The following is a 120641-nucleotide window of genomic DNA, read 5'->3' as shown; positions in this document are numbered from 1 at the left end:
AGAGTAGACATCTAATCGAAAGATCTGAATTAATCAATTAAGAGGACAGATTCGTCAATTTGAGGCAGAATGACAAGATGGATCTTGGGAGTTTGGGACACATCGATCAGATGGTGTAAATAAAACTAATTATGCACTTTTTTCTTCCATTGTTTGTTTTAGCATCACAGTGGTGCAAAATAAGCTACATTATGCACCTAGCAGGAGGTATAGCGGAGGCCATGTGCACCCCTCGGCAAAACGGTACAGGGGGAAAAAAATGAATAGATGGCTAAAATTCAAATTCATTCTTTAAACATGCAGAACCTAGCCAGGAGGCCGTCGCAGTGCAGTTTATGTAGTGTAAATGAAAAACATGGGGATAATTTGGGCAGTTATTCTACGCTTGCGTGGCATAAGATGATAAACTCTTGTGTGCTCAGCATTTTGAAACCCCTGTTAGACGTGTCGGCTGTCAGATCTGTATTCGCTGTAGATAAACTCCCAGACGCGATCCTAAATCCGAACCATGATTTTTCTCTTTAGATTTAGATTTGAATTAGAATGTTAGTACATGTGTTTGTTAAAGGTGTATGATCACACGGTATGGTGCAGACCACCTACCAACTGACAGCTGGCTGTAGAGCAATTTTGAAGTAATTTAAGACTCAAGATTATTATAATAAAGCTAAATCTAATACTCGGTACAGGCACAGAGATCCCATAGACATACCATTGACGGAGAAACATGATCCATATCTAGAGACCTGAATATCATAGAGACTTGAGGGTGAGCTCTTATTATAACCACCCAGAAATTCCTATCAACCAGGATTGGAAAGAAAGAATTGGCCACTTTTTAGTTTGTTAGTTGTAATTGGCCACGCCCGCAGTAAGCTGAATCAGAATTTCAAAACAAGGCTTTGTCTATCAAATATTCAAAGTTGGCCACACCCCACAGAAAGTTGATTCAGAATGTTTTTGTTTGTTTGGTTTTTAAAAAATTACAAAAGATTTTGTCAAGCCAATATTAAAAGTTAGTCTTGGAAAACCTTGCTTTTCAGGTGAAACTTAAACTTACTTCACTTACATTCATAAATCCTCTCCCATGGCCTCATAGGATAGTACCTGACTCCACATCCATCGAATGCACACTTCAGAATCTCCTCGGAAGTAGTAGGTCATCCGGGGACTTTTCGCCTACTGTTATCATATACTAGGTATTTGTACATGCTACTTTTTTAGTATATTAGGGACGCACCGATATGAATATTGTCCGATACTGATAATTCTTTGTATGAAAGCCGATAACTGATAAATAACAATAAATCTAAATGTTTATATAGTTTTGAGAGCCTGATTACATAGACGAAAGTCTCACCATTAAAAGCAATGTCCCAAGTACACAATTATAATTTAGTCGAGAGCCCTCGACTAAATATTAAAGGCTTTTTTACTTTTGTAACCTACTGAGTGCCTGGACTTGGATTTTTTTCCATTTTTTTATGAACATTTAACCCTTCCAAGAGCACCAGATGATACAAGGGACACCAGCAGCGCTCCAGCTTCCTTTTGTTTACACAATTATAATGTTCTCATTATAATTGTATGTAGCCTATATGATGGGCAGATAACGATATCATTAAAATGAACATATATTGGCCTATATCGATATATTGTGCATCCCTAGTTACCTTTCAGTCGCTCACGTTCAACGTAGTCGACGTGTCGACTGATTGGGATCACTCTTAGGGAGCCTGTCATCTTCTAGTACTGTTAAAACGAGCCAATGCACATTGCCGTGCGTGAAATGCATCACACACTCCACCCCTGCAGCATGGATATAAATACGGAAGTGGATGCACGCACTAGTTGTCTTTCGCTTTGGAGCCGATCGGTCTTCATGTCGATGTCTCTGAAGAGTGTTGTTATATTACGAGCGAGTGTGTCGGTGTTCTTCTGGAAGACTCTCCCAGTGCTGGTGGTTCTACAGCGGGAGTGCAGCGGTGATCGCGAGCTTCTGAACTCTCAACTGCTGTTTTAACAGCATAATTTTTGTGTGTTTGTTTGGGGGCAAAGAAGTGAGTGCTTCACTGTTTCAGTTCACTTTTCAGTGTTGAAGGTCATTGTTCAGGTCATTCCCCTGTGTGCTCCGGCACTGGTGACGGGTCCCATTTCCTGAAAGAGCAACAGGGGTGTATTTGCGTCTTTTTCAAGATGTCATTCCATCCATGCGTTTCTGGATGCGGTCGTTCCCTGTCCCCCTCTAACTGTCACAATGGTTGCATCACGTGTTTAAATTTTTATATTTTTATATTTTATATTTTTATATTTTTATGTATTTTTAGAAATGTATTTAAAAATAAATATATTGTATGTGTATATAATGTATATAAATGTATAATGTATATAAAATATAAATAATATTTATATATTATATTTTATTTTATATATTTAGCATCCTGAAGCAGCTTTTGTGGATAGTTATATACTTGCAATGAGAACATGAACTATCGCAGTGTTGAGATCGCGACTCGCATTCATGCGTGAAGGTGGAATCCCCATTACCACGCCCTGCTACGGCGCCGTGCCGGATGGGTGATCATCGTGAGGATCATCGTGAGGCTTCCCCGCCCGGTAACCAATCCTTGTGGGCCCCTCACTCCTCTGTCACACCGCAGCCGGTGGAGCCCCCGTTGAGCACGCTGGGCCCTCTGTAATGGACTGACAAGCCGTTTCATTCGGGGTCCCTTCACAGGACAGGATGCCGATTGCAGCATCGGAGAGTGAACTGACCTCTGGAAATTATGACTCGGCTGCATTATCTCCCCCTGGGAGTGTAACGTTGCCCGAGCCAGATCCAGAAATGTCAGCTATGCTGAAACGGGCCGCCGAGGCTGTTGGGCTCGAGTGGAATCCTCCACCGTGTCCCGAACAGTCTCGGTTGGATGATTGGTATCTCGTAGCGGGCTGCGCTGGTTCTCAGCTCGCTGCCCCAGTACCATTCTTTCCTAAAGTGCATGGAGAACTTACCAGAGCGTGGACGGCACCTTTCTCTGCCAGAAACGGCCCGAGTAGCTCCTCCCCCATCACTATCCTTGACGGAGGAGCGGTGGTGGTTTACAAAGCTATCCCTCCTGTGGAACGGTCTGTCGAGACACAGGTGCACCTGTGTCCGGCGGATGCTGCCTTTTGGATGGAGGATCCTCATCTCCCCCCTAAGGCCTATGAGTTTTCTTTCGTTCCGACGGGCAGAGCTTACAAAGCCTGTGGGTAAGCCACCTCCTCTTTGCATGCCATGGTGTTGCGCCAGGGCACTCATGGACATGCACGGGGGTAGCCCAGACCGTGCGCTCGTAGGTGAGCTGCACACTGAAGCTGACCTCGCCCTCCGGGACACGAGCATTGTGGCATGCACGATCGGTCTGGCGATGTCCACTTTAGTGGTCCAGGAGCGCCATCATTGCCTCAGCCTGGTTAATATGGCGGATACAGACAAGGTTCAGTTCCTGGACTCCCCAGTTTCCCAGGTTGGGCTGTTCGGCGACGTGGTGGAGAACTGTGCCCAAGAGTTCTCTGCCGCCCAAGTGCAGACGGAGGCCATCCGGCACATCCTGCCCCTGCATCCCGCTGCTGCCTCCACCCCGCTGCAGGTGGCAGTTCCTCTGCCTTCTCGTCGCCGAAGGCGTCCCCCTGCCACCGCTCCTGCTGAGCCTCCACAACAGCCTCCATCCAGGTCTCAGCGTGAAACCAGCCGCAGGCAGCCCGCCCAGCCTTTGTCAGATGCTTCCAATCCAGATGGCAAGCATAAGCAGACTGGCAGTGTGCGACCCTGTAAAAGCCCTGCACCCCTCAGCCCCCTCTTGTGTCGCCAGCCAGCACCTGAATGCGTTAGAGGACCCGGTCATCTGCCTTCTCACGCATTCCCTGCCATCCAGTGGAGTCAGGTAAGTGTTGCACTGCACACTCGAACCCCGCTTTGGGCCGCCCTCGGGCCTCTCGAGCTGGGTTCCTGTCATCCACCTCGCTGCCCCACCTCGGGAACATCTGTGGTTCCCTGGCCATGTTCATGGAAGCCTAAAATGTTTCCCAACCTATCCAGCGGGCCCCAAATTGTACCATCAGCCTCGGCTTGCAATTCATTTTCGCTCGGCTTCCGCCCAAGCTCAGTGATATACATCATACATAAGTTTGAGCAGATATGCTCCTAAAATTAGTGATAATTATCACACCTAGGTTTTGAGCAGTGCTCCTGTCTTGGGTGTGCACGTCACAGTCCTATTGGCGAAGGACACGACCAAGCAAGCAGAAGGAATTGTTTCTCTAAAAACAGGATTTTAACTCACTGCCTGCAGGGCTCAAGGGAGGTCTCTGCAGTGCAGTAACACCAGAGATAATCCCAAGAGGGTAAAGAGGGGGCGCAAGGCGGATTCAGTCTCCTTGCTGAACCTGACGATCAAGACGTGCTTCCCACGGAAATATATTCACTGCATCATGATGTGCGTCAATACAGAGGCAACATACATTTTGAGAGTGGAAGAGACAGCCTCACTCCAACCCATCTTGCCGGAAGACAGGATATCCTTACGAAGAGAAGACTCAGTTCAATGAATAAGTTCCACTTCGGGGGAGCATACCTCAATTTGAGAGGACTGCTCCCTTCAGCCGATATGAAGACTGGCTTCTATTAGCCCGTAGTTCATTGTACCCTAGAGAGTCGGGTCACGACCATCTTGGTCCTGTGTTAATTGATACATGTGCCTTTTTTCGAAAGCCTCCGTTCAATTTGTTATACAGAGATGCATTTCCAAATGCTCCGTCCCCAAGATTGGTCTGCAGCGCTCGACCTGAGAGACATGTACTTCAGATCTCTATCCTTCCGCACCACAGGCCATCCTATGTCCATGCGTTCGAAATGTTTGAATTATCAGTACAAATTCCTACCCTTCAAGTGCTCTCAGCCAGTTGGGTCCTCAGGTCAACTGGGAAAGGGTAAACTCGTCCACAGGCTGAGGATCTCATTTCTAGTTTGGAGATGGATTCGGTTCACTGCATCTCTGAAAAAGAGTGTGTGGATGGTTAGTGCTATATAGAAGTGACAAAAGAGTCCCAATGAAACTCTTCAGAGGCTCCTGGGGCATATGGTAGACGCAGCCGCTCGGCTTCCTCCATATGAAGACCACTTCAGCACTGACTTCACGGCCGAGTCCCGAGGTGGCTGTGGCGGAGCGGCACGCTCCGTGGGAAAGCACCCTGCCCTGCTGCCAAACCCTCAGTCCGTAACAGACCTTTTGTTTCTCCGGGCCAACAGTTCCTAGAACGAGTGTCCATCAATACTGGCTGAGGGGCCACGTACAAAGGGCATGCAGTAAAGGAGGTCTGGGTGGCCCTCCGACTGCATTGGCATCATTTGCCTCTAGTTGCTTGCAGTTCACCTTGCTTTGCAGACACTACTGCTCAGCGAGACAACATTGAGATAGTTGAGCTCGCATGTTGCAACTCAGCCGCCACCTCCTCCTCGGAGTCAGAAGCTTCTGAGGTCGCTTCATTCTGCTTATTACATCTGGCCTGCTCAATCGTGCCACTGACGAGCCTCAGAACAGCCTGTGGCCCAGGAAGAGTGGAGACTCCATCCCCAGCAGTGCAGCTGTTTGGGACCATTTCGGGGCCGCACAGTTACATCTGTTGCCCCTCCGGACTCGTCCCTCCGCCAGTTGTTTTTTCTCCTGTCTGAGTGGACATCCCTCGACACAGAAAGGCTCTGGCCACAGCTGGCCCCAGGTCCCCCGCAAAAATGCATTCCCCAGTGAGCCTTCTTGCACAAAACTGTCATAAAGTCAAGGAGGAGATGGAGCAGGTCTTGCTAGTTGCCCCTCATTGGCCCAACCAGACTCTCTCCTCTCGACAGCCCTTATTGACTCCTTCCTCTGAGTACATTCTCAGGGATGGGGCATGATGGCACCCGCGTTCAGACCCTGGAGAGTTTCACATCTGGTTCTAAAAAGAATGGGACGCGGAGGTTCTGGTTACTACTGCAAGCATGTTTATGCCGTAGAGACCATCACTTCTGTGAGAGCACCCTCTCAAATTGAGGCATGCTCCCCCTTTGAAGTGGAACCTATTTGTTGAACTGAGTCGTCTCTCCGTGAGGAGATCACAGAGGTGTTCGATCACTTTAGTGCTTTCTTCCTGCAAGATGGGTTGGAGTAAGGCTGTCTCTTCCACCCTCAAAATGTATGTTGCCTCTGTATTGATACACATCATGATGCAGTGAATACAAATCCGTGGGAAGTACGTCTTGATCATCAGGTTCTTGAGGGGAGCAAGGAGACTGAATCGCCTTGCACCCCCTTTTTACCCTCTTGGAATTATCTCTGGTGTTACTGCACTGCAGAGACCTCCCTTGAGCCATGCAGGCAGTGAGTTAAAAATTCCTGTTTTTAGAGAAACAGTTATTTTTGTCTAGAGGGTAGGGACTGTTGTCTCTATCTAGAGGGTAGGGACTTGCACTTATTTTCGGTCAATGAATCGTGCCTGGTATTCGCGCTGGCTAAATCTCATGAAAATCTGAGACCCCGGCCTGGATATGTGCCCAAGGTTCCTACCTCTCCAACGGGACCAGGTGGTGAGCATGCAAGCGCTTCCCCGGAGGAGGCAAACCCAGCCCTGGCTTTTCTCTTTCCGTCCTCTCCATTGTGGTTATACGTGCTCAGAATGCAAAGCCTGGACCTCAGACCAGCTCTTGTCTGTTACGGAGACCAGCAGAAGGGAAGGCTGTCTCCAAGCAGAGGTTGGCCCACTGCATGTGGTTTCCTTCATCTTGGTGTTTTCCCAAGATGCACGTGCCCACCTGGGTGGTGAGCTCCTTCTAAGTGAGAGTATTGCTCCCTCCTAGGTGTTGAGTGCCTCGTTGAACAGATGTTTATAGAGTTGGGGGCTGTGCGACACCTATCACGTTCACTAGAGACCTAGCCTATGTGTCGAACTGCTGCTTCCCGTGGGCTCCCTTCACATGTAGACAGTTTCACTGTAAGCCCGGTTCGAAGTGTTGCTTGCTGTGCCATTCCCCTCCTATGGACTGGATACGTGCGCAATTCTTGCTTCATTAGAGTTCCCCTTATCAGCCGAACCCTGTCGAGTTCCTCCATATCCTTCGGCAACGGACGTGGCAGAACGTCCGAAGCCAGGCCTATCACTCGTATGTTAGGCTGGGTCCATATGTTGTGATCCATACGGCGATCCCATATGTGTATTCTTCCACGGTATGGCTCCCTGCTGCGAGCCCGTGTCTTGTCACTGTCCACTTGAGTCTCCCCCTGTCATAGGCTGGAGCCACCCCAGTGACATTCCATATGTTGTACTGCCCGGTCATCCGCCCAGTCCATATGTGTATTCTCCACATGTTACCTCCCTCCGGGCATGATGTGCCTTCTGCAGCGTATTCCTTTCCAATAAAAGAGTTTCCCATTGGTCTTGTGGAACAGAAGTGACTTCCCTGGCCCGTCTCAAATAATGCGGGGGGATCAGAATGCTTTTGTCTAGGCACTGGAAGGTAGCAGCACTAGTGCCATTTTAATTGTTTCCACTATTGCTGGACCACCGCTGACTCTGAGTTACGCTCGGTTCCTCAGCGAAAAACAACTAGTGCGTGCATCCACTTCCGTATTTATACACGCGCCATGGGGGCAGTGTGATGCATTTCACGCACACCAATGTGCATTGGCTCGTTTTAACAGTACTCAAAGATGACAGGCTCCCTAAGTGTGATCCCAATCAGTCGACACGTCGACTACGTCTCCGTTCCCTCCTTCAGGGTATAAGGGTTACATACGTAACCGAGACATTTTTCTGCATACAATATAGTAGGGAAGTATTCGACACAGCTAATTCCACTCATGTTCTTCAGGAAATGTGATTTATCACACAATATTATCAGTATGCATATTAAGTGTATAATTATCCTGATTAAGTGTGTGTGGCCCGATTTATTGTGCTCGGGAACTTCACAGTGAAAAAAAGTATTAGAATAGAGTCTGTGTGTGCGTGAGAGAGAAAGTGTGAGGATATTGCATCATAGCATTATCTACTTGAAAAAGACCTCTGAAAGAGATTTATACCCTCTTCAAAAAGCACCGTCCCCAAACAAACTGTATAGTTTGTTCTTCTGTTGTAATATCTGGATAGTTTCTGGGAAAGAATATTTGCTATTCTATTGCAATATAAGATCAGTTCTGTCTTCACATGCTATACACGCACACATTTTTTACTCATTCTGTTTTAAGTTCTCTATAGACTTAATATTACACTTTGTATAACACTTTGAATTGCTAACCACTACGTCACAGATTCAATTAAAGTTTTAAATGTGTTTGTGGATTTGATGCATTTGTGCATTTTAATTAATTTTTAGTCAAGGCAAGATATTGCACTTGCTCCAATGTGCAAATCGATTTCTATTCGCAACATTTCTCAATTCCATTCTTGTATTCCCTGTGATTTTGTCTTCTTCTGTAATGCCTGTTTAAATAGAAGAAAGGTTAAAAAAAAGTCAGAGTAATGCTACTCAACACAAATTTTAAAGCCAGATTTGAATTCAAATTTCCCTTATGAGCACCACAGGTCAATGTGCCATGGGTGTGCCAACTATTTGGCTACATTTCCAATTTAATTTTGGTCTAAAGCCTTAACCTGCCAGCCATATGCGATTAACTTTTTCCCTGCCAGTCAGTAGCAGCATTTTTTATATTTTTGACAGCTTTTATGGCCCCCAGAATATTTTGTCGTATGAATATCTGAACATACAAAATATCAACATAAATAATATAGACATTTTATTCTAGCTTCATCCATTCTTTTTTTCTTATTTTTTGTACACTTGAATGTTGGTATGTTTCATTAAAAAAAGCTAAATTGTGAACAAAAAACTGAGAAAATCATATCGGATTCAGAAAGATAAGAACATAGATGGAGTAGATCATGTACATCAACAGCCCCAAAGCTGCACAGTCCTATGCTTCTTCATGGGTTGAGAATTCATTCAGTAACATTAGGCAGTTTTGATTTATATGCTATTTAATGTTTAATGATCGTGTTAGCTTACACGTGTGCTTATACAATGCTTCCATTGCTGGTTTCTGCTGCTTCTTAGCTTGTTGAATCCGGAGATTCTTTACTATTTCAGAAAATGTGTAATAGCGCCCCCTACTGTATAAGAGTGAAAACATGAAAATTCCGTCAATGACAGGGAAGCCTTGTGTCATGAATTACGGAAAATTATGTCAATGGTAGGGAAGTGTTATGTCATAAATTATGGAAAATTACGTCAGTGACGGAGAAGCGCTGTCATAAATTATGTAAAATTACATCAATGGCGGGGAAGCATTGTCATAAATGACAAAAAATTATGTCAATTACGGGGAAGTGTTGTTATAAATGGCAGAAAATTAAATCAATGACGGGGAAGCTTTGTGTCATAAATTATGTAAAATTACATAAATTACAGGGAAGGGTTGTGTCATAAATTATGGGAAATTACATAAATGTAAGCATTGTGTCATAAATTATGGGAAATTACATAAATGTAAGCATTGTGTCATAAATTATGGAAAATTACATCAATGGTAGGGAAGCTGTCACGGATCACAGAGGAATCAGACAAGATGGTAAGTTATCAGTGTTTATTTTGCAGAAGGATTGCGGTCGGAGATAACAGGTGAGAAGAAGTAACATAGAAAGTTCAATGAAGCTTAGCTGTGGTTTAAAGTTTCTCTCTTTCTTTCCCTCTCTTGCAGGTGGCGTGGCGATGGCTGGTACGGATGGGTTGATCCAAGATGAGTGAAGCGACGGTAAGTAGAAGGTAAGTGATCGGGAAGTCTGTGAGCCATGGAATGACGAGACCAGACAAGTGACTGCAGTGAAGGTGAGTGTTTTATAGTCCATATGGTTGATGGGACACAGGTGACGGTGATTAGTACTCAGGGGATAATGAACGGGGAAAAGTCTGGTTGGGTGAAAGGGAACGAGTGGGCGGAGATGGTGATCTGGATGATGTAACCCTGACAGTACCCCCCCCCCCCCCCTCCCGAGGCAGCTCTTGACGCCTGAGACGGGCGCTGCCGGCGGCGAGGTCGACCACGACCCCTGGGAGCCGGACGATCCGGATGATCACTGTGGAACTGGGTGAGTAGCGTTGGATCCAAGATGTCATCTCGCAGGACCCAGGAACGTTCCTCTGGTCCGTAGTCCTCCCAGTCCACCAGGTACTCCAGCCGAGGACCTCGCCGCCGAGAATCCATGATAGAGCGGACTCGATAAATGGGCTCCTCTTCAACGGGAACGGGAGGAGGTACGTCAGTGGGAAGGTTATCTGAGGGAACAGGGGTGACAGGGTCAGTGAAGGGTTTAAGTAAGGAAACATGGAATGAAGGAGCAATCCTGAAATGAGGGGGAAGATTGAGCCTGTAGGTCACTTCGTTCAACTGCCTCTGGATGGTGAATGGTCCGATGAATCGAGGACTCAGCTTACGGCAAGGTAGACGGAGACGGATGTCTCGAGTCGACAACCACACCTTTTGACCTGGCTGATACTGAGGGGTGTCGAGTCGGTGACGGTCCGCTTGTTCCTCGTGTCTCCGTACTGCCTGCTGTAGATGCACATGAGCTGAGTCCCATACCCCCTCGCTCTGATGGAACCAGAAGTCGACAGCTGGAACCTCCGAGGGCTCACCCGACCAAGGAAAGAGTGGAGGCTGGTAACCAAGGATACACTGGAAGGGGGTGAGCCCGGTGGTGTTCTGCCGCAGAGAGTTTTGGGCATACTCAGCCCATGGGAGGTAACGGTTCCAGCTGTCCTGGTACTGATGGCAGTACGTCCGCAGGTAACGTCCAATCTCCTGAATCTTCCGCTCAGTCTGGCCGTTAGTCTGCGGATGGTAGCCTGAGGAAAGGCTGATGGTGACCCCGAGGAGTTTGAAGAAGGCTTGCCATACTCTTGAGATGAACTGAGGTCCCCGATCCGAGACGATATCCTCTGGGAGGCCGAAGTTCCTAAAGACGTTGTGGAATAGAGCTTCAGCTGCTTGTAACGCAGTGGGAAGACCAGGTAAGGGAATCAGCTTACAACCTTTAGAGAACCTGTCCACAACAACGAATACGCAGGTAAAGCCTTCTGAATTGGGTAGATCAGTCATGAAATCGACACCAATGTGTGACCATGGTCGCCTGGGAAGAGGTAACGGCACGAGCTTGCCTTCTGGGACTCTCCTCGGGGTGTTGGTGATGGCACAGACTGAACAACCGCGGATGAACCTGGAGACATCTCTGGAGATGGACGGCCACCAGTACCGTTGATTGAGGAGCGAGAGGGTACGCTTGCTACCCGGATGTCCAGAGCCCGGAAGGGAGTGAGCGGAGTCCAGAAGGGGAGTACGTAAATGTGGAGGTACGAAAATACGCCCTTCTGGACCTCCCGGCGGAGCGGGTTGACGTGTCAGTTCCTGGGCGATCTGTTGGTCAACCTCCCAGACGATTGGACTGAGGATTACGGCTGGAGGGAGGATAGGTTCGGGATGAAGATCTTCAACAGAGGTGTGATGGAGTCGTGAAAGTGCATCAGCCTTGCAATTCTTACTCCCGGGACGATATGACACCACAAAGTCAAAGCGTGTGAAGAATAGAGCCCAGCGGGCTTGTCTAGGGTTCAGTCTTTTAGCCTCCCTTAAGTACTCCAAGTTGCGATGATCGGTGATTACTGTGAATTGATGGTTAGCTCCCTCCAGCCAGTGCCTCCACTCCTCAAGGGCCAGTTTGATGGCCAGCAGCTCTCGGTTACCGACGTCATAGTTCCGCTCCGCCGGGGCTAATTTCTTGGAGAAGAAGGCGCATGGAAGGAGTTTGGGTGGCTCACCCTGCCGCTGAGAGAGAACTGCTCCTACTCCAGTAGATGAGGCATCTACCTCTACCACAAACGGAAGGTCCGGGTTTGGATGAATGAGGATGGGAGCAGTGATGAAAGTTTCCTTTAAACGCTGGAAGGCCTGTACTGCGGAGGGAGATAGGGACAGAGACTTGGGCCGTCCCTTGATGGAAGAAGTTAGGGGAGCACTGATATGACAGTAGTTCCAGATGAATCGTCTATAGAAGTTCGCGAACCCCAGGAATCGTTGCAGTTCCTTTACGGAGGAGGGTTGTGGCCAGTTCTGGATAGTTTCCACCTTCCTCTGGTCCATTTGGATGCCCTGTTGGTTGATGACATAACCCAGGAAGTGAACGGTAGAGGTGTGAAATTCGCACTTCTCCAGCTTCAGATATAACCTGTGTGCTCTCAGCTTCTCGAGGACCTGGATGACATGTTGATGGTGCTCAGACATAGAAGAAGAGTATATGAGTATATCATCAATGTAGACGATTGCAAAACGGTTGAGGAACTCTCGAAGGACTTCATTCATATGACCTTGGAAGACGGCAGGAGCGTTGGACAGTCCGAAAGGCATGACCTGATACTCGTAGTGGCCCGAGGGGGTCACAAAGGCAGTTTTCCACTCATCTCCATGCCGGATTCGGATCAGATTATACGCACTTCTAAGGTCCAGTTTGGAGAAAATGCGTGCACCACGCAGCTGTTCCAGGGCGGCAGGTACCAGAGGAAGGGGATAGCTGAATTTGACAGTCTGAGAGTTAAGATGACGGTAATCGATACAGGGCCGCAAGCCTCCGTCCTTTTTGGCCACAAAGAAGAAGCTCGAAGCGGCAGGGGAGGTAGATGGTCGAATAAACTGCTGATGTAAAGCTTCCTTCAGATACTCCTCCATGGCCTTCTGTTCCGGGATGGACAGAGGATATATACGACCTTTGCGAAGGGTGGCTCCGGGTAGCAAGTCGATGGCGCAGTCCCATGGCCGGTGTGGAGGTAGTTTGGTTGCCAGTTCCTTACTGAATACGTCCTGGAACGCCTGGTACTCCACTGGGATTTCGCCTTGAACTTGGACTTCAGGGCTTTCCACCGAAGTAGAACAGACAGGAACTCTAGTTTCCCCCGCGGGTGACTTGGAACGGGACGAAGAATGAACCTTCTGGATGGAACTGAGGCAGGATCTATGGCAATCTTCACCCCAACGGAGTACCTCTCCAGTTCCCCAGTGGAGTACCGGCTGATGTTGTACTAACCAGGGACGTCCCAGGATGATATCCGCGGTGGACTCCTCCAGCACCATAAGAGAAATTTCCTCAGAGTGTAAACAGCCTATACGAAGAGTTAGAGTGGGTGTATAATGGCGAATTCGACCACGACCTAATGGCTTGCCTTGTATGGTTTGGACGGGAAGATCTCGGCACAGACGGCGTCGCCGAATATTCAACTTTTGGAGAAACTGGGTGGATATGAAGTTCCCCGCAGACCCGGAGTCAATGAGGGCTTGCGCTGGGAGACAAACACAGGAGGTTAATACATGTACTCTGGTACGTGTGAGAGGCTCAATCTTCGGGGAGAGTTGAATGGCACTTACCGCCTGTCGCGGAGGTCGTGCAGGGCAAGAACTGAGGAGATGCTTGTCGGAAGCACAGTATAGACAGAGGGAATGTTGAAATCTGCGCTGGCGTTCAGCTGTAGAAAGGTGGGTGGAGTCTACTTCCATTGGAACTGGTGCTGGAGGAGTGACTGAAGGCGCCGGAGGCGGAGAACTTACAGTGGGTACAAACCTATCACAAGCGGTGAGACGCTGGGCTGTACGGATTGTCTGCTGGATCAGATTCTCTAACCCCCTGCTGTCCTCATACACCACCAACAGTTGGCGGACGTTGGAATTCAAACCATGACGAAAGGCGGTGATCAGGGCGGTTTCATTCCAGCCGCTAGCTGCGGCTAGTGTGCGGAACTGAAGCGTATACGAACTCACTGAAGACTTTCCTTGACGGAGGTTATAGAGTTGGTCGTGAATGGACAGTTCTGATATTGTTTGCCCAAAAACCTCTTTAAAGTGCTGTTTAAAACTTGAGAAGGATTTGACCACCGGGGCATCTGAATCCCACAATGACTGTGCCCATCGAAGTGCTTGACCAGATAACAGTGAGATAATAAAAGCCACCCGGGCGGTATCACTACGGAACTGATGCTCATTCATGGAGATATACAAGGATACCTGGAGAAGAAACCCACTGCAGTTCTCCGCCTCACCAGAGTAGGGCGCTGGCCGGGCCATGGGACTCGCAGAGGCAGTGAACGAAGCAGCGGGAGGTTGCGGAAGTGGAGGTGGTGGAAAGAGTGCCGCGGCGACCGGAGGATTAGCCGCTGAGGAATCCTCTTCTAAATCCGACTGATTCTGCATAATTACTCCTTTCTGTGGTCTGGTCTTCTGTCACGGATCACAGAGGAATCAGACAAGATGGTAAGTTATCAGTGTTTATTTTGCAGAAGGATTGCGGTCGGAGATAACAGGTGAGAAGAAGTAACATAGAAAGTTCAATGAAGCTTAGCTGTGGTTTAAAGTTTCTCTCTTTCTTTCCCTCTCTTGCAGGTGGCGTGGCGATGGCTGGTACGGATGGGTTGATCCAAGATGAGTGAAGCGACGGTAAGTAGAAGGTAAGTGATCGGGAAGTCTGTGAGCCATGGAATGACGAGACCAGACAAGTGACTGCAGTGAAGGTGAGTGTTTTATAGTCCATATGGTTGATGGGACACAGGTGACGGTGATTAGTACTCAGGGGATAATGAACGGGGAAAAGTCTGGTTGGGTGAAAGGGAACGAGTGGGCGGAGATGGTGATCTGGATGATGTAACCCTGACAGAAGCGTTGTGTCATAAATGACGAAAAATTATGTCAATTACGAAAAGTAATGTGTCATAAATTATGGAAAATTACGTCAGGGACCGGGAAGGGTTGTCATAAATGGTGAAAAATTCTGTCAATGGTGGGGGAGCGTTGTCAAATTATGGAAAATTCTGTCAATGGCAAGGAAGCGTTGTGTCATAAATGATGGAAAACTCCATCAATGGCGGGGAAGCGTTGTCATAAATGACAGAAAATTCCGTCAATGGCAGGGAAGCGTTGTGTCATAAAAGATGGAAAACTCCATCAATGGTGGGAAAGCGTTATCATAAATGAGGGAAAATTCTGTCAATGTTGGGGAAGCATGTCATAAATTACGGAAAATTCTGTCAATGGTGGGGAAAGAGTTAATTACGCTCCCCTATTGGACATTAATCGTCAGGTTCCTTTACAGCAAGGTTTTGTAATAAAAGTCATGGGAAAGGAAAACATTCCCCAGCCATTATTGGATATCTTCATACAAAGCCCAGTGACATGCAGAAACATCTCAGAACAAATATTGGCTCTACCGCAGAGGAAGATGCTGCGGCTGACGAGATTTCGTTTATAAAGCACACTTCTGAACTGCACTGAGATTTCCACTGATATGTTGCAGAATAATGTAGACAAAGAACAGATATATAGAAGAAAAACTAATATTTCACAAGTGCTGCTGACACTATTCGTTTTAACAATAATGGGACTCTCTTTCTTTGTTTTTGTAATGCGTTTCTTTCCAATGATCCAATCCTGCATGAGTCTGAAAACAGCCATATAACTGCATTACTCTGTTCTCTCATACAGAAAACAAAGCCTGTGGAGTTCAGACAAGGATTGAGGTAATACTGTCCCATCTTTTTCTTTAAATTTTGTGAACATCACGACAGAGAAAACCATTACTTATTTCTTACTTCCAACATTGGTAGCTTGTTTGTTTATTTCCATTTCATAGGAAATGTTCATTTTGTCTTGCTCTTCTAAAATCAGTGATAGACAAAAAAAATGTGAACCATGCCATTGACGTTAGTCAATCTTAAGAGGTTGTTTACATATAGAAGTCTTAAAGGTGCAGCAGCAAACCCTTTTTTTAATTAAATTAAGGTCACAAACGACTTGTAAATTTTAGCTGTTTATACAGTTTTTAACATTCAATTGAACTACAAAAAAAATCATTTACACTATTTGAATGTGTCATTGTTACAGAGCAATTATATATGTAAGTACTGAGTAATATTAATTATCTACATGTACCATATTAGGATAGGATTTGGATGCGGGTTAGTTGCATGTAATTATGCATAATTACATGCATATTTACTGTTATTGCAATGTCACAGCAGCAGTATACACACCCGAAGGTGGCAGCTGTGACGAGTCGTCACTTCCAAACGACTCAGACCCACCTTGTGAAGCTGCAATCGACATAGCGCCTTCCTCTGGAGCGCCAAAGGAAACCCGCGGGGCACCCGAAGATGGTCCCGCGGCAATCCCCTAAACACTCGCGGGTTGCAACACTGAGGAAGGTGCTGTGGGGCACGGACAGATAGTCGGCGCTTTGTTCCACACAGTCACCCTCAGATCACCCTGGCCACCAGCCGAAGTAGGGCCTCTCGTGGTGGCGCTAGATCGGGGTGTGAATGAGGGGGCTCTCACTCTTACGAGGTCATTGAGTCTCGATCGTAGTGTTGCGATGGTCATGTTCCCACAGAGAGAACATGACTCATCCACGAGTGCTGCTCTAGCGTTATCAATGCCCATACACACTAGACAGCGCTCGTGCCCATCAGAGACAGATACAAGTCGACCGCAACCAGAAGTGCACGGACGAAGCATCTTTAAAAAGACGTGCCACGTGCAAGAGCTTTTGAGAGAGAAAAACTCGAGTGCTGAAGCGCCCGCGGAGAGAAACACTCACTGGCAAACCACGCACAGATAAGACGGAAGTGTGCACTCGCCGGGAGATCGCCGTCACACCAACACTGGAGAGTTTGCTCGTCTCGTAAGAAGCTGACAAAATCTGAGAAGGCTTAGGGAGTTAGGGTTAGAATTACAATTCGAAGCGAAAACATATCTGCATGTTGCCAGCATCTTCCTTTTTTACCCACGAGGTATGGCGGTGTTACGCTGTGCAAATTCCGCAGACCATTGGCATTTCTTTGCCATTGGCTTGTTTTGTAATACTCGAAATTGATAGGCTTTCTAAGCAAAACCCCATTCGTCGTCATTCGACGTAACTCGGAGTGACAACAAAAGGGAACTAATTTTTACACCTGTAACAAACAAACACTTTTAGCTATTTAGTTAAACTGTTAACATGTTTACATCTAATAATGTATGTTAATTGCACACTTTCAGTGCATTAGCCATATTTGCACATGCATTTGTGAACTTAAAGTACAGTATGAAGTGTAGCATGTCTCCATGAACTTTTGTGTTCACAACCACAGCCATGTGGTTCTGTGCCATTCGGTCGTCTTGCAGTTTCTCAATTTCAGGGGGCGGCACTCTGCAGCTTGATCAGCCACAGTCACCGGCTGGGTATGTGTGGATCTTTCCATAGCTGTTTCAGATCGATGCAATTGCAACCTAAGCATTATGGGACGGTTTCGTGTCAGCCGTGACTCTGGCCTGACCAGGACCTTCGATAATGAATCAGTGCTGGTGAAATTCAATCCAAGACGAAGATTAATTTAAGTGCCCGATGCCGGAACGCTTCATTCAGAGCGATGCTGGTACGATTGTACGTCAGGAAACGGAATTCAAGAAAAGAGCAGATGAAAATTTCATACGACGCCAGAAAAATGGTGGTCTGCCTCACTCTTTGTGCCATTTTCTTTCTTTCTCTCTGTCTCAGAATAATAAATCAGAGCTTGGCACCTGCAGAGTCCTCTGCGGGGTACTGAGGGTCTTCATTTTCATTAAACACAATAGCCCAGGGACAGCATATCCAGCCGGCCTTATCTATTAAGAGAAACATTTTGGCTGGCAAGGTCAGTTCCATTTCTTCTCATTTCCTCTAACAGACAAACAAATGAATAATCTAATGAAATTTCCTTCACAGGTGGGGCATGTATGGATGATCTGTTCTGAGTCGCAAATAAAAATGGAGCAGGGAAACAAGGTGCCTTTTACTGCAGACTGAATGGTAAATTATATTTAATTGTAATAAATTATATTCTATGATATTGGCCTGAAGTAAATCACAACTTTGAAACCATGTAGTCTCACTACTACAGTAAATCTAAAAATGTTAAATTATGACTGAAAGCATCTTGCAACCTGAACCTTTTAGAAAAGCACTGGTTCTTCGATAATAGATCAATTGATTTGTAAATTAAATTGATAATGTAAAATATTATTAGAAAAAAAGTTTAGCTGTAAAATAATATAATGATGGTTTTTGTTATCTGTATACAGTACGTTAAATTACATTTCAATATCGTCACTCAATTAGATTATCTTGCATAATTTAACTAGGCATCGACTATAAAATATACTTTAAACATACACACAAATTATATATACACTCACCTAAAGGATTATTAGGAACACCATACTAATACTGTGTTTGACCCCCTTTCGCCTTCAGAACTGCCTTAATTCTACGTGGCATTGATTCAACAAGGTGCTGAAAGCATTCTTTAGAAATGTTGGCCCATATTGATAGGATAGCATCTTGCAGTTGATGGAGATTTGTGGGATGCACATTCAGGGCACGAAGCTCCCGTTCCACCACATCCCAAAGATGCTCTGTTGGGTTGAGATCTGGTGACTGTGGGGGCCATTTTAGTACAGGGAACTCATTGACATGTTCAAGAAACCAATTTGAAATGATTCGAGCTTTGTGACATGATGCATTATCCTGCTGGAAGTAGCCATCAGAGGATGGGTACATGGTGGCCATAAAGGGATGGACATGGTCAGAAACAATGCTCAGGTAGGCCAAGAAAACATCCCCCACACCATTACACCCCCACCACCAGCCTGCACAGTGGTAACAATGCATGATGGATCTATGTTCTCATTCTGTTTACGCCAAATTCTGACTCTACCATCCAGTGGCGTGCACAGACCTCCTCAGGGGCAGGGGTCGAAGGACCAAAAAGGGCAACAAAAAAAGAAGAAAAAAAAGAGAAGAAGAGTTCCTTTTTTATCCTTTATTTCCTTGGCATTCTATGAAAAGATGTTGATACAATTAGAACGCATAACACATCAAACGAAAATAGGGAAATTATTATAATAGTACTAAATATTATTTAGAACTTTTATGAAATTTGAAGTGTATGAACAACCCCACGTTTGCATGACTTCAACGTCACCATCACTAAGCTTCTGACAACTCTTTCAGGGTACGTTTACATGACAACGATGTACTAAAAACAACAACAACATTTTTTTCTTTTACAAAAATCTAAATTTTAGATTTGCGAAAATGACTAAAAACGCTGTATATGCATAGCAGGCCAGTAGTTGGCGATGTTACTTTATGAATAAACACTACACGCGTATAGAATGAACACGTAATGACTGACTGAACGTCACCGTTTTCAAAATCTTGCACTTTGAAACCAGTTTTCAAAAGTTTGCATTTTCAGGGCCCCAAAATGCCATTGTCATGTAAATGAACGGCCAAAACGTTTTAGTTGAAAACGGTGTCATGTAAACGGCCCCTCAGTCTTTGTTTAAAAACATTTTCCCTGAAAGTTAAAGTTAGAAATGTTTTCAAGAGCGTGATTATAAACACAACGAGGCTGTGAAAGCCAATTAGTGAGTAGATGAGTTTACCTGTTCGGCTAATAACATTTAATGTCCACGACAACCTCTGTAGCCTTTTTTAGCAACTTGTTAGCAACCGCCTTTTACAAGACAAGTGAAAGCTTTAAAAAAATATCACAAGTGAGTTTTACTGATGTATTTTATAAGAAAAGTGAAAGCTTTTCAGCTTGTGCTCGCCACAGACTATGGAAGTAAAATAATGTCAAATGTTTTTGAAATAAAAAGCCTGTTGAATTGCACTACTTGAAAAAAAAAATAGGCATTGCATTAACCATGCTTCTATTTTAATGCATTGTATTTTTAGGGCTTGCATTTTTATGGGCTGAAATTCAACATGGTTGAATATTTAAGCTGTGAATATTCACCATTCATATTTAATTTCCAAAATATTCAAACTGTTTAAAAATACAACCAATAATATTCAACAGGCAATTTTCGGTCCATTTTATTTCGCTTTGCAAATTCGCTTCCACAAATTCAGTGGTTCAAATTCGACAGTAAATTCAACATTGACGTCCAGGAACTGCAGGAAAAGCAGTAGATTGCCGAGCATAATCTCCATCTGCTGTTATTCGACCTTACCATCAGATGGTGCAAAAGCGCTTGTTGTTGACGAAGACATTCATTCATAAAATGGAAACGATTATCTGTGACAGTATATGCGGAAAAGATGATAAACACACAAAAGCTGTGTTTATGTTTCATTCAATAACTTCATTGTTACTTTCCCTGTGTATTCTATGTCATCAGCTTTCTCTACCATGAACAGGATTATAATCGGTTTCCCTCAATACCTCATACTCAATGATTCCCTTTCCGTTGGGACAAAACGCTTAACACATACAGTGATATGAAAGACCAATCTTGCACCTTTTTGGGGATATAGGCTGTAGGCTACTATAGGCTACAGGCAAGAAGATGGACTCAGATAATAAACTTTACGCGCAAAGTTTCATGCTGAGCGTTTCGTGATATACTGGCATAAAATCAACACTTGATCAATTAATACTAACACTTTCTATTCTATTCTATTCTATTCTATTCTATTCTATTCTATTCTATTCTATTCTATTCTATTCTCTCTCTCGTAAAGTCCTAAAATGCCTACGTGTATTGCATTAGCTTAAACTGGGATCATAGCACTTGCATATTGTTGTCCTCCTATTGTTAGTTTAACTGTAAATCGCTTTGGATAAAAGCGTCTGCTAAATGACTAAATGTAAAATTGGGGACCATCTCTAAAGTTGCATACAACATTGGCATGTACGTTTCTAACTTCAATAGCAAACTTAAATTTATTTGAATAAATGTCAAAAATCCAAAGGGTGCGCATTATGCCTGACACTACATGAACACTTTACAGTTGGTTTTATGACTGTAAGTCGTTCTATTCAAATGCTATTGAAGTTAGAAACGTGTATATCAAAGTCGTATACACTTTAGAGTCGGTCCCTAAATGTGCAAATGTCCAACATCAAGCCAACTTTATGCCAGTCTATCACTGGGAAACGCTCAGCTGTGCGCGTTATTCTGAGTCCTTCTGCTTGCCTGTGAGTTTGGACTTTTACATCACTAGTCCATTAAGCTACGTTAAGCGTTCTATGTCCAGCAGGGGAATCCTGAAGTATTGAGGGAAACCCTAATAGCCTGTATGCAGCACATCGCCACAATATAACGTTAAGGCAACTAAACAACCAAGAGAAATATATTTCAACCTCAAAAATGTAACATTGGATCTGTATATCCGCATCGGGGAATAAAATTATGATCTCGTTCACGGTAGAGAAATATGCATGTAGGCTACACAGGCAAAGTAACCGTGAAGGCACCGAATTTAACAAAAACAGCCGTCATAATAATCACAAATAAACTTACATTGCTGTAAATGAGTTCTCTTACGAGAGGTTCTCTCGTATTGCGTAAGTTCAGCTTACGCTACGGGAAAGATTCATCTTCTCGAGATACTGAAGCCAAAAAATTATCCTTAATTTTGTATAACTTGTCAACGCAGTGCAGCAGCTAGCAGACCTAGAGCAGGCCATCTTGCGTGCTCATTGGCTGCCCTGCGGGCAACTGCTGCAGCCTACCAGTGCGCCCGGCGTGACGTCACGCCCAATGAAGGGCGCCTGCGCCTTTATAGCGTCACAGCCCACCAGATAGGCGTGGCTTAGCGTATAAAATAGGGGCTGTAGGCTGAATTCTCTGATTTTTCGACTCTTCAGCGAGCTCTTCGCATCGCTGGATTTGAGAGAAGCCACCGCCGCCGTAGAACAGCGAACAGCCAGCTTAGGACAGCGCTGAGGAAGCCGGCCGTCTTCGCCACCTTCAGCCATCCGTGCGAGCTACGCTATCCGGCGACGTATCCTTTTTGCAAATCATTCTAAAAGAGCAGCGAGCGTCTTTTTAAAGATGCCTCGCACTTCCTGCGGCTCGTGTAAAGCCCCGCTAAGCGCCGGAGACCGCCACCTGATCTGCGCTCTCTGTCTGGGCCTGGAACACGCAGAGCTCGCCCTCGCGTCCGGGGGCTGCGAGCTCTGTGAGGAGCTTCTGCTGTCGACCCTGCGGGCTTGACTCGAAGCGTTCAACACCACAGCAGTCACTCCGCCCCCTGTGGGACCGCGCAGAAAGAAGCGCCATTCCCTGAGACAGCCGGAACCTGTGGCCACAGCGACGCGCTCGCCGGAGAACCTCCCTCTAAGCCTCGCTCTCGCCTTCCCCACCTCTCCTCACTGACGCGCAGCTGCCGCTTGCGAGCCTCACTGCCGTCACTTCGGAGGATGAGTCCGTGGGACACGCCACAAAAGACTGCTGCTCTATCCTGGCATCGGACAGCGAGGAATGGTCGCTTCACTCCGCCTCCTCGTCAATCCAGGAATCCGCCCGTACCCGCGCTGGAGCTGACGCGGAACTTATGCGCCTGCTGACGCAAGCTGTTGACAGTCTCGGGCTCGAGTGGTCGCTGCCGAAGGAACCCGCGCCGAACAGGCTTGACGGCTGCTTCCTTCAAAGTCGCCGCCGCGCAGTTTCAGAAACCAGGCTCGCTCCATTCCTGCCGGAACTTCATGCGGAGCTGACGAAGTCGTGGAATTCACCTTTTTCTGCTAGACTTCAGTCACAGGCCTCCGCGTCGCTCTCCCGAGTGGACGGCGCCGCCGAGAAAGGGTACACAGCGATTCCCCCTGTGGAAGAGGCGGTCACGGTCAGCCCTCCCGTCTAAAGCCTGCAGAGCCACTTCCGCCTTGGTCGGCCGCGCTTATGCCGCCTCCGGCCAGGCTGCGTCTGCTCTACACTCGATGGCTGTGCTTCAGATCCTGCAAGCCGACCTCCTCCGTGAATGGGATGAGAAGGGCCGGGACCCAGCTGCGGTTACGGATTTGAGAAGCGCGACGGATCTTTCTCTCCGCGCCACCAAAGCTGCAGCCCAGGCCATCGGACGAGCCATGGCCGCGTTAACCGTGACGGAGAGGCACCTCTGGTTAACGCTCGCGGATATGAGGGAAACTGAGCGAGCCACCTTTCTGAACGCGCCGCTTTCCCCCACTGGTCTCTTCGGCCCAGCGGTGAACGGGATTGTTGACCGCTTCTCTATGGTGCAAAAGACCACGCAGGCCATGAACCTCTTCCTGCCGCGACGCTCGAGTTCCGCCACAGGCCGCTCTCGCGAGAGACAAAGCCAGCCTCCTGTGCGAACCAGCACCCAGCGTCCAGCACAGCCTCAGCATCAGCCTTCGCAGCGACGTCAGGGCGGCCGCCCTAGATCGCGCTCAGACAGCCGTCGCAGACCGCCGCCCCCCAGAGGGCCTCGGCAAAGGCTCACGCTGAAGTCTGAGCACGCGAAGCCCTCCTAACAGCGGGAGAGAAAAGACGCGCGTGTCCCGCTGCGGCCGGACCGCCGTCAAAGTTCATTTCCCTGTCAGTCCCCTTCGAGCAGGCTACTGCAGTGGTTCAACTAGCAGCCAACGAGCCGGTTTATTCACCCTCTCGCCTGCACACAAACGCCGTTTTCACGGCGACCCAGAGAAATCTCAAAAAGAGTATAATGTCTGGTCCGGCTCACGCCGTCAGTGTTTTAAGTGTAGTGAATGTGCCCACGCCCCAGTGTTCACCCCTACACATAAGCACTCAAAATCCCGTGTCACTCACAGAGCACACTCTCATAAAGCGCAGAAAAGCCGCTCGAGTGTTGAATGTAAGAAATGTGTCCACAGGTCTGTGCCCACTATCTGCCCGCTCTGTTACACGATCAAAGAAGCTTATGAACGTAAGTCTCGTGCCCGCCAGAGAGCGCTCACGCTTGCTAACACAAACCTTCCCCCGGGTCCCGCCTGTGCGTTTAAGTGTGATCACGAAACACAGGGCGTTAATAAAACGCTCCCCATCTACTATGATCGGGGCGTCAGATACAGTTGTAAGTCTCGTGCCCGCGTGCGCGCGCTCACGCTTACAGAGAGCTCTCCCGCCCAGAGCGCTGCTCGCGCGTCAAAGTGTGGCAAAAGTATGTTCCCCATCCCTTATGATCGGGACATCTCACATAAGTCAGCCGGTCTCGGCTGTCAGCGAGCGGCCATTGCCCAGAACCGAGAGCGCGCGCGCCGCGCTCTCGGCTCCGGTTCAGTTTCACAAGCCCGCAAATGGCGGCGGTCTGAACCCGGAGGCCATTCGCCCCCTGGCGGCTCACATAGCTGCGTGGGAAACTATCCCAGGGATTTCAGAATGGGTGTTGAGCACAATAAAGCAGGGCTATGCACTTCAATTCGTTCGCCGTCCTCCGTGCTTTCAAGCCCGGACCGCGACGATAGTGAATGCGGAAGTAGCACACCTACTTCACGCAGAAATAGCAAAGCTGCTGTGCAAAGGGGCTATAGAAAAGGTGCCGCCTTCTCTGAGCGAGTCAGGCTTTTACAGCCGATATTTTCTCGTACCCAAGAAGGATGGAGCCTTCAGACCTATCCTAGATCTGAGATATTTGAACAAAGTGCTTGTAAAAAGACCGTTCAAAATGCTTACGACCAGAAAAATCCTCGCGCACGTTCGCCCGAGGGACTGGTTTATTTCTCTAGATCTGAAGGATGCCTATTTTCAGATTCAGATAGTACCCCGTCACAGGCAATTTTTGAGATTCGCCTTCGACGGTCAGGCATATCAATACACCGTCCTGCCGTTCGGCCTGTCCCTAGCACCCCGTACATTTACAAAGTGCATGGACGCGGCGCTCGCCCCCCTGAGAAGTCAGGGGCTGCGCATAATGAACTATCTGGACGATTGGCTGATATTGGCACAGTCAGAGACAGAACTACTATCTCACAGAACAGTGCTTCTCAGTCATCTGGAAAGCTTGGGTCTCACGGTCAACTGGACCAAGAGCTCATTACTGCCCAGCCAGTCAATTTCCTTTTTAGGAATAGAACTGGACTCGGTGACCATGACGGCTCGTTTATCGACACAGCGCGCGCGCCGTGTTCGCCACCTAGCCGCATCTTTCCAGAAGGGCAGCTTTCTCCCTTTGAAAACATTTCAAAGGATGTTGGGCTGTATGGCATCAGCTGCAGCGTTGCTCCAGCTGGGCCTACTGCGCATGCGCCCGCTCCAACGCTGGTTGAACGCTCGCGCGCCTCGCCGAGCCTGGGTGTCTGGCGGCCAGAAAATCAGAGTGACTCAGACCTGCATAACAGCTCTGCAGCCCTGGTTAGTGGCCGATTGGTACCAGCATGGAGTAATGATGGGAACCATCTCTTATCGGAAGGTCATCTCGACAGACGCGTCCAACTCGGGTTGGGGCGCGCTGTTTGAGGGCAGACCGGCCTTTGGCCAGTGGTCAGACCAGGAGAAGGGTTTTCACATAAACTGTCTGGAAATGATAGCGGTCGAGAACGCGCTGAAGTGCTTCCTCCCGTTTATACAGGACCAGCATGTTCTTGTCCGCTCGGACAACACATCTGTGGTATCCTATGTAAACCGTCAGGGCGGTGTCAGATCCAGAAATCTCTGCAATCTGACGGAACGCCTCCTTATTTGGTCACAGACGAACCTGCGCTCGCTGAGGGCGGCGCATGTGCCTGGCCATTTGAACGACGGCCCAGACAGACTGTCCAGGGACAATGTTCCCCCAGGGGAATGGTCCCTGCACCCCCAAACGGTCCAGAAACTGTGGCGCCTATTCGGCAGAGCGGAAGTCGACCTGTTTGCGTCAAAAGACAATGCTCAATGCCCGATGTTCTTCTCGAAGGATGAGGACGCGCTGGCCCAGGTTTGGCCCAGCCTCCCGCTATATGCTTTCCCTCCGGTCTCTCTGTTGCCACAGGTGATCAAGAGGATCAGGGAAACGCGCCACTCGGTGCTCCTCATAGCCCCGCGTTGGGAGAATCAGACTTGGTTCCCGGAACTGGCACGGCTGTCACATACAGCTCCGTGGCCGATTCCGGTGAGGGCAGATCTCCTCTCTCAAGCTCGAGGCACGATCTGGCATCCCCATCCAGAGCGCTGGTCTCTGCATGCATGGTTGATCAACGGGTACTCGTTGCCCTGCCAGAAGGAGTGATGAACACGATCACGCAGTCTAGAGCCCCTTCCACGAGAAGGCTCTACGCGTCTAAATGGTCGGTGTTCTCTGGATGGTGCACCAACAGAGGTCTGGACCCGCGGACATGCGGGGTGGCGCATCTGCTCACTTTCCTACAAGAGCTGTTGGATAAGGGAAGATCCCCATCCACGCTCAAAGTTTACGTGGCGGCCGTAGCAGCATTCGCGGAATCGACGCACGGCCAGTCACTGGGAAGACATGAGTTGGTCATCCGCTTCCTTAGAGGAGCTAGAAGGATGAATCCGCCGCGCCCCCCGTCGGTTCCCATGTGGGATCTTTCACTGGTCCTCGAGGCCCTGAAAGCTTTTCCATTTGAACCACTAGACTCCGTGGAGTTGAAATATCTATCACTAAAAGCCGTTTTTCTGACTGCACTGTCGTCAGTAAAACGTGTAGGGGATCTGCACGCGCTGTCTGTCAGCGCGTCGTGTCTTGAGTTCGGACCAAATGACTCTAAAGTCATCCTCAGACCTAGACATGGTTATGTCCCTAAAGTGATGGGCACTCCATTCAGAGCGCAAGTTATTTCGCTGTCAGCTCTCCCAGCATCTGACAGCGAAAGTGATGTGAATCTCCTCTGCCCTGTCAGAGCGCTGAGGTTTTACATTACGCGCTCCGCCTCCTTCAGGCGTTCGGAACAGCTTTTCGTTTCGTTTGGTGGGCGCGCCAAGGGGCTTGCCTCCTCGAAACAGAGCCTGTCCAGATGGATAGTGGACGCTATAGCGGCAGCTTACGCGTCAAAAGGCCTGCAATGCCCTCTGGGCATCAGGGCTCATTCCACTAGAGGCGTGGCCTCGTCGTGGGCATGGTCCAGTGGAATTTCTATCCATGACATATGTGTAGCGGCGGGCTGGAGCTCCCCGTCTACCTTTGTCAGGTTTTATAACCTAGAAGTTCCTGCCTTGCAGGCTAAACTGTTGTCAGTCTGAAAAGAGGTGTATTCTGCCCAGATCTCCTGCTCAGATCACGTTCATGACTCAGCTCTCCTGGTTGAGCTGCACTAAGTAGGGTATGTGCCATATGACTATACAGACCGGCGCGCTGCTCTGTATTCCCTATGTGTGCTTATGTACAAGTGATGGCCCGCGTGGCTGGCCACCTTATTTTTTTTTTCCACTTATGGGGTTCCCCTTAAGCTCGGGGTCTCATGTGGATGCTTGGCGCGCACGGCGTTGACAAAGTGTTCCCGTAGCGTAAGCTAAACTTACGCAATACGAGAGAACCTCTCGTAAGAGAACGATACTCGGTTACTAACGTAACCTCGGTTCTCTCTAGAGAGGGAACGAGTATTGCGTAACCGGCCGTGCTCACGCCACGAGCGACTTCGCTTCAGTCGTCAAAAAACCAGAGAATTCAGCCTACAACCCCTATTTTATGCGCTAAGCCACGCCTATCTGGTGGGCTGTGACGCTATAAAGGCGCGGGCGCCCTTCATTGGGCGTGACGTCACGCCGGGCGCACTGGTAGGCTGCAGCAGTTGCCCGCAGGGCAGCCAATGAGCACGCGAGATGGCCTGCTCTAGGTCTGCTAGCTGCTGCACTGCGTTGACAAGTTATACAAAATTAAGGATAATTTTTTGGCTTCAGTATCTCGAGAAGATGAATCTTTCCCGTAGCGTAAGCTAAACTTACGCAATACTCGTTCCCTCTCTAGAGAGAACCGAGGTTACGTTAGTAACCGAGTATCGTTTTATGAATGAATGACTTGCTCTAATTTTGCTGGTCTTCGTCAACAACAGACGCTTTTGCACCCCCTGCTGGTGAGATCGACTAACAGCAGATGGAGAGTATGCTCGCCAATCTTCTGCTTTTCCTGCAGTTCCTGGACGTCAATGTTGAATTTACTGTCGAATATGAACCACTGAATTTGTGGAAGCGAATTTGCAAAGCGAAATAAAATGTACCGAAATTGCCTGTTGAATATTATAGGTTGTATTTTTAAACAGTTAGAATATTTTGGATGTGAAATATGAATGGTGAATATGGATTATTTAATTTTTAATAATGAAAATGTGTTTGAAACGTTTTTAATTGAAATATTCACAGCTTAAATATTCAACCATGTTGAATTTCAGCCCATAAAAATGCAAGCCCTAAAAATACAATGCATTAAAATGCAAGCATGGTTAATGCAATGCCTATTTTTTTTTTCAAGTAGTGCAATTCAACAGGCTTTTTATTTCAAAAACATTTGACATTATTTTACTTCCATAACAGACCTAATTTCAAGCATTTAACCAAAAGCCCATTCAAAAAACCCATTGACTTCAAGACAGTATAACCAAAAGTGTTAAAATGCTAACTCTTCTGTTTCTGGGTTTTGGCCAACAAAATTTTGCATTCTCTTCAAATTGTTGCATCATCATGTATTTTGCCAAACAAAACAGTGAGAAGAAGGTAATCAAGAAGGTAATTATGAGGAAATTATTTTTAGTTTAGTTGATGCTGTAAATTATATGTATGTATTATGCATAGTGTTAGCCATCATGAAATCAGTAGCCTACCACTTTACAATAAGGTTTTATTAGTTAAATTTGTTAACATTAACTACTAATGAACTGCCCTTCTACAGCATTTTAATTTCAGCATTTACTAAAACATTATTAAAATTAAAAGTTGTATGTGTTAACATTTGTTAATGCACTGACTGTGACATAACATGAACAAACATTTAGCCTAACAGGTATGTTATTATTAACTAAGATTAACCATGCGCAACACATTTGTTACTGTATTTGTTAGTTCATGTTAGCTAAAACATGAATAATAAACAATTGCAAAGTGTTTCTATGAAGTAGAAGATATAACTTCCTTACAATTTAGAGTTGGACATGGACTTAAGATTTGATTTAACTAGAAGTATTTCCCCAAGCTAATACCACTTGCCTTGGATAAAAACGAATGACATTTTCAGACTCAGAATGTGGCTGAAATCGAGTTATACTTTTATTTTAGTTAAGCATAACTCACATCCTACCGCAACTTTTACAGTAGCAAGTTAGGATCAATGTAACTTTTCCATATTTGCTTAACGTTACCTGCTGCTCGTGTAGTTTGAAGGCTCACGGCGAACTGCTACTGCTGCGTACGAGGCGCTGCACAGGAAACTCCGCCTACCACTTAATCTCTGCCAAATGCTTCCGCCAAAAAAAAATTATATTACATTTATTTTTATTATTATTGTAAGTGGCAATAGAGTATAAGTGTATTGTTATTTGTTATACTATTTATAATTATTATTATTATTATTATTTACAATTATCAGAGAGGGGTACAATATATTTTGAGACGAAAGGGGCAGGGGCTTGAGCCCCCCCGGCCCCCCTCCTGTACACGCCACTGCTACCATCTGAATGTCTCAACAGAAATCGAGACTAATCAGACCAGGCAACATTTTTCCAGTCTTCAACTGTCCAATTTTGGTGAGCTCTTGCCAATTGTAGCCTCTTTTTCCTATTTGTAGTGGAGATGAGTGGTACCCGGTGGGGTCTTCTGCTGTTGTAGCCCATCCGCCTCAAGGTTGTGCGTGTTGTGGCTTCACAAATGCTGTGCTGCATACCTCGGTTGTAACGAGTGGTTATTTCAGTCAAAGTTTATCTTCTATCAGCTTGAATCAGTCGGCCCATTATCCTCTGACCTATAGCATTAACAAGGCATTTTCGCCCACAGGACTGCCGCATACTGGATGTTTTTCCCTTTTCACACCATTCTTTGTAAACCCTAGAAATGGTTGTGCGTGAAAATCCCAGTAACTGAGCAGATTGTGAAATACAAGGAGATTGTCTTGACCAGGACCACACCCCTAAATGCATTGGAGCAACTGTCATGTGATTGGTTGATTAGATAATTGCATTAATGAGAAACTGAGCAGGTGTTCCTAATAATCCTTCAGGCGAGTGTATATATATATATATATATATATATATTTATTTATTTATTTATTTATACCACGGGCTGTTTAAATGCCTAAAGTATTACTGAGTCTGACTTGGAGAAAATTAGAAATGCACCTGCACTCTCCCCTTTCACACCCACAGGACTTGTAAGAAAAGTTTGGTTTGACATACAGCTGTGTTTTGCACGGAGGGGAAGAGAAGGAAACCGTAACCTATCAAAAGAGTCTTTCGTTCTCCGGCAAGACGAGAATGGGAAAGAGTACCTGACCCTGGCGCATAACCCAGAGACAAAAAACCACAAGGATCCCACCGCATCGGATAGGGAAAATTTACGAGGATTTATGTTTGCGAACCCCGGCGACCCACTTTGTCCCGTGGACAGCTTTAAAAAATATCTGTCAAAGTGTCCAGAAAATGCCGGAGCGTTCTATTTGCATCCGAGACGCATCCCTCTGTGCAAACTCGAGAGCACCGGAATGTGGTTCACCAGGCAATTGGGACTCTTTCAGTTCTTTGTCTCTCTCTTTCTTTTAATAATGAATTTAAATAAATGTGACATTTCATTCAAATAAAAGCAATCCGATGGCTCTACTTTATTTAAAGCGGACGGAGTGCTAGAACTAACGAGCCGCAACTTAAGAAAATAACCGTCATTTTTACACGTCTGTTAAAAAATTACACTGTAAACATCAGTTACAGCTTTAACTTATTTTTAACTTGGCAAATGACCGTGGTATAAGCGGGATCCGCTTCACGTCGGGTGGTTCTTCGCCTCTGCGTCGTGCATTAAAATCCTTTAATGCATGGCTAGCCGTGGATTATCCCTTACATATATAACATTCATGTTATAAAACCTCATGAATTTCTTTATTCTGCTGAACACACACACAAAAATATCTTTCTAGATATGAAGAATATGGGTAATCAAACAGTTGATGGACCCATTGACTTCCATAGTTTTTTCTTTTTTTTCTTCGTCAAGCCAATGATTACCCATATTCTTCCAAATATCTTCTTTTGTGTTCAGCAGAATAAAGAAAAATCATACAGGCTTGGAACAACTTGAGGGTGAGGAAATGATGACAGAATTTAAATTTTTGGGTGAACTATGTCTTTAATTCTTAAAACATGCACTATTTATTTATAGTTTTTATTTCCTTAATGGATTTTACCTATATAGTACAACCAGTACAATAATCTGCAAAAACAAAATAATGTAACATGAATAACCTATAACCAATAATAGGAGGCTTTTTTTGGACTTATCTTAGGTGCTCCAAATAGCTTTTATTTTAAAGGGGAACTTTGCAACTATTTCAAACCAATAAAACCGTTTAGAAATCATTTGGATGGTTAAATGACCTGCTCCCCTTAGCATTCCCAGCCGGAAAACCAACCTTGCAACATGGGGACTAACGTTCTGGTAAGTTGGAAATAGGAAGTCTCGTGAGAAGTGAGAACGAGCGAGAAACACAAACTGCTATATGGCAATTCGACATAAACACAAATAAGTACGCCCCGAAATAAGCCACAAAATGGCTAGAGTTGCCAAGTTCCCCTTTAAAGAATGTACCCAAACCCAGTGAGTTTTAATTTTCAAACTTTTACCCTCTTATTGTGCAGTCTTTCTTGTGCTCTTTTATTTAAAGGCCGCTGGCAGCAGCAACAGCGGCACTGAGAAGAATTTAAAATATCACACTTGCTACATGCAACAGTTCCCACCTGTGGATTCAGTGAAAATACATCAAAAATACCAGGGTGGAAGTAGAACAGTTATTTTTATTTCGTTCCAGGTGTCTTTACAACTCCTCTAATATGTTCAGGTGTTTGCCTCACTCTCACACGTACGCCAGATTGCCCCAGCTGGAAGACTAATTCAAGTGCAGCTGGATGGATGGTTTTGAAATCTCTCATATCCATGCTTTATTTGTTCAATATTGAGTAGAGAGCCCGTCTAATGCAACTCTAACCCTCAGTATTTGGCATACGCCGTCCACAAAATGTAGATTCCACCCGGATGGAGGTCATCAGATGAGATGAAGCCCTCCAAAAACCACAGAAGAGTAGACCGGAATGGAGGGACAAAAGCTTTTTACGTTATGAAGTTGACACTTGGGAGATTTGGGAGATTTTTGAGTAACCATTCAGAGAAAATTCATGTAACAAGTGTGTTTTAAATATCCAATTCCCTTTGAGTGCATATCCCATAATTCCATGCACTATTCTGACTAATAACTGTTCATGTTCAAGCTATTTTTAACTGATTAAACTTAAACCTTAAAGATAAAAGCCATCTTTCCCATTTAAATCTAATGTTTTGTCCTATTTATATATGAAAATGCGTTTAATTTGATGTTTCTTCCATCAAATTATGAATGAAAACTGAACGGGGGTTGAAACCGCCATCTTGGACCGCATACTCACCGACTAGTGCTGTTCTGCTGTTTAAATGTATGCATAGCAAAGTGTTTATCCTAAAATTACAGTCATGCCTGGGAAGGAACCGCCATCATCAGCACAAACAATCTAAAGCGCCAAACACAGCAATTACCCATAAACACCTGCTGTGTGAGCCGCTGCTCGGGGAACCGGCAGTGTAGCTGAATTGGTGGATTCTGCATGTGGGAGGGATAGAAACCACATTGACCCTGTTTAACTAATGAACGACATCGTCCTCCTCACACAACTGTACTAACTCTGGGGAGCCTAGGAGGCTGAAGAAAGGAGAGATTTGTTTTTAGTACTGGACTGTGGAAATGGAACTGTTTGTAAGGTCATGTTTAGGGCTTGGCGATATATCACAATCATGTTTTCAATATCATACAATAATATTATCACAATATTCATTCATTAATGGGGAAGGAAATGCTTCCCAGATATTTGTTAGACCTTGAGAATGAATGTAAATGTCACAGTGTTGGGTTTGTGTTCCCCTGATGTCCACTAGATGTCCTCCTTTCCCACGGTGTCCTTCACTTATGAACTACATTTCCCACGATCCTTTGTCTCATCATTGCACTCAGCTGTTTCTTATCACTGATCATTGCACTCAGCCAATTCCCCATTATCATTGTCGATTCCCTGTGTATATAACCCTGTCTGTTTCAGTATGTGTCACGGAGTCCTTGTATTATGTCCCCACACTTCCGTTATTTGTATCATTCTGGTTCTCGTTTGTATTTTATGTTTTGGATTGCCTTATTGGACTTTTGACCCCTGCCTGGATGACTAAGAGTTTGGATTGCCCTTTTATATTAAACTACTGCTTTTGGATTTTCTGCCTCCAGTGTGTGTTCCGTGACAGAAGGACTCCGTCACACAAGATCCAGCGGTATGTTTCTCAATATCTCTTCCCCAGCCACCGAGCGGGAGAGAAGGGAGTTTTTTAAGGGGACCCGATTAGTTAAGTTTCGTGGAACCCGTGGAGGTCGCAGTGGAGGAGGTGGTCGAGAGCCTGTTCACGTCCCGTCTGCCCAGTCAGAGACTGTTCACGTCCCGTCTACCCAGTCAGAGACTGTTCACGTCCCGTCTGCCCAGTCAGAGAATCTTCACGTTCCGTCTGCCCAGCGAGAGACTGTTCACGTTCCGTCTGCCCAGCGAGAGACTGTTCACGTCACGTCTGCCCAGCGAGAGACTGTTCACGTCACGTCTGCCCAGCGAGAGACTGTTCACGTCACGTCTGCCCAGCGAGAGACTGTTCACGTCACGTCTGCCCAGCGAGAGACTGTTCACGTCACGTCTGCCCAGCGAGAGACTGTTCACGTCACGTCTGCCCAGCGAGAGACTGTTCACGTCACGTCTGCCCAGCGAGAGACTGTTCACGTCACGTCTGCCCAGCGAGAGACTGTTCACGTCACGTCTGCCCAGCGAGAGACTGTTCACGTTCCGTCCGCCTTCCTGGGCCGGGACTATCTGGAGCGTCTGGCTCGGATCCTGGACATGCCCGTGTCTGCTGTTCCAGAGCCGGAACCAGTGTCTGCTGTTCCAGAGCCGGAGCCGGAGGCAGAGCCAATGGCCGTTCCAGAGCCGGAGGCAGAGCCAGTGCCCATTCCAGAGCCGGAGGCAGAGCCATTGCCGGTTCCAGAGCCGGAGGCAGAGCCATTGCCGGTTCCAGAGCCGGAGGCAGAGCCAATGCCTGTTCCAGAGCCGGAGGCAGAGCCAGTATCCGTTCCAGAGCCGGAGGCAGAGCCAGTGCCGTCTGCCTTCTTGGATCTGGACTATCTGGAGCGTCTGGTTCGGATCCTGGACATGCCCATGTCTGCTGTTCCAGAGCCGGAGCTAGTGTCTGCTGTTCCAGAGCTGGAGGCAGAGCCATTGCCCGTTCCAGATCCGGAGGCAGAGCCAATGCTTGTTCCAGAGCCTATGCCTGTTCCAGAGCCGGAGGCAGAGCCAATGCCTGTTCCAGAGCCTATGCCTGTTCCAGAGCCGGAGGCTGAGCCAATGCCTGTTCCAGAGCCGGAGGCTGAGCCAATGCCTGTTCCAGAGCCGGAGGCTGAGCCAATGCCTGTTCCAGAGCCGGAGGCTGAGCCAATGCCTGTTCCAGAGCCGGAGGCTGAGCCAATGCCTGTTCCAGAGCCGGAGGCTGAGCCAATGCCTGTTCCAGAGCCGGAGGCTGAGCCAATGCCTGTTCCAGAGCCGGAGGCTGAGCCAATGCCTGTTCCAGAGCCAATGCCTGTTCCAGAGCCAGTGTCTGTTCCAGAGCCAGTGTCTGTTCCAGAGCCAGTGTCTGTTCCAGAGCCAGTGTCTGTTCCAGAGCCAGTGTCTGTTCCAGAGCCAGTGTCTGTTCCAGAGCCAGTGTCTGTTCCAGAGCCAGTGTCTGTTCCAGAGCCAGTGTCTGTTCCAGAGCCAGTGTCTGTTCCAGAGCCAGTGTCTGTTCCAGAGCCAGTGTCTGTTCCAGAGCCAGTGTCTGTTCCAGAGCCAGTGTCTGTTCCAGAGCCAGTGTCTGTTTCTGTGTTTGTGTCTGTTTTTGTGACTATTACAGTTCTTGTGGCTGTTCCTGAGCCGGTGTCTGCTGTTCCTGAGCCGGTGTCTGCTGTTCCTGAGCCGGTGTCTGCTGTTCCTGAGCCGGTGTCTGCTGTTCCTGAGCCGGTGTCTGCTGTTCCTGAGCCGGTGTCTGCTGTTCCTGAGCCGGTGTCTGCTGTTCCTGAGCCGGTGTCTGCTGTTCCTGAGCCGGTGTCTGCTGTTCCTGAGCCGGTGTCTGCTGTTCCTGAGCCGGTGTCTGCTGTTCCTGAGCCGGTGTCTGCTGTTCCTGAGCCGGTGTCTGCTGTTCCTGAGCCGGTGTCTGCTGTTCCTGAGCCGGTGTCTGCTCCGCCCTGGCCGCCCGAGGGGTCTTCGCCGCCCTGGCCGCCCGAGGGGTCTTCGCCGCCCTGGCCGCCCGAGGGGTCTTCGCCGCCCTGGCCGCCCGAGGGGTCTTCGCCGCCCTGGCCGCCCGAGGGGTCTTCGCCGCCCTGGCCGCCCGAGGGGTCTTCGCCGCCCTGGCCGCCCGAGGGGTCTTCGCCGCCCTGGCCGCCCGAGGGGTCTTCGCCGCCCTGGCCGCCCGAGGGGTCTTCGCCGCCCTGGCCGCCCGAGGGGTCTTCGCCGCCCTGGCCGCCCGAGGGGTCTTCGCCGCCCTGGCCGCCCGAGGGGTCTTCGCCGCCCTGGCCGCCCGAGGGGTCTTCGCCGCCCTGGCCGCCCGAGGGGTCTTCGCCGCCCTGGCCGCCCGAGGGGTCTTCGCCGCCCTGGCCGCCCGAGGGGTCTTCGCCGCCCTGGCCGCCCGAGGGGTCTTCGCCGCCCTGGCCGCCCGAGGGGTCTTCGCCGACCTGGCCGCCCGAGGGGCCGCCCTGGCCGCCCGAGGGGTCTTCGCCGCCCTGGCCGCCCGAGGGGTCTTCGCCGCCCTGGCCGCCCGATGGACTTTGCGTCTCGCCCTGGCCGCCCGATGGACTTTGCGTCTCGCCCTGGCCTCCCGATGAACTGTGCGTTTCGCCCTGGCATCCCGATAGACTTTGTGTTTACCCCTGGATGCCCGATAGATTTTTTGTTTTGCCCCGGTCCCCGGTTAAACCCTCACTCCTTGTTCCTGTCTCCCTTCATGGACCTGGCCCACCTTCCCTCCCCCTGATCCTCCACCGTTCCACCTCCCTCCTGAACCTCTTGTATTATATTGTGTTGTGTTTTCTGTGTTTCTTGTTGTTGTCATGGAGCGTCTGGTAGCCGCTCCGTAGAGGGGGGGTTATGTCACAGTGTTGGGTTTGTGTTCCCCTGATGTCCACTAGATGTCCTCCTTTCCCACGGTGTCCTTCACTTATGAACTACATTTCCCACGATCCTTTGTCTCATCATTGCACTCAGCTGTTTCTTATCACTGATCATTGCACTCAGCCAATTCCCCATTATCATTGTCGATTCCCTGTGTATATAACCCTGTCTGTTTCAGTATGTGTCACGGAGTCCTTGTATTATGTCCCCACACTTCCGTTATTTGTATCATTCTGGTTCTCGTTTGTATTTTATGTTTTGGATTGCCTTATTGGACTTTTGACCCCTGCCTGGATGACTAAGAGTTTGGATTGCCCTTTTATATTAAACTACTGCTTTTGGATTTTCTGCCTCCAGTGTGTGTTCCGTGACAGTAAACATGTAAACTTTGTTTGTGGGGGCGGGGATTCTGTGTTTTCATGATTTAATACAAATGTAAATAAACTTTAAAAATGTTATCAAGCTTTTTAAAATGTAATCAAATGAAAATGTAACAACTAGTTTACAACAAAAATTGCATTTTATGTTTTTGTCAAATAAGATGCTGCACTACTATGGAAGTACAGAATAAAACAAAACATGGCCACAGAATAAAACAAATAAAAGGGTAATTTGTGACTTTTCATCTCAAAATTCTGTCCTTTTTCTCACAATTGCGAGCATGATATAAAGTCGCAATTGTGTGTTACAGTATAAAGTCAGAATTGTGAGATATATACTTCTTAGGAAAAGGTCAGTCTTTTTTTCCTTAATCTCTATATCTCACAATTCTTGGAAAAGATGTACGAATGGCGAGATATAAACTCGCATTTGTGCACTCTAAAAAGAGATGTGTTAAAAAACAACACACATCATGTGTTGATGGTAGTTTGACACATGTTGTGTAGATTTTTAACACACAATGTGTGTTAAAATGTAACTGGATAGAATAGCACTGGGTGGAGGGCAGTTTGTGTTTATGAAAATAATTATAGGTATATTTTATATGGTATCCCATAAAAAGCTCTAAAATAAATAAAATAATACATTACAATAAATACATAAAATCTTAATTCATAAAAACAAAGATTAACTGGTGTTTTTTTGGCAGCCAATCACATCATGTCTCTTTTGCAATGTCTTTTTCAAATGCTGCTTTCACTTGTTATTAATAACCAATTTATTATAACAAACTATTTATTTCTGTCAGACGTCTACAGAAGCTCTTATTGAGAATTACCAGGTTTTGTGTTGACGATTCATTGAATGTTTCATTTGAAGTCACCAGAATCGTGATTAGTGTCCGCTTTATTTGGGCTCTTGACCCTTCAGTCTTAAACATTAGTTTTCTCTGATGCTATATCTGTGTATTAATTTTGCACATTTGAAACAGCAGAAATTACAATGAGAAAAAGATAATGAAATGATAATATTATCATCATGAAGATTAATTAAGGATCGCAAGAGTTTAAAATATAAAAGATGACTTTTAAAAAGTTTTAGCAAGTTAGCATATTGCTATTAGCTTATAATTCGATTTTAAATCCCTGTAGTGCGTACCGGATCTTACAGTCTATGCTACCTTATCCTATACTTCTTAAAAAAAAGATGTTTTCAGAAAGTTCTTAGCTGCAGCAGAAGTTAGTCAAATACAGACATTAATATTCAGCGTATGAATCTCAACAGTGGTGACAAAGCTTCATGTCGCAATGCATGCTGGGTGCCACCATAGTACAAAGCTCATCCATGACTCCCAGCATGCATTGCGGCATGAAGCTTTTCGTTTCTCACCATTGTTGAGATTCATATGCTGATTCTTGATATCTGTGTTTGACTAGTTTCTGCTGCAGCTCAAATCTTTCTAAACTTTTTTTTTTAAGAAGTCATTCTGCACTTTTAGATACCTTGATGTAGTTTCACAAGACCGCTATAACTAACATCATATAAATAAAATAAATGCACACCATCCATATTCTCAAAAACTTGATCAGATCAGTACTTGCTGATTACGACATCACTGAGAACCATCTGATCATATTTTCTCTCGCCATAACAGATGTATTTGATTAAAATACATTTGCAATAGTTAGAGAAAAACTAAAAGAAGTGTAAAGGGTCAAGAACCCAAATAAAGGAGTCTATTAATCACGATTCTGGTGACTTAAAATAAAACATTCAATGAAACATCAAACCTCAGTTAGTTCTCAATAAGAGCTTGTCTATGTAGATTCATGATGTCTAAAACATCCAAATGTTCAAACAAAGTCTTTATTAAACATCACTGGACTACATAAACACAAGTTAACAATATGTGTCAGTGTTCATCCAAACACTCAGTTGTAAAAACACAGGAAGTAACTCTGGCAAATATACACCGACTACAGTCACATGTGACACATATCTGACACAAGTTGTGTTACTATAACACATTAGTGTGTAAAAAGTTTCAACACACTTCTGTTTAAGAGGAATAACACATTAGTTGTGTTAAAGGTAACACAAAACGTGTAGTCCTTATAAACACAGAGATGTGTTAAGAAACAACACAGGTTGTGTGTTAAATTTGACACATGTGTTGTCCCTGAGCACACACACTACATGTGTTAAAATCTACACAATATGTGTTAAACTCTACACAACATGTGTTGTCCCTGAGCACACACACTACATGTGTTAAAATCTGCACAACATGTGTTAAAATCTACACAACATGTGTTGTCCCTGAGCACACTACATGTGTTAAAATTTACACAACATGTGTTTTCCCTGAGCACACACACTACATGTGTTAAAATCTACACAACATGTGTTGTCCCTGAGCACACTACATGCGTTAAAATCTATACAACATGTGTAGTCCCTGAACACACACACTAAATGTGTTAAACTGACACAACATGTGTCTTTTTTAACACATCTCTTTTTAGAGTGTAAGAGAAAAAAAGTCACAATTGTGAATTTCTTTCTCGTAATTCTGAATTTATAACATGCAATTAAACCTTTATATCACGCAATTCTGACGTTATATCTCGCAAATTCTGTGATTGTGAATTGTGAGATAAAAAGTTGCAATTATCTTTTAAAATGCTTCCATAGCACAACAGAACTGTATACATTTAAAACATGGATAAAAAATATCTTGGTTGTATGCTATTCCTCAGATATAATATTATTATTATTACTTTGAGAAGTACATTTAGTAGTGTTATATTTCTGTGATAATCTCTTAAACCAAACTATTTTATTTTGACGGCTTGTCGTGAAAATCTTCCAGTTTTAGTTTCAGTGTGTATAATTTCAGTGTGTGGTATAAGATATTATTTATGTTTTTAAAGCTGTCGCTGTTGTAAGGAATTCTTGTGTCTCTATTGGCGGCAAACTTTCTTCCATTGTTTAGTCAAACAGGATCAGTCTCCAAGTTTTTTTGATTGGCTAGAAAGAATTGTCTGTATAGCAGCAGACAGTTTTAGATAAAACCTCATTATCTTTTTGGTTTTATCACGTTTAAATGGTGCATAAATAATGAAGTAGCTACAAAACAATCAAGTAGTTTAGCATTTTGACATTATGACTAGATTATTTTTTTACATTGCTGTTTCATTGGCACAATCAAATTTAGACTACATTTTGCAATATGATGAGTCATAAAAAGGTAAATTGACAGTAATTTTACCACTTACACTGAAAGCAATTACAGGGTGTCACATTTTTAAACTAAGAAAATGGAAGTAGCTTGAACAATATTTTTTTACTAGCCTTGTGAAAAATACTTTAAAAGGTGCTTACTTATTATGGAAATAATGTACTTCAAAATAATATACTGGGAACACTTTACAATAAGGTTTCAATAGTTAAGATTAGTTAATGAATTAACTTACATGAACCAAATATGAGCAATAGATTTGTTACTGTATTTGTTGTTGCTGTTCATTGTTAGTTAATGTTAGTTCAGAGTGCATTAACTAATGTTAAATCGGCCAATGGCCGATAGTGATAATAATTGCTTTTATCAGCACTTCTTTTTCACAAGGGTATGCATGTACATTCGTTAGTTGAATTGCGGTTTAATTGTCACATTTGAGTTTTTACATGCTAATATTACAGGGATGCCGAAATACTATGATCGGAAATAACCAAGGTTTTAAGAAATGATCTGAAACATTTTTAAAAAGGGCCACAGTTTTAGAGACATTATGGTAAAGCACAGGAAAACCTTGTTGAAGTAGCACTACAAGGCAGTGTACCTCCAATGAGGTTGTTCTGGAGAGATATCTCTCTTTTTGCTATCAAAATAAGAGAAATAGTGCACTGCTACAAGGTTTAATTCTTGTTGGAACGTGTGGCATTTTCTTGTGAGGTTCTCAATACCCAGACAGTAACTGAGAGAGCCATGGGCCCTTGTCATATTCCTTGACAGGTCGCATAATGGGCCTATTGACGAACTGCCTGAGCTTCCCTTGGGCGGACGGCACATGAGTGGTGTTGAGTCTGAAACTCTTTTAGGAAAAGAAGCGTCTGATAAACAGTGCTTCGACCTATTGAAGTCCAACATAGACATAAATGCCATGATGACAGCTGTAGAGGCAGGAAAAAACCTTTTAATTTAACAAGAGGGGAAATTAAAAAGAAGCAGAGTGTCAATGTATTAGCGGAAATTGGTATAAAGAACCGTACCTTCCCTGCCCCCATTTTGACAGACCGCTACATTACCAGAGGAAAGTAGGTCTTGACACCTGTAGTCTTGTGTGGAATGGTAATGTAGACCTGAAGGCATTGCTAAGAAGAGCATGACATACTGAAAAATGACGTTCATATTGAAATTTCTGACATTTGTTTTAACTTTGCTAACTTGGCACTATTTGAGACGTATCTGAAACATGAGAACTCTTTAAAATCTCGCTATGTGAGATTAATGGGGGTTTATTCTTTGTAGAAAAGGTGAATCACGTCAGTGTCTCAATTTGCTTGCTGTTTTACTCCATTGCTGTGAAGGAGAAACAATTGAGATATTAATGAGAATTCCTTCGTGTTTTGGTGTGGACAACTTGACTGTTCATCCCATTGGGAAAATTACTCAAAGGTTGGTCTTTCACAGCTCACAACACATAAAACTCATTTAAGTATTAATTTAGTCTCAGATGTTCCTTTGAAGCTCCCTAGGATAAATAACAAGTTAGACAAATGTTGACCTACAATGAAAGTATAAAATGAATGTGGATAGCATAAAACAGATCATTCGGTCTTGAATGAATTTGATGAGTTCATATTGAGATCACTTCAAAAACTGAGATTATTACTGGGGGGTTTTATTTATCAATTTTCTCCCCATTTTATTTCATTGCTGTGAAGGAGAGACCATTGAGAGATTAAATATTTCTCTTTTGTGTGTTTGCGTGGACAACTGAAGGTGCATCAAATAGGGAAAATTACTCCGATTGGTCTTTCAAAGCCCATAACGCATAATGTTGTCAATGTTGTTTTTATTTAGAGTAGGTAATCAATTTTGTCTCCTTAAAATTCCTAGGAGAAATTAAAACAAATTAGATAATTGTTGAAATAAAATAAGAGTATAATGGTGGTGGATAGCATATCCACCATCCAATGATGGTGGATAGCATAGCTCAGATCATTTGCTCATGAAAGATTTTGATGAGAAATGTTTGAGTTCATACTGAGATCTGATTTTTGATTTTGCAGACTTTGGCAAACCTGTAGAATTAATGGTGTAACATTTAATCTCAGTTTAATCTAATTTCTTTCAAAGAGAAACTACTGAGTTAGTGAAGAGATCTCCATTTATGATTTGTCTTTCCTATTTTTGTGGGTAGTTACAAATCTGGCTTCTGATTGCAGAAATATCCTGAGCAAAGTTTGAGACAATATTGAGATCTCTTCTGAAACTCCTGAGGAGGTACCTTTTGAGATTACTGGAGTCTGTTCAGGTGAGCTATCTGAGTAGACGGAAAAATAACCCGAGATATTTTTGCTCCATTTGCCCTTTTAATGAATTTTCTTTACAGTCTACGATAATCAAATGAAATATTAAAGAGATCTTGTGATCTTTCTTTTCCAGGGGGTAAAGGACAATCCAAATGGTATGAGGTGAACATAATGCACTTTTATGTTTTAATAGCTAATATACATGAACACGCTGGAGTTAAATGTACAGCAAAGAGGCGCATTGCTGATCTGCTCACCTTCTTCTGCACTTTGTTTCGAAATGATGTTAACCATACAAAGGCCCGCAGCTATTCAATATGACTGAACTGTTGTGTAATTCCTCCATTATGAAACAAATCACAGGCATTTACTGAAGAGCCTCATAATGGCTTTATAATGGAAATTATCGTCGCTATCATCGGTCGTAAAAGTTAATAAATTTCAGCATATGCTCAGAATTAGCTAATGTAAGAGGTTAATGGCGTTTCTACGGGAACGGGCGGAGCGTTCCGTAAATGTACACCACAAAACCACAATACTGGAATGTCAGCCTGTCGCACCACAACCAGATCCAGATAATGAGTGTCGATTTCTCGGAAACACAAGCCAGAGGTCTTCCAGCTGAGGAGAATCTCCATTAAGGCTGAAGTGCTTTGTCAGCCGAACTGAATTGCATCTTGCTTAACGAGATTAAGTGAATTTAGATCTATGGGAAGCATGTCCTGCTTTTCTTTCTGGGGAAATAAAACCTGTGAAATATTTGTAATACCTTGAGCAATCAAAGGAGCCAAACACCGTTTCTCTAGAGTCATGGCCTGTTAGTTGTGTAATTCACTTTCACAGTCTGAATCCAGACATCAGAAGCGTAATTAGTCACCTTTCTCTCTATAGATGCCTTTTTCGACACATCCTCTCCTTCCCTTTGTTATCTCCCTTTCTTTCCATCTGGCTTCCCAGCGAGGTGGGACAGAATCCATTGAAAACAGATGTTCCCTCACCTAGCCAGCTATTTTCCAGCCCAGGCGCAGGAGGGATTCTTCCACGCGACCTGAAGTGCCCTTTCAAAACACACACGCAAGGGACGGCAGCGCCATCGTGAATGAATTGATCGATACAGTAAATCATAATGTTCTTCTGTCTAAATTGTCAAATTTAAATTTTTCTGATGCTGCTATGAAATGGATGGAGTCCTATCTTACCATGAGAAGACAAAGTACCAGGGTTGGGAATAAAATGTCATCTTTTAGTAACTGTACTGTTGGCGTCCCACAAGGCTCAGTTTTAGGTCCTTTGTTATTTAGTCTATATGCTAACGACTTGCCATTAGTATGTCCTGAAGTTGATACTCAAATGTATGCAGATGACACGGTCATTCTGGCACATGGAAGAGACAGATATGAAGTGGCAGCCAAATTAACAGTAGCAATGGCTAAAATTGCCACATGGCTTTCTGAGTCTTGCATGACTTTAAACGTCAGTAAAACCGTGTGTATGTAATTTTATATAAGGAAAAATGAAAATCAGCCAGATGTCGTTGTAAATGGGGAAAAAATCCGGGTTGTCACACTTTAAATATCTGGGAGCTACTCTTGATTCACAGTTGTCTTTTAAGAAACATATAAAGCAGGTTTGTAATACTGTTAAATTTAATGTAAGAAATTTTAGACACATTCATAATCAGTTACCTCTAGATGCGGCCAAATTGTATATGTATTCAATGATTGTCTCACATTTTACATATTGCATTACAAGTTGGTCACAAACCGGAAAAACAATACTTGCTCCATTACAAACGCTATATAAACAAACTCTTAAAGTATTGGATAAAAAGCCATCAGGTTATCACTACTGCAATATCATTCAAAAACATAAACTCTTGACTTTTTATGTGTTTTGCTAATGTTTGTTTAGTGTACAGAGTAATTAATAATTTGGCTGCGCCCCCATTAGAGGAGTTTATAATATTGCTCTCAGATAGCCGGAGAACAACTAGGGCGTCCAGTAGAGGTCACTGTGCCGTACAGCGCAGACGTACTGAGTTTGGCAGATCAGCCTTCTCTATCGGAGCCTCTAAGCACTGGAATTTAGTCCCAAAAGAGATTAGAGACATTAGTACATTCACTTGTTTTAAATATAAAGTAAAATTATGGTTAAAATCTATACAATCATGTATCCATTAATCATGTGAAACTTGTTGTCTGAGAGGTGATTTGTGTGAGGTTGTGTTATGGTATATTTATATGTGTTTGTTGGATAGTCAATTGCATGTCCTTTTCCTGCCTAAGGTTCCAAGAAGCTTGTGTGATGATGTTTTATGGTATATTTATATGTGTTTGTTGGATTGTTAATTGTATGTTTTCCTTTCCTGCCCAGGGACTACAGATGAAATTTAGCTTGTAGCTAATTCTGGTATGGCTGAATGCCATACACTGTCCCTGTTAAATAGATAAATAAATAAATAAATAAATTTGAGCATTCACACGTTTTCACACATCTTCTGCTGGGCTGCCATAAGCCCCATTGGGTAAGTTCACTCTATTAGTGTACTGATGATTTCAAACCCCCATATGGAGCTCTCCATAGAAGCCAATGATCCATGACGGATAGGACGGTTCCTCCGCCTTGGTTCCTTGCCATTTTCAGCACAACCCTGATTTCCCTACAGTAAACTCAGGACTTTGGGTTTCCCGGGACTGGAACTCTAGGGCTTGAAATGTCAAAAGAGTGTATGTTGCTTTAAGTGTAAATTTAAATTAAGGTTAGATATAAAAAAAAAATATAACACTGTGCTATAATATGCTTAGTATAGTTCTGGCTCCAAAATCTAATTAGGCATATTCAAATCTGTTATTGAATCTAGTACAATATGCACACATTTTGTGACTCTATATTTGTGCCAAACATAAAGCAGCATCACCACCATCTTTCGGTAATGCAAATCACTAGTTTAAAGAGTTGTTGTTTTTGTCGTTGAGCAGTAGCTCTCAATCCAGGGCAAACAGAAGCCATAATTAAAGTCCAATACACTTCCGCACGGATGTAAAGAACCCATGGTTACAGACAGAAAGAAATCTCCAGGAGAGTGAACACACACTGCTCTCTCTGACTGGATGTCAGCCAGCTGTCAATACCCATCTGCTGCTGGACTATACCGATGAATGAGGAAAGTCTATCAGGTTTCAGAGTTGAAGAACAGTTCCGGCTCCGGCTTTGAAGTTGGATGAATTCAGTTGACAAGGTTTACGTTGCTTTCTTGTTGTTGCCAATTAGAGGCTAAAATGGAAATGACTACATAAAGTTTAGCAGATGCTCTTATCACACCAATCTACAAATGATGAACAGCAAAAGCTATTTATTGTTGGAGTCAACAGTGTTCCAAGTACAAAAGTTTCAGGTGGCAGCTAGAGTGGTACTCAATCTAAAGCTGTAGTGAAATGCTGAAAGAGAAAATATTTTGTGGTAAAGGGTACAAATTACCTTCACTGTTGTGGTTCAGTTCCCAGGTGTGTCTTCAGCTGTTTCTTGAAGGTTGTTCCACCAAAGAGAAATGGAGAAGGTTATGGAAAAAGCACAGTAAATTTGAACCTTGTTGCGAAGGTAACACTACACACTTAAAATAATGCGTGCGCGTGCGACAGTAGGCTGCGGTAGGCTAAATTATTTACGACAGCGGTAATGGACAATTCCGCTTCCAAGCTGTAGGGCGACCGCCCTTAAAAGAACCATTTTTTCCTTAGTGTGAAGAACATTTTTAAAATCTAAAACCTTTTTTTTCCACTATGAAGAACTTTCTGTGGAATGGAAAGATTTCATGTATTTTAAAGGTTCTTCATGGAACCATATAGATGCCAATAAAAAAACATTCCTTTCAACCCTCTGGTGCTTTTTACTTGGCAGTCAAAAATAAAATAAAAAAATGTTTTTTATTTAGTATTTAGTATTTCTAGGGGATTTTATGGTACTAAGTTATATTTATGTGGTAGTTATAATCCATTTATTCAATTTCTGAGCATAGACCTGAACATTTTCCAACTTAAATCTTGAATGCTTAGGAGCACGTATTTAAGTTTGATTTATTTTTAAAGACGACACAGATTATTGCAGAAGTAAAAAAATGCACAAAAATAACATTTTCATTTTTTTTATGAAATATGGTTTCCAAAACACGTTTTACTAGTTGTGTTTCAAATTTGAGCTTGGTATCTCAAAATATTAAAGGTTTCAGAGAGATGTGAGGTTTGGGTGCAGTACCAAACGTTTCCACTAGATGAAATTTATTTCCTATTCGTTTCTATGAGGAGTACAAGTGGCTATTTTTTTTCAGGACCATTGCATCTTTTCAAATCATGTTCATGATTTTGTGTGTATGTATTCCGTAGGAAGTCCCAAAACCTTAAAAAAAAAAGTTGTAATTTTCCCAAGGAGAACCAGAGGGTTACGAGTGTACTGTACCAATATTTTGATCTGGAGAACTGACTGAGGAACCTTGATAAAAGGGTTCTCAATGTGCAAAGAACATTTTAAACACATTTGTTCAAAGTTAACATAAAATTGTTCTTTAATATATCAAAAATGAATATTGAACCAGAGAAACTGTAGGATGGTATTTTATTCCTCAGGTCATTGGTGAAAATAGGGAGTTTCGTACTAGAATGGGACCAGACCTGAATGTGAGTTTGCAGTGGATTGCGGAGGTATTTCGACCAGGATGATAAGCCAGAAAAACAAGCCAATCTTTGAGAGCCTCTTGACATATTCCAAAGGTAATGCTTCTTTTTCAAACCTTTATTATTAACCTTACCCAGCATTGAACTTTTCGGAAGCTCATAGAAAGGTTGCATTACCTATTAGCTAAAACAATGACTTTGACGTCAACCAAACAGGGAAGTCAGAAGTGGAGCAAGTAATTTAAATGAAGACACACACATTAAAAGGTAGTAACTCTTGAAGATATTGCAGAGCAGCCGTGGGGCTTTTGGTTTGTTTGAGATAAGAATGAGTCAGGAAGACAAGACCTTTATCAGTTGTAAAATAAGTGTTTCTGAGTCTCCTATGACTTCCAGGGACTATTTGTTTTCATTGTTGTAACCAGTCACTTTTTAGATATAAGATATACAGGAGCCAAACAGGCCAGTGTATTAAAATCGATGCATGAACCTTCATCAAGTTCAACGATAATGAAATCCTGGATATGTATATTGAACCTCTTAATTTTTAATGACAGAGGAAAACCAAGAACAGAGAGAGTTTATAACCACACACACACACACACACACACACACACACACACACACACACACACACACACACACACACACACACACACACACACACACACACACACACACACACAAAGGAAGAAAGACTGAAATAGAGGGAAAAAATGAAGAACATAAAAATGGGAAACATCATCCACAATATGTAATTAATAAATAATGTCATTATTTATTAACGGTGGTTCTTGCTCTACTTTTGTCTGTGTGTGGCTTCACCTTTGCTGGAACTGAAGTGGCTTTTTTTACCCCGTCTCTTTGGTCTGTTTCTCTCGTTTCTTTCTCTTCCCGACTTTTATCTTTTTTTTCTCGCTCACCCTTTTTTCCCAAAGATTTGCTCCTGGAGATGAATGCGGTGTCCTTTTCACAGAAAGACTCACATTCTTTCCTTCGTAACATGTTTCTCATCCAGCGTTGAGGAGTTTCTAACTAAAGTAGCAGTGCATTTTTCAGTAGTATGACAATAGATCAGCTGTGTTCAAAATAGTTATAACTTTTCAAGAGATACGCCAAAATTTCCCACAAGTAGCAGTCGCACAACCTTTTTATTGCTTTTTCAGTGTCTGAATATATAATATGTGACATTAAATTTGTGAATGAAAATGGGTTTGTTGCTTGACTGTAGCATTACATGGTCTGATTTAACTTGGTTTGTACTATACGGTAGTGTTAAAGTCTTGATAATTTATAGTGAGCTGGTTCACCAAGTGTGAAAAAATATTTAAATATAAGTTTTTGACAAGATTATTAACTTCTTTAAATCATGTATTTTAGCAAGTTCTGAAATTGCTTTCCCAACACCATTCTCATCTCACCCTCATGCAACTGATGGCACCCGTCCAGTCTATCATTACCCAGCTTATTAAAGCGAGGTTAACCAAATGAAATCCAAACGCTCTCAACCGCAGGTGGAAGGCGAGAACCTTGACCGCGGACAGAAGACATGAGAAGTGAGGAGCCGAAGGGAAGGGAGAGCGGGGAGAGTAAATTAAAAGCAGCTAATCTGTAAGTCTAACAGCATGATCAGAGCACAGCATGCTGGGAAGTTAAAAAACGATGAGATGGGAAATGGATCTCCAGCGAGAAAGACCAAAATGAATTCCTAATGAGGAGAAAGCGAATTCCTGAAGGTTGGTAGTAACATTCTTGGAATTATGTGTCAGAGAAAACCATTTTAAACCTAAATAAGTTAACTACAATTTTCTATCACTTTATGCATTATATACTGTACATTGATCAAATATTTTCTACACTGTAAAAAAAAATGTATGAGCAATAAGTGATGACAACATGTTTTTACATTGACATTTAACTCATGAAAAAAGTTGAAAATTGCTTCTTAACTCATTTTGATAAGTTATACAAGATTTAACGCTTTATCTAAGCGTTCTATCAGAGCTCCTCTGAAACCCTCCACCTCCCTCAGCTCCACCTGCCAAGATCTGTAACTGAATTTGTCATATTTAAAATAAAACAAAAAAGTATATTCCTCATTTGATATATTGTTACATTTAAAACTTAGTTTAACATAAACATTTCTCCTTTCTATACTGTTCATAAAAGCTTAGTATGAGTCATAGAGAATTTAGATAATACTGTCACTGTTTCAAAACGCACGAAATATGAATTAAACATCAGCTGTGTTTATGCATGAATGCAATTATATTTCTATAAACACTTTTAAATAGCTGCACTGCATTTATCTCTAAATATTCCCAATGAGAAAATGACTGCAATTCTATTGTGGCAGCATTCAACATCACTGGCAAATTGCTAATCTATGAACAAAAACATGTAACAAGATATAAATACAAACTGAGCCATGGCCGGCCTATCTCTGTGTACGGACTGTATCAAAGAGGCTCTTTGCTTTTTGAACAGAGGACGATATCATCCTCTGTCCAAATGACCTCTGGGATTAATGTTCTGATCCCTGTAGTCTGGATTCCTATAATCCAGTCTCAAACACATGCCATTGCGCTCTTTAACCTGCTGAGAGATTACCATCTCATCTGTAAAATGCATTAACACTAATGTGTATATAGATGTATACATTCTGCATATAACTTGAGCTTTCTTTGTGCTCAGCAGTGCCGGGTTCATAAAACAGTCAAATTATGATGTCTTCAACTTGGTTTTCTCCACAGTGTACCATGATGGATCACCAAGCACTCGTCTTTGTATTTTAGATAATACAGGGAATAATTACCTCCGTTATCCAATCTCAAAGGGAATGCATCACATTAGCATTCTGGAGAAAATTGACTTAATGATATTAATCTGTGAGAGTTTTCAGGCAACATTTTTCTTCTAAATTACACTTTTAAAAATAAAAGTAGTGATGCTGTTTTTGGTTCCACAAAGAACATTTCAGTGAACAATTCTTAAAAAAAAATTTTAAGATTATTAACATTTTAATGATTAAAGAACTTTTTGTCCAATGGAAAGGTTCCATGGATGTTAAAGGTTATTCATGAAACAAAAAATGACAATATGGAACCTTCATGATTAAGAGTGTGGTAAATATATTCTAGGCTATTTCCACTATTTTTAGAGTTCACACCAACGACGATAAAGTCCTATAATGATAACGATACAAATATAGTCCTAAAAATCGTTCTAAAGTTAAAAGAATAGCAGAGTCCACGCCTGTAACGATAACGGCATAGAGAAACGATATCCTTAAAATCACTTTCAGAACGATTTTTTTTTTCAGATGATGAACGACCATTTTGACAGCCAATCAGAATCCATCCTTCTTTAAAGAGCTCGACCATTTAAAGCTTAACACGACAAACCCACTGCGTGTGGACGTTAATGTGGTCATCTTTATAGTTATTCTTAGTGTAAACGGGACACTTGATTTTTAGGTTTTCAGTGAGCAGTCCATTTGGTCACTAGAAAGCTTGTCCTAGTTGTAACATCTTGACTGTTTCTCCTAGACAGAGTAGAGATTAAAAGCAGAGCAAATTCAGACCTTTACTGAAAGTTCTCAGATTTTTCTCAGAGGAAAAAAGCCCACTAATCTCACAAAGAATCTCAGAAGACGACCTGTGTCTTCTTCACCAAAAGACGAATATGAACAAATATAAAACTGTAAGTCGCAATGTTATTCTCATTAAGACAAAATATTCTGTCCACATTCTTTATAACGCTATATATTATATTCAGCTATTCACATATTTGTGCAAATGTATGTTAGGAAAAACAACCAACGTTTGGCATAATTTGATACCTACTTGATATTAGTTTACAAAGTTTAAGGATTATGTGTAGATTTTTAAACAATTTTAATGTATTTGTATTGAAATGTTATAATATTATATAAAGATTTGAGACGCATACCGAGAACTGGATCGCATCAACTAGCGCTGTCCACATGTGTGGTGCTGAAATCTGCTACAACCTCTCTCTCTCTCTCTCTCTCTCTCTCTCTCTCTCTCTCTCTCTCTCAAAACCCAACTGCTTTCCACAGATCGTATCATTCGGCTTACAGCGCACAACCTCTCCACGGTGTGTCTGCGCTTCAAACGCACAAAGTATCATTCTGACCTCACTATCTTCTTGACTTCAGCTGGACATGTACCGTTCGGAATATGACTAAGATCTGAAGACAACAAGGCAAACCCGTTAAAAAAACTTCGTGTACGTAGAGTCTCGTGGGAAGAGCCTAACGTATGTCTTTAAGAGGAACTATGGGGGGAGTGTCTCGTTCGATTCATCACAGGACAGACTAGCCGAAGAGCCCCTGGACCCGATCCAGAACAGGATCCAAACTGGCTTTTTTTTTTGGAGATATTTTACACTACCTGGGAATATAGTGCAACTTGGATAAGCGTTATTGTGCTTTTGGAGAGATTATGGTGGCGGTGATGCACGCGCTGAGTCTCCATGCGTTCGCGCTCCTGTGCGCGCTACGATCCACACTGGCAGCGAATAACTGTGAGTATATGTACATACATTATCTTTATCAAAAAAGAAAAAAGAATATATATATATAGTTTTACTTGTTTAATGTTTAAAAAAATATTGTTCAATAATATATTAATAGTATTGCTATTACAACTATTATATTTTTGTGTGCATATATATATATATATATATATATATATATATATATATATATATATATATATATATATATATCTGTTGTTTTCAGGATCCAATGTGTGTATAAAAATAACTTTATAGCTTATTAGTAAAAGCACACTTAGTAGTTTTTATTTTGTGTTATATTAATAGTTTCACATTGGAGGGACAAAACTCTATATTTTGGAAGCTTTTTATGGCTATCATAATAGTAATAGTATATATTAATTATTTGTTAATGCTTTTGTACAATATGAATGTTATTTATGTATTTCTGTTGGCAGCGAGTTTAATTAAATGCATGTTTAAGGTGCTGCCACTGAACTAATGAGGGCAGTCAGGGAGAAACAGCAACAGTCAAGACTTGTTCCACTCTTTAGTTTTGACTTGTGAAATCCAAATAGCAATTGCATGCATTAAGGTGATCTGCCTGTATGCAATGAAATGACTTATGAGCTATAAATAAGTTATTCAAAAAATAAATTGTGTATTGATGAGTAAAATCTAAATACAGATAGACTTCTGTGGTCCACTTTAGAGTGAGATGCGACCTCTAGGTGGCGCTGTTTTCCCGAATAGATCTAACCTGTAATGCCATTGACATCCAAATGAATCATTGCGCCGTATTCAAGGGCCTTACACACACCATCAGTGGCACTTATGATGATTTATGTAATTCGTAGGAGGACATTACTTGAAAGAAAAGTTTAGCTCTAGGACTAAATGGCTCGGGGATAATTGTAGTTGTAATTTGAATAGCCGAGTGCACATTCTCTTTTGGTTGATTCATATTTGATGGATCAATTTGAATGGTTGGATTTAACCAACATAAGAAATAAAAATACAGCAGGCAGAGCGACACTTGGCAAAACTTCTTTCCACGCTTGCAAATATGAGTCATATATCTGTCGAATTGAGATTTACATTACTCTCTGAGGAAGATTTGTTACCTCAGACTCTGGTGTAGCACTTGTGGTTGTCCAACATGAATATGCAAATCCCTTACGGTTCATTTGCATATGAGTCTAAACATAACATCCATAAAGAACTTGGCAGGTTGGAATCCAGGCCATGTTTGTGGATAGCGACTAGTGCCTTGACAGATAATTTTATATATATATATATATATATATATATATATATATATATGTGTGTGTGTGTGTGTGTGTGTAATTTATAATATATATATATAAAGTATAATTTAATATTGAATTTATTATAATTATATATAATTATGAATATATATATTGACTATTTATGTAATGATTATTTGACAAAAAAATCAGCATTCAACTCTACAAGTTTGTGCAAAACCCTTTGATCTGTGCTATTCAGGATGATTCATGAAGACTTATGAAGCTTTAACTGGCGAATCAAACTGCTCTTTAATTTTTAATATCAACTTTGATTTGCTTGTTGTTTGACCGTCTGATCTGTAGCATCTACAAACTAAAAAGCATGTCACCCTTCACTGGAAATGGCTTCATGTTTGCGGCATAATTAGTAGCGCCTTTCTGGCCAAATAAATATTAGTGTTAGATAATAATGATAGATTAAGGATATAACAGAAGGCTGCAGGACATCGCAGGCACGAAACCATCTGTGGTTTAAACGCGAGCAGTTTGCTGATATTAATAACTGCACTAACCGTGCCGTTCTCATAACACATTAGGTTGCACAGATTATAATTAACAAACTCTTCATACAACAGATTGCAAATAGATAAAAGTGAGTCTCATAATAAAATGCAGAACTGGAAAAGGGCCTAGAAACCGGCACCAAAAATATCAACGCCTCTGTATACTTTATTTACAGTGTATTGTAAGATTTGGAAATATGTATTCTTGTGAGGTGGCAACATTACAGTCTATTAAATGTAATGAGGGAAAAGTGTCTTTGAGAGAGTCTGTAGTTGGTGGCCTAGATTTCCTCTCCGCTTTGATCGAACATGCCTGACAGCGTTCAGACGAAAAAGTCAATTACTCCTTTTAATTACCTGATCTGGAAGGTCCAGACTCTGAAAAATCAACTGGGACCTTATTGTGCTCTTAAAGTGTCAATGTAAAGAGGTCGTGGAGTTGTGGTTGGCACTTCAGGACCCAAAATGTTGTTGTTCGACATGCGTGGTGACTGAAATCTAATATTGACGTTTTGGATGAAAACCATTGTGCATAAACTATTTTGACTTGTTTAACTCTGTCTGTCCATGATGAATTTGTGCCAAAATTATGTTGAGATTTTGATTCCCTATATTTGATGTCAACAATGTTGGGTATTAATGCATTACTGTAATTTAATTACTTTCCCCTTGAAAAAGTAAAGGGATTAGCTACTCTTAATTTTATTGTAAGTTAATTAGTTACTTCTGATGTAACTGAATTAAAGTGATAGTTCACCCAAAAATGAAATTTCAGTCATTAATTATTCACCCTCATGTCGTTCCAAACTAGTAAGACCTTTGTTCATCTTCGGAACACAAATGAAGATCTTTTTGTTGAAATCCGAGAGCCATAGACAGTAACGTCATTGCAACTTTCAAGGCCCAGAAAGGTAGTAAAGAAAAAGTTAAAATAGTCCATGTGACTATTAATTCTCTCAAAGTGGTTCAACCTTAATGTTATGATGCGACGAGAATACTATTTGTGGACAAAAAAACCCAACAAAATAACAACTTTATTCAACAATCTCTTCTCTTCCACGTAATTCCCCTACGCTGTTGACATAGTGTAAACAGTGCAGCGCTTCTGGGTTCTACGTCAGAACGCCGCCTCACAATTGGTCGACGCTAGTCATGTGAGCACCACGACACATGCTGAAACAGGCGCTAGCTAATAATGAGCCGGCGTTCCGATGTAGAACCTGGAACAAGCACTGTTTACACTACGTGAACAGTATCAGAGACTGACAGGGAAAAGAAGAGGTTGTTGTAAAAAGTCATTATTTTTGTGTGTTTTTGCGCACAAAAAGTATTCTCGTCGCTTCATAACATTAAGGTTGTACTGTAGTCACATGAACTATTTTAATTGTCTTTACTACCTTTCTGGGCCTTGAAAGTTGCAATGACGTTGCTGTATATGGCTGGTTTAGAAACCTCTTGGATTTCATCAAAAATATCTTCATTTGTCTTCCGAAGATGAACGAAGGTCTTAAAGGTTTGGAACGACATGAGGGTGAGTTTAAACTGACTAAAAAAAAAACAAGAGTTGAATCTTGTATAACTTTTTTTTTTAATTGCTTAACTTGCTAGCTTAGCATGGAAACACATATGTTGTCATAATTTATTGATCATACAATTTTGCATGTGCATGATTGTTCTCTTTTATTCTTTACAGTGCAAACATGTTTTGGGTTTGCGAGCCACTAGTTGAGAACCACTTTGAAGGACAAATTCACTTAGAGATGCGTTCATTGTGTTCATTGTGTAGATGTTTTAAATTAGGATAAAGAATGAATACTAGCTAGTTCACAGACAGATAGGGCATTTCTTCTGGCCTCTCAAACGTCTCTCTCCCCTTGTCTAGGAAAGAAAACCGCAGCGCTTGCACTGTACAGTAGATCATTGTCTAACTCAATAATTGCCTCAATCTTGTCAGCACATGTGTCAGCTGTAATTTCGGCCCCAAACAAGAGGCGGATCCATAGTCGTTGTGAAAGCCTGACCTTAGAAGTTAAAGACAAACACCCAACCCACCTACAAAATCAAAAACGACCTTTAGCCTGTGTACCTATGTCTGATTTTCACTGCCGATGAGTGTTTATCACGACAGCGCCTTTGGGTATTTTAAGACGTATTATAAATGCCAGAAAATCTATTCTGAAAGATGCGTGGGTTGAAAAAAATAAGGCAGAAAATGAGGAGAAGATGAAGGAAAAAAGGAAAAGGTTGTTAGCCGGTCTGAGAGATCCGAGGGAACGTCTTGGTTTTTAATAAGCGGCAAATTCCATAGGAAATTCTGAACCATTAATCAAAAGATAAGTAATCAAGTTTGAATTCCTCTTCAGGGGCCCCTAAAGGTTTGGAGCAGTACATGAAGGCTGCTGGTACTACTGAAATAACAAGATATACAGTATATAAACAAGTTCTGCTTCATATTTCAATAGTACAAAATCCATCTGGACAAAGAGCTGCTTTAAAATTTTGCGAAAATTCTGTTTCCATTGAACCAGAGTATCAGCGTCAAGTTTCCAATGTGTGTGGGACATATTCCTGGAGTAACATCCTTTCCATGAACCGCCAACCATCCATTCACTAATGTATTTTGCATAAAAAAACGAAATTCTGGCTGAAATCGCAATCTCGGTTGAGTAATCTAAAACTTAAATCTAATTTGTTGGCGCAGTGTAACTTCCTGAAGGACGCAAAATTCTGTTTGCATTAATATTTATTTGCTAATCGTCTATTTGCACGAATTTACATGTAAAATTGTTTGTGAATATAGGTTTTTAAGTCTGTATTTAAAATTCACAATTTACAGAAAGGCTGAGGGCACATAAAAACAAAATGAATTGTGATTGGTCGCTTTACATGTCAATCGGATGGTATTTCCTGTCTAAGTGGGCGCTTCTAAGACTAAAGTTTATGCCAATAGAAAAAAACAAGTTGCCATTGTCGTCTTTTGGAAAATAAAAAGACATATACAAACTCAAAGTCATGCAAAGAAAAATCTTCCCAGGTTTATCAAGTTCATTTAACATGTTCTCAAATAACGCATAGCACAACCAGGACACCCCAGCTGTCAGCCCTTAGTGAACCGTGTGAAGATGACTGACAGGTCTAATCCATCAACGTAAAAAACGGTAATAACAAACCTGAACTCAACTGATGTTCACTTTCGACAATACCTTGAAAAACACGCTCCTTTAATGTATCTTCCCTTAATGAGATGCTTTTCAGTCAGTGTTAGTGGGCGTTTAGTCTTCCAAACATATGCTCCACCACTTCATAAATATCATCCAAAGCACAACAAACTCTTAACAAGCAGCTAATGGCGTTTCACAAATATCCCAGAAAGTTCTGCCGGCATCCCACACTATTTGTGGTACAGCGCCGGAGACGTTCCTCGCTCTGATCAGTAAAGAGAACAGGTTTTGTAAACTCATCTCAATAGCTTTGATGCCGTCCTGGGTCACGGTTGTGTATTGTTGTTTACTTGAGTCAATAACCAATCAGAGGCCTTGATAAGTTTGTTTTTCCAAGTCTGCTGTATTAACCAAAGGGTAAAAACCGCAACAATGAAAAGCACTGAGCTATATCTGGCCACATACGTACTAAGCAGTGTCAGCTGTTAAAATATTAACGCTTTAACCTTGTCGTAATTCCAGATCCTTGTGTAAACTAGTCTTGGACATTATTCTAATGTCCAGGGCATTGAAGTTGCTTTCAAATGTTCCAGTTTTCAAATAAAAATAAGCTTAGGGTTTTATCTAGGGTTAGTTGCATGTAATTATGCATCATTTATTGTTATTATTATAGTTACTACATATGTACCAAAAAATAGAAAATAATTTTTAAATCATATAATACTCTTTATAACATTTCAAAATGAGTATTGTATAACATTCATTAAATTGTAATTTATTAGTACTTTATAATTGTATTTTTTGTTAATGTGTATAAAATCATTTATTATTATTATTATTATTATTATTATTATTATTATTATTATTATTATTATTATTATTATTATTATTATTATTATTATTATTATTATTATTATTATTATTATTATCATCATCATCATTATTACTATTATTATTATTATTATATTAAAAATAATCTTTTTTCAAAATTTTGAAATTAAAACGAGAAATGTATAGTTTTTACATACAGACTGTAATTTATTTGTATTATTTAATACATTTCCTGTTTATGTATATAACAATGTATTATTATTTATGACTATTTATTATGATTATTATTATCTATAACTATTTATTATTATAACAAAAATATATAATCTTAAAATATACAAATAATTAAAGAAATAGAAAATACAATAAATATTTTTAAATTAAAACGAGTGTTGTATAATAATGCATATTTATTATTATCATTAATATTATTATAAATAGATCTAATAAAAAAGACAATTAATATAAAAAAATCCAAAATACATTTTTTTTTAAATTAAAACAAGTGTTGTATATTAATGTATATAGCCATATTTGTTATTATTGTCATTATTATTATTAGATCTAGATAAAATATAAACACACACACACACACACACACACACACACACACACACACACACACACACACACACACACACACACACACACACACACACACACACACACACACAAACAAACACATGCATGTATGTATGTACATATACAGCTCTGGTCAGAATTATTTGCCCCCTTGGTAAATATGATCAAAGATGGTTGTAAAAAATAAATCTGCATTGTTTATCCTTTAGATAGTTTTAAGCTTTAGAAGGTTACATTTTTTGCTATTTTTTTTAAATAAAATATCAAAAGGATTAACAATGCAGATTCATTTTTAGATGAATAGATTGTATATATATTTTTTATGTTTTGTTTAAAACATGCATTTGTGTGAATGTACTGTATAAATAGTGTATATATATAGATTGCAATTTATTTGATTTATATTTTAATTTGTTATGTATTTATAATAACAATAATTTATTATTATTATTTTCATTCATATACCACTCATATTTGATAAAATTATCAGCCCCTGAGCCAAAGATTTTTTTAATTTATGTTTTTACCTACATTAAAATCTCATCTCAGTGACAATTATTCAAATTCGGTGATTGATATTCCAAAAATCGTGTCTGCATCTAAGATGTCTAAGATGTTACTGCTATTATAACCTTGTTCTGTAAAAATGAGTGTGGAAGTTATCGATCATTCCCACAGCAGATCATCTAACTGTCTGACTCAGGATGGTGTAATAATGGATAGAGATAGTATTATCATTATATCTGTGTTTTACTCACTATTGTGATGGAACGTTGTGTCAGTGATGTTGTGACTTCAACTTATATTGTTATTGAGCTCTATGTGAAGAAGAATAGTTTAAATCAGTTTGAAACATGTTGCGTTTTTGTCCTTGAAACTCAAAAAGAGCTATTTAGCCAAATGTTCAGGCTGCTCTGCAACAAAATGGACAGCGGTGCAAAGTATAAAGCATCATTAAAGTGGTCCATCCGCATGACTCAGACACACAACTGAGGTCATCGAAAAGCTCTAAATTGATGTTCAGACCAAGCCTAAGTTGTTATTCAAAGAAAGTGTTGCTTTTTCTTGCATTGAATGCCAGAAGTGGCATTCAATACATGTACAAGCTCTCAGCATGAACTTCATTCAAACGTCTCTGAGTTGACTCCAAATCAATCAAGTTCTGATTCAATTCTCAGCATAAACTCTTAAAAACATTGTACGAGTTACGTTTGACTTGTTTTCAACAACAAAAAATGCCGTACACAGTGTAATTCTGTCATTATTTACTCAGAAAGGACATATAGATTGGCATACAACCTGAGGATGTCGAAATAATGATTTTATTGAGATTTTATGTTTAAAACTCCCAATATTCCATTCATATTCCATGATGTAATGTCCTCATCTTGCTATCGAATGTGCAGTAAATTAGAATCGAATGCAGCTGACGGTAAATTAGCCGGGCTTTGACGCTCTCTTCACGTTGTGTTCCACCTGCCGAGGTGAGCGTGGAGTATCACAATGGAGGTGAAGAGTCTCTCTGTGTCGCTGTCAGGTTTAAATAATAGCCTCTCTTTCATTTTCCTCTATTACATCAGCCCTGCTGTCATGGGCAACCGCTAGTAAAATCAGGTCAGCGTTAAATGCCAAGCTTGAAGAGGGGGGCAGAAATGTGTCCCGAGCCATTTTAATTACCCAAAATGCTGCGCGTTAAGGTGCGGAGGTCTGAGGTGGTGCTGTAAGTGGGACATGTCTGAATGAAAAAATGCTGTTGTAAAAGGAGAATGATAAATGGTTTTGTAAATCATTTTATTTGATTATTTATTGAAGTATTTTTGTAAATATTATTACCATTAGTGTTTTCTCCATTTGATGACCCATGAGCAGGAAGGAAGGAAGGAAGGAAGGAAGGAAGGAAGGAAGGAAGGAAGGAAGGAAGGAAGGAAGGAAGGAAGGAAGGAAGGAAGGAAGGAAGGAAGGAAGGAAGGAAGGAAGGAAGGAAGGATCAATAAGCGAAATGTAAGGAAAACAGACAGGAAGAAAAGAAAGAAGGAAAACGAGTAAATTAATGAAGGAAAAGACATTAAAAAGGCATAAAATTTGCATGCATATATATATATATATATATATATATATATATATGCATGCAAATAATAGATAATATATTGGAGTATTATTTTTTATTTGATAATAATTATTAATTTACGTTTTATGTAATTAGGACACATTTTATCTGACAAATAATAATAGATTGTTATTATTAATGAATTAAAACAAATAATGATTATTATTATTATTATTATTATTAATAATACGCAGACATTTATAATGTAACTAAAGATTTGTATTTCAAATAAATCATTAAACAGCTAAAACTGTTTATTAACATTGATAAGACCCATTATTAATAATTGAACACCAATAATAATTGAGCATCAAATCAGCGTATCAGAATGATTTCTGAAGGATCATGTGACACTGAAGATTGGAGTAATGATCCTGAAAATTCAGCTTTGATCACAGGAATAAATTACAATTTTCAAAAAAGTTCAAATAGAAAACCGTCTTTATAGTATTACTGTTTTACTGCATTTTTGATCATATAAATGCAGCCTTGATGAGCAGAAGAGACATTGTGTGTGTGTGTGTGTGTGCGTGCGTGCGTGCGTGCGTGCGTGCGTGCGTGCGTGCGTGCGCGCGTGTGTGTGTGCGTGTCTGTGTGTTTGAATAGACGTGGCACCTTTAAGACAATCAAAGCATGTTTGAATAGACGTGGCACCTTTAGGACAATCAAAAATGGCACAAACAAGAATGGCACAAACAAGGCTGACTCTCTTTGCTTAATCTACACAGATGTTGGTCTTGGTTTTTTCTTTACATGCAAGATTAAACACCTCTCACGAGACTCAGGAATGATCTGGCAATTCTTAAACTACTTAAACGTGTTGGGAATGGGTAATTCAGCATCAGATAGCAAGAAGAGGGGTATTCGAACGATAATATTAGAACCTATTTTTTACTGGATAGCCGTTTTGAGTTGTCTATATGGTGTTTTGGAGATTTTTTATAGGTTCTTCAGATAAGTATCTTGGGTTTTGAATCGGTTAAATCTAGAGCGTGCAATTTATGCACTACTAGAGTCATTTTTATTGTTTAGTAACCTCTTATTTCTTTATTTTATTGTCATTTAACAAATTTGTTGCCTAACATCGCTGGCTTTTTTCCCTATTTAGAGCCTTTATTTTTAAGAGTACTGCTAAAAAGTCAAGTGGCACTCTTTTTAAACATAAAAATTCTCATAACGTTGTGTATTGGTCTTCTTTTGAATGTTGAAGACTTAAGCTTACTAACTAGTGTTTGAATACAAGTTTAGGCAAAAAAAAAAAAAAAAAAAAAAAAAGAAGAAGAAGAAAGCTTTAATCCACAGAGGACGGATTGTGTTCTGTGTACAAAGAAATCTGGGACACTCCGAGGGCGTGCAAACTCTCCAACAGGATTTAAATGAATGTTTCACACTTTCTACAGGATGTAGGTGTCCATTCACAGATGTCCAGGCGTTTTCTGTGGCACTTCTAACCACTCCACACCCCCCCCCCCCCCCTCCCCCTCTTTATGCTTACATTGGAAAAGTTTGTTGGAGGCACCAGACTCAATTCAATGTGGGAAAAAGCTTCTTTAAAACTGCATTAGAAATCACATGTTCTGTCACAGCGCCCGATGCACTGGGACATCCTGGGATTCCATTAAAGGTGCGGACTCTTAAAAGCAGCTGGGGTCAGGAAAAATGGACTGTCGTGCTGGGTTTGCACCGAGCTGCTTTTACATCTAATAAAGCGTATGAATACTGCACAGGAGGGGGAAGTGGGTTTGCTATTTCTTGGATTCTTGCCTCTGTTAATAGCCTCCTGCGTGTTTCTCCATACTGCATTTGCTTAAAAGCTTTCAGTTTTAAATGGCAAACCATGGAGAACTGAGTTAGTAATGTCTATAGGATGTTTTTATGATTCTGAGAGCTCGTCTCTGTTTGTGAACATTTCTAAACAACAGCCACGTATTTCTTATAATGCTAACATTTTACACCGTCCGACTGTCTAGCAAGCAAAACGGCGAATTAGGCGACCTATCCTCAAGCTAATACCAGTGCTGCTGAGTTGTTTTCCTCCCATAAACATTAATTTCTCAGCATGCATATGTCAGTAGAGCTGGCAATGCTGACTAGGAGAATTTCCAAGGTAAACATAAAAATTTAATCTCCCCCACCCTTCCAACCCTGTCTTCGCATTCATGCCGAGCATCCGTCTGATCCCGGTAGAAACAATTATGCGTAGTGTGTTTGTCAAATAAAGGAAAAACAATGTTTTTTACAGTTCAACAAGCAGCCCTGAGTGTGCGCTAACGTCCCTTGGCCTTCGTTCTTGTCATGAATTGCTATTTAGAAAAAGTGAGCACTGTTCTTGATTCGTTAAAGAGTTTTATTAATTGCATGCATACGTGAGTACACTTCATTTACACTAATTGCTAAGTTAAACTGAGATTAATATTAGCATGATTAACCAATTATGTATGCAGCAATCAGGTCATTGTATTTGATTAGAATAAATTATTTTTGGCATTCTGATGATTGGCATAAATTCAAACATTAAAGAATCAAAATAGGCGTGATTTTATAATAATAAAAAAAATGTGGATTTTGTTTTCTTGATTAGCAGTTTGTAGATGTGGGGGGAGGGGGATAAATCCTCATTAATTTCTCAAACGTTTTTCAGAAGCAAAAATTAGATTAAATGGAGAGCAAAGGAAGCTTTTGTTTAAAGGGATAGTTTACCCAAAAATGAAAATTCGGTCATGAATTACTCCCACTCATGTCGTTCCAAACCCTTAAGACTTTCGTTCATCTTCAGAACACAAATGAAGATCTTTCTGATAAAATGTGAGAGATTTTTGTCCCTCTGTTGACAGCTCAGCTAGTACTTGCTTCAAGTGATGCTTCAGAAAGTCCATAAAGAGATCGTAAAACTATTCAAATCAGGTTCATTCTCTCATTACGCAGCACATTTGAGCTTACGCTAGAATGAACCTCATTGGTTCTTGGAGGTTACGCAATACATTTGAGCTTCAAGAACCAATGGTGTATAACAGCAGGTTTGAGCTTCCACAAGAACCAATAAGGTTTATTCTCGTGTTACACAGCACATTTCAGTTTCTGCAAGAACCAATGAGATTAATTCTCGTGTTACGCAGCGTGTTTGAACTTCCGGAGGAGGTTTGTTCTCGCACATCAAGAAAGAATGGTTGAGCTTCTGTTTATGTTCGCTGATCAGTGTTTATGTGAATAAAAGCCTAAATTAAATCTGTTCATCAAATGAAGTGATCGAGTCACTTCAGAGAATTTGGACTAAACCACTCAATTCATATGGATTAGTTTTACGATCTCTTTATAAACTTTCTGAAGCTCAAAGTGTCAGTTGCGTAGCTGTCAATGGAGGGATAGAAAGCTCCCAGATTTCATCAAAAATATCTTTATTTGTGTTCTGAAGATGAACGAAAGTCTTACAGGTTTGGAACGACATGAGGGTGTGTAATTAATGAAAGATAGTGATTTTTTTTGGTGAACTATCCCTTTAAATATCTTGCCCCAACTTCCAAGATAAAGATATTTTAGGGAAAACGTTAATCCATGACTGAGAACTCCTCTCTTATTAAGTCTTATTAGCTATGCAAGAACAACATTTTAGCAGTACTTTTTTTTTTTTTTTTCCTGGGAAGCATTTGAAGGATAAATAAATCTGTGTTACGAAGTAGCTCATGTAATGGACTTCAAGGGGATTCCTCTTTTGGAGCCATGATCGAGCAATTGGCATACTCTCAGCGTTGTTGCAGGATGCCGAAGACGAGGACACGGGAACTGAAGTATAGTTGATTTATTTACAAACTAAACTTACAGGAACAGACAGAAACAAAGGAAACTCCAGGACTTCAAAAACACACAACCTTACATCGACGACGACCAACAAACACTGAGGGAAAACACAGGTCTTAAATGGACAGGGACTAATATGATAATTAACAGAACACAGGTGACGGGAATAACTAATCAGACAGAGCGGGAAAACTAACAGGACTGAACCAAAATCACAAACACAGGGGAAACCAAGATCACAAAACAAAACTCAAACATACTGAAACGTGACAGTACCTCCCCCCTCCCCGAAGGCGCGTCCTCGCGCCGTATAACATCCAAAGGGGTGGGAGGGTGGGCGCCCTTGAGGCTGACGAGGGCATGGTGGTGCAGGGACGGGAAGCCTCCAGGGCGGAGCTGGTAGCTCGGGGAACCGGGGTGGAACAGGCTGTGGGCGTGGCCAGGGCGGAACAGGCTGTGGGCGTGGCCAGGGCGGAGCAGGCTGTGGGCGTGGCCAGGGCGGAGCAGGCTGTGGGCGTGGCCAGGGCGGAGCAGGCTGTGGGCGTGGCCAGGGCGGAGCAGGCTGTGGGCGTGGCCAGGGCGGAGCTGTCGGACCCGGCTGTGGGCGTGGCCAGGGCGGAGCTGTCGGACCCTCGGGCGTCCAGGGCGGAGCTGTCGGACCCTCGGGCGTCCAGGGCGGAGCTGTCGGACCCTCGGGCGTCCAGGGCGGAGCTGTCGGACCCTCGGGCGTCCAGGGCGGAGCTGTCGGACCCTCGGGCGTCCAGGGCGGAGCTGTCGGACCCTCGGGCGTCCAGGGCGGAGCTGTCGGACCCTCGGGCGTCCAGGGCGGAGCTGTCGGACCCTCGGGCGTCCAGGGCGGAGCTGTCGGACCCTCGGGCGTCCAGGGCGGAGCTGTCGGACCCTCGGGCGTCCAGGGCGGAGCTGTCGGACCCTCGGGCGTCCAGGGCGGAGCTGTCGGACCCTCGGGCGTCCATGGTGGAGCTGACCCTTCGGGCGGCCATGGCGGTGAGGACCCCTCGGCTGGCCATGGCGGTGAGGACCCTTCGGGTGGGCGCCCCCCCAAAATTTTAATGGAGAAATTGACAGGAAAGGGGGGGATCCGGCAGCAACGAGGGTCTTGGGCTGGGCAGGACCAGCGGCAAAGGAAACTCTGGGCCGGACAGGACTGGCGCAGGATCAGTGGGCTCTGGTGCAGGATCAGTGGGCTCTGGTGCATCTGGTGCAGGATCAGTAGGCTCTGGTGCAGGATCAGTGGGCTCTGGTGCATCTGGTGCAGGATCAGTAGGCTCTGGCGCAGGATCAGTGGGCTCTGGCGCAGGATCAACGGGCTCTGGCGCAGGATCAACGGGCTCTGGCGCAGGATCAACGGGCTCTGGCGCAGGATCAACGGGCTCTGGCGCGGAACTGGATGGGGCCAGCACATCATGGGACTCGGAACTGGACGGGGCCAGCACATCATGGGACTCGGAACTGGACGGGGCCAGCACATCATGGGACTCGGAACTGGACGGGGCCAGCACATCATGGGACTCGGAACTGGACGGGGCCAGCACATCATGGGACTCGGAACTGGACGGGGCCAGCACATCATGGGACTCGGAACTGGACGGGGCCAGCACATCATGGGACTCGGAACTGGACGGGGCCAGCACATCATGGGACTCGGAACTGGACGGGGCCAGCACATCATGGGACTCGGAACTGGACGGGGCCAGTACATCATTGGACTCGGAACTGGACGGGGCCAGCACATCACGGGACTCGGAACTGGACGGGGCCAGCACATCACGGGACTCGGAACTGGACTCATGGGCCAGAGCTGATGTGCGTGTAGCCCACACACACAGAATCGCCGCACACATCACAATCAGCGCTGTGTCTTCTCGTGTGGACTCACTTGTGGTGTGTTCAGGCAGGCAGGCGATGGGTTCAGGCTCTGGCTCGAAGACTGGCTCTGGCTCTTGCTCGAAGACTGGCTCTGGAACAGCAGACACTGGCTCCGGTTCTGGCGGGCTTGGAACTGATTGGAGTGGGAGATCTTCTACGAGGTAGTTGGATCCACACGCCCACAGCGTGTGATCCACAAACTCATAAAAGGACATATTGAGGTCCTTCACCAGAATTATCTGGGCTAGCGGGTCCTTCAGACCACCCCAGAAACTCTGCTTCAGTTCCTCTTCATCCAACGTCACATAATCATAGAGCTCTAGGTAACGCCCCGCATACTCTTCTAATGAGCGCTCACCTTGAAAGAGGATAGGTGTGTGAAATGGTTTCACCTTTTTGTTCTTCCTCCTTTGGCTCATTTTCGGTTTTTGTAGGGTTGGTCGTTCTGTCAGGGTTGTTGCAGGATGCCGAAGACGAGGACATGGGAACTGAAGTATAGTTGATTTATTTACAAACTAAACTTACAGGAACAGACAGAAACAAAGGAAACTCCAGGACTTCAAAAACACACAACCTTACATCGACGACGACCAACAAACACTGAGGGAAAACACAGGTCTTAAATGGACAGGGACTAATATGATAATTAACAGAACACAGGTGACGGGAATAACTAATCAGACAGAGCGGGAAAACTAACAGGACTGAACCAAAATCACAAACACAGGGGAAACCAAGATCACAAAACAAAACTCAAACATACTGAAACGTGACACATACATGCTCAAGACACATTGAATTATGCTCAAATAAGAGTATTGGTTCCAATCTTGGCCATCTGGTGTCTTGATTGTTTTCATTGATAAATAGTAGGAAAAAAAATGCATACACAAGCCACGTTGAGTGCAGGACACTCGGTTCTCAGTACAGGACAATCAGTATGTTGCAGCAACTTCTGTTCACTTTCGCAGAACCTTCCTCTACATTTACATAGCACAATTACATTTGGAACTAATAGATACACAGCATTCGCTGACAATCTCCTGGTATCCACAAATTTCATTCAGAAAAATGCAATTTTAACTCTTCAACCTAAACAAAGAACTTAAATGGTTGAAACATTGCAGTTTTTGAATAAAATTGACTGATATCCATAGAGTTAGTACACTTACTGGAGTTTGCAAAAGCAAATGCTGTGGATCCATTGATCCTTCAAATAGGATTGTGCATTGAATATAGAAAAAGTAGTAGTTCAAGGGACAACGAATGCTCTGTCAGGCAAACAAAAGTTACTGCAGCTCTAACATAGACACCGTTAAAAAATAGATTTGTAGTTTCGTAAGAGCGGTGAATCAGTTTGTTTCAAAGGGAACAGCGTACCACAAGGTTGTAGAAGGAGAAACTCTGAAAATGACTTCCTGGCATCCGACCGAAAGTTAAGAACACTTAAAAGTTTGCTGCAACATTGACCAGAGTAGGATCCAGTTGTGTTTTCAGAAATCCCGCTTGATTTCAAATAAGACATGGCTTTTTACACCCCCTCAAAAAGGTCATACACATTCCTGTCTATCAAAGATCTCAAGGAATGAAGCTTCAGGTTTATGGTTGTTTTGTATCGATTCCCATCTCTTGTACCATCAGAGGATCAGGTGCTAGGCAGCCACTAGGTCAATCTCACTTACCTTCTGCACAAGAAAAAATCTAATCTGGTCTCTTTCCGCTGGTGGAATGCTACCGATATCCTCCACACACACGTCAACGCAAGGATATGAGAATGCCCCTGTCAGTCATTCCTATCATTCATATTTATGAGTTTCAGAAACATCACTTGCTCAATTTGCTCACGTTACACGCTTACAGTGGGAAAGATAGAGAGATAGCCAGCAAAAAAGACTCCCTGTTGAAATATGCATCATGGGGCGGGTTTTTAAATGGCTTCATCTGGAGGAAACCTGCTTCGGAGGTTGCCTGTTTATTAGCGATTTTTTTTCCAGAGCTAAATGTACCGTTGAGCCAGAAGAGGACGATTCTTTTTGACTCGTTTGCTCGAGTATCTCTGCCTCTCAAAGCTGTTGTAAGAGAGGAGACAGGGTCACATCTAGCTACCATCCTCTCTCCTTCCTACGACCTTACCCTGATACTCACTATTTCATGTCTCTTTATCTCTCTCTTTCTCCCTCTAATCTCCCCGTCTCACCTTTTGCCCGGTCTGGAATACATTTGCAATTCTGTGAGTGATGCTATTTGATGTCAGGCTCATTCAGGAAGTGTTTGAAAGGTTAATTACCTGAGAAATCAGTGAAGCTTTCTCAAACATTGAAATGAGAGCCGTTGTCAGATTTCTCACTCTCTCTCCTTTCTGCTCATTCTTTCTTGTCATTATCTTGCTCTGCACATTAACCTGGGGAATGGATGCTGAAAGTCCCTTTTTTGACTGGATAAATGAAGTTTACCCCTGCGAGTACTGCAGACTGCTTTCTTCTGGTCCATTAACTGGTATCTTCAGCCAAGGTTGAGGGTGTAAACAATTTTGCAACATTCACTAGCCATTTTATGTCTGTAGGTTGACGTTTTTTTGAGAGAAACTGAATATTCAATGGGGAAAACAATAAATGATAGGACTTGATCAGTTATCCATTGGGAGCAAATTGGTTTATGAAAACTGGGCATTTCATAACAAAATGGAGTCATTCACAAACCATGACCGTCAAATCTGATTTGTGTTTCCTGCTGTTCTAGATCACTGCAATGGGCCACTGGTCTCTGCTCTTCCTCCCACATCATTCCAGAGCTCATCGTCTTCCTCCGACAGTCAGTCCCCATATTTCGCCAAACTCAACAGAAGAGATGGTGAGTAATCCCACAATAAAAATGTGAAAACGTGTGGTTGTTACCCTACTGAGGTATTTCTATTAGATGTCTATTAATTTTCTTTCTGTAGCATAACCCAATGTTTTCAGTTTTTACTGGTAATATCAAATTATATTATATACAGTAAAATAGGTTTTGATTGTCGTATACCATTTTATATAAGATTATATTATATTTATCTTATAATTTGGTGAAAACATTACAATTATTATTTAAATGCAAACCGTTCATTTAGACAGTACTACATCAAGTACATGTTTAGATTAACTGGCAAAAACTGTACAGCAATGGTATCTTGTGGTAATACCATGGTGATTATTTTAAATAAATCATGCACTGATTGATTATTGTGTTTTTGCCCACTTGATGTGCATGCTTTTTGCCTAATTCTTAGTGTTTTTATACCGTGGTATTTACATGGTACTCTTGCATGGTACAAAGTATTTCAAAGAACACTATTTGCTTGTCAAAAACCATGGCTAGACCATGTAAAGACATTTTACAAGCGTAGGTCTAGCTAATGCTGGAGTCCGTTGCATTCAGAACATGAAACTGTCATTTGATATGCCACAGCAGATATACATATCCAGTACGACTTGTGACGGTGTATTAGCAAGCAATACCCAGCCTTTTAGAGTCGATTCAATTGTAATTCAGTTTACTTACAGGTCAAAAGCAGACCAAACAGTGAATCACTGCCTGACAGTGACAGGGACCCCCATGTGACACGCACCTCTATGGCTTGGTGTGGTTGTGTTAGTAGAGTTGTTCATTGTGCTAAGACTAGCGCTGGGTTTGCTGTACAGTATATTTGCTCAGCCTTTTAATAGATGCAGTGCCAATGTAAGTTAGATTCACTGAGCTAATTAGTGTGAACAGACAGGTTTAAAAGAATCTCACTTGGCAGGCTTGTCTGAAGTTGAAGCTTGGCTGGTTGCGAAATGCTTCAAATATCCTTTTGCCTTTAATTAAAAGTTTATATTTTGTTAATGAAGGAATGTTTCCTAATTAACTACAGTGCTGAGAAACTAGCCAAAAGAAGCAATGCAATTTTTTATTTATTTAGCATTTTCTTCAAGCCTGGCAGTAGATGTACAGTCGTTGTATCAGTAGCATGCTAGCTTTTCTTATAAATAGCATTGTAGATCGACAAAATGTTGCATTGATTTGTAATGATGTCTTGTGGATGAGCAAGCTGATATGAAAATAAAACATGCTATTCTAGGTTTCTTTCTCTCAAGACGTGTGCGTTGGAAATAGTTCTTTGAGTTCACTTCAAGTGAACCGATCCAAATGCAGTTTATTCACAAGTAGTCACTTAGTAGTATCAAGAAATGTCATTGAGCACAATTTAGCTTTTTTTGTGTAGCGAAATAAATATTTAGTTAAAGGTGTGGTGACATTTACCATTGTTCAGCGAAGTTTCATTGGCGAAATCCATTAATTTAGTATTAGTAATCCAAAAGATTTCCCCGTAGAGATTTTGCAACATGTTCAAGTTGGATTTGCCGCATTGAGCAACCAAAAGCTGTTTGGTTTGAAAGTACTTTTTTTGATGTTGTTTTTTGCCTGTGAAATTTTGCCAACATTTCACTGATATGAAATCACCATGAAACACAGAAATTAGCATCTTTTTGTGGGTTTTACCTGGGCTTAGTTACATTACAACCCTTCTGTTCTTGTATTAGGTGGTGGCGGCTGGGCTCCAGAACGAACAGACAGGCTACGGTGGCTACAGGTGGACCTGCGGGAAAGGGTTGAGGTCACAGCTGTGGCGACCCAGGGTCGTTTCGGGAACCCTGATTGGGTTACGAGTTACATGTTGCTGTACAGTGACACAGGAAGAGCTTGGAAGCAGTTCAGACAAGAGGACAGCATAGGGGTGAGTTATCTAAGTACTCTAATAAATAATCCAGCCTTTTATCATATTTATAATGCATTAGTACTTTAGTCAGGGCAATAAGTACTGTAAATGCTTTCAGGATAATGTGGATCAGGGGGGCTTTTATGACTGGAATAAAATGCATGCACACCCATAATCATTAAGCATCTGTATCCTTAACTAAATCATAATAATTTACTAGGATAAATTAACGCTTCCTCCCCTGCACTGTTGGTGCACACTTCCCATCGAAAACCAGCCACCCATGAAACGTTACATTTTTAATTATCGACTTGAATTTCACTTAATCACCCAAACTAAGATTAAATACACCACCTACCATGAGTGACGTGACTTTATATCCTTGCCAAAACTTATTTCATGGTCTCTTATTTCAGTGCAGATAAAACCCTTGTCTTCCCAACTTGAATTACATTTTCTTTTCTTTTTTTGATAGTTTTATTTTGACAACTTTGGAATCGATCGGCACGGCCCTTGCGCCACAAGAGACAGCGGTTGCATTGCCTCCACACTTACAGGCAAACAAATGGGCTTCACCCTCCTCTTCTGAATCAATAGTAGTCATTTCAAAGCTCCATCATTCCCTGGCATTCTTATTTAGCACCGACTAAAAGAGAGCTGGGGCGAAACATTACTGAGATCTTTCCTGCCATCTACGTCGTCTCTCATTAGCTTGGTTTTCATGCTAAGGTAATCATTGGAGCTAAACAAACAGAGAGCAGGAGGAGCAGGTGGATGCGGAGGTGGTGTATATATTTTCTGCGGCTAACTCATCTCGTTACAACTTTTTATGTAATTTTATTTTATTTTTTTTGTTCGAAGATGGTTTAATGTTTGGTTCTTTTATCTTCCTCCCCAGTGGGAGGAAAAAAAGGTGCTGATTAGTTTGAGAACTGAGTTTAATGGAAGTCTTTGAAGGTGTGAAGCATTTTAATGAGTGGAAGATTAAAAGACGTGGGACATTTTTAAAGTGCGGTAGGTGCCTCCTGGTCATGCCGTTTTTCTGGAAGGCACTACAGCTCGAGGTAGGACCCCCAGCTATTCTAAAACTGGAGGTTTAGATTAGCATTGACGCTTTGAGTGCAGCTTAAAGAAACTAACGCTGCCAGAGGCTCCCCGCTAACTTTTTGTGTTAGTTTTTAAAAATCTTAGGTAAATGCAGCTTGGCAAAAGTTCAACTCTATGTATAGATGATCAACTCTCTGACTTTTGAAGAGTTTCTCTGAGGTAAACCTATATGCTAATTGAGACTGAGATGGCTAAAAAACTGTTTGCATTCCCAAGCATTTCAATGTGAGTCTTTCGACTTTCTCATGCCACTTGGGAGGCTACCTGCACTAGCAACTATCAGCGCAGTCAATGAAGAAACAGAATGAAGAAGTAACGGCATCTACCAGCACGTTATCTAGCCAAACCTTCAGACTTGAATGTTAACATTGTACAACGTTAAGAATTGGGCAATATCTTAATGTTTACGAAGACTTCACTACAGCACACACTGTATATAGATGTAGGAGAGCTAGTAACAAATTAGTGTTAAGTTGTGATCACATTAGGAAAAGTTTCTAGGAAAAATTTGCATAACCAACTCAAAATTCTCTATGTAGATTCCTATTGAAATTACTCATGAAAGTTAGTTAAACAATGGTACAGCACCTCTACAAAGGCCTTCCATCTGGTAGGTTTAAATTTAGAAGAGTTTATGTAAGTCAAACATACATGCTAATTGAGATGAATGCATGCTAGCAATTTACAGCTTTGTTATTTTTGTACCACAGAATGCATTTCTTTGCAAACAAAAATGTGTCTGGAAAATTAGATATATTAACTCAACAATACATAGCAAGGCCAAATCTTGGATAATTTTCTGTTTTGCAAACTTATTTTTTTTTTCCTGCAGACTTTCCCTGGAAACACAAATTCCGATGGGATTGTCCACCACAAGCTCTCACACTCCATAAGAACACGGTTTCTGCGGTTCTTGCCGGTGGACTGGAGTCCCGGGGGATGGATGGGCCTAAGAGTGGAGGTCTATGGCTGTTTATACAGTGAGTACTGAATGTACATTTGGTGGATAATTGGTATTTCGTTTTTTAAACCAGACATGAAATGGAAATTCATCATTGTAAATGCATCTTACTGGTCTTGTTGTGAACGGTCCATCCATGCGTACGTTCCTTTTTTATTTAATTTTTTGTGTGACCTTAATAATGTCATAATTTCGATCTTCCTGTGAAATCTCCGGAACTCCAATCATGTAGTCCTGCCCTTTTTTTACAGTCGATTGCGAGCTTCCATTCAGTCCCCTCCTTTTTTTTTCTTTTTTTACGTCACAATACAGAATAGTTTGTGACTTTAATATTCTTAAGGCCTATTCACACCAAGCACAAATTCAGTGCCATTATTATTTTAATTTCAATACAAGGCTGTTATTGGCTTGTATTGAACAATTGTATTGTGAAAAGCCCACAGAATTATGGGAAATTTAGTTTTGTCATACAAGTCAACATCTTATAATCCAGCTATAATCGACCAAGCTACTGTATTCATCGACGGCACATAAAATGCAATCTCACAATTAAAACTTAGCTCAGCTTCATAGCAATTCGCTTTTCTATGTCCGCAATGATTGTTTAATTGTCGCACTCCCAACTCCGAAAGATTGAAAATCCTGAGATTCCTGACTGTATATTCTGATATTGTGGTGATGTTGGTGCGCGTCTTGCACACACAATCATACTGATATGGTCTGAAAGAAGAAAGGACGAAAAAACAAGCAAGGTGTGGTTTCAAAAGTTCAGCTAGTCTGTTTTTAGATTTAGCTAGTTCAATATAACGTTGTTTTACTGCAGTCGGGTTGAGTTGGTTTAGACTTACCCTTCACTGGGTATAAAAGTGCAGGGTAACAATCAATCGGTTACCTCAAGGGTAGCCTGCACCACACGTCTAGTGCTTGAAATATTTATAATGCAGCCTTGCTAGTGCTCGTTTTCTCTCTTTTTGTTCCTTCCCCTGATTGTTCCTTTCTCTCTGTCTCTCCTCAGGTGCTTTGTATTTGCAGTCTGCGCACTAGCTGCACCGATTGTCAATTCAAAGCTTGACTCAGCGACCTATCACTGCCATGTTTATTTTCTAAACGTTAATTTCGTGAGATAGGGCAGAATGTGACACCGCTGGGGGCGACTCGGTTTACCACGTTGATCAAACATGATAAGTGGGTGCTGACCACACAGTATTTCAGTAATAGGGTTTGATAACAGAGATGCTAGTGCTTTCTCAAAGTCCGACCGCTGGCAGGTTAGCACTAGCATTAGCGGCGGGCGCAGGCTTGCATTCCAAAGGAGCCGCGAATGAATCAGGCAGTGAATTAGTGCTCGGTAATTACGTTTATAATTATCCACGCGCTAGTACGCGCTGAACATACAATGGCTTGACACTGCGGTGCTCAATGTTAGTACAAAGGGCATATGAACAGGGCTAGAAAGATCACTAAAAAATATACTCTAGTAAAAGTACTATTACTTTCTCAAAACAGCATCCATGATTAACAGCAGTTCATCTACTGTGCTGTGGTTAAAGTTTTCTATGCACGATTTTATTTGACGGGAGTCACAAGGTCGAATACTCTCACCCTGTCCAATCACGTTATGGATTGGGAGAGAAACAAAAAACTTGGCGTCAAACGCGGGGCAAAGTGAATTTGAACATGTCTGAGACTTTAGAGAGGTAGAGACACAGAAAGAAAGCGCATGTTTAGGATAGCGCAAGGTCTCCCTCCATTCATATTTCTCTTCTGGAGAATAAACCAGACATCCTCAGCGGTGCGTTGGCCTTATTCATACACTCCCCTAATGCTCCTGAAGTCAATTAGTTTTAAATCTGTCAAGCGCCTCTGCTGCTAACTGCAATTTAAGGCCGTGGCTTCGTGGTATAAACTGTTTGTGTGTGTATGTCTGAAATGGGGAGTGTGTAGCAGGGGAGCAGACGTTCTCTAAGTGTGTGTGTATCCCTGTACAGTCATTAATTCACAATGGAGCACTGCTGTGTTGATGCCACCAAGAGACCCATAAATAAAGAGAGGTCTAATTCTCAGTTTGTGGATGACTTTGCGTGTGTGTATTAAGCAATACGTTGGCCCACACAGAATATGCACAATTTTCCCACATACTATATGCTCTAAGAAATGAATTATGAAATTTTGTTAAATAGATTCTTAACAGAGTAAATTTGTTATGGAGTTTTTTTCTTTTCAAATCTGATTCCAAGGACTGTCAAGACCAGTATAGCTGATTTCAACACTGTTACTGTTATTATTATTATTATTATTATTATTATTATTATTAATGTTAATAATTTGTATTAATATTTTGAATTACCTTTTTGATTTTTATATTTTTACTTGTCATTATAATTTAGTAACTTTATTTAATTGTGTTATCTGCTGTAGTAATTTTTGTTAATTAATGAATTAACTTTTTTGTTATACATGTTAAATGATGCTGGTTTAATTTATTTGTATTTGTTTTTTCAGTTTTAGTTTATTTATTTCTTCAACTTCTTTCTTCAAAAAAAGAGTTTTGAATTTCTTAAACTTGCTTTGGCAACCATTCTAATTTTCGTTTAGGTTTTTTCTTCATCTATATTCATTTATATTTCATTTCAGCATTTTATTTTGCCGTCTACAATCCTAAATAATACATTATTCAAGCGTGACGTGATTGACCGTGTGTTGTGTTTAGCGAGACGCCTGGCTGAGTTCAGATGCAGTCGAGAGTTTGAACTTCATTGTTTTTGTTCTTTCCCCTCAGGAAGGATTATACAATATGCATTTTATTTAGCTAAACCTGGCAGTGTTTTCAACTTCTTTCAATCCTCTCAGTTCTATCCGTCTCTTCTTTCTATCCTCTCAGTTCTCAAGGTCATTGTTTATGTAACTTCAATGATTTTTTGATTATTGTTGTGTATGTAAGATGCACTTTGAGATAAAGATACATTTCCTTATCATTCCATCTTGACACTCATTGTGCCTCCATCAGGACGCTAACTCATGCAAAAAAATGAAAACCAAACACATTCTCGTCTGATCTCCTCACTTTATCTAACTCAGCCTCATTGCGCTTGCTGATGTTCCTGGACCCTCTGTGTTAGTTCTATATTCAGCAGACGGCTCCGAGCTCTTTGCGTGGCTTTGCTTGTCATGGCTAGTTAGCTTCAGTCTCTCGCACTCCAGCATCCGGCAGAGGAGAGATGGAGAAAGAGAGCAAAAATATAATGTCTGACCTCTGAGCCCCGGTCAAAATCCATGCACATTTCTTCCTTTTACCGCCCAGGGTAGAATTTGTTCTGAAGGGTTGCTTTGAGACAGGCTTGATTTTTTTCTTTAAATTCTGGCCAACGTTTTTTTTTAAGAAGGAAATAAGAATTATTTTGTAATATTTAGAGTCTAATAATTGTTATTCAGAGTCTTGTTCAGAGACTTCATCAGTGTTTTGTTTATTGTTTTTTTTTTCACATGAACCTCATAAATGAGTGACACATTGCAAACTTTTCAGTGCTTTTGATGGAAGTTAAATTAAATATTAAATATTATGAAATAATTAACCGTATAATAATAAAAATAATAATAATAATAATTATTATTATTATTATTTTATATAAATTAAAATAACACTTTATCATGGGTGTTTTTCTTATTCTTTGTTTTGTTTTGGTTTTTTTTGCTTTGCATTTTGTTTTTGTTTTGCTTTTTGTTTTTGCTTTGCTTTTGCTTTTGTTTGCATTTGTCTTTTGTTCTTTCTTTGCTTGCTTTTTTGTTTGCTTTGCTTTTTGTTTTTGCTTTGCTTTTTACTTTTGCGTTTGATTTTGTGTTTACTTTAGCTTTTGCTTTGCTTGTTGCATTGCCTTCTGCTTTTCCTTTTGCTTTTCCTTTTTCTTTTCCTTCTGCTTTTCCTTTGCTTTGCTTTTGATTTTTGCTTTGCTTTTGCTTTTGCTTTTGCTTTTGCTTTTGCTTTTGCTTTTGCTTTTGCTTTTGCGTTTGCTTTAGCTTTAGCTTTTGGTTTGCTTTTTGTTTTTGCTTTGCCTGAGTTGCTTTGTTTTGTTTTCGCTTTTCCTATTTGCTTTGTTTATAAAATATTATGAAAACACTTTTATTTTGGAAAATCATTTACTAATGAATTATGCACAATATGAAGGTTTTTAAAGTAAATAAGGTCAATTTTGCACTTTCAAATTTATTGTTATTTATGACCATGATGCAGATTCATTTTTTTCCCCTTGCATAGAGTCGGATGTTGCAGACTTTAATGGCAGGAGCTCTTTGCTGTACCGGTTTAATCAAAAGTCCACCAGCACGGTGAAAGACGTCATCTCCCTGCGGTTTAAGAGCCAACGTGCGGACGGGGTCCTTGTGCATGGAGAGGGACAAAGGGGCGATTACATAACGCTAGAGCTGCATAAGGGCCAACTGGCCCTACATATCAATCTGGGTGAGTCAGAGGTCTCTAGCCTTTTAATCTCAAAACTCAAGTGGGACGCCTGAAACATATTCTACGCCAGCATATGGACGCAAACGCTTCGGAAAAACTTGATTTCATGCATTTTTGTGTTCTGAATTGTGGCAGGCAATAGATGTGGACTAAAAGCCACAAATCTTTGCAAGAGATTCACACTGTCTGTGTTTAGGTTATTCCACATCTGTGGGTTTTGTAGAGCTCTATTATCATTGCAGAAAGAGGAAGTGTTCAGAGACACAATCGTGGCATCTTATCGTAATCATGTGAGAGGCAGTTGTGAAACAAAGATTTGATTAAGAGGCCAAATCTGCGGCGTAATCACATATAAGTGTATGGAGCTGTCACGAAGAGTGGTCTAGTTTAGAGTCCCAGAGATTTCTGAGCCTCATGTTCAATTAGCACCATCAGTCAGATGGAATAAGCTGTATGTTACGCTAAGAGCGGCTGCGAGCTCTGATTGCTAAGTATACCAAGATGAGATTGTTGATGCTGTTTATCAGGACAATGTTTTTGTGTTTACATTCGCCCTCCATCTGAAAGCTTTCAAAGCTCATTTCAAATGCTGTATTTTGTCACCTTCACGGGTGATTCTCACTAAAATGTGTCTGCTTTATGCTTTGCTCCAAAATCAGAAAAGATCATTTTTTGCACACAGAAAATTAAGAATATATTTAGGACTATTAAAAACTTTTGCCATTAAAAAAGACCATTACAAATATTTATGTTTATAATAATAATAATAATTATTATTATTATTGTTATTGTTGTTGTTGTTGTTATTTATGTTTATATTATGTTCATCGCAGTGCTATTAATTTTTTTTCTTTTTCTGCAGCATCTGTTTTTTTTTTCTTTCATCCCTTGGCCAATATGATCATGCTAATATACATTCAAGTGCTATTAAGCCATTCCTCTGTTTCTACATTATTTTGGTGATTAAATGTAAAAGTATTACAAAATAAAAAATATGCATTAAAAACTTTAACGTAAGGTGCAATTAATTACAAAAATTTTTGATTATATAGTTACATTTGAAATCGATTGCCAACACTAATTTATATATAATTTAAAAATTAATACATTAAAAAAAAAAAAAATATATATATATATATATATATATATATATATATATATATATATATTTTGCTCTTAGATTTAAGGATTACAACAAATATTATGATAAATACTTGCCCATCACCGTCACTTCGGATTGAAGATTTGCTTAATTGTCATGCAATAAATATCACAATGCAAAAAATATTATTGATGGTAAAAATAGTCTCCATTTTCTTTATGCAAAATATAATTTCTTCTATCTTTCTTTTGATTTTGTGGTGAAATATGAGCTGAACATGTTCCTGACAGGCTTCTCTCACTTTGTCAAGATACTCTGTTCTTTCTGCACTTTTATCATCAGTACAGCAGGTTTCTTTCCAGGAAGTTCAGACGGATCAAACAAAGGAGACTGCACACGGCAAACCTTTCCCAAGCTATTTATGGCTCGGTTTGAGAATATGTGCTTAAAAAGAGACTGTTTGATCATTTTGTTTGTAAGGTTGCCTATTATAAAGACGCTGTAAAATTAGCAACTGAAATGTTTGCTTCCAACAATATTTTTTAATTCATTTGTCAGCATGAAATATTGGAATTTATTTATGTGTTAACCTGTATAAGAGTTGTTATTGTTAACTTAGATTAAAGGGGTGTTTACACGAAACCATCTTCAACTAAAAAACAAAAACTTTTAATGCATTTTGGCCATTTCATTTACATGACGACAGCATTTATGGGGCCTGAACACACAAACTTTTGAAAACGGTGACATCATGTGCATGTGTATTACGTGTTCAGTCTATAGGTGCTTAGTGTTTCTTTACAAAGTTACATCACCATCAGCGTTTTTAGTCGTTTTCGAGGATCTGTGTGAACGGGATCACTTTGACAACGGTGTCGTCTGTAGGCTACACGAAACTTTACAAAAAGCGCAAATAAAAAAAAAACGTTTTAAGTACATCGTTGTCCTGTAATATACGTTTGTCCTGTAATATGTGTTTATAACTGTTTTTCGTTAATCAAAATAAAATAGAATTTAAATATTAGATGAAAAACAAAAAAGAACTTGCCTGACTGAAATTAAATGTGTTGAAATACTAAATAGACTAAATAGAAATATTTTGAAAACTAATAAATGACAAGAAACGCCAAATCGTTTGTAACGTAATAACGTGACGCCATAGTTGGTTAACGATGCTTTCGGGAAACGCACCCCTGTCTCTGTAGACAACTTCTGTCATGACAGAGTGACAGTTGAAGGGTTTACATTTGCATGCCCATGTAGAGTATGTTGCTAGTAAACCTCCTTAAATTAAAGAAAGGGATGTACATAAGGGAAAGGAAGAACATAAGGAGCGATGATGCTAAAGTTTCTAAAATACATGATTTGTTTTTTCCTCTCTCTGTCTTCTCTATCAAGACGACGCTAAGACGCACCCTAGTAGTGGCCATGTTTCTGTGTTTCTGGGAAGTATTCTGGACGACCAGCACTGGCACTCCGTGGTGATCGAGCGATTTAACAAACAGATCAATTTCACCGTGGACAGACTAACCAAACACGTGAGGACGGGTGGGCTGGATGATTCGCTGGAAGTCGATTATGAGGTGAGAATGTTTTTGATATACTTGCATTATTATTATTATTATTTATTTTTTTGTAAAGCACACTTACTGTAACTATGGAAGCTTGTTTCCGAAACCCAGAATAAAAAATAAAAAGGTAATTGCGACTTTTTTTCTCGCAACTGACTTATTTCTCAGAATCGCAGGACATTCGCTCTCAATTACAAGGAAAAAAAAGTCAGAATTGCGATATGTAAATTCGCAATTTGAGAAAAAAAAGTCTGAATTATGAAAAACTTCTTAGCAGATCCATATGGAAAAAGTAACTTTTATCAAAGATCCCAATCAAAATGAGAAATAGCTTGAGGTCACCGTACTTTTAGCAGATATTTGCATTTTTAAATTTACACTCTCTTCTGGAAAAATTGACTAAAATATTGATGAGTTGTGCGAACAACAGATTTTTGTCAAAAGTAATGTAATCAATTCATAACAAATTGAATGTTTAATTTATTGGTTTCAATAGATTTAAAAATCATTATTTTAAGAGATCTAGAATACATGTATTCATTTATTATTAATAATTAATCATTTAAAAAAATAACCATTGCAGTCAATTTCATCCCCCTTTTGATCTCCTTCTAAATGATTTGTATATTTTCTTTTTGTCTGTTTTTTGTTTGTTTATTTGCTGCACTATACATTTTATGAATATGTTATGCAAGTAAATTATAATAAAAACAATAATTTTAGCATTTGTTTGTTTGCTGTTTACATTGTTTGTTGCCGTTTGAAGAGCATGACATATGTAAATTACATTTTATTTATTTTTTGTCTGATTTTTGATATGTCTAAAAACAGTGAACACGTAATCGGACCATAATCAAGTAATTTCGATTGGTTAAGAGCTTAACACATCAAGCGCCAAATCACTTGACTAATGATTGGACGCATTTCTCGCTGTGTTGTAAAACCTCTCCATCGCTTTTGTTTTTCATTCATTTCACAAAGCTCAGTTTTGGAGGCATCCCTCTTCCTGGAAAACCTGGCACGTTCCTGCGGAAAAACTTCCATGGATGTATGGAGAACCTCTACTACAATGGTGTCAACATCATCGACCTCGCTAAACGACGCAAACCTCAGATCTACACTGTGGTGAGGATGTTTGTCTTGTACATTTATTATTGATAATCTCATACATTTCTTATTGTTGTTGTCAGGGCCATGAAAAGCTATAAACTAGGAAAAATCACCACAGGTCTTGATGAATTAGCAATCCCATCCCATCCTATCCATAATGAATGGCTCTTGACCCTAGCATTTAGTGATTTCTCCCTAATAGCACCAGCTTGGAGAGGTGCCAGAACTTTCTGCAGCCAAGTTTGTGGATTGTGATGAATTTTCATAGTTGGGGCACAAACAGTGTTCGTAGCGACATTGATTTATATTTTCATTCTCATTAGTTTTCACTTGCATTTTTGCAGAAATGCGTCCTAACGCTGGCGTAGTTCTCTGTGGAACTGGGAAGCAGGGAGCGGAATGGAGCCCTTTGGATTTTTTTGAGCCGTCGCCAGTATACTGTGGCACCACAAGGGAGCTTTTTAAAAGAATGAATTGTGGTTTTGTCCGCATTATTCCCACAGCGCTGAGAGCCGTGTCATTAAAATATCTTTTACAAGGTGGGCAATAAGTCTCCAAGAGCTGCTCGGGCCTTGGATTACGCCTCATAAATGATCCGCTGACGAAATACCTCATAAAATCGTACGTCGCGAAAGGTCTGGGGACTAAATTACAGTCATTTTGAAATGGAGGAGGGGGTTTTAATGAGACGGATGGCTTTGTGTAATGACACATTTCTACTTCTTCATCCGGCTACACTACAACTGTGATGTTCATCCGGCTACACTACAACTGTGATGTTCAAATGTCCCTGTCATTTAATAGTGGTTTGGTTGTATTGAGATATTTGCTATTTTATATAATTGTTAGTAGACAGACAGATAGATAGAACTGGTATCTTCTGTTCTGGTATTGTAAGCGCACGTTTCCCCATTATGATTGTGTAATGGCTTGTCGTCCGCTGTCATATCATGTCCCATCAGTGCAGTGTACTACACCGGAGTACAACTAATCGCTCCAGCCATTAATCTGGCCCACATGCTGGATATTGCTTCCTTTAATGGACCGGGAGGGAGTTCAGCGGGACTCTGGTACTAATGACGGAGAGGACCGAGTCCCACTTAGTCTGTGCCACCCTCTGAGAATTTCACAGCGGACACCTCCTCTCTCTGGCTCTCTCTCAATTATACAGTAGGTTTTCAGTGAGGCAAATATACAGGCTCCTAAGGGGCCTTTGAAGCCCAATTAGGGCCAGGAAATGAGGCATGGTGTCTCTTGAGCGACTAGCGCCATCATACCGGGATTTTAGAGCATATGTGGAATGTACTGTCTGGGATTACTAGGGTCAAAAAGTCTAAAACATTTTTAATTTTTTTATGTCTGTTATATTACATTTGCATGTATCCTAATCAGTTTGATTTGACCAGGGACAGTTTTGACACTGCAAAAAAAAAATGTTTCTTCAGTATTTTTGAATACTGAAGAATACCCCCCAAAATAAATATCCACTTTTTTTCTGAGAATATACTGAATAAGTTATTCACAAAAAATACGTTTGTATGGTTCGTTTTTATCTTGTTTTATAAAATAGGCAGAAATCTGAATTTATTCTGGTTTGTGCCTGAAACAACAAAACAAACGGTGGATTAAGACAAATAAACTTAAATAAAAATATCTTTAATAATAATATCAATATTAAAGTGGCAATTCATAAATAATTATAACAACAACAAAAATATTTATTTATTTTATTAGCATTGTTCAATTAGCAAGTACAATGGGAATGCAAAAGCTGTTTCTTGTTGCTTTCATTTAAAATGTATTATCTGCAAACTATTAATAATATTATTGCTGTTGCTAATATTCTAGTAATTATTAAATAATCATAATAAATCAATTACAATATTTATTTATTTTGCCAGTATTGATTTTACTCCGAGAAACTTTATTAAGGAAGTAAAATTAAAATGTGAATGCTGTTTCCTGTTGGCTTATTATGGTAATTATTAAATAATAATATTTATTTACTGTTTTAATTTTGATTTTGGGGTATTGCTCTTAGAAATGAATCATTACGGAACTAAAATGTGAAAGTAAATTATATTTATTTTATCTACAAAGTAAATAAATATTTAAAAAAATAACAGTGTTGCCAAATCGACCAATTGCGATTAATCGCATCAAACATAAAAGTTTGTAAATATATGTATATACACACACATATTAAATATTTACAAACTTTTATGTTAGATGTGATTAATTGCAATTAGTCGATTTGACAGCACTAAAAATAAATACATTTATTTATTTATATATTTACAAAGTATTGCTTTTACTCAGACATACTTCATTACAGAAGAAAAATGTGAATACAAAATCTGTTTCCTGTTGGTTTTTATCAAAGTGTTTTTCCTTCTAGATAGAGCCAACGGTGTCACCACAGGTTGGGGGTTTTTCTGTGTTGTTTGGGGTTTTATTGGATTGTGTTTAGCGAGTGCTCTGTCACCTCCTTACTTAAAAAATCCAAACACGTTCTTTTTCCTCGAACGTTTCCCCGTGCGATAGTCCGACAGTCTGGAGCCGGCCCTGTTGTGGTTTGCTGTCTGAGACCACACAGTAAGCCGGATCAATGGATTGTCCACTATATAGTCCAGTGCCATAGGACTGTTGGTCTAAAGACAGACCCCTATTCTGTTTCCTTGGAGACCTGCAGTCTTTCGAAGTCCTGACATTTGACTTACTGTTTATTTCCCTGTCGCTCCGTCTGCCTGCCTGCGGGCAAAACCTGCCAGAGAAGGAATGAAACATATTTCTGCATGGGTTTGTTTAGATTTGGGGATGAATGGTTTCTTTTTGTGTAAACACTGAAATATTTACTACACGTGTCCTTGAAGGAATAGTTCACCCGAAAAAATACGGTTGCACAACCATACGCTGATCTATTTTTCTCAGTTTTATCCATGTCCTGTCGTTTCAGGGGAATGTGACCTTTACCTGCTCAGATCCTCAACTGGTCTCCGCCACCTTCCTAAGTTCCAGCAGCAGTTTTTTGTCACTTCCGTTGGACGCTACCACGGAAAAACTGTCGGTGACCTTCCAGTTCCGAACATGGAACAGGGAAGGCATGTTACTGTCCGCCTGGCTGAGGAGAGAGTCGGAGAGACTGCTTTTGCTCCTCGTTCATGGGCAGCTTAGGCTCACACACCACAGATCAGCACTTCAGAGCTCTGACATAGTCATCGGTGAGACGTCTACTTGTGTAAATGTGTGTCTTTCTGGAGCTCAACTTGTGGGATTTGAACCTTGAAATGCAAAATATGCATTTATATTCAAATATTTAAGTATTTTTAGAGGACTATATTTCATTTGTGGTGCTTCATGGGAGTGGGCGAAGCTATTGAGATATTTTGCTGCGTTTTGCTTGCTTCAACTCTCTGATTGATGTAATTTTAGTTTTTCGCCTCAAGTTCCGCTGTTAAACATGATTATTTTGAATCTAAGTTGAAATAATGTGGGCTGATATCTTCAAAAGTAAGGTTGTCGTGAAAGGTTTATAAGTAATCATTAAAAAAAAAATTATAACACTAATATAACACTATTAGTTACGTGAAGTGGGGTTTTGGACCAATGAGAATTCACTAGCCGGGGCTAACTATTTAAACCAGATGTGTCAAAAGTATTCACATTCGTTACTCAAGTAGAAGTATAGATACTAGGGTTTAAAAAGACTTCTGTAGAAGTTGAAGTATCAACTCAAGCTTTTTACTCAAGTAAAAGTGTAAAAGTAACTGGGTTCAAAACTACTTAAAGTATAAAAGTAAACGTAATGCAAGGAAAAAAATACCATAAAGGACAAAAGCTTAGGCCGGTCCACAGGGGCCTATAGTGCATTACCACCCCCTCAAAAAACATTTTTCTAAAGGCCATGACTATAACGTTATATAAAAATGTTAATGTTGAAAAATTTGGGATGCACTACCTGTTTCAGCCACATATATGCCCATAGAAAATGAATTTCAGTCCAATTTCCATTTTAGTAAAATGCAAATACATTAAAGAACCATATGTGTGTACTACTGAGCATTAACATGTGTTTCATGGAGAGGAAGATATGATGACTAGTTGCCTATAAGTATTGTAATGGTGCAAAAAGTCAAACTTCAGAGGCATGTTATCATCGAAATGGTATATGTTTATTCTTCTCTTTAAGCGCGTAGGTTTGATTTTGAGATTGGTGGGGACTAGGGACATCCACAGAAGCGGAGGAATCAGGAAATTAATAGGATAATGTATTAAGGTTTTTAGACTATACTGACCTTAACAATACGTTAATTCATTAATTCTGTAATGTTACAGGCAACTAATAAAGACAAGGAGGCAGTTTAACAGAGACTTAACTTTACTCCGTTCATAGTGCAATAGTCCCTTGCTTTTTGAAGAAGCCAAACACGTCTGCATCTTTCATTAAAAAGATTTAGATACCCAAAAACGAAAATCATATAGGCTACTCACTCTCAAGTTGTTTCACAGTTTCTTTCTTCTGCTGAACACAAAAGAAGATAATTTTGAAAAATGTTGATAACCAAACAGTTGATTGTAGCCATTGACTTCCATTGTAGGAAAAACAAATACAATGGAAGTCAATGGCTACCATCAACTGTTTGGTTATCGACATTCTTCAAAATATCTTCTTTTGTGTTCAGCAGAAGAATGAATCTGGCTAGAAACAACTTGAGAGTGAGTAAATTATGACAGAATTTTCATTTTTAAATAAGGGAACTATCCCTTTAACAGAAATTAACTGTTGGCATATGTTTTGCATCAATACTGTCAAGTTTGTCCTGTTGGACACCACAACACACAGCAACACTGTCAAGTGTCACTTGTGACCATTTCTCCGAGACATGTTTTCAGCGTCTTAAGTGCACTGAAACTTCTTTCAGTCCGGCTGATGAGACTGAGATGACAAGGTTTCAACTTGATCAAACAGGCCTCTCATTTCAACAGACCAAGCAATGTTATTTTCCATGTTTTAAGGGGACTTTCCATAGACATAATGATTTGTATACTGTACAAACTGTGTATTCTACCCCCCTACACTAACCCTATCACAGATAACTCTCTGCATTTTCAAAAAACATCACGTCTGATTTATAAGCCGTTTTCAAAAAAACAAACAAAAAAAAAACGACAAGGATTCCGGATATTGCCATCTTTATGGGGATATATTGATCCTATAATGTAGGGTTACACACACACACACACACACACACACACACACACACACACACTCTCTCTCTCTCTATCTCTCTCTCTCTCTCACACACATACAGTACTCACACACACACATATTCTCGATCATGTTTGCCACTTATCCCGCGATTGTCTTACAGTAATATATTGTAAAAATGGTGGTCCCCAAATCAATATTTGACGCGATGTGCCCCGTATTCTTGAGCAGAAAACTGTTGATTTCTCCCTCACTTACCGCATCTAGGTTTCCTAATTCCTTTGGATGAGTTTTGCCGCTTCACACGCATGCAAAATGTAACAGCCTCTCACAAGTTAGAAAGAAAACACAAAGCCAATCAGTTTAGCGATGTTCAGGAGGCGGGACTCAGATCTATTAAACGTTTGTGTAATTGGCCTTTTTTTTGAACGATGACAAGCCGAAATGAAATAGGAGTAACGAGGCTATTTTTAAAATGTAAGGAGTAGAAAGTACAGATAATTGCGTGAAAATGTAAGGAGTAGAAGAAAAAAGTCGGCTGAAAAATAATTACTCAAGTAAAGTATAGATACCCAAAATTTCAACTTAAGTAATGTAACGAAGTATTTGGACTTCGTTACTTGACACCTCTGATTTAAACACAACACTACATTAAGTTAAACTGCTTAATTTTCAGCGCAACGGTTTTTTGGCAGGCATATCTGCATGAGAAAAATAAGCTTAATTTAAAATGTTATTATTATAATTGTTATGCTATTAATAATTTTCTATTATTATTAACAATATAATATAATAATATAATAGTAAATGTTATTTAAACAACAAAAATAATACCGATATTGTTAATAAAAGTAATTATTTATTATTATTATTATTGTTGTCTCAAATATGCCACCTCTCAGTGGTTGTTTTGTCGCTTCAAATCGCTGCCGAAACAAACGCGCATTTAGTGTGATTACAATTAGCTCATATTAAGAGCAACAGATGCGAAAGGGAAGGTCCTACAAGGGATTTTAATACAAGGTTGTGCGCTTGTCTTCGCATGTGCGTCTCCAAAATACAACAACATGAACAAAATCCAATCCCGCGTGCACACGTTCGCCCTAAAAGCATTTACTGTGAATTCAAACAGGATTTTTAGTTGTAAAACACTCTTTGGCAGGCACACCTGTGTGTCGACTGAATTTTGGATAAAGCTGCCTGGCAAGCTGCCATCGCAGACGGCAAACTGAATCTCTGCACGTCCCTCTCAAGGGGAATAGTGGATTCTCTGCTGGGCTGACATATGCAGATTAACTCGTTGAGCTCCAGCGCACAAACCCCAGATCTGTCAATCATTCGCCCTGATTAATGCACGGCGTTCGAGGCGTAACATCGCTCTGTGTCTTCCTCTGCCAGGTCAGGCTCTGAGTGACGGGCAGTGGCACACGGTGTCCATTAGCGTGGGAGGTTTCCAAGTTTCCCTCTCGGTGGACGACGAGCCACCGTCCACCATGCAGCTGAAGGAGATCGCAAAGCCTGGGAAGAGCGTGCTAATTGGCGGTAGAGTGCTAGTGTATTTTTTCAATTAAAAGCATTTACTAATCATAATGTAATGCCACTAATCAGTATGCAGATGGAATGTGTGGGCTGTATCCACTTCTTTGGTACTTTATCAACCATGTAATATCTTTGATTATCAAGTGATTTACAAGATATTTACCTCTTTTTTAGCAGATGGTATGCGTTCTGAGCTAATAACTCTACAGAACTATTAAAAACCTTCACTTATTGTGACTGATACAACACTTATTATGACTGAAAGACCTTTATATAGCCAAAATATAGTCACTCAGGAGACAAAAAGAGTTGCATTTAACTTTAACTACAAAGAGAATGTTTTCATTTATATAACTCTATTTAAATTTGTTTAAATTTCTACATTATTGATATATATTGTGTCTTTTTAACAGGTTGCCAATCAGTGTTAACCAATCAGGGTTGTCGGAATCCGACCCTGGCCTATCAAGGCTGCATGCGCTCCGTAATCATCAACAACCAGCCAATCAACTTCTACCTGGTGCAGCAAGGCCTGCTAGGAAACTACAGCAAGCTCCAGTTTGACATCTGTGGCATTCGTGACAGGTAAAGATCCATTAGTCATTCCGTTTGATATGCTAATGACGAGTGGCTTTTTAAATAAATTATTGCGATTAACTCCTGAGATACTGTAATGAGTGACACAAACAAGCACAGTTTCAAAACAACGTAGTGTAGTGTTAAAATCCATGCCAGTGATTTGCAAGCTAATTAGCATTCACCTTTTTGCCTGAAACTTCATGTGTGATAATGCTTCACACCTCGCCTAAGAGGACTGATGGTTAATGTGATGTTTATGTGAATAACAAACCAACCTTAAACAGCTTAAGTTTAACACTATCTCTGTGCGCGCAAAAGCTGTGGGTAAAGTTTAAATCTGAAGCATCAAACAAGGATTCAAACCTTTTTTGTTAGGTGTTTTAAGAGTGCAATAAATTAGATGTAATTAGCAAGCTGGGAGACCTGAGATCACAGTTGAAAAGGAAAACTGCTTTAAAATGTATTATTTGAAATGTGTTTGGGCAATGAACCGCTGTTCTGTATGTATGTGTTCTTCTTGTGAAAATGACACCATAGTACTCAACACTGTTGTTTACACTATGAATTATATAATGACAGAATTAATTGAAAAGAGGGAATGAGCAGATGTGACAATTCCTCCATTATCATTTATCCCTCAGCATCCTTGCCTGTTTTCCATGGTCTAATTTATGGCACACATGCACACACAAGCGAGAGATAAACAAGGAGGAATAAAAATGAGGCAGCATGACAGAGAAAGAGAGAGAATGCTAGACAGGTGAGGATAAGAGCGTTTGGGTGGGGGTGAGAGAAAGCTAAGATAAGAGCATTTGACAAAAAAAAAGAGAAAGAAAGAGAATGAATAAAAGACTGGTGTACTGAAGGATGAAGGAATTAAAGAAAGGAAGGATAAAAGAAATAAGAAAAAAATGGATAAATTGATGAAGGAAGGATGAAGGAAAGACTGAAAGATAGAACGAAGAAAAGACTATAGTGTACTGAAGGATGGAGGGATGAAAGAAAGAAAGGATGAAAGAAATACGACAATAATGGATAAATTGAAGGAAAGAAAGAATGAAAGAAAGACTACTTTACTGAAGGATGGAGGGATGAAAGAAAAAAGGATGAAAGAAATATGACAATAATGGATAAATTGATAAAGGAAAGAAAGAATGAAAGAAAGACTACTTTACTGAAGGATGGAGGGATGAAAGAAACAATGGTTAAATTGATGAAGAAAGAAAAAGCAATAAGAAAATAACGGATTAATTTCTTAAGGCAGGAAAGAAATAATAAAAGAACAAAAGAAAGACTAGTGTACTGAAGGATGGACGGATAAAAGAAAGGAAGGATTAAAATAAGAAACGGATCAAATTGAAGGAAGGATGAAAGAAAGAATTAAAGAGAATGAAAGAAAAAAGAATGAAAGCTGAAGGATAGAGGAATGAAAGAAAGGAGAGATGACAGAAATTAGAAAATAATGGATAACTTGATGAAGGAAGGATGTAGGTATTCAAAAGAAAGAAAAAGCAAGAGACTAATGTACTGAAGGATGGAGAGATGAAATAGAGGCGAAAGGGTTAAAAAAGAGGACGGAAGGATGAATGAGATTGATGGATGGAAGAGAGAAGGAAAGACTAAGAAAATGAGTTTAGTTAGATTAGGGCAAGAGCATTAGATCAAATGAAAGTCAAAAAAGAAAGCTATCTAGCTAGTCAGGTTAGGGAAAGAGCATTAGAAAAAGAGAAAGATAGTCAGGGAAAAAAAAAAGAGTGCCAGGTTTAGGGAAGAGCATTACCGAAAGGGAACGCTAGCCAGGGAAAAGGAGGGAGGATGAGATCGTAAATTCTCTCCTGTCAATCTCGTCTCTGCAGGTCTTTCTGGCAACGTATGCCACATTCTTCACCGAGCAAATGCTCAGACCTGGCTCCTGGGCAAATGACTGTTGGCAGGGCAGGAATGGGGATGAATTGTGATTCCAGCTCTGCCAACATGCTGTGAACGTTCCAGGGGAAAAAGGCCTTTCTAGGCATGCATCCACGACCCACTCAGTCTGATGTGCCCTTGTCAAACACAATTTGAAATACTCTTTTGACCAACCATCACCTCAGAACAAAAGCAGGCCAAAATTATGTTGTGACAAGTTTAATTGTTCACAAGAAACCGCCTTGCCTTCATGGTAGCAGGTTTTGAACTAAAATTATTACGTGAAACGTTTAGTTTTAAGGTTTCTTCCCTTTGAGAAGTTGTCCTCAATCTTAGCTGCTTCAGGACCTCAATTGAAGACTAAATTCTGTCTTTTAAATTGTGATGACATACACTTTCTTATACTATTTGACAGAGACGTTAATGTGGACTGTTCAGAATTTAGACAGGTCTAGCTAGATAATCCTAGTTGTTCTATCTACTGACAACTTTTTGACACTTCAGTTCAGAGTGCAATGCCCAAGAATGATTCTGATGAGTTGGTGAGCTGCATCCAAAGTAGGTCGGCGTCAGAATGATGGTTAGTTCTGATGCATTGGTGAGAAGCATCCAAAGTAGGGGCACATCAGAATGATGGTTCATTTTGTTGAGTTGGTTAGGAGCAACCATAGTAGGGGCATGAATGATGGTTAGATCTGATGGGCTGATGAGCAGCAATGAGAATAGGAGCAAGTCAGAACTATGGTTTATTCTGATAAGTAGGTAAGCGGCATCAAGAGTAGGGACACGTCGTAGTGATGGGTATTGCCAAAGGGTTGGAGAGCATCAAAAGTAGGGGTACATTAAGGTGTTAGTTAAATCTGATGGGTAGTTAAGCAGCACCTAGAATAGGTGAAAAATTGCCATTTCTGGTTGGTTGGTCAAGAAACAGAATTCAGATTAGAGGCATTAAGAGCAGGGTTAAGCTTTTAAGGTTAACTCAAAAAGGTGCGGGATCCTGACAGGCAGAAAATATGTAGTTCTGATTGAACATAAGTCATTCGAGCGGTTGCCTCACTAGGCTCAATAAATTGCGTTAGAAAACTCTTATGGGTAGGCGTAGGCGAGCAGCATCCCGAAGAGGGGCATGTTGTAGTGATGGTTATTTCTTATGGGTTGGAGAACGTCCAGATTAGGGGCATGTCAGGCTGGTAGTTAATTTTGATTGGTATGTGCGAGCAGCATCCAGAATAGGTACATGTCAGAGTGATTGTGATTTCTGATCGATCAGTCAACAGCATCCAGTGTAGGGGGACATGCAATCTGAGCCATTCTAGCAGGACAAGCTTTCAAGTTTAACTCAAAAAGGTATAATATGGCAGAAGATAGTTCTGTTTGAAATGAAAGTCATTGGAAAAAATGTCTTAATACACTGAATAAACTGCTTTATTTTGGTGAAAGTTATATTTACTACGGAAAAATGGTTCTATAAGAGAATGGGAATATTGTAACAGGTAGGATTTATGGCAATATTGCGATAGGTAGGGTTCCTGTAGCCCAAGACTGGTTGCCCACTTAAGCTAATCAGGGTTGAGCCTGCTCAGGACCTGGATGGGAGACTTCCTGTGAAAACTAGGTTGCTGCTGGAAGAGGTGTTAAGATGATGATACATAGGGCAACTTTTTTGAGCAATGTTTCCGGGTGATGTTGCTTGGACACTTTCCCGTTGAGAACGGGCAACAAATTTATATCTAAACACTTTAGATCTGTCGTGGGCCCTGTGTCTCACCTGGTTGCCCGTTGACGGCAACATTGCCCAGAAACATTGCTCAAAAAGTTGCCCCATGTAAAATCACCTTTAGTGAGGGCAGTAGGGGGTGCTCACCCAGTGGTATGTGTGGCCCCTAACCCCGTTAAACTGAAGTCATTTAAAAAATCCCAGAAAAAAAGAGTAGGGGTGTAACGCCGGCATCCGGGCCAAATTTGCCCACTGGCCTCTGTCCGTCATGGCCTCCTAATCATCCCCATATACACTGATTGGCTTCATCACTCTGTCTCCTCTCCACCAATAAGCTGGGGTGTGGTGTGCGTTCTGGCACATTATGGCTGCCTTCGCATCATACCAGTTTATTCAGTGTATTCGCATCATACCCTAACCCCGTTAAACTGAAGTCATTTAAAAAATCCCAGAAAAAAAGAGTAGGGGTGTCCAGATTAGAGTAGGGGTAGAGTAGGGGTGTCCAGACTGGCACATTATGGCTGCCTTCGCATCATACCAGTTTATTCAGTGTATTCGCATCATACCCTAACCCCGTTAAACTGAAGTCATTTAAAAAATCCCAGAAAAAAAGAGTAGGGGTGTAAATTCCAGATTGCTTGGATTCCTACTTAAATGACTGGATTTCTTCCACGAAAATTCGCTGAACAACAGTGTGACCGCACCTTAAAACTGATGGTCATGTGTACAAATTATCCACATTGACCCTGTTATGCTTTTTCCAGTGATACAGGTTGCCATCTCCTCTTACGTCCAAGTGATGGATGTCACTAATTCTGAGGTATTGGGTATCAGCACCCAAAGTAAAATTGTCATAATTTGGTTACCCTAGATTGGTCGGTAAGCAGCAGCCAAAGTAGGGGAACGTCCTCTTGCAACGATCCTGAACGCTGTTGAATTATGACTGTCTAACCAAGCCAAGGACAAACACATAAATAATCATTTGAGGGACAAATGAGACATTGACATGCAACATCATTTAGAGCCACATGTAGCTTGCTGAGTACCAAGGCTGTAGAAGATGTGCCTGTTTTCGCTTCAGTAAAGCTTATCAGCCAGAATAAATGAAGATAACTGAGGGCAGTTGTGGGATCTGGCTGTCCTCTAGAATAAGTTAGAAAGTCTCGAAAAGGTATGCTTCTCTCTGATGGCATTTGATCACCATCCTAAATCATTTGTGTAGACCTATCCTAGCTGTACTTTAGACACTTCTCCTCATCTCTAGCTGTATTCCTTTCTCGTTCTGTATCAAGCCATCTTCTGTTTGTTTGTTTTTTTGTCCTAATTTTCGTTGTCTATTTATCACTCTGTGTAACCTATGGCTAGGCCTGAAGTCCTTGCCAGCTGACTTCAGTTTGATACGTTAAGGTAAATCAATAGAGATTTGGACAGTGGCCACTAGGCCAAGACATCTCAGCTTCTGCCAACAACCACCTTCCATGAATAGCACCAGTGAGAGGGAACTGGTTTGTGGGCGAAAATATATAGCTACCCTTTGTAGTGATGCTACCCACATTGCCCTGTTCATCTTGAACTGCAGAGCAGAAATAAGTGAATAAAATGAGAATGGGAGAGTGAGGGTAATCTTTAATCACACTCGCTATGGTTGAATGAAGATTCACACCACAGCACTTTAGATATTCTTTGGTTGCTGTCCATGGCCCCTTAGATTTTGCTCCTTTTAACCTTTCTGTACCAAGCACTTTTTTTTTCAAAAAGACTGGCCTTAGTACTCTTGTGCTTAACGTTGCAGAAAGACACAATATATATATATATATATATATATATATATATATATATATATATATGTAATTCAAATATATTTCAGGGTTTAACCCTCTGGGGTCTGAGGGATTTTCTGGGTCCTGAGGTGTTCTGACATGCTCTGACATTAGTGCTTTATTCAGTTATTTATAAACATGTTAATGGCAAAGGTGTAAATTCACTCTATATAGCACAAACGGGGCTACCGTAATATGTGAGCAACATGTATGTAAATGTTTGTATTTTTTAGAGAATAATGTTTATGCATGGTTATTGAAAATACTAAAACTTAAAGTGTCTGAAATAAGGCCACAAAACACATACTAAATATGTGTCCACAAGACTTTTGACTAATGGGTGTTGTTGCCTAGAATTTTTGCTTCAAAATGATATGAAAATCATCCTGCCTAATCATTTACACAAAACAATACATTGATTTAAATTTTATAAGACACCTTTTGTTTGGAAAGGCAATATGCGTGGAGGCGTGTTCACACGTGAGAAGACAAAGGCCGGATAATGTGCCACATACATAATGAGCTGCATATTAATCAGCCCTTTCACACAGGTGTGTCACTGGGTCCCAAAGAATGCAAGGACAAAATAAGTTATCTATATATACATATTTTACAATTAGAAATTGTAACCAATTACAAAAAGGTTTAACAATTACAATTTTAACAATATTTCAAGTGTATTTCTTTGTAAAAAGTATACATTTTATCATACGTATTAAAAAAGGTAAGGATTCATTAGTTTGAATATTGAAACAAACACTATAATAACATCTTAGTTGATAAATCAATATACCTACTTTATTTTTGACAAAACATGATACTATAGTATATTTAACTATGAGCAGAAATTGGTGAACAAAAGCGTACCTATTTAATGTGACAGTAGTCTTTTTTTACAGTCAAAACTTTATAATCTATCCAAAACTAATCACAAAATATTGTCTAAACATTCATATTTAGTCTTTGTTACAATATTTGTAACATATTGTGTATGATATATTAGCATATACATGTGAATTTGCAGTTTATTGCTTATACAGACATTGTATTTCAACACATTTCAGTCTATTTTTACTCATCTTAGTAGGCTATAGCAATTTAATTTGGATGTGTTCATGTAAACATAACGTTTACTAATGTAGGTGCGAGAGTGAATGAACGGCACAGACACGCGCTGTTTAACTGTAGTAAACAAAGCGCGCACGCGCCTGTGCCGTTCATTCATCATTTAGCCTACACACAGACACGCAATTCATATTTAAACAGTCTTTTTGCGGTTTACAGTCAGACACTATTCAATATCGTGATTAGAACAAAGCACTTAAGAATAAATGACTTAATACATCAGCTGGATCCGTTGCTGCGCAAAATGAAATTACCAGCACTTATGGTACATTTTCCAGGGTTATTAGATAGTATTATTCCTCACAGCGTAGGGATACACTGTGTACACAGCTCTAGTAAGATACTTACTAAACACGATGTGTTTTATAATCCAGCTGGTGGGCGTTGACATGTTTGAATGGCTTGCCTTAGATCATTTGCGTTTGAATACCGCGCGCTCTCCGTGGGCGTGGCACATTAACGCGTAATCAGGTATAATGAGCTGGAAAGAAAAAGACTGACATCTCTCTCTTTTCATACAGATTACATAAACTGAGAATATTTGTTTTTTATATAAATTAATTAATTTAAAAGAAGAGAGTTCAAGCTTCATTATGGAAAAACACTCGTGCCTGTATGACAAGTATTCGCGGAATTACAGTTAATTTTCGAACGCGTTTCAGAATGGACTTAACTGACAGAGAGAAGGCAGAACGCGCATCATGTTTGTTTTTCTTTATTTGGCGACAAGCACAACACTTTATTTTTATTGTGAGTATCCACAAAAAAATAGACACTTATCAGGATCTAATGATGTACATCACTTAATATGTAAGATCAAAATCAACAGAGTATTTTGAGTTTCTTTTGCACTGATAAGAAAAAAAGCGAGACTATCGCCCGCGCGATAGCTGACCTGAGAGGGGTTAACAGTCAGCTTTCATCCTCCATTGTTCATCAGTTAGCGCTGAGATCAGCAGGCACCTATGTAGATCAACCTCTGCTGAGTTTCATAGACGTTCACTATCTTGCAGCCAGGCGGCGAGACGGTTGTTATTCCTTTACTCCCTCCCTCATCACACTTAATGTGCACGATTCATTGGATAATTTTAAATGTTTTAACGTCTTTGTAGTGTTATGCCTCTGTCGTCTCTGAAACAAGACGTTTCATTGTTTTTGGGCTTCAGTTGTAGGTAACACAGCGTTCCTGTCAATTAGTCAATTTAATTGAATGGAGGTTAGGTTAATTTAGTTAAGTTACAGCAAAAACATAAAATAATGATAAACTTGGAAAGACATCAATATTCTCTTGAGGGTCACATTTAGATTTCACTTCCCGTCTGGTATGGAACGCCCTCTTTTTAAAAAGGCAGTAGACAAAATTAAATATAAACTACTCCAAGATATTTTGGAGTTCAACTTCAGTCGGGTTTCATCCTTCATTGTTCATCCGTTAGTGCTGAGATAAACTCACGCTGGTTTAGAATCGACCTCTGCTGAGTTTCAGACACGGCCGCAATCCTGCAGCCTATGAGGCGAGACGGTTGTCATTTCTCTCCTCCCTTTCCTCATCACACGCTACATGGATATGAGTTATTTCAGCCACAATGGAGGCTGACAGCTGTTTTCTTCTTCTTCTCCTCATTATCCTGATCTTTTGTTCTCTCCGTACTCTAAATTAATCAAAGTAGCAATCAAGCATTTTAGATTTCAAGATTCTTTAAAGTTCTTTTTCCTCACCTCTGCAGGTATTAATATTTTGTACAGCATTTGATTAGAGTATTCAATTATTCAATTTTCTTTTAGTGACAGAAACTGTTAGAACATTAACACACCTTTCAGATTCAATAGTCTTTATTGTTTCTCTGGCAAAGCGGTGCTTCAGAAGAGATCGTAATTTTAGAGCTAAATACATACCCTGATGGTTTTGTTGAATTATATTTTAACAAGGGAGTTCAGTCGTGTTACAGTTTTAATTAGCATTTTTACATCCAGGTATTTAGCATATGATTTGCATTAAATCGCTTGTGTGTTATTGTCTTTTGGAAATTAAATTTCAGCAAAGTTTCCTTTCTGAAGTTATTAGTTTGTCATTAGTGCTCCATTAAGTGAGTTTTATGAATAATGCATCATATGCAGGTAGATTTTGATCTTTTACCTGCTGACGAGAACGGGATCAAACAATAAATACCCTTTATCTCATATGCAATTAAAACGCAGGATGACGAATGCACGATAAAAACTAGTTGATCATTTCAAGAGTCGCTTAAAGTCGATATATTGCTTGTACCTATTTGACAATAAGACTCATCCCAACGGAGACAGAAAGAGCAAGTTTGGTTCTTGGCTTCAGTTTGAACTTCATCACATTCACAATCTTTCATCACTTGTCCACCAGCCTCATCCTTGAGTGCGCGTTCAGTCTGTCGCAAAATTGATGCATCCTTCGTGAGCTTTCAGCCTCGCTCATCTATTTCCTAATAGTCACTTGTGGTTATTGATTGATGTCACGTCCTTAAATCCCTCCGAGCACAAAATGCATTACCGCTTGGTATTGTACCGTATGTCGCAGTGTGTCATTTGGGTGATTTGTGTAATTCGATTATGTATTTTTGCCTTACAGTAAGTACTGTTAAATTTTGATCAGGAATCATATTTGTCTTGCAGATGTCTTCCTAACTATTGCGAGCATAATGGAGAATGTTCTCAGTCTTGGAATACGTTCTTCTGTGACTGCTCGGGAACTGGGTACACGGGAGCCACCTGTCATAACTGTGAGTCGACAAGAACGATAACGATTACAACAAACAAAAACAGCAAGTTCATTGAACTCTTTGTTTTTTGAGAAAGTAGCTAGAAACTCTTTCAACTCTCTCAGGTTTTGGAATTGATTGAAGTTTGATTGAAGTTTTTCTATTGAAGTTTTTTTTTTCTATGTTCTTTTGAATTTAGTAATACTGCTTACAAAGGCAAAGCAACATCTCTACAATTCTGAATGAACAACTTTCCTTCATTGATGAAGCTCAATATGAACTGACTTGATGTTTTTGTTGCTGTTTTCTGGTCAGCCATCTTTGAGCCCTCCTGCGAGGCCCACCGGCTCACAGGAAGTGCCTCGGGCTTTTTCTCAATCGATCCTGATGGAAGCGGACCGCTTAAATCCACAGTCGTCTACTGCAACATAACCGGTGAGACCTTAGTGGGATAAAAACATGTGTTAACATGAATACTGCAAGTGTGGGATAAAAATAGAGATACATAGTGTATATGCAATATTTTATTTTCACAAGTTTTTTTCACAAAAACAACAACATTTAAAGCCAAGTTTTGGCTTGACATATTATTTCTAAGACCATTTCGTATTTTCTAGAACTTGTTTTGTTTGTTTCAAACTCACTGAATATTTAGTAACACTTTACAATAAGGTTAAATACGCTAGCATTAATGTATTTATTAGTTAATGTACTGCACTTTAGGTGTTATGAACAAACAATGACCATGAATAATTGTACAGCATTTTTTAATCTACAGTAAGTGCTATTATTTACTGTTAAATTAATGTTTGTTTACAATTCATTAATGTTAATTCATACAATTTGAAATTGTTAATGTACACTGCTGATTGGGGTTGATTACATTTCAAAATGTTTTTGAAAGAGGTCTCTTATGCTCACCAAGACTGATATTATTTGATCCAAAATACAGTAAAAACTGTAATATTGTGAAATATTATTACATTTTAAAATGACTCTTTTCTTTTTGAATGTATTTAAATATATATATATATATATATATATATATATATATATATATATATATATATATATATATATATATATATATATATATTTATTCCTGTGATGTAAAGCTGTATTTTCAACATTATTACTCCAGTCTTCAGTGTCACATCATCCTTCAGAAATCATTCAAATATGCTGATTTTGGATAAACATTTATTATTATTATTATCAATGTTGAAAACAGTTGTGCTGCTTGATATTTTTGTGTAAAATGTGATATTTGTAATATCTGTGTAACATTTGTAATATTTACATAATGTAACATTTTGAAACATAATACATGTCTAAATAAATATACTAATTTCTTATTTTTTAATCTGACTAAACCCACACTTGAATATATATATATATATATATATATATATATATATATATATATATATATATATATATATATATATATATATATATAACACTATAATATAACTTGAAATGTTAAAAATATATTAGCTTATGTAGAAATTAACATTTAAAGAATTAGTTAATAGATTGTTGATTGCATTAACTAATGATTGCACTAACTAATGAAACTGCAATTGACAAATACTGAACAAAGTTAACATTAATGTAGGCTACAGAAATAATAAAAAATAACTCTCAAGGGTGAATTTAATCTTCAGCCTCCATGTCCCAGTCAAAAAGCTTCCTTAAAAGTGTTTGTCGGCAGAATTATTGTGGGGTTGTGTTAGGAATTTTTGAAGGTACAGAGCTGTCGAATTGTTGAAGGCAGTTTTCGGCTAGGGGGAAATCTGTTTGAATCCACACGAAGGCGGAGTCATTAATCAGAGCTTGAACTTGTCCAATCGCTGATGGATGCTGCATTGTTTGCCAGGGCTGTCTGTGTCCCAGGGTGCCGAACCACGGGTCTGTCCGGGGGAAACCGTGTATCGGTCCGTTTTGCTGGACCGTTATACAAGCTGCTTGTTCTGTGAAATATTATCCGTCTCCTGCAGAATTGTGATAAAGCATTGCTCTCTTCCACACATGCGCTGGCTCGGGATCCTCTAGAATAAAGTGCCATTGACTTTGGCCAACCTCAATTAGAAATGCCGCATGAAATGTAAATTACTGTATGCTTGGCACATGCAGACTTAAGTGCCTGCTGGCTGGGTAAACACATCCCCCCTGCTGAGGTGTTTGCTAGATAAATGGAAGCTGATGTCAGGGATGTAGCGAAGATTGGCCTTAAGTCTGGGCTGGTAGAGACTAGCTACGCGGCTTTATTTTAAAGCTAATTGAAGCCGTGCTCTTTCTAGTTACGGTTTGTGTATGTTATTATCTAGATTAAAGCTCGCTCTTGTGACTAAATGAATCGAGGAGGTATAACGTGCTGCAGGTTCAGTTTAGTAAAGGATTGAATTTGACAGTGCGGATAAAATGACCTATGTTGGGAATTGAATGGTGCTATTTACTACATACTGCAGTGCATGCTGACTAAAAATAGTATTTTCAGTTAGTGATGACTTGAATTGATAAATAATGAATTGATGATTTAAACCACTTTTCATGTCTAAAAGTCTAGTGCGTATCTATCTGTGTTTTCCAGATGATAAGGTTTGGACGGTGGTGAATCACAACAGCACTGATATAGTGAGAGTACAAGGGTCGTCCCTTCAAAAGCCCCACGTGATGAAGTTCAACTACAGCGCGTCTCTGGAACAGCTGCGGACTCTTTTGGGCAGGTCTGAACAGTGCCAACAGGAAGTTGTTTATCTCTGCAGGAAGTCCCGCCTCTTCAACACATGGGGTGGGTATTGAACAACTTCTGCAGTTTGTGTCCTTCAACTTAAGTTTTTACATCTATTATTTTTATATTATATAGTTCTTATATAGTTCATAATATATGTTTGTGTACTGTATAATTATATTGTATATATAAATACACACACATGCATGTATGTATTTAAGAAAAAAATGTTATTTATATAATATAAATATATATATAGTATATACATGCAAATATTTCTTAAATATATACATGCATTATGTGTGTGTTTCAGTTAACAAAACATGTTTTGTTACATGTTTTTTTTTTGGATGAAACAGTTAACAAACATGTTTTAAATATTTTTATTTTATTTTATTTTAGTTAACGAGAATAACCCTGATAATATATAACTGATCATTGCTTAAAGGTAGGGTAGGCAATTTTCAGAGCTGCTAGCAATAGCAAGTTAGCTTTGAAAACATAAGATCCCACCCGCCCTTCAGAGCGTCTACAAAGCCACTCAACCTCCAAAACACATGAACGGACATAGCAGAGTTTGCAAAGCGTCAGAAGAGGAGAGACAGCGTTAAACTACCTCATGTCTCAAAGCACATAACATTACAATAATAATGAACGTAAACCACTTAAAAAGCACTGACCTATACCACCTGACTGCTGCAGATTCATTTCGGCGTTGATAGTGTTGTCCAAGTATAACGTCACGGGTTTCCATTTCTTCAAATTACAGTAGTAAAGGCGTGAACGCAGCATAAGCTTGTTGTTTTAGTTCAGGAGAAACTCTAAAAGTGCTGCTGTTTCGTTTGCGGTGACAGTCGTCTGTCTAATTTTGCAAAGCATGAAACGTGGTGATGATGTGTGAGGTCTGCGCGTGCAGGTTCGTGGAGGTATGGAAATACATATGTTGACAGGCTGGTAGAACATCGTATGATTGGGCATACATTTTATGGACCTAAGCCTTCCAAACACGTTATATAAATACATTTAGATGGCCTTTAATTAAGTGATTGCTATCAGGATGTGAAAAGACTTTCAAGCAGCATAACAACATAACAACATAACAACTTCTGGAACAAATCGCCTACTCTGCCTTTAATTTCAAGCAGTCACTCATCAGAGTTCACCATCCGATCAGTTCATCTTTTCCAAGTCCTTTTTTCTTTGATTAAACGTCTCAGCTCATTGGATGATTTACCCGAAGTGGAGTTTGTTCAGATCTATAATCTGACTTGACCCCAATCTAATTTTCAATATTAATTGATGGGAAATGGCGACATTTATAAACTAGCCGGTCCTTGAAATTGTTCATCAGTTTGTGCCGGGCACAGGGATATTTGCATAATGAGATCTGAAGTTGGGTCCCTGTTCTTGCGCTCTGGTGGCTGTAGAGCAAAGTCACAAGGATTGGCCTGATTTTCCCTGGGGGATATTGGGTATAAAGACTAAATGTGTGGAATAATGGTCACTGGATCTGGTGGGAATATCTCCATTGACTAGTCTTTTTTCAGATCTGTTAACTTAAGAGGAACAGTACGTCAATTCTGCCCACGGTTTTACTGTGGTAGAACCGAAACCTCTAGCTCTTACCTGCGTGTAATTGTCAGTAATTGTCAGTTTTTTGATTATTATTATCATTTTTGACATTTGTCGAATTAGTGTGTTAAACCCCTTTTTTAAATTTAAGTTTGTTTGTTTAGTTATTTATTTACTAGGTAACACTTTACAATAAAGTTCCATTACAGTTAACATTAGTTAATGGTTTAACTAACATTAACGAACAATGAGCAGTGCATTTATTACAAAATGCATTAATATCTGTTAATATCTGTTAACCGTTCAATGTTAGTTCATGTTAGCTGAGGTTCATTAACCAACGAAACCTTATGGTAAATGGTAAATGGACTGAATTTATATAGCGCTTTCACAGATCCAATGGCCACCAAAGCGCTTTACATATTTGCCTCACATTCACCCATTCACTCACTCATTCATACACCGACTGCGGTGTCAGCCATGCAAGGCGCCATCCAGCTCGTCAGGAGCATTATTGTTAGATAATGAAGTTAACATTTTTTTTTAAATAAGCATAGAAATTATAAAAGTATTGTTGTTATTTTTATTATTATTTTTATTTTTATTGTCAAATTCATATTTAAACCTCATTTTAAATTGATGTAGCATAAACATAAATGTTATACATGCCTTATTATTATTATTATTATTATTATTATTATTATTATTATTATTATTATTATTATTATTATTATTATTATTATTATTGGCATTGGTTAAATTCATGTATTTCAAATTATTTTTTAAATTAAAATGTATTTATTAATTTAATGTTTAAATTGATATAATTGCATAAGCATAAACATTATACTGTATATGCCATATAATTATTAGGTGTAGTATTATTATTGGCATTTGTCAATTTCATGTATAGTATAAACCCCTTAAAAAATAAAATGGTTATTTTATATATGTATTATTTGATATTCTTAAGTGATATAATATAAATATTATATATATATATATATATATATATATATATATATATATATATATATATATATATATATATATATATATATATATGCTGTATTTAATGTATGTTTAAATTGATATTATAGCGTAAGCATAACATTATACAGAATATAATATACAAATTATAATAGTTTAGTAGTTTTAATAGAAAGTCACAATAAAGTTGCATTTGTCAAATATAGTCACAAATGCTATTGTTTTTGTTTTTTGTTCTAATCTGCCAAATATATATAATAGTGTTTTATTATACTGTTTATCAGGTAGAACACAAAACTACTTAGTGACTGCCGGTATTGAATTTCTATATTGGCACATCCCCACGGCGTTTTTAGTTATCAAGCAGTGGTAGATGTCAGAGTCATTGTCAAAATGAAGAAATATGTTGTTGTTTGCTCCAGATGGGACGCCCTTGTCCTGGTGGCTGGACCGGGCGGGAGAGAGAAGGACGTACTGGGGTGGATTTCTCCCCGGGGTGCAGCAATGCGCCTGCAGCCTGGATGAGAACTGCATCGATATGAACCACTTCTGCAACTGTGATGCTGACCGCAGCTCATGGTACAAGCCTAGCGTTCAGTCTGTTTGCATACATTGTTTGTCTGTTTCTACACTAGTGGTCTTTCGTATTAGAATTCCAGTTGTTTTGTTTGTGATCTGTTGAATATCTTCTCACCACATGTACAATATCAATACCCGTAGATGCTGAGGGCAGCCATGTGAACACAGCTATTGTTTGCTTGTGAACAGGGAGAATGACACTGGAGTTTTGTCCTACAAAGAGCACTTACCAGTGACCGAGATCTTGGTTGGAGACACAAACCGAACGGGGTCAGAAGCGATATACAGAGTCGGATCTCTCCACTGCTACGGGGACAGTACGTAAGGCCTTAACCATACAGCAAATATCATGTTTTATCACACTATACAGTACAAGTTTTCTTTATCTAAATATCTGATGTGCACCATTTGCTATTTGATTTGAGACAAATGTTATTACACTGCCATTCAAAAGTTTTTGATCTGTGCGATTTTCTCTTCTGCTCACCAAGGCTGCTTTTTTAATTGATAAAAAATACAACAAAAAAATAATATTCTGAGATATTATTACAATTTAAAACAGCTGTTTTCTATGTGAATATATAAGTGTAATTTAATCCTGTGATCAAAGCTGAATTTTCAGCATCATTACTCTTCACACACTTCATTACACTTCAGTGTCACATGATCCTTCAGAAATCATTCTAATATGATGATTTGGTGCTCAAGAAACATTTCTCATCGTTATCAATGTTGAAAACAGTTGTTTATTTCAGGATTCTTTGATGAATAGAAAGTGCAAAAGAACAGCATTTATCTGAAATAGAAAGCTTTTGTAACATTAAACACTACCGTTCAAAAGTTTGGGGTCAGTAAGAATTTTTCTTTTATTTTTTGGGGGAAAATAAGGATGGAATTAAATTGAACAAAAGTTATAGTAAATACATTTCTAATGTTACAAAAGATTCTATTTCAAATAAATGCTATCCTTTTTAACTTTCTATTCATCAATGAATCCTGAAATAAACATGTAAATAACTGTTTTCAGCATTGATAATAATGATAAATGTTTCTTGAGCATCAAATCATCATATTAGAATGATTTCTGAAGGATCATGTGACACTGACGACTGGAGTAATGATGCTGAAAATTCAGCTTTGATCACAAGAATAAATTACATTTTAAAATATAATACAATAGAAAACAGTTATTTTAAATTGTAATAATATTTCACAATATAATAATAATAATAATAATATTTTACTGTTTTTTTTTTTTTTTTAAATCAAATAAATGCAGCCTTGGTGAGCAGAAGAGACTTCTGGTCTCAAAACTTTTGGAACGGCAGTGTATATTTATAATTTCACTCCTCGTCCAACAAGAGTATTTGTATAAAAAAAACTATACAATCGGTAATAATACTATAATACTATCGGTAATAATACTCCTCTGACCTCAGGGTTTCTGTGGAACGCTGCCTCCTTCTACCAGGAGTCGTCTTACCTGCACTTCCCCACGCTTCAGGCCGAGCTCAGCGTCGACATCTCGCTCTATTTCAAAACCACGACTCCCTCCGGAGTCTTCCTTGAAAATCTGGGCACAAAAGACTTCATTAGAGTGGAGCTCAGCGGTGAGTCCCTTTATATTGATAGCTCGAGTGATCAAATTAACTTTTCAAATAAAGATCCGAAACATGCCCAAAAGATCAATATATTAAGAACATGCTAAGCAATAGAAGATGAAATATGACCTGAACATGTTCCCTGATAGGTTTTGTGACTTTCACCCGTCTCGCTAATGCTTTAGCAACACAAATACGGAGATAAAATGGCAACATTTGCTTATATTCATGCCATGTCATTAGTATCTGCAGCAAAGAGGAGAGGACGTAGCCAATTTCAGTGGAAAGAGCAGTTTTACTGAACTGTGGCGCTGTGTTCTGCAGCCACTGAAACCATCAGCTGTGTAATTACTGTACACAGTTCACTGAGGCTGTTCGTCTTCATCATATTGCCTGTCGCCGCCTTTTTTAGATATTTTCCCACAAGTATTAGGGATATTTTTTTTCCCACCAAGAGTTTTCTGCATGTAAAAGAGTGAAAATTACAATATTGTGAACGTGAAAATTTAAACAAACGCACATACATATATATATATATATATATATATATATATATATATATATATATATATATATATGTATGTGTGTTTGTTTAAATTTGAAAAAATAAATGCAAATTACATTATATAAAACTATATATATATATAGTTTTATATAATGTAATTTGCATTTATTTTTTCAAATTGATAATTGTTGTAATATTTAATACAACTTCTGAATCAAATCAATAAATAATCATTTAATTTAAATGAACAAAATAATTAAATAATAATTATATTATTTTTAGTAATGTGATTAAAATGTATATAAATATTTTTTATATATGTAAATAAAATATTTTATGTTTTAATATGTTATTATTAATTATTATGTGATTTATATAAAATATAAATGATATTGTTGTTTTGTGTGTGTGTGTGTGTGTGTTTCCCCTGTGTGACACCATTCCACATTGTGTGTGTGTGTGTGTGTGTGTGTGTGTGTGTGTGTGTGTGTGTGTGTGTGTGTGTGTGTGTGTGTGTGTGTGTGTGTGTGTGTGTGTGTGTGTGTGTGCTTTCTAATTGAATGCACCCAAAATGAATTTTTATAAAAGCAGCAATATTTACCTATATATAATAATAAAGCATCCTAATATTTGAATTGGGTCATTAAATTCGAGTCGTACATAAAATGAATCAAACTCTAACATACTAGTTTTTTTATACTTAAGATTAAATATAAAAATCAATATTTAATTACCTATAATCAGTAGCTATCAAATCATTTCCACAAACTCCTGTCAGCATTATGAAGTGATTTGTGTCTTTTCTTCTCGCCCCAAACCGATGCCCGCAGCCCCTTCTGTCGTGACCTTCACGTTTGATGTGGGCAACGGCCCGGTGGTTCTGACGGTGAAGTCTCACGTGCCGCTGAACGACAAGCAGTGGCATTACGTCCGAGCGGAGAGGAACGTGAAGGAGGCGTCGCTGCAGGTGGACCAGCTGCCCTTGCGCTTCCTGGACGCCCCATCCGAAGGCCACACACACCTTCAGCTCAACAGCCAGCTGTTTATTGGTAGGCACAGCCAAGAGTGACAGCAAGAGAATAATATCCCTGTACCTCAACACAGATGTTGTTGATAGGGTTTAAATGCAAATGATCTGATATCTCATTTTAAATGTATTTTTTTGCATGTGCATTAGATGATGTAAAATGATAAAACTTTTGTCTGTATTCCACAGGAGGCACGGCATCGAGGCAGAGAGGATTTCTAGGGTGCATCAGGTCATTAAATATTAACGGCATGACGCTTGACCTTGAAGAACGGGCTAAAATGACCCCTGGGGTCAGTTCGGGCTGCCCGGGTCACTGCAGCAGCCAAAACAGCTTGTGTCACAACAGGGGGAAATGTATCGAGAAAAGCAGCGGCTATATTTGTGACTGCACACACTCTGCCTACGGAGGACCCAGCTGCAAGAAAGGTACGTTATTTTTTGTCGTGCTAATATGACACTTTTGTGTCATGTCACTTGGTTTCTGAAATAAAATTGGTCCAAAATCATGCACAGGATGAAGATAAGTACCAGTGGGAAGGAATTTAAGTGCCGACTTTCAATGAAATAACTTGTTTGGAGATAACTGCTAATGATCTTAAGATTTTGTTATTGTGAATGTTGACTGTACAGTTACATTTGTACAGGTTACATATCCTGGTGAAGAATAACACTTATGTTTTTGGCAAGTTTATGAGGCCAGAGGCTTGTTTAGCAAAACTAACCTCCAAAAAATAGATCCCTTACAGTCTTTTTTGTGCTTAATTGTGTTGTACTAACGATAACAAAGCTTCCAGTTTTTTGCGCTTAATTTAGTTGTATTAGCGCTAACGATGCTTGTCATTTTCAAGCTTAATTTTGTTGTACTAGCCCTGACAGAGATTTGTTTTTATTGCTTAATTTCTTTGTCCTAGTGTCAACGATGCTTCTTGTTTTTTGCGCATAATTATTTGTATTAGCGCCAACAGAGCTGTTTTTTGCACATAATTATATGGATTAGTGTCAACAGAGCACTTTTTTTTCAACATTTTTTGCTTAATGTTTTGTACTAGCATTAACAATGCTTCCTGTTTTTTTTTTCACTTAATTTTTTGTTGCACTAGCACTAGCAAAGCTGAAAGCTTTCCGTATTTTTGAGGAAGTGAAAAATTGTAAAAGAAATGGGTAATTGCGTCAATTTTATACCAACTGAAATCACAAACTGCGAAATTAATTACGTTTCCTAGCGTAATGATTGGCTTATCACACAGCATTTGTGTTTTTAACGCTTCTCGGCCATTGACAGAATTTTCCATAATTTATGGCAACAATTTCCCAACATTGACAAACTTTTCCGTCATTTATGACGCAGTGCTTCCTGCCATTGACAGAATTTTCCATCATTTAAGACGCAGCGATTCCCCACCATTGCCAGAATTTTCCATCATTTATGACACAACACTTCCGTGTTTTCACTGTTATACAGTAGGGGGCGCTATTATGCATCATCTGAAAGAGTACAGAATCTCCTGATCAAAATACAGGCGAAGAGGCAGTAGAAACAAGTTATAGAAGAATTGCTTACGCATATGTAAAATAACGTAATCATCAAACATTGACTCAATCTACTCCATCTATATTTTGATCATGGGCGTAGTCTGAAACTTACCCACATTCAAGTGATGATAAAAAAAAAGAATGCATGAAGCTAGAATAAAATGTTTTTGTTGTTGTTTAAAAGCATGGCTCTTTTCTATCTTTTGATATATTGCATGTTCCGATATTGATACAACAAAATATATTCTGTTGTGAAAATTATCAAAAATGGCTGGCAACTTCTAAAAGAAATGCTGGCAGGGAAAGAGTTAACATGGACCAAAACAGTTATCGGAAATTAGCATCAAACCTGGTTTGACTAATTTGAGGTTTTTCAATTGCTAATACCAGTTACAATATCTAAAAAGCAGGTTGCCCAAAAGTCGACACCGTACTAATACACGACAAAATCTCTAATTAGATCTTAAACAGAATCTTAAAACAGTAGAGAAAACTGAAAAAATGTAAGATATTCGCAACTAAAATAAGGCACTAAAAAAGTACAAATACTGACCAATACATCGATCTGCGGTTCGTTTTGACACACACTATAGATGGTTTTGCTTTTCAAGGGAACAGTTTGTCATCAAAAACAGTTTGTTTTAACTTTGGTGTCCTCCTCACTTCTCTACGGAGTATCAAAGAGCGTTCCAGAAGGAGGACGTTTAAGAGCTCGGTAACCTTGATTTCTGAAGACGGCGCTGTGCCCACAGATTGCACCTGATCAAAGCTGAGCAGGATAAAACATGAGATATTCAGTGCAGTTCTGCTATTCTCTTTCTGTCACGCTGTTCCGATATGGCTTGCGTCCATGACCGTGAACCGTAGTTGTTTGGATGAATTTTGCTCAAAGGGCTGCAACCTGACCAATCCCAGCGGACCCTCCCTGCCCATCACGCTCAATCCTAAACCTCTCTGCTGTCAATACAGCCTTTATCACATTAGATCCTCTGATATGTCAGACAGCCGAGCCATTCAGCTCTCTGTGAATGAGACTTTCTTGGCTTTGCATTTTCTTTATTGGACTCTAGAGGGATGGTGTTTCTATTCTGATAATATTATGAGTAAATGAACACCATGAGATGCCCAGGGGTCGGTTGCAGTCCAAGCATAATTTTGCATTCATTTAGAGTTAAATGGTTCATTTCCTCTGTATTTTCCACTGTACATTCAGTATTGTGTCCTTGGTGTTCGACGGCGCGTTAATATGCTGATAGGGAAACAAAAACGTGGCCAATCACCGTCTGAGATCTGTCCACAAGCGTTTGATCCAACATTTTCACGCTTTTGTGTTTTCTTTCTTTCCAGAAGTTTCTGTGTCCTTCGAAAGTGGGTCTTCGGTGACCTACACCTTCCAGGAACCATTTTCCGTGATGCGCAACCATAGCCGTCAGTCCTCTGCTATCTTCGCCCAAAGTAGCAATTCACGAGAGAGCATCGCTTTCAGTTTCCTCACGACTCAAACACCCGCCATGCTTCTGACAGTCAACACCTATCATCAACAGTACATGGCCATTATTTTGGCTCACAATGGTACTAACATAATATTACTTTAATATTGTCTATTGCTATAATATTGTCATTACTTTAATGTATATTGTATAGTATAATGTACATGATATATATATATATGAATTTATGTAACTTATTTTTTGGGATGTTTTTTGCATTCTTATTATGACATTATTCTTATATATGACATTTTCTATTTTATTTTTTTGTCCTGTTATGGCTGTTACAATCACTGTTGTATCAGCCAATCAGAGCTGTTTTTTGATTACCTTCAAACTGTCGGTAGATGATTATTACAACGATGGTGATGATTGGAGAGGAGCATCTTTTTCTGTGTTTCTCATATTTCAAAACAGCGGTCAAGCTAGCAATTACCCTCATCAGTGGGGAAGGAAATGAGCCATTCAAAATGTCTTGTGCTGACTTGATTCTGTCTTACTTATGTCTCAAATTGCCTGCCTTTCTCGTGTCTCATTTGCATCCCACAGGGAGTTTGCAGATTTGGTATCGGTTGAACAGAGAGAAAGAGCCTGACATCTTTACGCCGACGTCTTTTAATTTGGCTAACGGAGAGCTCCACAGAGTCCAGATCCATAGAGAGGGAAGGGACATGTACGTCCAGGTGGGTGATGTCTATATTTCAAACAACAAAATACATTTCAGAAGAAATTGGCACCATAGTATATGTTTTGTGGAACCTACTAACTTGTATAATGAATATTTGTAGTTATGTCAATAACACATTATTACATCATTGGTCCTCATTCATGAAAAGTGCAAAACCAAAACAAAACCAAGACATTGTAGATAAAAATGGTTTTACGAAAAATTTTCACACAAAATTATGTTTTATTAACAAAGTTCGGGAGGAGCACGTTCAGATAATTAACAGGAGTGGAGAGCACTCAGCAATCAACGATAAGAGGTGTATATGTATCCTGCAGTCTCACCTCAATTCGTTGACAGTTTAGCAGCATCCCTCCACCACCCCTTCTCCACACTTGTAGTACTAACTATTTTTATACTGGTGGGGTGGGATGGGGGGGGGGGGGGGGGGGTACTCTGGGTTGGGGCCGAACTCTGAGCTCCCCCGCCGGACAGCACGCCAAATACGCATTAAACTTTACTCACTCTAATTGTATGTAAGTGTCAACTGAATTCAATTGAAAAGTATGCGTCGCACTCATGCAACAATTTACGCAAGTATAGTTTTACCAACAAATTGCACAAATTCAATTAAAGATGCGGGTCGCCTTCATGCAACAATTTGCTAAAGAGTTTTCTGAACAATTTAAACAGACATTTAATTAAAGATGTAGGTTGCAGTCATGCAACAATTTACGTACAAATAGTTTTATGAGAAATTATACAGAAATTCAGATAAATATGTGAGTTACAGTCACAAGTTTTATAAAAAATTTGCACAAAGATTTAACTTAAATATGTGCGACAAATAACATATTAATGGTTTTAAAAACAATTTTGTGCAATTCGTGTTTTGCAACTTGCAATGTATTTAATAACATTTTGCACCAACATTTTTTGTCTAGGTCACATTTATGCAAAATTGGTTTTATGAACAATTTGCAACAACTCAAATAAAGGTGTTTTGGATTGTGCAAAAATTTACAAAATTTTTTTTTTTTAGAAAATACGTATTCAATTTATGCTTGAATAATTTTACAAAATAAATAACAAAAGTTAGATTTTTCATAAGAATGGTTCTACACAGTTTACAATGACATTGTGTTCCACTCGTTTTTCAAGATTGAGTACTGATATTGCTTTGGGAGAGTTGTAGCATCATTAATCGTATTCCTCTCAATTGATTTAGATCACATATTTTTTTAGTCAGAGTTGGCTGATGATACATTGAAATTTTGTACCCACCCTGTTAGCACAGAATTTATGAGCGGTGCTTAAATTCAAGGGTGTTATCGGTATTCTTCACACAGTGTTGCAGATTAACACACAACAGCTTTTCTCTCACACCAATAAAATATCTAAGTATTTGTTGAATCTTATGAATGTCATGCAACATCTCTCTCTCTTTCTCTGGGTTTCTCTCTGTATCCTTCTCCTTCTTAGATTGATAAAGATATCAATCTGAAATACAGCCTGTCCACGGACAAAGAGTTGATCACGATAAGGTCTTTGACATTGGGGAAAGTCACAGGTAGGCGGTTTAATTAAACTCCAAGATTAAAGCTGTGGGTGTGGGGCTACTGCTTAACTGACTAATTCACCACACCAACTTGAGATAGTTTGATGGGCAAGAATCTTTCGCTTAGCACTAATTTTGCTATACAGCAAAATCCCCAGTGTTAAATGAACTATCCTGGTGTACATATGGGTCCAGGTGGATCCATATGTACACCAGGAGAGTTCATTTAACTCTGGGGATTTGGGACAAATATCAAATAACCTCCTGTCCACCAATCGCAGTTGAGGTACCGTCTTATTATCGTTCTCAGGTCGGGCTGGTGTAGACGAGGAGGTTCTCCAGGCAGGATCGAAAGGTTTCATTGGTTGTCTGTCTTCAGTTCAGTTCAACCATTTGGCTCCTCTCAAGGCGGCCATATTGAATCGTGGCAGCTCGTTGGTTAGCGTTCTTGGTAACCTGGTAGAGTCAAATTGCGGAGAGCTGGCGGATAAGTCTTCATCCAGATCTTTGTCAGGTTGGTAAAGCTACCATTAGTATCTTACGTTTTCAACAAATTAATGGGATCAAGGTACGGACAACAAATTATAAGAAATGAACCCTACTGTGAGGTAAAAGTCACATCTTTATTTACAATAATCATGGTACCAGATCATATGTAAAAAGTTGAATAGGACATTACAGTATCACACACAAGTTAAGTAAAATTGAATATCAAATAAAGATATTCCATTGCTGTGCTCCTCATACCAGAGTCCTGTATATTATAAAGAGATTTATTTAATTGATGCATAGTTATGTTCTCTTAGAAAATTAAATTACTACGCAAACATTTTCGAAGAAATTTTTAACAGTCAACCCTGAATCCATTTTAGAATGTTTATCCAAAGCAAACTTTAAAAACCTAATTTAGGTATGGAAGCTTGTTTCCGCTACTCAATACTTTTTATTTCTGAATTCTGACTTTTTTTCTCGCAATTGCGAGCTTAGACAGCATGGCATTCAATTTGCGACTTATATCTTGCAATTCTGAAATGATCAGATTTGTGAGATATAAAGTCGCAGTTGCAAGTTATAAAGTAAGAATTGTGAGCTGACTTTTTTGAGGAATGTGGAATAAACTCACAATTGCGAGAAATAAAGTCAGAATTGCTGGATATGATCTCGCAACTGTTAGTTATACAGTCAGAATTGTGAGACATAAACTCGCAATTGTGAGTTATAAAGTTGTAAATGCGGGATATAATCTCGCAATTGTAAGAAAATGTCAGAATTGCAAAATATAAACTCGCAGTGGTGGGAAAAAAAAGTCATTTACCAGTCATTAATTATCTTTTAAATTTTTTTTATTCAATGGCCGAAACAAGCTTCCATATAATGGCTCTATTATTATATTTCAACTTGTTACTCGCCATGAAAATAGCCAAAGAAACTTGCACAACGTTAAAACACCAACCATTCAAACCAACAAACCAGCCAACATTGTCAGGTTGGTATAAAGTCAATGTTCGAATTTAAGGTACCATTTAATGTAATTTCAATATAATTTATTCGTTTTATTCACAGAACACACAGATGCAGGAAGTAGAGGGAAGAAACTTACGAACACTACCCAAAATGATTCTGCTGTAATTGGCGGTATGTGCTTCTTTCCTGCTCCATTTTTTTAAAAGCAAACCTTTTACGAACATTCACAGAATTCTATCTTGTCAACTTTCGGTAAGTTACATTGGTGGTGCAAAAGTTGACACTAAAGGTGCAGTCACATTTAAAAGTCAGTCAATTTTCCAAACCGCAGAACTTGAACACAGGCAAAATCATGCTAAACCCTGATTCATGCATTCCCTTTGTAATGACTGGATTTTGCCCATGGAATTACGGAGTAATGGAAAATGTGACCGTTAACTGTCTGCGATTGGATCGGCACAAGCGCCACTTATTTATTCTGTCTCTCGTAGGTTTAATAGCAGCAGTAGTGCTCATTACCCTCTGTGCCGTGGCCGTGATGACCCGTTTCCTGTACCGCCATCGACACGAACGTACCCGGCAGCTGGCCACCGTCAAGGAGAAAGATCACCAGCCCAGGCCAGAACTCCGATATCGGGCCGAGTTGGATCTACACAGTGCCATGAGAGACAGCAGGAAAGAGTACTTCATCTGACCTGTGGCATACCAAACTCGTGACCCCCACTGAGTCGCTGTGACCCTGTGTTGTGTGCCAACTCAGTGGACAGGGATTGGGGACAGGAAGTCAGCTGAGCCTCGTGGACACAGCCAGTGCCCTTCACCCTCCACTGTCCTTTAGCATCCAGGATTCAGGGAACAGAAAGTTCACAACACTGATACGTTGAATTATAGTGGTGTGCAAGCAGCGTGGCGGATTTTAACAGACCCGGTTCATACTGGTGGTTCTTTGCTGCAGTTTTAGACAAAATGTTCCCAAGAGTTAGAAGATCAGGTGGCTTCAAAGCTCTGAAGCCGTTCCCAAACATGGCCTTCAGCCCTTCGCAGAGAATGGAGAATCAAACGTTTGAAGCGACTCTTTTGCTTTCAGGGCTAATTATTTAACCAGACAACAAAGAGATTACAGAATCGTTTGTGCGCGCACACATGCGAATCACTCTGGCAGACAAACAAACACTCGACGGTCTCCATTCTGTGGACCGTGACCAATCAAACGGCTCTGGTGCTGTACTAATCCGGCACGAATTCAGCCACGGGCGAGCACAATGTAGTGATGCAAATAAAGTGGGTGATGTTACCAGTGGGGCTCTTTCACTTCCTCCTTCCTTTGCTCTGTTTCTACATTCACTCTTGTTTCCTTTCCTAAGGACTAATTGAAATGGCATTCACGATGCGTTTAACCTAACAGTCATGTGACGAACCTCAGAGTGAAAGCAGGAAATAATGACTTGTTTGTATCCATGCTTGTATCCTCGTGAAAAGTGGGTATTACGGGTGGTTGGAGGGGCTGGATTGATGATGTCATGTAAAAAGGAGGCAGACCAAGTTATTATTATTATTTATTTATTTATTTTTGTATTTGGAGTAATTTGAACCAATGATTCATTTGAAATTCAAAAAGACCAAGAACCATTTCATTATGGTTATGTAATATATCTCAGAGCGAAACTGAATATTCAGAAAGAAACAAATAGAGTGGGATGTTTTGTTTTGTTTTATTCAACAAGATTTGATTGGATTGTGAAAAATAGGCTTAAAAAATGGTCAGTAATCAGCTGAAAAATTAAGTGGTATCAGATATGGAATAAGTTAAAGACATTGATATGTGCACAATAAAACCAGTGACATTTGTTTAAAAAAATAGGCCTACATAGTCTCAATTTCCATTTAGACTAGTCATTTTGAGCAATTGAGAAATTTTTAGTATCTCCTGTTGAAACAGGAAATTGAGGCTCGATGTATTAAAGGGCTTTTCCTTTATGCAGTAAACTAAAGGCTTTCGGCTATTTCATGGCTAAATCATGATTTTCAAATGATTTTGCTAATCAATTGTAGTTGGTATCTGGGGGAGGGAAATCCTCAGGCTAATGGATTTTATTGGACTCAAATCTGTGTAGTCCAAGATCAGTCTTGGTCTGTTTTGCTAGTAGATGAAGACCGTAAATGTGAAATGCGTAGAGGTGCTAACCATTTATTTAGTATATTTTTAAAGGTGTGCTAGCATATAAATTGCCTCAAAGCTAATAGACGTGATCTTACAAGCCACAGAACTCCAATTTTGATTTCATGGGCTCTTTAAGGAAAGTTATAGGGTCAATTTAGATTTTATTTTGTCTTTATAGTTTAAGACTAATTTGTACGGTGCATCTGTTTCTGGTGTTATTATACCCTATAAGGATGTTACAGGCCCTAACACGACCCCTAAAATCTGAGGTTAGTGATTGGTTGGAAGATATGTTGTTCCAGAACCAAAAAAAAAAAAGTTGTTGATATGATGTTCTACTTGCATAAATCACGTTAATTGGGTCTCAGCAACATTTTTGCATTGTGAACTCTCTGCCAAGCCTGAAGAACTTGAAATAAGCCCTCAATGTCTCAAAAAAACTGAGAAGGTACATTTTCTTTCACATTTACCTGTGTAAATTCTCATATGCTTTTAAAAAGGGACCACGATTTATTTTCTGGGAACAAAATGTTCCCTGTGAATCCACTGAAAAGAAGTTTTCGCACTGAAGTGCATCACACCAGTCCACAATAAACTCTTTGACTGGGAATATGAGAATTCATTCTGTACTGGTGGGACCTGATTTTATTGCATTATATTCCAGAGAAATCGAGTAATGGAGTCAAAATACCATTCACATCCTTTTAAAGGTTTCCAGGTCTTTCCCGTATGAACCTCAAATATGTCTTAGATCATATTAAGATTTCTTCCTCGCCGCTCTGAGATATAATCTAAATATAATTGGTTCCCGGACTCAACATGATAAAAAAAAAAAAATGTTCTGAACAGGATAGCATAGGAAAGGGTCAAGATGTGCAGATTCCTCTGATAATACCCACAATCCAGCAAATCAAAGCTTCGAGGCGGTATCTAATCATCGCCCCTCCCAACCCCCTCATTTGTCATTTTCAGTGGCGTCAGGACAAAGAATCAGTAATGCTAGATATTTATCTAGCCGTGATCTATGTAAATGTCACTCCTGCAATGGAACAGAGATGATGGATCCTCTCTCAAACAGCCGTGGGCTCAGAACTGAGTCCGATTTACAGCTAAATCCATCTCAGTGTGGATAAACACCAGCCGGAATGTCGAACCACGATTGGTCCGTTCCTCTCATTAGATTTCAGTGCGTCTCATGGAGGTAATGAATCCTCAATCTCAGATATTCATGCCTCCGAAACGGACACGAAGCGGGATGGCTTCCCGAGCAATTTTAGCAGCTCGGAGGAAGTTGTAAGATGTGATGTAGGTTTTTTTAGATCAAGCTGCAAATCACTAGAAGTACAAAAATGGGAACTTTTTTTTAAAGCTGCAGTCGGCAAGATTTTTTTGATCATTTTCACTGAAAGGTCCAATCAGTGCAGGGCTGTGTGAGATCTGACTATCTATCACAGTTTGTGCACACGCCACAGATCAGATCCCCCATCCTCCCACGCGCACAATATCACATGCATACGCCCAAAGTTCGCAGGTGTGTTGGATTGTACGAAGCGTGATGGCGGAGAGAAAAACTATCAATTGTTCTCTATGGGTAGATTAGCCAGGGCAGCCTACCTCCGAGTGGTGTTGATCGATGCTGAAGAGACGGGCGCATTCACAGAAAATCTGGTGCAAACGCACTGACGAGCACACACTCTATGGGAGGGTGCTCTGTGGTAGTAGGGGAGGGGCATGAGAGTTTTAAACAGTCAACATTTTGGCTAAGTCCCCTCAATCTTTCAGACTTGCCAGCTGCAGCTTTAATGGTCGCAGTGTCCAAAAGCCTAGTAAACATTAAAAATGCAGGGGAATTTTTGGGAAATAATTGTTATATTTTAATAGCTTGATTTGGCTTGAAATTGAAAAAAATGAATCACCCCAAAAATTATAAAAAATTTGGTTACAGTAAGTCCTTTTGCATATTGGGTTATTTTAGTATTTATCATATTATAGTATTTATTAGTTTACTTTTATTAGTATATTTCAGTTTTCATTTGTTTTAGTAATTTTTTTATTTGTTTATATATATATATATATATATATATATATATATATATGTTTAGATCACTGTAAAAAAAACGTTGCTAGCTTTAATTGTGTAAGTGCAATGCACTTGAAAGTAATTTCAACTTAAATTACATCAAAATGACTTAAAAATGTGTTGAATCTTGTATAACTTATAAAAAAGTTGAAAACTGCTTAACTTCTTTTGTTGAGTTAAAGCAATGTAAAACTTATGTTGTCATAACTTACTGATCATATATATTTTTTTTACAGTGAACTTATTTTATTTCAGGTAGTTGCCATAAAAATATTTCTAATTTTCATTTGTTTTTTTAATCTAAAATGTATGTTGTATTTTTTTCAGCCTTATTTCGATTATCGAAAACATTTTAACAGTTTTAGTTAACAATAGCAACACTGATTGCACATGAACATCACTTAAATAGGCTATAGTTAGATTCAAATATTTACTAAATTAAAAGAAAATTTTGAAAAAGAAAAAAAATCTCTAGAACATCTAGCCCATTCACCTGCTTTTCATCAAATAATTTAGTACTATTGGGTGAATGTTGTCGCCTAGTTAACTTTCATGAGCCACTGTTGATAAGGTTTATCAACTCGTTCCTTCTCCAATGATATCCGTAAAAACATAAGTTTCCACAAGGTTTGACCTGTTAGTATATCTTAGCCTTTGTGAATTTCCACCGAATGCAGGAATATGAAGTAGTAGCTGTTTTTGAAGGACCCAGAGTATTGTGTTTGTAGCCATGGCAGTTGTGTTATGCTGTTTTGTAGATGTTTGCTGAAATTCGCAGAATTCACCAAGCTGCTGTCACGTAATGCACACGGCTCTCTTCCTCCATAACAAGCCAGAGTACACCAGTTCCGGTACACCAGAAAGCACTAACAAATAACACCTTTCACAGAGGAAAAAATCTTATGTTGTTATCCGAACAGTCTTGGTTGCTTGACATTCTGCTGAATGTCACGGGTCTGCTAAGATTCTAAGAAAAAAAAAAGGAAAAAAAAACTGCAGTCGGTTGCCTAAACTAAGTGCATTTAAATCTTTGGTGCACTTTATATTAGGTGTCTTTAAGTATGTACTAACATTTAAATGAATCATTTGATACAATGCACTTATTGTACATGCATGTTTTAAAAAATACCTGCATGTAATTACAGCTGTAATTAATTTCTGTAATTACATCTATATTTACACTGTTGAACCTACTAATACCACCAAACCTGTTCCTAACCTGAACAGTATCCCACCTCAATAGCAGTAAAAGTGTTTTGCAATGCAATATGAACGCAATAAGTACATTGTACTCATTTTCCTGTGTAAGCACATAGTTGTTAAGGGCACCTAATATAAAGTGTGTCCAAATGTTTTATTAACATGACAAATCACTGATCACGTTATGGACTATAATATACACTAATTACTGACTAATTTTAGGCTTGTTTTATATGGTTAGAATTATACAAGTGTACTGTCAATAAATGTATATTTAATTAATAATAAAAAACAGAGACATTTTTGTAGCTTTATGTGGTGCATTTATGTGTCTTGCTTTCTTCTAACCACAATGTTTATTAGTAATGGTTATGTTAGAAAAGATCTTGACATGCATTGAGAAACTGTCTCGGCCTTGACAGGAACAAACAATTGGTTTTGTTCTTGTGGGTTTGCGTTCATTAAGCAAGTGTCAAGTGTTAGAAATGGTTGCTTTGGACAATTTTTTGTTTATTTTGCACTGGGTGAGTTATTACATTTTGTCCTAACTTGTTATCCTGCTTTTTTTGTAGCTCAACAGGCGCTGGTCAACCGTATTGGTGTGAATGTTCAAAATAACTGTTTTTTTTTTTTGTTTGTTTGTTTTGTTGTTTTTTTGCTGTACGGATGAACGTACTGTACTGTAAGTCATACAGGTTTTGATGATATGGGGTGAACTATTCTTAAAATAATTGATCTGTCCTTGGTAAACGTGAAATGATGTGAAGAGACAAAAATCACAGCCAATCAGAACATATTTGATGTTTAAATTACAGCTGTATGGTCTTTTGGACCAATTAGATTTTACTTTGGGAGGAGCTACAGGCGTGACTTGGCAGAAGAGACTAAAGGTCCGTTCACACCAAGGACGAAACTTTAAGATAACGATAAAGATATAGTTATAAAATTCGTTCTCGATATTAAAGAATAGCAGGACAAAAACTCAAACATTTACGATAAGTTAGCAATTGACATTTTATCGGGGTGTACCTAATTATGATGTCATTTTTTCTGCATTCTTCAACATTTTGTTAAACAATCCCATTTTGAGTTGCATTAAGTAAAAAAAATGAACTATACACGTGGTCCTAACTAGTCACGATAGTCACGTCAAGTTTTGATTTTTGTAGTTGCCATTGAAAGCGAAATATTGCACATTGTGAATAAATCAGCCACTCAGTACAAACAATACTGCTATATACAGTGAAATCTGCATGTATGCCATGGCACAAATAGACCAGAAGTTAGCGACTGACACTTTATTGCGTCGTACAGTACCCTGCTTTCATATCGTGTTTTTCTGGCTAAACGTTTCAGTAAACAATAAAAATGTTCGCCTTCTCCAAACCAGTCATGATGTGTAAAATTTTGAGTATTATGTTTATTATTGTCTTCACTGAAAACAAATGTAACCATCTTTAAAGCTCAGGGAAGAGGCGGAAACCGGCGAATGTTCAACAAACTAATCATAAAATAAACAAACAACAAAACGAAAGTAAAGCTGCAGCCCCTCACGGACGACTGCTGCATATAAACATAACAAAACAACAACATAAATTCCAGGCCTGGTCCTCTCTCGTCTTGCACTGTCTACACTCCTCCTTTTATCCTTCCCACGGCTCTCGGCCCCGCCCTGCTTGACACAGCGAAATATTTATTAACCAAATTACAATGATCAAAAATATATTTTGACAAAATGTTTGACGACACTGACTTGCGCAACTACCCAGGTCAAAAACTTTTAGTAAGGAAATGATTTGCCGCTCGGTCAGCGCGTAATATTATATAAATGTAGTCCCATGCCAAATTCCGCTGTAATGTCTATTCCCTTCATGTAAAGTGCTCATCTAGAATCTACTACTATCCCATTGAATATGATCTCTTGGAGTTGAACCTGGGACGACTGTCGTATTCGAGTTTCTTCATTCCGATGCAACAAAGCCTCAGACGCTGATGTTGAAAGAAAAAAATAAATGTATCAAGATCGGTTAAAAGCTTTTTGGAGGAGAATTCAGCATCGAATGCAGGCAGCACTTTCAGGACTGTATCAGGTATCCGAGTGTCAGGGAAAATAAAGTCCAGGTGAATGTTGCAAGGTAATTCTGAGTCCCTAATGCAGAAAGACAGACAGGAAGGGATATGGTGTCAAAAGCAACCATCTAACAAGTTGTAGGACAAAAGGTTGAGTGTATCAACTAATGGGGAGGAAAAATTGAGGT

At 40.1% G+C, this 120641-nt stretch overlaps 1 protein-coding gene and 1 long non-coding RNA gene across 2 annotated transcripts; both read left to right on the top strand.

The window, feature by feature from the left end:
* The first annotated feature begins 17633 nt into the window (after positions 1 to 17633).
* On the top strand, positions 17634 to 31900 carry LOC143735887 (uncharacterized). Its single transcript, XR_013203327.1, has 3 exons — positions 17634 to 17770; positions 17842 to 17925; positions 31825 to 31900. It is a non-coding gene; the product is annotated as an uncharacterized LOC143735887 (long non-coding RNA).
* Positions 31901 to 48407: 16507 nt separating this feature from the next.
* Positions 48408 to 115725, top strand: cntnap5b (contactin associated protein family member 5b). The gene is made up of 25 exons (XM_077226209.1): positions 48408 to 48587; positions 50933 to 51399; positions 68288 to 68398; positions 70108 to 70301; positions 72223 to 72370; positions 76604 to 76807; positions 79308 to 79492; positions 80462 to 80605; positions 83547 to 83811; positions 87198 to 87341; positions 87752 to 87923; positions 97134 to 97240; positions 97535 to 97654; positions 99813 to 100013; positions 102938 to 103094; positions 103284 to 103411; positions 104534 to 104704; positions 106031 to 106249; positions 106417 to 106656; positions 109111 to 109335; positions 109803 to 109936; positions 111403 to 111490; positions 111789 to 111992; positions 113042 to 113113; positions 113434 to 115725. Exons 2-25 carry the CDS (start codon positions 51318 to 51320, stop codon positions 113634 to 113636), a joined length of 3918 nt encoding a protein of 1305 aa, XP_077082324.1. The 5' UTR covers positions 48408 to 48587; positions 50933 to 51317; the 3' UTR covers positions 113637 to 115725.
* Positions 115726 to 120641: the final 4916 nt, after the last annotated feature.

This window comes from Siphateles boraxobius, unplaced genomic scaffold (assembly GCF_051911475.1).
Source record: "Siphateles boraxobius isolate OS27281-9 unplaced genomic scaffold, OSU_SipBor_1 13, whole genome shotgun sequence".
Lineage (NCBI taxonomy): Eukaryota > Metazoa > Chordata > Actinopteri > Cypriniformes > Leuciscidae > Siphateles > Siphateles boraxobius.
The sequence above is the reverse complement of the archived record's forward strand: the minus strand, read 5'-3'. Positions and strand labels throughout refer to the sequence as shown.

Coding starts and splice junctions, on each gene's coding strand:
- cntnap5b (XM_077226209.1), top strand. CDS start 51,318: ATGGTGGCGGTGATGCACGCGCTGAGTCTCCATGCGTTCGCGCTCCTG. Junction 72,371..76,603: donor GGTCTATGGCTGTTTATACA/GTGAGTACTGAA, acceptor CCCCTTGCATAG/AGTCGGATGTTGCAGACTTT. Junction 80,606..83,546: donor AACCTCAGATCTACACTGTG/GTGAGGATGTTT, acceptor CTGTCGTTTCAG/GGGAATGTGACCTTTACCTG.